Here is a 144,179-nt window from a genome sequence, read left to right as displayed (position 1 = left end):
TCCATGCGTCCATGGGGAGAACATACAAGCTCCAAATATACAGACGGCAGGGTCGGGATTGATCCCACGACCTCTTGTAGACCAGGCGAGGTAGTTAACAGCTCGTGACCGTGGCGCCCGATGTGACTCGGCACAGACGGACTCGTGTTGCGGTAACATAATTAATTTTCAACGATTGCTGGCGACGCTAGGGCGGTAATAATGACGATATCATTATACAGTCCATTTGTCAATTCACTGATTGATGAAGGCCTCCCTGCGCCTTGTCGGCCATGGGGGTTGATTGACCATACTTCGTCACGCTGATCGGTCCGCTGGTGGTTCACGAAGCGAGGGCGACGGGGACCGCCGACTCGGTTGTCACTTTGCCAGCCACGTCAGCCGTGGCCAGGAATCAAACCTGGGTTTTTTTTGTTACCGGGTTCATAGCACAATGGGTTATAACAACAACTCCGCCTCCTCCTCGCCTCGCCGTGCATTAATACGGGAGAAATATTTAAAGCGGAAATGGTTTTTATGACTTTGAAACATGCAGTAAAATGGATACTGTTTTTTTTACGTTTTCTAACCCACGCTCATTGTTTCCAGAAAGCATGAAAGCTTTGCCGAGGGTGTGCACTGCCAATTTTTTTCCAGATGGAAAAAGTTTAGTAGCACGGTGTTATTTAAGTGCAGGGTACATTTAGAGTCATTTAATTGGAAACATCGCCGGTAACAAAAAAAAACTCTAATTGCCACGCCAGTATTTTACGAGAAGTAAATTCAGGCAGCTGGACGAGGCAACGGGGCTCTCCCCCTCCGCAATGTCTCCCGTGTTTTTCTTGGTGTTGTTGCTATTTATTGTTCAATTAAAAAAAAAGCGTTAACATAGCCAGGCAAAGCAAAACAAGAGCGACATCAAATCGGCATTCATGCAAAGTTGTGAGAAAGATCACAGGTCGTCTCTCGCGCGCCTCTGTTTGGGTGTCGGCACAAAACCACCCCCAGTCGGCGCAGTGGAAACGACGGCTGGGATTCAAATCGATGCTTAAGCGTAAGCTCGCTAAGTTTATGCATCGTAAATTCCATGGACAGAACAAAAACATTCACGCGGGGGTTGAAATGGATGTTTGTGTTTAATGGTTAACGGTGTAGGTAAAACAAACATATAAAAAGCGAGGGTTTTGTACATTTACCCAGGTTATTTAACGACTTCTACATTGTCGTCAATGCCGATGTGACAACATCACCCGAAATGCGTCCAATCTCGCCGCATCTCGGAAGCTGTGCCAGCGTTGATTCTGGATAGTGCTCGGATGGATATCTGCCAGTGCATGCCAGGGTGTCATAGATGGCTGCTCAGTGGCTATGCTGTGTAGGTAGGCAGCAGAGGGCAGAGCAGAAAAAATCCACTCTTTTCCTGTGATCCATGCTCACCGCCTTCACCAACCCACCACTGATCAGGCTGCTCGGGTTTGGTAAAAAAATATATACCCACGAGGGGAAGGCCTTCATCCAGCAGTGGATTGACAACCAGCTCTGCGCACCGATGTGCATCACTGCACCTAACACGGTAGCAATAGTCATTGTCTTTGCATGTGTAAAACTACTGATTAACCAAAAAAAAAACACTTACGATTGTGTCCAACGCAGAGTAATCCAGTTGTTCCCAGCATTCGCCGCTGGCAAATTTATGTTAAATTGCCTTTAAAATCAGAACGCAGCAGGTCGTAGTCTTTATTTTAAACAAAAAAAGAGCACAATTAATAAGATTAAATTTTACACGGAGAAATAATAATTCCAATGCCACAAAGGTAAAAAAGAAAAAAATAAAGTGAGCATGACGGATGCACGATTAGTTACATCCATAATACGAAATTAGGCCTGCGCACTAAAGGTGTTTTATATTCATGGGCAGGGGTGAGAATTATTGGAAATTTTTGACAATTTACACCAATTAGAGAGCAGATGAAGGCCTGCAGTAATAGACCGTAAATTTGGAAAGCCACTTAAGGAGATTTAAGGCTGAAATTCAAAACATGCAGGCCATTTGTTAGCGGCCACACTGCCCGGAGAAACTGTGAATTAAAGCAGCTTAGGCAGACCGTGGACTTAAGCACTTCCATTCTTTAATAAGGGCCGCCACTCCTTACAGTTTTTGCTCATAAAGGCAGCTTGGTTTGTTTGTGCGTAATTGCCAATTAAACACTACAAGTTGCGGTTTTCATATGGCCCTCTGATCACTTCTGATGCATTAGGCGTGTTGTGGCCATCTCTGGCGCCCTGCCTGGGGCTCTGGGTAAGGTCTTCCATTTCACTTATAATGTCCACCTAATTCCGGACAGGAGAAAATTATAAGGTAATCCTACCCCCAGTAAAACAGTCATTTCATTTCCACTTTAAGCAGCTTTGTGCAAAGCCACAAAAAGTTTTACGGAGTCAACAAAAGGAGAGTTTCTTTTTTCTCTCCACCGTAATTTTTTTTTCTTAGCGAGTACTCGTATTCATAGGACGCCCATTACACACTTTAACAATGTGTGCGTTCGCAAAAAGAACACAGAGGCACAAATCAAACGCGTGCGATCACCTTCACTACGCGGTTTCAAATCCCTCGATAGTTCGAGTCCGATTCATTAATGCCAACACAGTATCTGCTAATTTTCTTTGCTTAACGATATATGCGGCAGTCCTGTCCCAGCCTATATGGTATAGGGAAAGGTGAGACCCTGCATTGGCGCGCAAAGTATTATGATACACTATCAAATAATTTTAGAATAACGAGAATTTATAGAACATTTAACGCATCTTTAGATGCTGTACAAAAATAAATAAAGAAACAGACAACAGAGCTCAGAAGTCTCGTTCGTTTGCTTTACCACCGTATTTACCTTGTTAAAGATATATAATGAAGCTATGAACACTTTTTTTTGTTATACCAGCAAAGGCCCACTGAGCTATATGGCTTTTTTCAGAAGCGACCTGGCCACAAATGGCAGCACAATGAAGTGACTTGTCACGTGATAATTACATAGCAGTAGCCAAATACTCTAAATGCATGTTGGCTTTAAATGTGGAGGGGAAAAAAACATCCACTCAACCACGGTGAGAACAATACCAACTCCAAATATACAGGCGTCGGGACCGGTATCGAACCCACGACCTCCTTTGCATGTCGGGCAAAAGAGTTAACATCTCGCCACCGCGACACATTTACACTTCACGTTCAACGGCACGCACGCAGATATTTTCATTCCACACCTTCACAGCCTCCTCTGACGGGGGGGGGGGGGGGGAGTGCCCAGCCGTTCGCCGCCGCAGCCGCGGTTTTTCCCGAGTGTCGCACGTAAAATCTGCGACGGGCCGACAAGCCATAATCCACTCCACGCCGCGCGGATTATGTCACGGCCGCCCTAGGTCCTCCCTGCTTCGATCGGCGGACAGCGACGCACGCGGCACAGGGCGCCCCTGCTAGCAGCAGATAAAAAAAAGCCGCAAGCCGCCATGCTAAAGCACCGAGGATGAGCCTCCACTGAAAACCTGTGATCAGTTGATACGCTTTGTCTCAATCCCACAACCGCGACCGCTCCCCCCTCCCCCTCCCCCCTCCCGCAATGCTAACCCCCATCTATATTATTTTGTCTCCGAACAAAAATATTAAGTGTGAGCTTTACCGATATACGTGAGCACACTTTATGGGCACCCCTGTTGTGCTGCACAAGGATAACGTGTGCAGCCGTCTGTTTATTTGCCTTTCGGAATTAACCGTCCGCTAAAACATGTGCTGTTAATTTCTACTTAGCGGGAACAGGAACAATAAAATAAAATAAAAACGCCGCATGGATGACAGTTGCCAGATCTCGGTACACTCACAAGTGCAAAAAGATAAATGTAATGGTGTGGAAAACGACATATATTCATGCGTCTACCTTTATGAGTAAGAACCCAGTCTATAAACTACGTCTGGGGACACGAAGAGCCGTGAGAGGCATTCGTGCACGTTTCCAGTCAGGATACAGGGCAATGATTGGTGAGAGTCCGACCGGTGGTACACCTCGATGTCTAATAATCCTCGTGAACGGATTCATTCGTGTAACGATTTTGTTTGGAGATTAGACAGGGAGAAAAAAAGTTAACTTGGATTTTGTATTCTCTACCGAGTGAAAAGGTTTTTGTTTTTTTTTACAATGAAAAGTTCCTCCTTTAAAATAATTACATAATGTACTTAGTTTTTTTCAAAACAAAAACATTTTTAAAATATGGAGTGTCTTCCCCCCCCTCACTCTCTTTGTGAGGGGCAGAAATAACACATTGCTTTTACAAGGTGGCCTTAAATTGTTTGCTGCCTGAACAAGGCCAGACAGCCGAAACGTTGAATTTATTTTCCACCAAAATGAAAGAGAAAAAAAATCTTCACCTTTTTGCAGTTACTGAAATCGCAACATTTTAGCTTATAATAGAGACAAGGATCCCATGTAGACTTAATAGACTTTTGCTGTAAGCGAATACCTATGAAGCCCGGCACAGCACGCGAGGGGGTGGGTGCAGTGCCAGATTAAGCTATTGCGGGGCCTGTAGCATATGTTATAAGGGGGTCCTAAGTAAAAAAAAAAACACACATATATTAAAACACATATATGTTTTACTTGCATTGTAAAGTAATTGAATTGTTTAATTTGCTATACAGCCAGATAATACGACAAATCGCCAGCCTTAAACACCCAGTCGTTCATAAAAGTTGGAGGCGGTATAGTACTATAGTAATAGAGCAAGTGCAGAATCACTGAACCGGAATTGATAGCTTGAAAGCATTTAGCGCGGGGCCCTTGAAAGTTCAGGGTCCGTAGCATGTGTAGCTACTTTTGCTACTGGGATAATCCGGCACTGGGTGGGTGACCAGCACCACGCCCTGCTGCCTTTGTCTGCCTCGCGGTGATATTTACGCACCTTGCCAGGTACTCATTTGAGACCGAGTTGACCAAGGGGAGACCCAGGACTGGTTCAGATAATCATCACTGGTGTTGGCCACGAGCAGTGTGCTAACCGCTTCACCTACCGCTTACCATATAATAATGCTCTACGTATACGCACGCACGAACACAAACATCTACTTAAAAAGAACTAAATTAATAAACAAAACTTCGTAAGGATGTTGGATCGCTCTTTGTAATACAAGAACGGTTAGTCTGGGTTCATACTTTCATATTCTAGTTTATTTGTCCTGTTCTGAACCTGCGTGGTTGTACCCCATGGTTAGTGTCACCGTGTGATGTAGCACTATGGTACATTCGAAACGCATTACGACCAGGAAGGGAAATGTTTTCCTTAAAGCAGAGAACCATCCGTCTTTTGCTGGCGTTGCACGTGCAGAAAAAACGCCATGGCCCTCATCCTGAGCTGCATTTTATTTTCTCACTGTATTTTAGTTTTAGACGGCAGTTTTGGAGAGACTTCAAAATCAGGCAAGGGCAGAGGGCGACCCCCAATATTGATGGGGAGAGAAGTTCTGCAGGGGCGAAACGTATTACAGACAATCGTAACTGCAAAGCACCAACTCAATAAACAGAACACTTTTCTAAAAAATATATATACAAAAAAATCAAATCGTGAAAACGTTATTTTATTATTTCAAAATGGACCAACACGATGCCCGAGTGTGCCAAAATAAAAACTTAAACCAAATGCTCCCAAAAAGTTCTTGCCAAATGGGCCCAACAATTGGTTGGAAAAAAATATGCCTTTGGCCGAATGAAAAACACCACTGTTTTACTTTAACTTGATCGCCCAGCGGAATGACTAGGCTGTTGTTTAAGAAAAAGAGTTTGCACGCCGAAGCACATTCTGCCTTCTTATAGTAAACACACAGAGAAGTCTACTGGGGCCATACCAAAAAGCCTGGTCACCCAGAGGAGACTGCTTATGGATGAGATGATAAAAAATTTAGCTTAATAGGTGTGCGTAATTTTCATATGCACACTGCATTCTGAAACAATACTCGAGCAGACGTTCTGGAAAGGCCTCGACAGACTGTGGGGATGAGAAGGTGCAATGTTCGGGGACAGGATAGGGGGCACATAGGCACATGAGTTGGGGGAATCGGTAAGAGGGGAATTATTCTGGTACAGAAGCTACATGTTCTGCTATGACAGGCTGCAAAGCAGAGACATTAAAAGTGCATCAACATCCTAAAGTGCAGGTTTTTAGTACCATCATCAGAGGCTCTGGTAGTGCCACCAAAAGATCTGTCACTTACTTTCGGAATAAACATTCCCTTTTGCTCACCCAGGAAAGGCTCACCGAGTCGCAAGACTCTTTCACAGTGGGGTCCTGAATGTAGGGCACCGCGGTGGTGCTAGATGTTAACTCCCTCGCCCGGTGTGCAGGAGGTCGAGGGTTCGATCCCAACCCGGACGCCTGCTGCTGCTGTACATTTGGAGTTTGCGTGTCTCTCCCCGTGGTCGCGTGGATTTTTCTCCAGGCACTCCAGTTTTTCCCTCCACATTTAGAAACACGCGTTTTAGAGCCTTTGGCGCAAATACATTTCCACGTGGTAAGCCACTTCATTGTGCTACAATTTGTGGCCAGGTCGCTTCTAAAAAAGATTGAAATGGCTCAGGGGCCTTTCGTGGTAAAATAAAAAAAAAATCGATGTTTGACAAATAATGTTCGACGAGTGTCTGGTTTAACCGGAGAGCCCAGTGATAACCCACCATACTTAGGAGAGAGGGTGAGATTCAACACTGACATCTCCTCGCCACCTCGCCACCCCATGTCTCCCAACATCCCATGGTAGTCGCCCACGCAAGTACTTCAACCGAGTTCCATCCTGCTCAGCTTTTTGGAGTCCAATGAGATTGGGCACGGTCATGGGGATTTCATTGCGCACAGTTTGTGGCATTTGTAAGGTCGTTAATGGTATCATGAAAAATTAAAAAAATGACCCTCAAAGTGTGTGGCTTTTCATCGGCAGCATCGCTGGCACAGTGAGTGGGTCTCCATAGACTACACTAAACGACGCTCACCCAGACCGTTTGGTGCCATTTGGAATTATCCCTCGCTTTTTTTTTGCCAACGTGATCACGGCGATTCGGTTCAATAAACTGGCATTAAAATTCACCGTGGCGTGTCAATGCATAACAACGAGCAGCTGGTTACATACTTGAATGTCAAGTAGAGAGCCAGTGAGACCTGGGGGAAAGGTAGACGTCCACGGGATCCCGAGGGATGAGTTCTCACAACAAGCTGCCCACTTGCGTGTGAACAACTCTCTGCATGCAGTGTGCCCCACGCGCTCAACACAAATCAAATAAACGAAAGTTGAGAAGCCGGGAGCGATTCAGCCTCCTTAACTCACGACGCCTCGCTTGGTCCACCGGGCGAGTCGTGCGACCGCGTCTGGCGATGAGCAGGTCGACAACAGTGGTGCCGTATCTTAAGGACGTAATCTGCCTCTGAAAATGTGACTAGGAATTAAGTCATTTTATTGATGATGAAAAAAACACCGTAGGTCCTAAGGTGAGAGAAGAAATATTAGGTCCTAACGTGAGAAAGAGGGGTGGTGGAAAAATCATGCATTGAACACGTGGACATATGCACAAAAAAGGCAAAGATCCCCCTATAGCCTTAACAAACTGTTGGGGCAAGTGCTGTTAGCAAGCACCTATGAAGGCCAGAACGGCACACGAGGGGGTGGGTGGCCAGCACCACACTCGGCCGCCTTTGTCTCCCTAGTGGCGATGTTAATACACTGCACCAAGTACTAATATAAGGCTGAGTCGACCTAGGGGAGGCCCAGAACCGGTTCAGATAATCGTCACAGGTGTTCGCGATGAGCGGGAATCAAACTCCGATTGCCGGGTTCGTAGCGCGGCGCGCTAACCGCTACACGATCGCTCCCCACACATATATACACACGCACACACACAACACCCAATAAAAGTCTCTTTTTTAAAGGGGTGAATAAAAAAAAAGAGTGGCTTTAAAAAAGCATGAAGGAGAAATTAGAAATTGTACTTTGTGGGACAAGCATCGCAAAATTCCTGGAGGAGCTTCACTGGCAACACTCTGGTGCTCTCCCAAGAGCGCGCCTGGCGGAGACGCTCCGCCACAGTTTAATGGACTTCCGATGTTCCATCTGCCCCCTTTAAAATTCCCATATAGGCACAAAGGCAAAGGTCCCCCATATAGCACCTGACCAGACTATTTTCGCGCACCTCCTCCGATCGGCTCCGTGCGGCGCGGAAGAACTTCAACACACAACGCACGAATGCAGGTGCCGCTTGGCCAGCACCTATGAAGGCCGGCACGGCACACAAGGCGGTGGTTGGCCAACAGCACGCGCGATTGTTGATGTTTACACACTGCACCAGGTAACCGTTTAAGGCTGAGGCTACCTCGAGAGAGGCCCACCATGACAATATTTGTCTGCATTATGACTGCAGGTATTGTGGTCTATGCAAACATGACACCTTGTAAAAAAAAGGTGTCAGTTTTGATCCCAGATAGAAGGGCAAAAATCCAATTATCATATTTTTTACTGGAAAATGAGGTTCCAATGGAATATCCACCATTGTTATTGATCGTGAGTGGGAGTCGAACTCGGGTCGCTGGGTTTCGTAGGGCAAATAAATATATACGCATGAGTTAATGTCTCTCCCTTCGACTGAAAGCCTCACACGACATTCCAGGCAGGCCAACATTCACGTGCACGGTAGCACCGCAGGGTGGGACAGCGTTCGACGTGTCCCACTGTTTGGCCGCAACGAGAGAAGCGGACGGGGCTTCTGGTGGCCAACACCTCATGTGTTCGCGATAGCCCAGCAACGGTCGACCGAGTACTCTGCACCGGCCTCGCAAGCAATGTTATTTGTTCCACGTGGACACTCGTAAAGACGTCAAGATCATCGACGATTCGAGGCTCTTCGCCGATCCGCAGCTGGGCGAAGGCTTTTCCACGCAGCGGTTGTTTGACCAAACTTCACCGCGTCGTTCACCGTAGGTTGGCGAAGTGGGGGGGGGGAAAGACCCAGGACTGGTTGAGGTATCACTGATGGCTTCTGGCTTCATAGCACAGTACAACAACCACTCCACCTCCAATAAGGACATGCCCACAAATGGAAGAGAGTTGGGAATTCATTTTGTTTGCTGCAGTCCATTTGTTCCCGCTATGCATCGTATCAAAGGTCAATGGGATGCCAAAGGAGGACACATCCCCAAAAGTACGCCGACTGCAGAGCTGCCAGTTGCTGGATGGGATTTTTACATCGTAGGACTGCGAAAGATGACATCAGCCGTGGTAGAGACCTTCATCCGGCGGTGTATTGATCGTGGCTGGCGGCAACGAATATTAGAATAACACATTGGATGGTACTGCCACTCTGAACACGCGGATCTATTTAATCCGTCTATGGGGAATCTTCTGTGCCGATGTTTCCCAGCAGCTTCGGATTAAGCAGAAACCTATCGAATTGGTGTTTAGCTTATTTGGATCTCATCAGCGGATTGTGGCATTTTAATAAAAATATCGCCGATTTATGTTATATGCAACAGATGTCCATGAACACCATGGTGAGGCCCGCTAAGTGGAACAAAAAAGTAAGTTTTTATAGTATTCCCCGTGGCTGTGTAGGTAGAACTATATAGGTTAGATGTTTGGCTGGTTAGAGGGGGAGGGAGTGTAAAGAAGCAAGGCATGGGCTAGAGAGGAGATGAACTGATTTGGTACGGGACAACTTGAACATCATTGGACTTGCCATTGTCAAGATCGGCCTCTGTAGAGGCGATACATGAAGGACATAACTGGGCACATGGAAACAGTAGCCCTCCAGCAACAACGGAGGTCAGAGGAGTGATGCTCACAACAACGAGCAGAGCTCCGGGCGGGCTTAAACACACCGAGGTGGCACCACGGCGCATCCGCCAGTCATCTCGGTCAGTTAAATCGTTGCACTCGTGCCGTAACCTCCTGCCACACTTGTGACGCGTTACACGGCCTCAAGGTGCACCTAGGCTGGCAACGGGCGGTGTGGCGAATATCAGAAGTGGAGAATGGCAGCTGACGTCGTTGGTACGTAGGTCGAAGGAGTGAACGTACATTAACAAGAGAATTCACGCTTTTGTCGGAATGAATAGCGATGATAACCACATTATCACACGCCCCCAGTGCAATGCATGCCTCAAAGTAGCACTTGCACCGCTATCTTGCTGATTAGCATTACTGAATAGCGCTTTCATAATGAAATTTGTCCATTGCAATTACCGCTTTTATCTGAGCAACTAATCAGTGGTAATAACCATGCAACCTGACATCCAACACTCTGCTGTGAAAAAAAAAGACAGAAGGTGCAGCTATTTTAATTAAGCTAAGTGCACAAAATGCGATGCTATCCGCAAATCGCTGGGCTCTCGCCAGGTATTCGACGACTCCGGTCACAACATTTTCACGAATAAAAAAATAACCCGTAAAAACAAAGTTTTTCAATATAAATCCTTTATATGCGTGGCATCGGTTTTATTTTATTATTCATTTCTGTTTTTCTTGAGTAAGAGTTTCATTTTTATCACATTGGTCTTTGAAACGGGCGGCTAGAGTCCTCTCGTCCTCTGGCTTGAGATGGTTGCCACCTATGGGTCAGATGATTGCCTGCCACCATTAAGCAATTGGTAATTAAAAATTTAAAAAAAATTCCTAAAATGTTGAAAATTTTGGAAAAAAAATTTCACGAAAATAAATTGTCACGCACAACGAGTCTGTGTGCAAAATGTCAGCTCGATTGGATCACGGGAAGTGGGTTAAAAAACGACCGAAAGATTTGCACGGTCGTAAGCGCGCAAGCAAGCAAGCGAGTGAACTTAATATAAAGAATTTAAAAACGACCGAAAGATTTGCACGGTCGTAAGCGCGCAAGCAAGCAAGCAAGTGAACTTAATATAAAGGATTTAAAAAAGAGAACTCTCCAGCAATAGCCTTCCCACTATTTAACACCGACCCGCACACGTGCTCCAATAACAGTGGTTAACTTTTATATATATAATGCGCGTGTTAAAAAAGCGTTCTATTAACCTAATACAATGACAACATTTTCGCGAATGGAAATGTGGCTTCCCAAAACACACACAGAGAGGCGCCCAGTTTATGGAAGCCGACGAGGAAACCCGTTCGCAAACAAAACGTAACAGAGGGGGCAGCATTCGATTTAAAGCTTTCGTGACTGCAGGGATTCATCTTCTTGGTTTTTTCGGTAAAGTCAGGTAGAAGGGAAATAATAAAAATTAAACTGAATAAAATAATTCTCACGACGTTTCGGCCACAACGCAAGCAGCCGTCCTCAGGTGAAGAACAGGTCTGTCGGGAAGACAGTGTCGGGAAGACAGCGTCTTTGATTCAGACGCTGTCTTCCCGACAATCCCTGGTCTTCACCTGAGTACGGCTGCTTGCGTTGTGGCCGAGAACGTCGTGAGAATTATTTTATCATGTTTTATTTTTATTATTTTATTATTTCCCTTCTACGTGATGACTTTACCGAAAGAACCAAGAAGAAGAGGGGGCAGCATTCAGGCCTGCACATTCTAACCCTTGACCCCCCACCCACCCACCCTTCCCCACCGTGTGTTCGTGTGTTAAACGTATAATCCCTTTATTACGGCACACGATTGTGTGTGTGACCCTAGCCTCGTCTCATCGCGTGTCCGGTGAAATATCGCTCTTGAGATGGAGAGGAGGGGAAGATGAAGGGGGGATGGGGGGGGGGCAGCCGTAATTGACAGTCTGCAGTACAGGAGTCACACGAGTGCGGTGTGCTGCGTACAGTGTGCTGCGTGTTGTCGCGTTAAGTAAGTCCCCGCTGTAATATACGCCGCGTGATGTGCGGGTTATTAGGAAGGAGGGGAGACTGACGCCATCAAACCGCCAGCTGTGCTTCTCTCCCGCAGACTAAATTAAACTGTCAATCAGCTCTCCGCCATCTCGCCGGTTGCTCCTATCATCCCAGGTATCAGTCGGATTTCACAAGAACACGCGCACCCCACACTACATGCAAGCATCGTGGTGGCAACCCAGCACCGGTGCACAAACGCTCTGGAACAAGGTACGGTACCAAACTTTGCAACGAATTGGTCACGAGATGCGTGAGGAGTAAAGTTCTGGGGGCGGGGGGGGGGGATTGCCCTGAAAAATAAAATCAGGTGCCTTGCATTATTTTGCCACTGCATTGCAAATTAATGGAATTTAACGTTCTACGAAAACACAACATGGAAATAAATGAATCAATTGCGGCGTTAAAAATGTGGGATCGCTTCCGCGGAACTTAACATTGGGCAACAAACCAATATTCGTGGTGGTAATACTATTATTGTACACGGAAACCCAAAGCAATGCCTGCTACTCGCCAACATTTTCCACTGCTCCGAGGTAGAAACACCCCCCAATGCGCTGTGCCAACTCGGGCCCAAATCTCAAACAAGCGACACAGTTTACCGCGGCAAATTCTCGCCGAGTTGCAACCGCAAAAAAAAAAATTATTTTACATTTTTACAGCGGCCACAATTGATACACCTGTGTATTGCACATCCGAGTAGATTTGATAATGCACCCCGTGGCAAATTAAGTATTGCCGTCTGTAACCGTGACCGTTTTTTGTTGTTTATTATCACAGCCGCTGCACGGATCTGTTCTGCGCCACCACCCCTCCCCTTATGGTGACGGAGGACCGTGCCGGGGGGGGGGGATACGGGGGGTGGGTTTGGACCGACGAGCGCCCGGGGCCCCTCTCCGTCAACCCCCCATTACCCACCGACAAACAATGACGACAAACGTGGCTCCACCGTCTTCACCTACGGCGTCACATTCGCGCGCACCGTTCGCTGGACCGCGCGCGAGTCAATAACGCGATCGGCCCCACTCTTTGGCTCTTTTGGTAAAGTCACGTAGGTATAAAATGCAATCAATTACGACGTTTCGGGCGCAACACGGACGCTTGTGTTGCGCCCGAAACGTTGTGATTTCTTTTCTTTTATACCTACGTGACTTTTCCGGAAGAGCCAAAGAGTGTGGATTTCCCGCGGTCACGAAAACTTCAAATTTAAGATTGAACGCGATCGTCGTCATGCGGGAGCAACCGGCCAGGGTTGGGCCGCTTTGCGAGCTGAAGAGCGAGCGAGCGGTGGTGGTTTAAAGTGGGACACCGGCAAACACGGGGGCCCCACTCCGGGCTTGTTTATCCCCAGCACCGTGATAGTGAGTAATCAGCAGAAAAGTAAGACCAAGGCAAACATAATTAGTCAACGGGTGAGCGATCCGTTTCTAGGGATTAGCGGCAGTGCTGCTGCTGCCAGTGCTCGGCACGTCCCCCCCTCTCCACCATCCTCTCCCCCCCCCTTTATTAATTCCCTCTTAGTGTCACCTTTAATTGCTGACATTATTATCCTGGGGTTAGGGCGAGATGAGCACACGGGTAATTATCTGAGCAGGGGACGTGCCCGTTCGCGAACGCGCGCGTACGCACGCACGCTCGCTCGCTCACACGCGAAGCCGTCACGTGCCAAGCGCGGCACGTGCACGCACCCAGACCCGGTCACTCACGTTCGCGTTGAGAGCCACCAGACAGTGTAGGGCTTGGGTCGCCGGTTTTTCCGATCATAGGTTGTGCTCCGTTTAAACATTGAGAAGGACACACATTCAGCGGGTTTTTTTGTTTTGTTTAAATCAAGTATTCAACGGCTAAAATAATGATCTTCAAATTCTCAATAGGAAATGGAGGTCGCGGCTTCGTTGGCAGCAATAAAAAAAAATACAATTATAGTAATTCTTATTATTATACCAACGTGCTCAAAACGCTTGTTTTATGCCAGGATTTCAAGACTTAAAAAAAATGCAATTGTTTGGCAATAACTGCGACCAAAAAATGATAAATCTGGTGTGCCATTGCGACCCAAGACAGGACAGGCAATGGAGCCCCGAGTCTTTTTTCCCGCTCCCCGCGTTCAACAAAAGGAGGTAAGAAGCACTGTCGAAACGTGGCCGAGCTCCCCGCTAAACATCAGCAGCAAGAAATTCGCAGTCTTCGAAGAAACCCCTCGCGCTCTCCGAATAAACCCGACGACGTATTCCCATCGGTCGGAGGAAATGTTCTGTCCCCCGTGCTCTCGTCCACTTTGTCCTCGCCGTTCGGAGCGCCGCGACCGTGATTTTTGTTTTTTCTTGCCGGACATCGGCTTGATTTGTGAGGTGGCTTAACGAGCCAGGAAAGCCACGTTAGACTTTTGGAAATTCCTGCCAGCAACGTTGCCTCCTGCCTCACAAACAAAACCACATCTACATGGAAAATAATACGTAACAAAAAGAAAAAGAGCGTATCGAGTTAAGTTTCCAAAAGTAATTTTACGGCACTGGCCGATTACCAGTAACAGTTCCAATAATTTGCTGCTCACATTTTAACAATCAATGATTTCCAGCCCGGAACAAGCAAACTAATTGCATCCCACCACATGCGGTATGTACTTTGCCGGCTGGTTTTTTTTTTCATCACGCCAAAAAAACCCCTTGACGTTTCTTGGCTCTGGTAGTAGCTGAACAAAAAAATAAAGAATAAATAGAGCACCTGGGAACGGCCAGGCCCCCCGAATTAATGCCGTCGCTATGGTGACCGGGCCAAATTTCCCACAATTCCGTGGGCTCCCTATAGACCAATTTCATCCGCACCACACCTGGCTCTTTGTTTGCGTGTGCCTGTGTACACGCACCGCTTTACACGTACCAGCACACCCCATTGCATGTGCTTACAAATCACAAATAAAACACACTCTGTAATGCGTTCTCATCAATTACTGCCCTTTCTATACGCGCGGCATTCGTGTGGACAATTTCGCCAGTTCATTTCACGTTAAGAAGCGAGGAACGAAGATTTCCTCAAAAGTATTCATCGGTTTCGGTGTTGCGTGCGCTTGTTCGTTTTGTACGCGTACAGACTTAAGATTGAGGAATACGGATAATGAATACAATGCTAAAGGCATCCTTTATACATCGCATGTCACTACACAATGTTAAAATAGAAGTCCCGCATTAACGCTTTAGGCATCGGCGTGTTTCGGAGCACTTAGGCACGTCCATATTTAAAATTATACTACAATGCGTTGCATTTGGAGGCACGATCCCATTCGAAATAAGACTTCCAAAATGAACAAGTTCAAAAGAACACGTGGCCTTTTACACAAACACACTCCAGTGAGTAGGGTTAGTGGCGACGCAAGAAAGAGACGAATGGGACTTTGCGCAATGAAATTAACAATCGGGGAAACATTTCACGTGACCGTGGTTGTGATGACGATTAAAATTGTTTCATCCATTTGTGGACATTCAAAAAATATATATATATTTTTTAAAATATTCCACAGCATGCGTGTGCGAACGTCGTACGTAGCTCGTATTTGTCTTGTCATACCAGGGGGGGGGTGGGAGGTTAGTGGGGGGCGAGGGGGGTGGGTGCGGTGGGGGGGTTCTGCGGGGATGGGAAGGGAAGGAAACAGAAGGGGATTAGAGAGCATCAAAGGGTGCCCTACTTGACACGTGATGAATTAGCCCGTGTGTGCATGCACGTACACGCATGAACTCTGCGTGAGAATGCAATTGTTCGCGGGACCGGCAAATAAAGTGATTGCCGCCACACACACACACAACAAAAAAGAGAGAAATCTACAGACTGCGTGTGCCATCGCAAAAAAAAATAAACCTTAAGCATGTCATACTTCAATGCGTTAATTCAACCAATTTAAGGAAAAACCCAACATTTCACATTTAATTAGACTCCATGAATGCATTTTCAATACTAATACCATAATAATAATGAAAGTTATTTTCAAATGTAATAATCTCATGCATAACAAAATCCAACAGGAAATTGCAATGTACACCGATTACTCATTATGCAAAATGAAATATATGCTTAGCTTCAAAGACATTCTGCTCGGCAATCTGCAAAGACACCTTACCCACGGTTTTGACCATCGCACATCTCGGACAATGGAAATTGCCAAACTGAGTGAGACGCGGTTTAAAACAAGTCCCACAACAACAAAATATCAACGTTTAACAACATATTGGTCCCTCTACTACATATCCTTCCTTTTGCTTGACGCGTATTTGTGTTTGCCACCTAAACCTGTTACCTATCACTTAAGATTGTCGAAGCACCAATTCAATCACCAAACACACACGCGCGCGCACACACTTTCGTTCACGTATTAAACATTTTCTTTCGCTCCAATTTCTTCCCACCGGATCCAGCTGCACGCGAACGACGGCGGAGTAAATAAGTTGGGCGAATTGGCAGACGCTTGCGAGCAAACGGGTCCCTCCTCTCTTGGCCCCTCCCCATGTTGCACGCGCTACCCCCAGACCGCAATGCGGTGAAATCAACAGCCACGTCAAACGCCGGCCACCTCGCGAGAAAAGCCGCCCCCTTTCTCTCCCACCGCTCGCCACCCGCCTCTGGGCGATGTGCTGCCAACGGCGAATTCGCCACCACTGCCACCGCCGCTGCCACCACCGCTGCCACCACCGATTCAACGGGCCGGCGGGCATTGCCGGAAAGCGAATGGAATAAGAGCATTTCTGATCAATTAAATCGCCTATTATTCTTTGCTCGGCGCATTTGGGAAACCCGTTCTCGGCGATGCCGAGGCCACGGTGGATTCGTTTAAAATTTGCTCGGTCTGTTTTCGAGGATGTCGTCGAGCAGTTAAAACAAAAACAAAAAACAAAGTGCCCCTCCGTCGTGGATTTGTGAACGATTGGCGCGATGAACGGATAGGGCCACAGCACGCGGATGCGTGCTGTCGGCATCAGCTGAGCAAATGTGCGTTGGTTTTTTATTTTCTTTCTTCCAATTTGCTCGTCTTAGTTTTAATATTTGACGTCGCTTGTAACGCGGTTCGTGAAAGTTGAGAAATTAAAGGCGGACAAGAAGTAACGATGGCAACGTAGTTTCACCGCATTGCGCGTTACCTTAACTAAAACACAGCAATTGTAAAGTGTTTAACGTGTGCATTCAATGCCATCGCGGTGGCAGATTCCCTTAATGCCTTATGATGTGCACGTTCGAAAGTGTTTACGCGACATTACGTTTAAATGGTCGGATTGTCGACTTCAATAAAAGATCACGCGTAATAATCAAACACAAAACAGAATGATATCGTAGCAGCCATTCTCTCCCCCCCCCTCCCCCCATGGCAAAGCATGATTTTAATTCTCTACAAATAAAATGCGCGCGCGCGTTGTGGAATATTGCACTGCTGGGCAGTTTCGAGTGCTCTCTCGCTCCGTCTCTCTCTGTGTGTGTGTGTTCCTATCGGCCAGGCCAACTCTGCCCCCATCTGTCAGCTGTGGAACATCCCCGCTCCGTGAGTCGCACCCGTCACACAGCTCAATTGGCCCTTCAGGCCAAGTTGGCTTCTTACAGTGGCTCACCCCCCCCCCCCTTCATTTGCAGTGGAGAAAAGTTTATTTATTTATTTGTGTGTGTGTGTGTGTTCTCGGAAAATACTACTCAGTTTTACACTGCCCGCGCAATAGATGTTAAACGAAGGAAATCATGTTGGTGGTATGAGAATATGTTTTATCCATTCTGGCAATAAAGCAAATGTTAAAACACCAAATAGAAACGTTTTGCAAGGAATCCTGTCTGCATTAACCGCACATAATTGTGGTGAACATGCAAACAAAAACACGCTCCGGTAATGTATGTGTTGTCTTTGAAACTGATTGGTCCACACCAGAGACAGCCTTCTTTATGGCCTATTCTCAAACAGTTTTATACCATATTCTTAGGTTTTTTCGGTAAAGTCACGTAGGTAAAAAATTTAAATTAATAAAAGTAAAATAAAACAAAATAAAAAATCACGACGTTTCGGAAGCAAAACAAGCCTCCGTCTTCAGGTGGAACCGTCACAGCCACGACAGCTGTATCAAGTAATAATATACCATATTAATAAAAAGTGTGCCGTTCCTGGCCCTTCCCCCCTCAACCATTATATATACGGGGTGGTATTTCTTGTGATCTCTCATTTACTTGATACAGCTGTCGTGGCTGTGACGGTTCCACCTGAAGACGGAGGCTTGTGTTGCTTCCGAAACGTCGTGATTTTTTTTATTTTACTTTTATTAATTAAAAATTTTTACCTACGTGACTTTACCGAAAAAACCTAAGAATGTGAATCCTTGCAGTCACGAAAGCTTCAAATCTAGTTTTATACCAGAGAATGCCAAAAGGCGAACAGCACAAAGACAATGCACCATCATTTTGGTAGTACATTCAGGGCGACAAGTCTAACATGGGATAGGATTAACGCTTGCAGTGAATGGCTTTTCCCGGAAATATTCTGTTGCACTTTTTGCAAGTGTTGATGCGTTAAGTGGGAACACTTGCATTTCTAAATGTGTCGTTCAACTCGCTACCACCCGACACAGCCAATTGGTAAGGTTTGTCACGTGAACAAAACGTGCCAGTTAGTTACTGGCTCAGTAAACACCACGTCATTTACAATTGGAGTACGACGTTTTGCTGGTAATTACAACCAGCTTCATCAGGCGATGGTTCTGGCTAATTGGCTGGGTCAGGTGGTAGAGGAGTTAATGACACATTTTTATTTATGCGATATAACCCCCCAAAAAAAACTCTATTATAGATAACTGGTCACGAAAGCCTACTTATTAAACTACCTTGGATTTCTGTTATTTAACACAGTGGGATGCGTTATTATTTCCTCAACTACATGGACATGAGTAAATACACAACTGCAACTCAATTTCAAGGAGAGTGATACAGCACAATTGCAAAAAGATACGCAGTAGTAAATTAGTGGTTTGCAATCTTTTGGCAAACCCATTTTGGGTGAAGCCTTCCCCAATCCATTTCAGTCATGCGGGTTATTTGACCATACTTCACCAGGCTGGTCAGTGCGAGTTGAAACACAGTACTAGAAGGAGCCAAGACCAGTTCAGATATCACTTGCCGTCCCTGTTAGCTGTGGCCAGGAATCGAACTAAAGTTGCTGGGTTGGAGCACAGTCCACGAACCACTGTGTCGCAATTACATTGCCACATTCACTTTATGGGGGTTTTGACCTTTTTTAAAAAGGAATGATAGTCATTTGGCATTTACAACTTATAAATGGATCCAACTTTTTAAATTCATGCCAGAAAAAAAATAATGAAAAGATAAAATGACATGAAGCTGTTTTCAATTTTAACTCATTATTTAGAAATTAATTCACTCACATTTGGGCCACTAATTATTCAGTAAACCAGTACACATATATGCATAATCAACCAGTCTCTTTCCCTGCACAATACCTACCAGTTTGTATTACAAAAAATATATTTCCAAAATATAAAAAGTATTGTGCACAGAGACCTCCCATATAGCCTACAGAATAGCAACAGTCTATTTGAGTACATTAATTGCGAACAATCACTTTAAAAGTTAAACCCTTCACAATTATACCCAACATCAGTTAAGAATGTTTTTTTAAAGCGGAATATATTTGTTTATAGAAATTTATTACGTAAACAATATGCACACTTCAAAAGCATTTACATTCTGATGGTTCAAGCAATTAATCCAGTCGATTATAAAATAAGTACCTGGTGCATATTGCAAACATCAGATCTAAGGATATGAAGGCAGTCGGGCGTGGTGCTGTGCTGAGCGTGCCTTCATAGGTGTTCACGAAAAGCACTGGTCCCACAGTGTATCTGCATTATCTTTGGTTCTTTCGGCAAAGTCACGTAGGTAGAAAAATAAAACATTTTTATTTTTTTTATTTTTCTCCCTACGTGACTTTACCGAAAGAACCAAAGAGTATGGATTCCTGCAGTCACGAAAGCTTCAAATCAAGATTATATCTGCATTCACTGTATATATATGTATTTGCAAACTAGGTTTCACTTGAAATGGAGGCTTTGTAGTTTCAGTGGGCTCTCGCCTGCTTGTAAAGAGAGAGACTGAGCTACGGACGAAACAAACATCGTGTTTCGATTTAAAGCTTTCGTGACTGCAGGGATTCATCTTCTTGGTTCTTTCGGTAAAGTCACGTAGAATGGAAATAATAAAATAATAAAAATAAAACATTATAAAATAATTCTCACGACGTTTCGGCCACAACGCAAGCAGCCGTCCTCAGGTGGAGAACAGGTCTGTCGAGGAGACAGAGGCTGCTTGCGTTGTGGCCGAAACGTCGTGAGAATTATTTTTATTATGTTTTAGTTTTATTATTTTATTATTTCCATTCTACGTGACTTTACCGAAAGAACCAAGAAGAAACAAACATCGTGTTCTCTACCTGAACAACAATAGAAATGGGGCCTTTGTTTAGTTGCGACGCATAATCCATCTGTTCTCACGGTAAAGGATACAGGTCACCAATAAGGTCATCTCCACTCCAGTGGTAAATAAGCCGATCGTGGCCACTGCCACCACTGTTCTCGTTGGGCCACGGGGTCTTTGCCCGTCGGACCAAACGGTTCTTGCGCGAGGAAGCTGCCAACGCTTTGCACGCGCAGGGGGTTGCAGCAGGGAGGGAAAGTGGAAAATGTTTACGACAAAGCCACGGACCGCCGTGCAGCATTGCCACGTCTCTCGAGAGGGGGCCCATCATCGTACGTCGATGTACTCGGTCGCGGTGTTTTGCTACTCGTGTGTCAAACCCAGTTGGCAATCAAATCATTATTCTGGCAATTAACATAAAGCATATAACCTCATTTTCAAGATTATCAATCGCTGGGGGATTCATACAATTACTATTATTATGTTTTCTAAATATATATATACCGTACAAGAATTCCTGGAGGTCTACGTTTTTGGCAAAACGATTCGATTGTTTTGACCGTTAAAACAACAGATAGACGTAATATTTCATTGTAAAACAAAAAAAACGCGCTTTGTCCCCACCGGTGCAGCAATTCATAACGCGAAATTGCACATGTGTACAAGCGTATTTGGCAGACGCACACCTTCTGCAGTCGATTCTTAGATTTCAAACCACCGAGCGGGTCTTTGTATTGCAGAAACAACACATCCCTCCAATCAACATTAGTTGTGTGCATGGTAAATACCGAGCTCTGTTACACAGCCTGGCATGGGCCACTTGCAACAGCTGCATATTCTTTATTGCATTAGCCGTGATTTATGTTTTGATTTGTGATGGGTGTCTCTAAGCAAACGCTTAGAGCTATGTTACTAGTTTTACTTGTGCTATTTTACCAGGTAAGGCCCACTGAGCTGCATTGCTCTTTTAAAAACTAAAAGCGACCTGGCCACAAATGACAGCTCAGCCAAGTGGCTTATCGCGTGGAAATGTATAGCAGCTGGATACTCGAAACGCACGTTCATTCTAAATGTGTAGGGAAAAACCGGAGAACCCAGAGAAAATCTACACGACCATGAGTAGAATTTTCAAACTACAAATATACAGCAGGCGTCAGGGTCGTGCTCAAACCCACGACCTCGTGTATACCAGGCGAGGCAGTTAACATCTCACCACCGGGGCACCCTTTCCCGACTAGAACTACAGCAACACAACGATGGGTGCCGTAGGTGGTCTGCACATCAAAAGCCACACACCACGACCATCGTTGCAGGGCATACATTAATTCAACAATTTCTCTATGTTGGAAAAGAGTACAACAAGCAATCGGTGACGGTATCAAAACGAGCGACGAAAGGCACGAATAGAACGGTTACACGATTTAGTAACGATGCCATTTCTGTCACTGCAATACTTACACCCAATGTCGTTTATAAAAGCGATACACGTCCGACTGATGTGCTGTGCAGTGCAGGTATGGTTAACATCGATGTATGTAGAATAGATTGCACAGCATTTTAACACGGAGGGGTGCAGCAGGGTTGCAGCGGTTAGCACACCACTGACGCGCATTCTCGTCTTGGGCTCGCTCCTTAACCAACTCCCATTGACCGGTGTGGTGAAGTATGGTCAAAGTATCCCATGACTGACACGGCATGTGGACCTTAATCTAGCAGTGGATTGACAAGGGGCTGTATATCCATGAAATATATATTTAGAAAAAACATATTTTGTAAATGTTAACATTCAGAAGAATTCAGCCACTGCACATACAATATTTCAATCAACAAATATGTTCGATTAGCACGGTTGGTGCTAATCGAACATACGGTGCGAAATGAGTTCAACATTACATACATACAAAAATCCATTGCGTTCCAAACAAACGATACGGACGCCACATGAACATTTAGAACGGCAATGTCTCGCGCTCTCTCTCTCTCTACAGCGTCGGGAGACGAAGCTGTTCAACAAAACTCACTTTCCAGAAAGGCCACCTCCTCACTTGATGCCCCCCCCCCCTCCCGTTGTCTTGTCCTGCCTGCCCCCCCCCACCGCTCCGTGATTCACCCACGCGCGTCGGCTGATACTGCCAGCTGGGAACCCCGAGGGGCTTGCTCTGTTGCGTTTCCCTGCCAGGCACCGCGATTAGACATTGAAGACAACGTGGGAGGAAAAAATACGAAAAAAACCCCGCACAGAGCACTCAGATACAGAGACGTTTCTTCAAAGGATTTTGTTTGTCTTATACGCTAAATGCACATAAATCATTCAGAGGATGAAACATCTTTGTTAAGGGTGCTTAAGAGATGGGGGGAAATTCGCACGCTGACAAGCGCACGGGCTCGAAAGTGCCAAGCCATTTCTAAAACATTAAGCATCGCCCGGTTCAAAACAATTATCATCGATATCCTCCAGTATCACATTGCAAGTGTATGTTAGAGCCCTGATGATTGTAAGATGAAAAAAGAAAAGCCACACGAAATACTTGCATGTATAAACGCAGGGCTGTTCCGTCAATTGGTTACCAACGTGTAAATGAGCCACCAAAGGTCTTGCTCTTAAGCAGTTTGATGGTGGGGGGGGGGGATTCGGTGTTGTTACAATTCACGCCATCGGGAGCTGCTTTTGCGACGGCTGCTTCCGTTCACGGCTCAATCATGTTTGTTTTGTTTGCCGGTGCTGTCGCCGTGACGTGCTCAGCGCAATGGAACACGGGGCAATTTTTTTGTTGGCACGTCATTAAATCAGCCATAATCAAAGTTTGGCTTCATATGAATACCAGCCAATACCATTTCGGTGAACGTCGGCACGTGTAATGGCGCAACACATCACGCAGCAAGGGTACAGCGTGCCACGCTGAGTGTCTACAAGGCACTCCGTCAGAGGCCTACAGGAGTGCATTATCGTTATAAAACAGCTAAGCCGCTTATAAATAAATAAAAAGTTGACTCATTGTAATTCCGCGCATATAAAGGCAATGGTGGATGCGCGGTGTGCACGTTTTTAAAATGTTAAATTTTAACAAACGTTACACACATTTTTTTTTTTATATAAGGTAAAGATAATTGCTTCCAAGCAGAAAACTATTTAAGGGGTTTGCTTACATTTTATTTAAAAGTGGATGCGTCAGTGACATTGTTGTTTTTATGATAGTTCGTGCAACCGAATAAGGTTTCCACAAGTTTCCATGGGAAAATACAAAACGCTGGTCAGAAAGCGTTGAGAGTGAACGGATGAAAGATCATCTCGTCGACAGCCCTGACGGCTCATATTTGTTTACGTCCACCACTTACATTAGACCTCTCTGCGTGTCTGACACAATATGAATAGTGTAAGATGACCTCACCATACAAGATTACTTAAAACCTACTCGCCGGTAACACGAGCCTAAAGTGTTACAAATACATAATTGTTGTTGACAACAGTATCAATTCTTACCATAACACACATTTTTGTTTTGTTTTTGATAGATGCATCAAGCGCAACTTGAAACATTAGACAAACGTCATTAGAGCCGAGACATCCACACAACATTTGCCAGAACGCAGCCCAACTCTTGCGAGTGCACCACCACATTTTATAATCAAAACCAGATTCTTTATTAAGATTGCAGGAGGAGGAATCCGATGATGTATGAAGCTCTTCCACAGATGTCCAGTATGGGCGGGTCAGCCAAGTTATGGCAGCAAACAATACGACAACAAAAAACGATAAGAGTTCAAAACAGAGAAAATGGTAAGCAAGTCACTAAATATTTCTATTTAAAAAGTCTGATTTATCAAGCTTTGGCAATGCAGCAAAACCAAAACAGCAAAAACAGTCCCAGACCACATCAAGATAGTACAGTTCCCTCAATAAAAGATCACATTAACATTGAACTATCGACACACAGGCAATGCTTAAAATTTACAAATCACATTTTTAAATGTGACTGTATCCAGCAGTTAACTTCCGCTTCAGGGTATACAAAATCACCAGCCCAATTAGAAACACGCTCAAAACACTCACGCATGGCCATCATATCGGTGCCAATAACTACCGCTTTCTATCAATTCACAACAGCCGCAGTTGAATTTTAAGGCCGTCCCGCAGACGGCTTCAGCATCGGCAATTAGTCGATGTCACTGCAGATCGCGAACTTGCTGATCTACACAAGCAGTCTTAGTCGATGTCACTGCAGATAGCGAACTTGCTGATCTACAAGCAGTCTTAGTAGATGTCACTGCAGATCGCGAACTTGTTGATCTACACAAGCAGTCTTAGTCGATGTCACTGCAGATAGCGAACTTGCTGATCTACACAAGCAGTCTTAGTCGATGTCACTGCAGATAGCGAACTTGCTGATCTACACAAGCAGTCTTAGTCGATGTCACTGCAGATAGCGAACTTGCTGATCTACACAAGCAGTCTTAGTCGATGTCACTGCAGATAGCGAACTTGCTGATCTACAAGCAGTCTTAGTCGATGTCACTGCAGATAGCGAACTTGCTGATCTACACAAGCAGTCTTAGTCGATGTCACTGCAGATAGCGAACTTGCTGATCTACACAAGCAGTCTTAGTCGATGTCACTGCAGATAGCGAACTTGCTGATCTACACAAGCAGTCTTAGTCGATGTCACTGCAGATCGCGAACTTGTTGATTTACACAAGCAGTCTTAGTCGATGTCACTGCAGATCGCGAACTTGCTGATCTACACAAGCAGTCTTAGTCGATGTCACTGCAGATAGCGAACTTGCTGATCTACAAGCAGTCTTAGTCGATGTCACTGCAGATAGCGAACTTGCTGATCTACACAAGCAGTCTTAGTCGATGTCACTGCAGATAGCGAACTTGCTGATCTACACAAGCAGTCTTAGTCGATGTCACTGCAGATCGCGAACTTGTTGATCTACACAAGCAGTCTTAGTCGATGTCACTGCAGATAGCGAACTTGCTGATCTACAAGCAGTCTTAGTCGATGTCACTGCAGATAGCGAACTTGCTGATCTACAAGCAGTCTTAGTCGATGTCACTGCAGATAGCGAACTTGCTGATCTACACAAGCAGTCTTAGTCGATGTCACTGCAGATCGCGAACGTGCTGATCTACAAGCAGTCTTAGTCGATGTCACTGCAGATCGCGAACTTGTTGATCTACACAAGCAGTCTTAGTCGATGTCACTGCAGATCGCGAACGTGCTGATCTACACAAGCAGTCTTAGTCGATGTCACTGCAGATCGCGAACGTGCTGATCTACACAAGCAGTCTGTCCGGATGTATCGTCACGAAGAGAGTTACTGTGCAGCAGCTGTCTGACAAGTTGAATTGGTGAAAGATTAGCGTACACGGTCCCTCATTGCATTTTAAGTCGATAACGGCTGATAAGCGTAAATGTTCAATTCAATTATAATAATGAATCGATTGTTGTTCGTGGAGTGGTGGCGCAGTGGCTCGTGCTGTGCACGATGAATCCCGGTTTGTCCGAGTTTGATTCCCACCCAGGATAGCATCACGTGGCGAGCAATATCTGAACTGGTCTTGTTCCCCCTTCCTTTCACAAACTCACCGGTCTGCATTGACCTGCACGGTGAAGTATGGTTGAAAGAAAAACTATGACTCCGAATGTGAAGGCATTCACCCAACAGTGGGTTGACAAGGGACTGTAAATTATAAGCAATCATTATTATTCCCTTCTTTGGTTCTTTCGGTTAAGTCACGTCTAAAGATAAGATAAAATAAAAAATTAAAATAATAGCGACGTTTCGATTGCAACACAAGCAATCATCATCAGGCATAAGAGCAATCATCATCAGGCATAAGAGAAATAGCTATTAGAGAAATAGCTATTTCTCTTATGCCTGATGATGATTGCTTGTGTTGCAATCGAAACGTCACTATTATTTTAATTTATTATTTTATCTTTAGACGTGACTTAACCGAAAGAACCAAAGAATAATTCCTGCAGTCACGAAAGCTCCAAAAAAAAAAATTAAGATTATTATTCCCCATACATACTTGCACACTGCATTACAGGATATTTAATGCAGCGATGTTATACTAAAATGAACATAATTTTTCAATGTACGTCGCCAACTGATTAGCATGGTTGGCTACGTATGTCGTGAAATAAGTTCTAACATACATACAATAGTTTTTGTTACGCAATTAATGATTCCACCTGGAGCAAGATAATACTGCAGTATTAAAATACAGTGACTGAGCTTTCCAGGCCAATGTTACCCAACAGCATTTGGTTCAAAATGCAAGGTTTGGAACCGATTTCGACCTTATGGTTCTCATCAGCATAGGTCATGGTGGTTAAGAAAATACTGTCACATTGCCACATGTTATTAGTAAGAGCATTCCATATGCGAGATGTGGCCCTATTCAGTGCGGAAATAAATGTATCTTTTTTTTAATACTCGATGTGTGTTGTTGTACAGGCTTATGTATAATTGCGATTTTTATGGAACATTGTGGTTACGTGAATGGAGATTAGTGCAATTTTTTTTCTCCAAAACTCTCGGTAGTAACGCATAATGAGGTTTTATTTAATTAAAATATCATATTGTCACCGTTGTTATTATTTGTCTTACAACTAACAAGGAAAGTCTGAATTTCATGGGCATTTGAACTCGAATATAATGATAAAGCAGTGATATAAAATCGCCGCGTTGTATTGGCTTCTTCTCATCCCGGCGTATTATTGTGCTGGCCTTCATGAACGCCGGGTCTCTCTATTACATGCGTGTACTCCACTGGAGCATTTTCATAAGCAAATAATGTAAAATATGAAGACAAAAATGAGCACATACTGTACATTTACAAATAACAGCAACAAAACATGATTAATGGTGTATCATCAAATGATACCATGGGCACACCATTAAATTCTGCAAAAATTTAATGTCTGATGGACCACAGAGTATCTTGAAACCATCACACAATCTCGCTCACGCCTATCCTTTCCCCAGCCTATGCGGCAGTGATGCACACATCATAATCATCCATAACAACGTGGAAAGTAAATGCCCCCGAAATTGCGCTTGCTTATGAAGTGAATAGATATTCCAGAGTGTTTTTTTTTTCGATGACACAGATTTGATTTTCTCTCTACGTTACAATGCACATCTGCCTGGGATGCTTCTCTCTTTCCGTCCAGCCCCTTCACGGATGCCACTGGGTTCACGAACTTCCGGCCTCAGCAACAATCCTCTACCGTTGGCGATCATCACCATCATCATCATCAGATCCCATCTGTTGCTGATGTTTACATGTCATTTCTCCCTGTGTCAGTGCCTCCTCCTCCTCCACTCCATCAATTCATCTTTGTCCTGGTGACCCTCTACCTTTGTTTTCCTTCCACTAACACTGCCATCGCTTTTACTGGATTCTTATTTTGTGCCATTACTCTGACATGACCAGCATGACCAGTCCAAGGCGGTCTTCAAATCCTCCGATTTATACTATTGTCCGTTCCATCTTCAAGTTATCTCCAATGCCTTCATTTCTCATTCGACATAACCTTGTTACTCCGAGTATTTTCTGTAAGCACGTTATCTGAATAACTGGCCTCATACGTTCTTCTTGTGTCCTTGCATTCCAGGTGTGTGATGCATGTAATAGGCAAGGCATGTTAGTACCATGTTCTCTTGAACATGCTATGCGCTCCGCAGAGCGTACAAATACCCTCTCTGACTCGGTTCCCACCCTTCACTCCCCTTCTTTGCCTCCCTATTGGACAAAGCCACGCAACTTCCTTCCACGTGCACCCAACTGGTTTTTTTTTAATCTGGCGTCTCTTTTGTCTCAAGTTATGTTTGCACCGAGCTTATTTCTTTGGGATGTGTACGTATGTCGCCAAAGATCCATTAAATACCTCGTTTAGGAGTTGGTCAATACTCATCAAGTGCCCTGTACTCGTCCTCTGCAATAATTACTTTCAGTGCCGGCCCGAGCCTCTTGGGGGCCCTAAGCAGAATTTGATTTGGGGGCCCCCCTCCCACCACGCAGACTCATCTGTGCTAGAAGATTATTGACACAAATGTCACACTATAATGTTATAGCGAATATTATAAACGAATACAGTGAGGTTATGTATTAATAAAAAATAAAAACAACACTTAAAATACTTCACTCTTTTATTAAAACTTCTGAATACAAACGGTCACAAAAAACATATTAAATAAATTATTTGCAAATGTGCATTAAATGTGCAATCTTTTAAATAAAACCAAAATAGACAAACATTAATCTAATCAAAAATAGAATGTTACAAAAAAAAAGATACTTAAATAATGAAAGCAAACATAAGAACAGCAAGGGTTCAACAATGTCAACTGTACAACAATGACCTCAAAATCGTTCCTTCCTAGCTTTTCTGGAGGCAAAGTCACTAATGACATCATTGTATGGTATTGCTTGGCCAACTTTGTTATTAATACTAATGACTGCAAGTCCACTTAGTCTTTCCTGGGCCATTGATGATCTCAAATATGTTTTTATCAATTTGAGCTTGGAAAAGCTCCTCTCTGCTGAGGCAACTGACACAGGCAGAGTGCAGGCTATCCTGAGAGCTACCCAAAGATTTGGGTAAAGCTCACACATCTCATTTTGTGAGAGGTATGTGAGAAGCTCAAAGGCAGTCATCATAGTTTGGGGAAGTTCAGGAAGACTCTCTATCTATCAACGTGAAATACACACCTACTACCTAGATAAATGTATATTAATAACATTTCACTGCTGTGGCGGGGATTTAGCTCTGGTGCGTTATATTACCACTTTTATGGCTTATAAAAATATCATGAGTCATGACTAGCTAGCTGCTTCCTCAAGTGACGTGAGCACAATTTGTGCTGCTGCTGCACAAAACATACTGTAAATAATAATGCAAACATACCTTTATCTCGCTCTTTTTTCTCCTCCTCGGTCCTTTTCTTTTTTCTTTTTTCGGCACCAGAGGGATACGTCCTTTTTTGTGACATGGCTTAGGCGTATTTATTATCGTGACGTACAATTGCGCGCACCTGCCCGCGCCCGCGCCCGCGCCCACGCGAATTGTCAATGAGCCGTGACATCCGTGAGCCGTGACAAAGCAGCAGTTGTCGACAGAATTTTCTTGTCTTGAATCATTTATTCATTCATTCATTAATTCATTTATATCACTTGTTTAAGTTATTTAATTGTAAAAAAAAAAACGATTCGGGGGCCCCCTGGTGGCCAGGGGGCCCCAAGCAGCCGCTTAGTTCGCTTATGCCTCGGGCCGGCCCTGATTACTTTTGTTGTTGTTGTTGTTGCTGCTGATGTGCTCACACGCCGCAGATCGCCCTCGCGAAAAAATAGCCGGGAAACTGGCTAAATGGGGGACCATCCGTATAGCGGATCAATATAAAACTAAACTAAGCTAAACGAGTGGTGCAACGTTTCGCCGTATCTGTAACCGTGCACGTCTCGCCGTGAACACGGAACCCATCGGAGTGATGTCCTCCTATCCTCGGCTGGGGAAGGGGTCTCGATGCTTCTGGCTCAAAGCAATGTTGTTTTGCATATTTACAGCTACGGGGTTGCAACCCGTTGTGTGTGTGGCCGACGGGGCTGACAGTTCAATTCTCCACGTGCAGCTGGCTTTGCGCACGGCGCAATTTGCTTCGAATAAGATTAAGCGAATCTTGACTTAAGGCTTTCGAGACTGCAGGAATTCATATTCGTTGGGTATTTCGGTGAAAGCCACGTAGATAGGTCATCAGGTGATGACGATCGCTTGTGTTGCGATCGAAACGTCGTAGTTTTTTTTTCAACCTATCCACGTGACTTTACCGACACACCCAAAGAATAAGATGAAGCGAGACCGGTACCCTTTGTTTGACACGACGTGACCTCTGCAAGCGAGCTCCAGTCGACATGGCCACCGTGTGTTGGAGGCGGGCAAGCACTTGGGGGGGGGGGGGGGAGTTTCCAGCGACGAAACAATCAGGGGGGAGTTCACGGCTTGCCACCGACAGAGCAGGAACCTCTCGGCGGCTGCCCGCATTGTTTATTGAACATATTTATCAAGGAGTTGTACTCTTTAGGCGACTCAACATCCAGTTTACACGAGAGGTTCCTAGGGCGGGCAAAAAAAAAACAAATCAGCGAACGCAACAAAAATCCATTACCGCGACGGGACGTAAATGCACGGGACCGCACAACTCGTGCCAACGAGAGGAACACAACAACGAGGGCCGCTTAAATAATTACAGCGCAATAAAGAGTGGCGTACGGTCGCACGGTTTTATTAACACTCGGCGCGCGTGCTGGATGACTCAAGCGACCTCTCCACCACCAACCACCATCCCCTGCGCCATGCGGATTATGGTGGTGGTGGTGACCGTACTTCACCACACTGGCCGGTGCCAGGTCAGTTTATGTCGGGTGATGCCCATTGAGCTCAGAAGCTCGTTTCAAAATAGCAACCTGCGGGCCTGTTTTTTTTTTATAGACGTGGGAGCGTAGTGCAGTACAACAGTGCCATTTGATGCATTGCCTTTTGCTGCTGACGAAGTAGTCCCACAGTAGCCCGCAGCACACGTTTCATGCACGGTGGGTGCCCATCCAAGCACTGTTCTATCTGCACGGCTGGCTAAGTACGGTGCGAAAGAAAACTAAACATACATATTCAGGCTCAAACCTGCTTCCCTTCCGAGATATAATGAGATCGGATGCTTTCTGGATGATTTTGCCAAAGGCAAAAACAGCTCGGTAAACGTATACAAACTTAAAACTACGGGTCTCCATTTATATTTGAATAAATGTTCAACAACGGCCTGAATTGAACGAGTGAGACTAGCTGCCCACCACGCCGTCCCCTGTAAGCCGACTCCTTCCACGTTTAAGACGTCCCCCTTCCCTACACTATCGCTGACCGTTTCCATCTTTCCCCGATTTCTTGTTCGGTTGAACAAACGTCTCCTCCATAACGTGCAGACATGGCCCTTTGTAGTGCACGCAGAAACGCACATCGCATTGAGACGCTTCGTGCATTCATTCTGTACTGGATTGCTACGCGATGTTTAATTGCACGTGGGGCCTGTATGGCAACCAGAGCTCTCTCGTTACGTCAATTAAAAAAAGCTGAAACCTGTGACAACCATCTCACACTTTTCGATTTAAAGCTTTCGTGACTACAGGGATTCATCTTCTTGGTTCTTTCGGTAAAGTCACGTAGAATGGAAATAATAAAATAATAAAAATAAAACATCATTCAGATTCTGTCTTCTCGACAGACCTGTTCTTCACCTGAGGACGGCTGCTTGCGTTGTGGCCGAAACGTCGTGAGAATTATTTTATTATGTTTTATTTGTATTATTTTATTATTTCCATTCTACGTGACTTTACTGAAAGATCTTCTTAGGTTTTTTCGGTAAAGTCACGTAGGTAAAACATCAAAATGAATGAAAATAAAATAAAATAAAATCAAAAATCACGACGTTTCGGATTTGCCGGAAGGGTAAGGCAGAGCACTGGCATATCTGCTACATGTGGAGTGTCTCACGGACCAGTCTCGTTAACAAGAAAAAGCTTGGATTTACAGTGTCCATAAAAAAGGTATCATCCATTATGAAACAAATAATACATTGGCAGCAGTTTCAAGTGCATGACTGATGTGTTTGAAACGTGCTCCTTACGCATTTTTACATTCAGTTCTGTACTCGCGTGTTTTTTTTTTTGTTAAACCAAGAAGTAATGAAAGTTCTGCGGTGGCATGGAACGGAAGCATTTTAAACCATCACACCCAGCAATGCTGATGAACATCTGGGGACTATCAAATGTCAATGCGACGAGTGTCGCCAATGCCATCGGGGACTTGGGAGAGGCTCAGATGGCTGGGATTCATTAAAAGTATAATCTACACACTTGGCTACGTTTTTTCAGAACAATAATTGAACACGTATCAGGTGATATTGCATTAATGTGTTTAGTGCACTTTGAAATAATAGTATTGATAATGCATTTTAAGTTTAACACGGAGGCTTTCGCGACCAACATTATCCATGAAGGGTTTTTGTGTTAGATTGTGTAAATATGCACAACTATGCCTGTCGCCTTATGATGTTAGTTGTAATTATTGGCGATGCGTTATACTCAAATTGTAAATGTTGTGGGTTTACTCTCCAACACACCGGTGTGCTGAACTAGTAACGAATTCGCACGGTTTGATTACGTGACACACCTTACCAATTGGCTGTGTCGGGTGGTGGCGGGTTTAACGACACATTTATACTTACACGATCTAACCCAAAAAACCTCTGCTATGGATAATGCATTTTAACTTGGTGAAGCCTTCATCCAATTGTAATGCGGGCGTAAACGGCTTTGCGGATATGACGTCATGGGGGGGAGGAGTTAGGTCACGTGTGAGAGAGGGGTGAGGTCTTAAGGGAGAGATACCGGAAGAGACGGGAGAGTGTGGGAGATAGAGTTAGAGTGAGGCCACGCAGGGCGGAGGTCGAGGAGTGGCGAGATCGCCACACACACACGGAGAGTAAGACTTGGCACCGTCGGCCAGCGGTGACCAAGCGCGGAGGAACGACGGGCAGCGGTGGAGCTGCAGTGAGGGCAGCGGTGGAGCTGCAGTGAGGGCAGCCGGAGGACTGCACAGGGGATCTGCAGCGGAGCTGCAGAGGTGTGGAGGCTACGGGAGCGAGGGCAGCTATGGAGCTGCCAAGGGGAGAGCTCTGAGCGAGGGCCGTGTGGGACAAGTGTAAGAACCCGAATAAAGGACAACGGAGACAGACCCAGGATCGAGTCCTTTATTACACAATTTTAAAGATTATTTTTTTGCAAGAGGGTCCCACTACATTGGGATTTTTGGCCAAAACTCCCTTCGTGAGCGTTTAGATTCACGTGAAATGAAACCGGCGAACCCAGAAGCAAAAGAAACCTCGCACGTAAAAAAAACCCCATCTCCCTTAACAAGGTCTCAAAACCAATTAGCTGCGGAATGTTCTTGTATCAGAAGCCGATGCACACGATCGTGCTACGGTTCTGAAGATGTGCATTATACTGCCATTGAGCAATGTAGAGCAGTCGATATTTTGGAAAGAAATGCATGCTTTTAATAAGTCGCACTCACGCAATATAGCCTCGTGTTACACGTCATCATTAACCTCGATAATTTCCGTAATGACTTTAAATATTATTAACCGTAATATGTTTCGGTATAATTCACCGGTGCTTTATATGCGCCATCTCATTTCCTATCGTAACAAACTTTTAGTTAAAGAGTATCAACAAATACGCCTCATTCTCTGTTGTGGTTTTGTGTTTGTTAAAGATAAACACGATCCCTCAAAAGGTAATGCAATAAACATCATTTAGAGAGGGAGGCCCAATAAAATAATTTCCATTATTTTCTCGAACGAATGCAGCAAACCGAGATCGGATCAGCGGTGAAATAGCCATGGCGTGAACCGCACAGGGGAAGAGACACACAGATACACACACACACACGAACGCAAACGCCGCCCTTGCGTAATAACACAAACGCGAGCAACTCTCCACAAATGAAATCAGTGTGATTTGTGAGATTCCCTCTCCAACATCAAAACACGTGGCGCGCTCACTCCCGCGTGCCCGTGTTACAAGATTATCGGGAAGGGGAGGTGGTGGTGGTGGGGGCGGGGTGGGGAGTTTTGAGAGAACGAGAAAGGGTAACTTAACAGCGTGGCTGAAAAATTGCATCGTTATTAGCCATCGCCATGCATATTAGTGGACGAACGTGTTGTATGTAGATGGCGTCACTCCGTTTAATACAAAAAAATAGTTGGAGGAATAATGCCTCGGTATAATGGTGAACACACTTGCCTTAACGCTGAATGCAGGAGTTGCAAGTTCAAAAATCGATCTCCGGGCGCGGCAGTTGTTGAAACAACGGGCATGTTTTTGTTATTCCCTGACCTCTGTCAATCCAGCAGTATAAATTGTTACATTTGCTCGATTGGGCAAGGTTAATAGCTTAAATATACGCTGCCAAGCGTGGTGGTGTTCATTCAGACGCTGTCTTTCCGACATCCCTGTTCTTCACCTGAGGACGGCTGCTTGCGTTGTGGCCGAAACGTCGTGAGAATTGTATTTTATTATGTTTTCTTTTTATTATTTTATTATTTCCCTTCTACGTGACTTTACCGAAAGAACCAAGAAGAAGGTTGATAGTCTTATCTCTTCCAAGACGTCCGGCCAGCATGGAAGGGTTGACCAAAAAAAAAAAACCCAGATGGGTTATCCCGAGCTCCCTCTGGTGAAGACATTCCGCCATCAGTGGCACGAGCAAGGAATTGCCGGGCTGCACCTTTAACCTTTCAGTAATGTGCGTGGTCGTTGTCAAGCCAGTCCCACAGCATCGCCATGTGCGAGTTCTCTGTGATATCGCGCTCCCATTTTCGAGTGATCTACACTGTGAGCTTTAGCCACTAAACCAAGGAGTTCTCAAGAGGCTTGGGCTGGCTGATGTACCGCACTATCCATAGCACCAGGTGATATTTACTGCCTTGGGATTGCCTCTCCGGGGGAACCCACGGACGGCAGCTTGGCTATGGACTTCCCCCACCGCTGCTTGAGCCCAAGGCCAGAAAGAGACCCGCGTGAGCTCCTCCGCTCACCAGGGCCCGATTATCCAACAGCCGTAGCAGGTACGCACCTGCAAGTGCTGTCGTGCATGCCAACACTGATTCAAGTGGAATGTGGTCAGGGAGCAGGTGTAATGTGGAATGGGTGAACATTAATAAGATGATGATTAGTTGTGACACTACGGATAATACTGATTGTCTCGTCACACATTAACGAGGGTTGTCCTTGAGACAGACTTGGCACTGCCATGTGAATGTGGAATTTACACCACTGGCTCAGAGCCGTAAACGGGTGACGAGCACCGGCACAATGTTTATTTGAGCAGGAGATCGCCGCGACTATGACATTATGCATTGCTTAATTGTCTGTAAGATGTGACCAAATGCGCATGCAATGCATTACATCTAAAGCATTGTTCGCTGTGTAACAGAAGTGGAAATATTCACTCCCCCCCCCCTTGCCACCCCTGCCCCTCCCCCGTTCCCAGGGATGAAATTCATTGTCGCAATTCAGGGTTGCGATTTGATTCAAGAATCGATATCCTTCTTTCACTGTGGTGAATTTGGTGGCCTCTAGTGGCTGGAGGGCGGTCACACAAACCCATTACATACAACTTGTACGAATAAAAAAAGCCATTGATTCGTACACGGACGATTGGATGAATGCGTCGTGAGGTTAACAATCAATATTAATACATGAATCAATTCATAGTTACGCATCTACAATGAATGTTCATGTCTTCACCGTATAAATAAAATGGAGAGAGACAAATTTTGCCCTGCGTTGTTTCAAACATTTGTACAAAATATAATTCACGTAAAACATAATTTTATGTGCATCCCAAAAATATGCCATAATGTTAGGTACTGTGACAATTTTTTTTCTTTCAATATACAGCAACAAAAGGGTTACAAAAGTATAGCTCTCCTTAATATCCAAGAATTATTAATTCGTTCGTGTATTCATTCATCTAAGTATTCATTATGCCTTAACTGAAATAAATTATTGTTGGTAGATTGGGAATTACAACGTGGTGAATTTCTCTACCACTATGATCTCATTAAATGCATTATTATTGTTCGTCTTCGTATTAGTCTGAAATAAACGCCGCCATTACCTCGCTTTGGGTGAAATTTGTGATTTCTGAGCAAATAAACATTCTATTCATGGCATTCTGAACACTGACGATGTATCATCATCGCCCCGTACTTCTAGCCTTCTTTTCAAAGGAAATAAAATTATTGAATCTTGACACGTATATTGTATTTCTCCCATTTGATAAAAGTTCACTCGTAGCCGTAAAGAAGGAAACTCGCTTCATTACATTTACATAATGAAGTTTGCTTTCTTCTAGCGGTTAATTTAAATGCATTAGCCTGCTGGTATTGACTCTTTGTTCCGAGTGGCGTTTAATTGCTTCGGTGAGGCAGGATGTGAAGAAAGCAGGTTTTAAAAAAAACACACACACACACACACGGGCGCATCAGCAGAAAGCAAACTCCAAACAGGCATCCCACAAGTCCATCCTTCCCCCTCCCTTCCCCACGCAGTAAGCTATTCAAATATTTGGTTAAAATCTGTTAAATAATTCATTTTGCCTAAACCCCCTGTTGCCGTTTTAGCAAAATGCCAAGATTTTCATGACAAGCCGTCAATGGCGTGCTCAAAGTGCGCACTTCATATGCCGATATTCCCCGGACAAATCAGCCCATGAATTTCATTTTTTTTTCTTAAATATGCACGAAATAAAAATCGGCATTAATAGCAACGGGGACCCCTGTGCAATCTCGGCGCCAGTACCCCCCCCCACCCCCCCACCCCCCACCCAATCCCACCTCCTCCCACCTCATCCGCCCCCGCCATTATTGCAGCGCACACGGCGGGTCGGAGTTAATTAATCCGAGGGCCCGCACTAATTACATCGACCCAATATTATCACCGCGTGGCCGCCTTCCAAAAGAGAGGGCACCCCCCCCCCCCCCCCCCCCGTCACAAGCTCGTTTGTTCGGCCACTCGTGGAACGGAGATGAGTTGGAGAAGGAGGGGAGAACAAACGGATGGGCCAGCGAGCGTGCAAAATGAAAGAGGGTGGGTTTGGGTGGGGGGAGATATCTATATGCAATATACTTCATTACCATCAAATCTTCTCAAGTAGAGGGTCATTGTGTTTACAAGAGTACGGAATTTAAAGTTTAATTAGAGAGGACTCCTATTGGGGAGCGGGGGCTCTCCTTGTTTACATTTCCTCTCCTGGCCGATCGCTTTCTAACTGTGGGTGGGGGGTTTTGTTGTTGTTGTTGTTGTGGCGGTGGTGGTGGTGGTGGCGGTGATGCAGGCGGCGTGCACGTATAGTGTTGTCAAGGGTATCGGCGGCGGCGGCGTCGGCTGCGACACGTAATAATTGCATGCACAGCGGTGGGTGTAAGAGATGTTTTCCCTTAAATTAAGAGGCCACCGGTGGCCTTACGTGGTGCGTGCGTTTAAATGCTCCGCCGAGAAGGGTCTCCGTGACCCCGCATGTGCCGCGGCTATTAGCGCGCCCCACCACGCCCAATCGGCCTGGACACGCAGGCGTCACACGCAGAGTATTAACCCGGGGTTAACTGCAGCATCTGTGTGAGGGTGGGAGGAGGAGGGAGGAGGAGGGGGGTGAAGGGCTAGCTGCTCGAAAAGCTACCCTTTTAATTAGACCCAGTTACGGATTGAATATGAAAGATTTCATTAAGTGGGGCCGCCTTCAGCAAGTGGAGTGCCATAAGGTCAATGTGGGATTGTAATAAGCCTCCGTACATTGACTTTAGATAGAGCATTTTAATAGACTTTGTGTGTCTGTGTGGGTTTTTTTCCTTCCACTCTCGCTCAGAGGTAAATATATTTTAACACTGCCGGCCTTGTTATTTTGATCTCACCGCGTGAGTAACGATCGTGACAATGTGAGTAACCGTGCTCCACTGGAATAGGTGATGCCTGGCCCCATTTCATTGTTTTTATGACTTCAGACATAAATAATATTGATTACACGGATTTATTATGCGATACGTACGAAGAGGGTGGATCGGTGGGGCAGTGGTTGTGGCACTTGCGCTATAAACCTCCCGTTATTCGAGTTCGATTCGCAGCCATGGCTAAGATTAGCGGAGGGGGATATTTGAACCAGTATTGGGTTGCTCCTCTTTCTCCACAAACCCCCAATGACCAGCGTGGTGAAGTATGGTCAAACAACCTCGATGACAGACACGGCGTGTGTGAGATTTCATCCAGCATTGTATTGACAAAAGGCTCTGTACAGATACATTAATTCTTATAATTTATTATTAGTTTAGATTGAAATAACTTCATGAAATAACAGACAATAAAATGCATTACAGTACTATGATTTTTAGTCGAAAGGTGTAAATAAAATATAACAAACATCTGTAAAAAGTGCTAAGCATCATGGTCAATATTTAATTGAAAGAAAACGCTGCTACAATTGGTAAAGATAAATATATTGGAGCGTGTGTCCATGGAATAACACTGGCATGTGCTGTTTCAGCAGCATCCAGATTGCTGCTTGTGTATGCACTCCTATGATGCAAAAATAAGAGTTCTTCTGAGAATCAAACCAATATTCACCGTGCAAAAAAAAGAATTCAATAAATAGTAGATTTAGGCTTCTTATTTGCTTTTCTGGGATTGCAGAAGGTGCAGTTAGTGTTCAAGACTAGGTGCTTACCTATTCAGAAAGGTCTTATTACATGTGCCACCTCTCCCAATCAGTACGACTTATAGCAGCTGCCCTAGTGATTTGCACAGATTTGAGTTTGGCAAATAGGTAAATGGAATTTGGCCTGTGGGGACCCGGAAAGAATTTCTCTACTCTCGTTCCTTTTGCGTGGGTAAGAAATGCTCACGCTACATTTTATTACAACGCGGCTCCAACGGTGTCAGTCTCAGCGTGGGCTGCATAATGCACCGAATTAAGTGGCATCAGCGTTTGCGACGTGACTTCATTCCAAGGTGCACCTTACACACGACACACACGCCTTAACTCTTGCTTCTGCGGCGTCGCTTGTGGCGATGGCAACAATAATCTGCATTGTCTTACGAATGAAAATATAAATGCCACGAGAAAATTTTCGAGACCATTCTTTTTTTTTGCGGCAACAAAAAGAAAGATGTGTTTGTGAAGCTCAATATTGTACACAGCGTGGCCCTAAAGTCAGGACGCATCAGGTTATTATTGCCCATTTTAACACTTGCATTAACACTGTGTATTATTTACGTTAATATCTTATCATTAACATCTCATTGTGCTATTCCCTTGGGGTCACCTCAAATCCGTCGTTCACAAAAATCGACCAAGAACCCTGAATGAATTGAGACGAAATATAATTGACAAATGTTCAAAGAATATACACCGGTAACCATTTTCTAAATTCATTCCAAAAGAAAATTCGAGCACGCGTTCATGTTAATGGAAGTCAGTTTGAACATTTGTTAAAATAAATTAAATTACCCGATGTAAATTGTTCGAATAAATGTAACAGCCCTATGTGTCCTGACTTTTGGGGCACCTTGTATATTATACGATGGGTGGTAATGGTACAGCGGTTAATGCACTGCGCCATGAACCCAGCGACTTGAGGTCAATTCCCGACCATGGCTAACATTTGTGGCGAGTAATATCTGAACAGGCCTTGGGTGTCCCTCCCCACCAACCCGAACTCACCAGCCTGGTGAAGTATGGTCAGACAAATCCCATGACTGATGCAGCATGGGGAGGCCTTCATCCAGAAACTTATTGACAAATAGCTGTGAAATACTACGACAGTATTAGGTTCATTTTTTTATATTTTATTATACGGTACGTAGCATGCACACCAATGTCTTTAAATTGAAAGAGTTATGGTTTCAGTCAAATCAGTATAGAGCCACAGATAATGCTTAGCATAAAAACATAACAAATCTGGATAAAATCAGCTCTAGCCATGAACCTGCATGAGTAATGAATACATACCTGGTCTATCAATTCTCCATTAAGTGACACAATTACGGTGGTAACATATGTACTTGAACGGCTGGTTACGCATAGCGTGTCTCAGAAGTCGTTACAGCACCAGGGTGTACATAAAGGCATGGTGTGCACGGTAATCAGTGACATGTTTGTCTTCGCAGGACCTCGAGTGCTGCAGGGCCCACGGCCCTCAGCGCAGTAAGGCAGCCACGGTAACATTTTTGACAAGTCGGTGGTGGTCATTTGGAGGGCATTCTGACACACGCTGGCAGTGAATGAGAGCAGGATCGTTAGGACACGATTTATGTATTAACTGTAAATACGCGGTCAGTCTTAAACACTGCTCCACAGTGCACGTTGAATATCACGTCACGGTCATTGAAAGAGAGTAGGCCTTCGGTGCCAGCGTCATGCTCCAACTGTTCCATATTTTATAATTTACTCGCAAATTACATTCTTGAGAAAGGACACATTGCAACATTGTCCCACTGCTAGCAGACTACAGCGCCCACTTGCAGGCACCTGCTGTGTTCACATTGTGCCGCACAGGGTCAGCTGCCACAAGGGATACCCTTGGCCAAACTACAGCAAGGCATTGGACTGCTTTAGATTAATTAGAATGTCGGACACTTTGATTCGGTGAAATATTTAAGCGCCCTGTAAATGTAAATATTGATGCTTACGAAGTATATGCAGGGATACATATTAGCCGGGTCTGCCTAGGTCAGTGCCGCAGAAAATATATCTGCACCCAGCACACATCAACCAGTTTAGCTGTGGCTATAAGGCACCTACATACTCAGGGTTTACCAAATGGCCCTGAAAATAATCAGAAATAAGTTAAGTCCTTTGTATAGTATACGAATATACAGGCATGTTGTGGTGACAGTGTGTGGAAGTGGAGTGTCTGCAAGTCATCTCAGTCAGTTAACTCATAACCCACGTGACCTGTCTATGACCCTACATCAATACACGTGGTTTCAAAGTGCACCTCTAAGCCTGACACAGGCACCGTGGCAAAGCTAACACCGTTTAATGGAAAATGGTGATGACCATACAGTGTATGTTCAGTCCTGTGTGAATCTACTGCTGGGTTAAGGCATGTCCGTGTCAGTCATGGGGATTATTTGACCCATAACAATATGTTTATGAGGTGAGGTGGGGTTTAAAGATACTATACGCGAAAAAGAAAATACCACATTTGTAAAATTGCTTTACTTTTGACGATCTCACGGGTATAACTGGACATTCTCCAAAGTGCAATTGGAAACAAGCGAACACGTGCGCTAATAAACACACGGCAAAGACCTGGACAGAGGTCACATGCCTCCTGTTGTTGCAAGCCGTACTTTGCTCACGGTAAAGAAAGTTGTGCAATTCTCCCCCTTTTGGAACTCCCCGCACACTTTAAATGCACTTAAAAACCACCTCCTGCCCATTGACTTAACATCATAAAATTTGATTCGGCACTCGTTGTAATATGCCTATGCGCGTATGAACTGGATATAAAACCCGATTGATCACCTTTATGTTCGCCAAACACAACACAATGATCACTGGTGGGACAGCGATAGCTACACATACAACCGTCTCTACACCCAGGACAATTATTACAAGTGGATGAGATGGGAGCAATGAAATAAAGAGGTGATCGAGAACAGAGGATGGAATGCTTTTGCAAAAAAACTAAAAGCGATGACAAAGGGCAACGATCCAAATGCGCCAAAAAAAAGTTTTCAATCAGCGCACACAGCCTGCGATGACGTCCGGATAAAAAAAAACAACACATTTGTATGCTCGCAAGAAAACTAAAACATATATCCAAAAAAGCTTGGAGATATGCATGCTCGAAATTACTGTCCGCTGACATTTGTAGACATCATATTGACTGAAGACAAGTCGGTGGGCTCAAGGGGAAAACATATATGAATAACCCAACCGGTAATGGTCATTCATTGTAATTCATACGCACACATTAACCGCCTGCACCCCCTCTGGCCTTCGCAGCTGATTGGCTCACAAGTGACGACGTCACATTTATCCCCCGTCTATTTAAAACCGAAGCAGGAGGTTTTATGCACAACTCTGGCTGTCCGCCTGATAATGCTAGTTGTAATTACTGGCGAAACGTCGTACTCAGATGATAAATGTTGTGGGTTTACTCTCCAACACACCGGTGTGCTGTACGAGTAACTAATTGGCACGTTTTGTTCACGTGACGAACCTTACTAATTGTCTGTATCGGGTGGCGACAGGTGTAACGTGTAACGACACACTTATATTTATGCGATCTAACCCAAAAAAAACCTCAATTATGAAAAAATGTGGATTTTTTTTTACATTGTACTGAATGGTAGCACCTTTCGTGGCTGCAGGGATGACATACTACTATTCATCTATGCCTCGAGTTCCTGGCTGACTGCTGCCTTGGCTCCTCATCACTCCAACAACAACAACAACAAAACTCTCTCTTGTCAGTGGCTGCAGCCATGGCCACCAAAACTAGCTGGGTAACTGGCTAAATGGGATTTTCCATGGAACAAATAAACATCGAATTGCATCGATAGGGCAGAAGAAGAAGAAGTTTGGAAGCGGTATAATCGATAGCAACACCGTAGAGGTGGGAGTAACGAATACAGAGGACTTACGCAGTTAATTTCACATTGCACAAACTTGTCAATTTATGCTCCAGTTAATGTAATTCTTTCGCCAGAATATTATTTAAATCTTAGAGAGATATATTAACAACAAAAAACCTCACAACATTATCTTGCCATTTTATTACATAAAAACGCAGAGTACTTTTCGTTCTCAGAGTACAGCATTTTGAGAAGAGTGTGGGAATTACAACGTTAGGGTAACGTTTGCTCAATAATCACTATTAATTCATGAATTGATGCATCATTTCACCCTTACTGAATACCGTGATGTTTCCAACGATTGCACCACAGAGAAGGACAATTGAAAGCGAAAATGACGACTTATAAGGTTTGCACATTGCTAAAAAAAGAAAACGCGGCAGTTTCTTGTTGCAAATGAGTCGGATGCGGCTAAATGTATCTTCGTTGTGTTAAACTTTTCAATAAGGGGTAGGCATGAAAAGAAAGTGTTGAACCAATGTCTATCCACCAGAGACTTAAACAAAATTTTGCAATTTTCTTGCAAACAAAGGGCATTTTAAACAATCATTCCCGCACAACCAGCCTTAAACACCAGCTTTGTTGTTTATATTTCAGGTGTTTTTACAGTATGCACGCCATATTCTGCTACACTGAAATCTGAAGAAAATTCTGGCAAAGTTACAATGCTTCGCATGGATTGATTAAGGAATGCCATGCTTACCTATAATTGTTATGAGCTGCTAAACGAAATAATATTTGTAAGCTATGCTTGCATTGTTATGCTTCATTTAATTAGTGTTTTTTGGCGAGTACAACATAACTCATTAGGCGGATTTGCTTTTTTTGAACTTGGATATGTAACCTATAATGTTAATGTATGTAAACAAGATACGCACTTATAAGATTTTCCACTTGCTTCAGATATATAACACGTTTTAAAGCAATACAATCTGGATTTATAAACATCTAAACGTGAACGCATCCCAATATACTATATATTTATGAGGGGCATTCATAATATCGTGTGTAAGAATGGTTAATTAAAAATACACAACGACTCCCACGTATTAATTAATTTTTCTTCTTGCAATCCTTACTAATTTATTTCCTTTATTATTAAATTGGTATACAGGCGCATGTATTTCGCACACAGCCCATGTATACTCGGTGTACCCGTTCGTCTGTCATTACAACCGACGGACGAATTATCATTTTAATGATGCACAAATAACAACAAAAGAAATACGTTTTGGATGGCTGGACTGCAACAAAACCCCATTCGTGTCTGTGGGACACTATGGCCAATATCAAGGTATTAAATGATGAAAGAAAGGCTTTACCCATTATAAACATAAATACAGGCAGTGTTAAGATGTTCACACATCATTCGGCTTAATGACCGGAAAGCGAGCTGTTTAGATATTAACAACCCACATTTTCCGCACCTTATGGGTTAGCGAGAGGGTTGCCGAACGGGGGGGGGGCTTTGGAGGCATCCGTGTGTTTCACGTGTGGGCGCGCGTGCCACGTAAGCTTTTCGGCAGGCAAAGATCCCCAACGGGGCTTCCCAAAGTGAAGTCGAGTCTCTGACAAATTGCTGAACGGCCAGGCATGAAATGGAAACTTATTGAAAAATTCCAACCGAGGGTATATTAATAATGAAATGTAAAAAAGTGGGGGGGGGGGGGAAGTCAAGAAAGGCCCTGCCGTCAGCGAAACATCTGGGATGATGTTTGATTGGCTTGGCTGGGCAGTCGCCCTCTCTTTGGAGATCAAGCTGTGACTTTGTGGCAGAAATGTTACTTTTCTTTTGTCCATTCAGGAGCATTAGACCTTGAACATCGAGGAGTAGAGGGTTTTGTTTATTGTAAGTAAGCATTTCAAAGGTCATAATTCAGCACTGCAGTCCTACTATATTCACATATCACACTTGCCGGAAGTGAAGGGTTTAGGTGGTTTCCACTTAGACAAGTGAAGGGTAGCTCTCATCATCTGTTGCGGAAATTCCACATTCCTATGGCATGTGCAATTCCATTCATAGACCAAACACTGGTGACTCATATTATTGGTTCTTTAGGTAAAGTCACGTAGAAGGGAAACAATAAAATAATAAAAATATAAAACAATAAAATTCTCACGATGTTTCGATTGCAACACAAGCAATCATCATCAGGTGTGAAAACCACAGCAAGAAATTTTGAAAAAAGAAAAAAAATGTCTTGCTGTGCTTTTCACACGTGATGATGATTGCTTGTGTTGCAATCGAAACGTAGTGAGAATTTTATTGTTTTGTATTTTTATTATTTTATTGTTTCCCTTCTACGTGACTTTACCGAAAGAACCAAGAATATGAATCCCTGCAGTCACGAAAGCTTTAAATCAAAATTTTACTGGTGACTTAATTTGTTTCAGCCATGGCGGCATGATGGGCTTCGTCACCACCTGGCTGGAATACTGGAAATTGTGACTTACTTTTTCCATGCTATTATTATGTGTTCCGTCTTTATCAGCCTTACGTAATTTTGGAGATTTATTAAAATGTTGACCCTCTGGAGCGGTTCTCTAGAGCCCTCTCAAGTGGAGGCCTTTCGGCCAGCAGTGGCATGAGCAAGCAATTGTAGGGCTGTACTATCACCTTTAACTTTTCAACGAAACGTTTCCTTGTATCTGCACTGATGCCCATTCAACAAAAAAAGCTCCTCAATCTGGTGTTTGAACTGAGGGTATACCGATTTTTGAGAATTATCCACGATCACGGTAGAGGAAAGGCTTAGATGAAACAGTAAATATATGCAGGCCGTTTTAATAAATCTCCATCAGTTGAAAATGGAGTTCTCACTGTTCAAAGAAATGTATATTGGATTTACGTGCCATCATACATTTCTCAGTCCTTGATCAAATTGCAGTAATAATATTTTGGTAAAGAGAATACAGACGTGCAAGAAAATGTCAAATCTCACCTTTTAAATAATACTAATTTATTAGATGTTTGTCAATGAAATTTGAATTGCACTCTTGGCATCATGTCAAGAGGAACACATATTTCCACAAAGAACTCTCAATACAAGCAGTGCACCACCCTGGGTCAGATAGCAGTCCTGGAGGCTGATGTCACAGAACAACTTCTACGTTTACTTCAACAGGGCCCTTTACGAACATTAGGGGAATATATTTGATACATCACAGGTTGCTACCCAGATTAAAACTCAGGCAGCACAGTACTAAGTCACCCAGCAACTAACACAAACCTCACTTCTTTATTATTATTATTTGAGTCATCCATTTGGCAGAAATTGTGGAGCCAATGTTCGAATATCTTGCCTGTGTACATTCTCCATTGTCATGCACTATACAGGGAGAACAACACAAGTTATAATTCATCGTCATCAGCAGCCATGATCAACTCACTGCTGGATTAAAGTCTGCCCAAGCTACCATCATCTCCCGCGATCCTAGAATATAATAATCCACCTCGTACCAGCACACGAGCTCATTTCGTGGCTCTTTCTGCTTGGTAGACATCCTCTGGGACGCGTTCCATCCCTTTGCTTTCACTCCGTCGTTATTCTTGACCCTTGGCCCATCATCCCTGCACGTGTCACGTGCTGCCAAAGCCCGCTCGCTTTTCTCCACAGTTAGAAACATGTTCTTAAACTTGCATATGTTCTCTAATTCACGTGTTTTTTTTATTTATATGTCTCCCAATGTAGTTTCAAGTTCTAACTATTGATTACACATTGTTTAGTTCGGAAATTGGAGAAAATGATCCACAATGGTGAAATGTCATTTTTTGTACAGTTCCTCAAAACAGCCTCACGGTGCATTTGTAAATGAATTAAAAATGTTTGTAGGTGACTCCACCTTTATGAGAACATCGTAATAGCGAAACGAAGACCTGCACACTTCCGCACGCGTTTAAATAAAGTCATATATAGTAGGCTACATTTAAAATCACGAAAGATACATTTACACAGAGGCGACAAACACGTCCAAATATTCCTCGAATTTGGTTTGTGCGGCGGAACCATAATATCGGTGCAATGCAGCACTAATCATTCTCCGCCAGTGCCACGTTATTCACACTGCCAATGCTCTCCGCGTGTGAGAGATTGCTTTCATTCGCGTGCTTTACTTGGGAGCACTACATGACGGTTCGGGATTGCCTGGGGTTGAATTCAAGCGCTGCGAAAACAGACCGTGCTCATTAATTAGAACCCATGACAATGTATAAATTCTTTAATATGCCTCGTAACGGGAGTTTAAAAGCAGACCATATTCATCAACAGGTGATGCCCCATTATTGACACCTCTGATATTTTTTAATACAGCCGTGAACGGGCCCATCGAGAGAGAGAGAGATAGACATTCATTAAATTATGCTTACATAAAGATCTGCAGATATTTTATGAAGGTCTCTTTCTCTCTCGCTCAAGCTCTCTGGGCCATCCTTCTTGTTTCTCTCTTTTCTCCTCCTCGATTTTGCTGTCAACATTTGGTGTGTCTTACAGATCTCCTTTTTGGAGAAACTGCCCAAACAAACCTTAGCAAGCGGCCTCCATGCAACATCTGCCTCGGTTTTTTTTGCATTCGCCAACAACGGCGAGTTTTAACTGACACTGAACTCGTGGTTGCCCTCGCTTAAATAAAATGTCTTGATAAGGTGATTATGTTTATATTAACACAAGTGACAAAATAAACATTTCCACTGATGTGCACATCCACAAAATAATGCCATTCTTGCAGATAAATACATCTGATTCAATTTGCCCTTCCTTCTTCTGTCGATGCAGGTCTCAATACTCATTCGAGGCTCTAGCATATAAAACATTTGAATAGCGCTAATAGTTATTTATGGTAAATATTTAATATTTCCAGTATAGTATTATTCAAATCAAGTACACCATTTAAGTCAAGGTGCAGCCCTGAAATTTTTTCATTCACACCACTACTGGCGAAGGGGCCGAGAGAACCCCCCTATTGAGTAGTTGGCCTTCTCTTCCACACTGGCAGACCGTGATGGAAGAGGTGGGAATGTCCCCACACTTAACACGACCGGGCGTGGCCTGCCCGTCAACTAAAGGAGGCGTGTCTATGATATCCTGCTGGGTGGAGAGAGTTGGACGGGGGGACATGATATGATACTCGCCTGTCTTGTGACGTAGAATGTCACGAGGGGCCGTCCATAAATGACGTCACGCGATTTTGGATGATTTTTGACCCCCCCCCCCTCTCGTCACACGGTGTCACAAAAAGTCAGACCCCCCCCCCCTCAAATATGACGTTACAAAACTCTGCCCCCCCCCCCCAATTAAACATGCTTCAAATTACTTTAAACTATTGTCATTGTAGTGCGTATTTAATGTGGCGCTGCACTCTGATGTTATAAGAGAAAACATTTATTAAAAAGTCTATTCAATTATTTAGAACGTGTTTTTATATTCATTTAAAGTTGCGCATTTTTATGTGACGTCACATTTCTCAAACACCCCCCCCCCGTCACAAATGTCTGACCCCCCCCCCCCCAGGTGCGTGACGTCATTTATGGACGTCCCCCGAGATGGAATCGAACTGGCGACCTATGAATTGCACGTCCAGTGTGCTCACCAACATTAAAATGCTGTTCAGCATTTTGCGTTTGGCTTCGCATCATTCACGCCTCTCCTTGCTCTGATATTAATGTGTACTCTGTTGCTTTTTTAAAAAAAAATCACCTCGTGCGTTATGCCCACAACAAGTCAACCCTCATTCACCCCACACCTTCGGAAACCCCTTCCCGTCCAGCTCGTGCCCAGAATGTACCCTTCAAAAGTCGGGAGCACAACGAGCACAAACAATTTAAAGTTGAATGCCACTTAAGATTCGTATTCGCACACCTGTGTGCTATGCTCCGGTCCTTGTGTCACTATAATTATATTTTTCTAAATATATGTATAACATCAAATGATGTTATGAATAACATGTGTTATCCCTGCAGTCACGAAAGATTTAAATCGAAAAATCAAATGACCCCAGGATGTGTCCAATCGTTACAGATCACGAAAGCTCGGCAGGCGGCTTGAACCTGGATAGTGCGTGGATGGGTGACCACCAATTGCAAACAGGTTGCCAATACGAATTGCGGGAGCGACGTGGTGGGCAACAGAGAGAAGTGCGGCAAACACACATTGTTGTTCTTCTCCTTGGTTCTTTCGGTAAAGTCAAGTAAAAGGGAAGTAATAAAATAATAAAAATAAAACATAATAAAATAATTATCACGACGTTTCGGCCACAACGCCAGCAGAAACGTCGTGAGAATTATTTTATTATGTTTTATTTTTATTATTTTATTACTTCCCTTCTACGTGACTTTACCAAAAGAACCAAGAAGATGAATCCCTGCAGTCACGAAAGCTTTAAATCGAAATATACATTGTTGTTGTTGTTGTGCTGTACTTCTTGTGCCTGGGCAATCGATGCCCTCCTCCGTTCTCTCGACCGCACCGAACTGCGTGACCTTCTTCTTCTTCCTAGCGTTGTTCCCGCTGTGGCACAGGGTCCGCTTTTCGGCATTGTCTTCTCCATTTGGCTCGGTCCAGGGCATCTTCAGGGGATGCGTTGACCGTCTTTATGTCTTCCTTTATTCGATCCATCCATCGCTTCTTCGGACGTCCGCGTGGACGGCGGCCCTCTGGCTCAATACGCATGGCAGTCTTGGCCACTGATGACTCTTCACTTCGCATCACATGGCCGTACCACCGAAGCCTTGCCTCAAGCATCTTGTCCGCTTCCGAACGCCTTCGTTCATGACACGATCCCATCGAGTCAGTCCGAGGCTCCATCTGAGCATCCTCATCTCCATGGTATGGAGGGCTTGTTCGTGTGCAGTTGTGGCTGGCCAGCCCAACTGCGTGACCAATCTGCGAAAATAAATCCTCCTGATCCGCACGGCTACGGGGGAATCTCTCGTCCCAGCGGTGGGTTGAGAGACAAAGCGGAGCCAGGCGTGTGCACATTGACGCACGTACGCGCTTCTACGGTGGTTGGTTTTCACGTGTGCTCGGGCACACTTAAGAACGTCGAGCCGCGCACGCACACACACACACAAAATGACACCTATCAAACACAAGCCTTCAGGCTGGCTTGGATCCTAAATGACCCAGTTTATTTCGCACACATACTGTGCACGGGCACCGTGCGGAACCGTGATGAATTCACAGCAGTACCGATCCTCTCTCTCTCTCCAACTCTGCGCTTTTACTCCTTCTGTGCTCCTCTTCTGCTCGTCTATTTGGCTGTATCTACCCCCTCCACACACACACACAACACACACTCCTACCCTTCCTCCCCCACGCAACAAGAAGCCCCCCCACCATCAACCCTTGCACCCTCTCCCCCGCTTGCCCCCCCCCTCTCACTCCCTTTCGCTCGAGGGCCTTTCAATTAGTCGGGAGTGTGAGAAAAAAAATATTGCCGGCATCACTCAAGGGGCAGGTCCGTCAAGCCGAGGTTTGATTACGGTGGCTGACAGCGCCTGGGACCCCCGCTGGCGCGCCCGTTGTATGCCCGTCAAAATGCTGCAGCATTCCCAGCCACTCCGCCGGTCCATTTCAGGGCCTCGCAAAAATGTTGTACGTCAGCCACCACCTCCACACCCTCCCCCCACCCCACCTCCCCACACCCTGTGCCATCCCCATCTTCAATACAGCTGAGAAATTTACAATTTATATATTTTTTTTTTCTTCCGCAATCCCATATTCAGCTGCATATTAGTTGAGTATGAGCTGTGGGGAGATGGGAATATGCTCCCTGGAAAGGAACTGCTACTTCCAGTAAGGCCTGCGAAGTGATGAAGTGCCTTGCACGCCATTTTGCCGCTTTAAGGAAGTTAGAGACAGACATCAATTTGTCTTACATGACACCAGTCAGGTCTTTTAAATTTAAACAATTCTTTCTGGCTGCCAAGGTGGGAGTGGGAGGGTTTTTTTTTGTTTGAAAATAACAGGGTTAGTTGTTTTTTTTTCAAAGTCATAATTTAAAAATATTACAAAACTATACGTAGATATACCGCCCCCCCCTCCATCTGTTACACTGGGGGTAATATTTACGCATTTTGTTTCAGATAAATATACCGAACTGCATTACTCATCAGCAACACATTAAAGTGTCACACGTTCATTACCGACATTGTTGTGATCCATTGTACACATCCCAAGATTTATGTTTTATTAACATAACTTATAAACCGCAAAAGACAAAAACGTGTTTTATTGCCACGCTTAAAATACCATCACCTCTCATGGAAAACAATGTGTTCAATGAAGTGCCAAGGTGGTAATTCGATGTCTCCATTACACAATTTCTCAAAAACGCGTACGCGGTCACACTGCGCTTGAAGAAGTGTGGTAATAAATGGATAATTACGTGCGGATGTATCATTGCGGTTGCGTTGTCAGCACTGCTCCTGTCCTCTGGCTCTGTTTATAAAGACATATGTATGCTTTACATCAATCTGCCAGCTCTTTCTCCATGGGAGTGCCCTTTAAACCCCAACAAGAATGACATTAAGTTAACTTACACACCGCGCATCCCATTTATCACGCCAACAAAAGTCATTAGTCATGATTAAATTGAAATATTTGAGCAAAGTGTATCAGGTACGGAACCACATCTGGCTCATCTACATTGCTGAAACGTATGGAACATCTGGAATAAATAAGCATGTTGGTAGTGACTCTGTGAGGCCCTATTTCCTCTTCCCTGAAAGTGGCTTTTTACCAAACGATTACACGGTCTCTGTACAAAAAAAGCCCCCAATGTTCTATTATATTCGTAGGTGGCTGCTAATGACCATCATTGTTACAGTAGCTCAAAAACACTCACCCAAGGTGCATCGTTGGCTTGACAAGAGACTCTGCAATCACATCCAAGTAACATCTTCCTCATCGCATGGTACTCTCCGCACAAGCTTTTCAGCTGCTTGCGAGCGTACAACTGAAAGCTGCAGCATATGTTGTGAATCGAGGAGCGGCTAATAATTGTTCAGTTCCTGATATATGCACGTTCCAAGCAAGGCAGGTGCCGTCACTCCAAGCAATATCATAACCCATGTTGTCGTAACGGTCCTTGCCTGTAACATCGGCAGTTCACTGCCATTGATTCAAGCAAGCCTGACTCTGCTGATGAGACATTGTGTGTCGAAACTGGTCCAGAGCTTGTCTTTATTGAACCAATGCTGCTGAAATGATTCACTCTCAGAAGGCCGTGTGGCCGACGGGTTGTGTAGAAAAAGAAGTGCTTCGTTTGTTTTTATGTGGACAGCTGGATATATGAAGGAGACGTGTTGTTCGCTTATTTATTCAACATATAAAGCATTTTCTTACGTATATTTAGAGAGAGAAAATGTAATTCTCTCTATGTCTGCATCGAATCATTGGTGGTGCCACCGACGCGTAACACACTATCGCGTGCTGTCTATAATCAATGATAATTATTAATCCACACCGCTGGGTTAAATATGTTCTTACTGCGATGCAGCCAAACTCGATAGCATCGCCACTCTTAATCATAATCCACGATTTTGCTCATCCCCCTCCTTTTCCAAACCGACCACCCCCCCCCCCCCAATCTCAGTTCCCCTTACTCACCAGTCACCGGCGAAGCAATCACACAGCCTTGCACCGTGCTATTGCCAGTAAGTAATTGGTGATTGGATGGCTGGCCGCTGGAAGGCAGGGGTGGGGGGATAAGTGGCTAGAATGATGTCAAGTTAGTTTGAAGCAGCGCGCTGGTTTATGCAGCGCGACACCAGCGATCCCCCTGGCGTGCGCATGTAAACTCTGCCGTTATGTATTATTGATGTGCGCATATCACTGCACATTTGTACGGTGGTCACTGCCCTGTCGTGCATAGACGTGTGTTTGTTTGTGTGTGTACGAGTGTGCGAGCCGTACGTGGAGCGGTGGTGTAGAGGTTAGCGCGCTACAATACGATCCCGGCTTTCCGAGTTTCATTCCAGCTCGCGGCCAACACCGGTGACGATTATCTGAACCGGTCCTGGGTCGACCCAGCCTCAAATGAGTACCTTGTTTCAGTGTGTAAACATCATCAATGGGAAGACAAAGACGACCGGGCGTGGCCACTCACCCACCCCCTCGTGTGCCGTAGCCGGTCCATCTTCTTGGTTCTTTCGGTAAACTCACGTCGAAGGGAAATAATAAAATAATAAAACATAATCAAATAATTCTCACGACGTTTCGGCCACAACGCAAGCAGCCGTCCTCAGGTGAAGACCAGGTCTGTCGGGGAGACAGCGTCATTCTACGTGACTTTACCGAAAGAACCAAGAAGATGAATCCCTGCAGTCACGAAAGCTTTAAACCGTAGCCGGTCGTTCATAGGTGCTCGCTAACAGCTCTTGCCACAAACATCTTATTAGGCCTTAAACGGGGGGGGGGGTCTTTGTGCGAGTGGGTGAGAGCGCATGACAGAGCGGGCAGTGAGGGTTTGGAATCTTACGAGAGCATTGCTGTGTGCGCGTCTCCCATAACAAGTTCCCTGCGGCGCAAGTTCGCCCCGCACACCAAACACGTTCACATCTGCCCGAGCGCATCACACACCAGGCGCGCGCGCACGCGTGCTCGTGTGCACGTGTGTGTAAAGTCCGATTATGTTATCAGCTCTCGTCGCCACGTACCCGACTCTGGTACGTTTTGATTGCCACCGTGGATGTGATGCGTGGGAGGGAGAAAAAGGCATCAGACCTATCAATGAATATCATTGAGAAGACAATGCAATAAAAAAAATGGTAGGTTTTTCGACGTATACGTGTTACAGGGAATAATTTTAGCGGGATTTTTTTTTTACTTTAAACGTTTGAATTGTTTTCTCCACTAAGCACTTGTGCACAATTTAAGATAATGCGTATCATGTCATCAGCCATGTTCAATCCACTGCTGGATGAAGACCTCAAGCCGTCACCATTCCGCACGCCGATGCGTTGCTGCAATTCATCTCGCACCTGCACATGAGATGGTTCCATCGCTCCACATCGGCATTGGACCTCCTCGAGAGCGTGTTCCCTCCTTTTGATGCCACTCAATCGTTACTACTATTCCATTTCATTTCACAGAAGGCTTATACTGGTAGGAACCTCCTGGTTACACCAGCCCACAGGGGATTATTGTGTCCGTCCGTCGTGCAGGGAGGGGCTGGGTGGGGGGGAGGGGCTGGGTGGGGAGGGGAGGGTGGGGAGGGGCTGGGTGGGGAGGGAGGGTGGGGCAGGGTGGGTGGTGGGAGGGGTGGGGCTGGGTGGGGAGGGGCTGGTCACCCCGTGGTGCCCTTATAAAACTCAACGTTTAACCTACTCACGCCGGCTTGTGCCCGCCCTCACAGTCGGGCACATTTGCGGAATACACCACGCCGCCATTGACCGAGCAACCCAACGTTCCTACCAGCTCCCTCCGCAGAAATGCATCTGCCAGTCCTCTCAGTCAAGCCATGGCACCTGGAGCTGTTCCGTGACCTCCTGCCAACGGGGCCTTCGATACTTCACGTGGTCAAAGTGCACCTAGCGTGGCACAAGCGCCGTTGTGACGTCCCCACCGCTTAGTGGTGAACAGCGGTTGTTGATATTTTCTTACTGCAATTGCAAGCCTGCACCTCTCCTCCATGCTTCTTTGCACATGCATTTTTGAGCTTTTGTTCCAATTTCTTTGTCAGTGTCCATGTCGGCGATAAATGGCTGGACTAAAACAATACAGGCATTTATTATACAGAGAAAAATATCAGTCAAATATTGAAGCTTAATGAATCCTGAAAAGACCCAATGGCCAATACATTAACCATCTTTATTATTTTTTGTGTGCAGAACGTACGTACATTTGATGAATGTGCTCATATAGTTAGTGGCGTCTTTGCAAGCTTGAAGGAAGTGGTGCCATGCTTCCAGCCTCACTCGAATTCAAATCGTGACGTGCAGCTCACTCATACCCACACAAGTGCGAGGGTAGTGTGTGAAAAATGAATAACTCACATAAAGCAAAAAAATTACTCAATGGAAACTCTTCAATAACCATATGGTGTCTGCCACTCTCCCTAATAGGAATGTCAAGAGCAGTAAGAGGGGTTAAAACTGGCAGACATCAAATAGCTGTTTACAAAAAAAGATAAACAATCCTTCTTAATGCACTGCGTTAATGTGCTCTTTGGACATGCGGAATAAAAAAAAAAGGGGCTCACATTACAGGCTTTCCAAACAAACACTTATGTGTTTGTGAACGTTCAAAGCAACCGAGAGGAAATCTGGCTGTCTTTCTGGAATGAGAAGAGAGACAGGCTACAGACAATCCCTTGCACTTGCACAAGGACACAGTGCCATGAACTCAGCCGGGGGTGGTGTTCTAGTGGGTGGCTCGGAAGGGAACATATCAAAGCGAGGTTGAATTAGGGCAATGTGGCCACCTTGTTATTGAGGTCAGTCTGCTACACACCATGAATAAATCAATTCGGTATTTGGATGAATATTACAAAAGTTATACCAGTGAAATAATGTTCATGTTTTGTAAACAAAAATAAAAATGGTTATGCAAGTAGTGGGCCGCTTCCACAAATGTTAAGAATTAACAAAAACAATACAACTGTGAACACGACAAAATCTATTTAACTAAAACTTGTATTATTATTGGTTACTTTATGAGCAAGAAAATGTATTAATTTGTTGCAGAATCAGATTCAGAGTTTTTCCTTATTTGACACGAATATTTGTTAATTTGCTCAAAGATATTACTTTGCTTTGCTTCACAGTCTATTTGTGCATAATAATAGTCATTTCTAAAATGCATATTATTGTAAGCATCATGACTAATGAGTCCAGAGGTGGGACAAAGTCATTGTTATGCAAGTCCAAGTCGAGTCGCAAGTCATCAAATTCATGACTCGAGTCTGACTCGAGTCCAAGTCACATGACTCGAGTCCACACCTCTGCTAATGACACTTTGACTTTGTGATGCCTATAAACGAATAAAATAGCTGTTGCTAAATTATTATTTGTTTCAATAGTTTTGTAAATTATACACGATTCATTATCAATGACAATTATCATCAATATGATATTTTAATACACAGAAGGGATAGATTGATGCTTATCGGGTTCATAGTGCCGTAGTAAGCACACTGCACTAAAAATCCTAACCTACCTGAGTTTGATTCCTGACCACAGCTAACGCGAGCAGCTCATGATATCTGGACCTGTCCTGGGTCCCCTTTTATCAATCCTCATTGAACAGCATGGTGATGTATGGTCAATCAACCCCCATGACTGGCCCAGAAAATGGTTGACAAATTGCCTGAAAATTATCATATCTAGTGTATATAATACACATATGTAATCACATCAATGACATGTTCATCTATGACCAATTACATAACGTGATGCGTAATGCAGAAAAAGAGTATAAGGTGTACATTGTCAAAAATAAAATACAAGGTCCTATGATGAAACAAATGTCCAATGTTTAGCCAATTGTCCTTCGTGGCGAGGACTCGACACACCACACACAATGCACGTGCATCTGCGACGTTGGGACCAGCATATGACTTGCGATCTGCTCGTTGATGTGAAATCCAGCAGAGTCTCGAGTGCAAAGTAGAAGTGGCATATTCTTGGTTCTTTCGGTAAAGTCACGTAGAAGGGAAACAATAAAATAAAATAATAAAAATATAAAAAAATATTATTATTTTATTTTTATTTTATTTTTTCCCTTCTACGTGACTTTACCGAAAGAACCAAGAATATGAATCCCTGCAGTCACGAAAACTTTAAATCAAAATAGAAGTGGCATGTCACACTTTAAAGCGTCACCATTTGTGACACTTATTTAAGAACGTGTGGAGTTGTATTTGTTGTTGTCCACTAGCTGACAATTTGTTTTAATATTCTTGATGAGACCCAGGGGCTGTGGCTGAAACAAACACACGCATAATGACACGTTACGCTGACAACAATTGAAGATGAAGAGGCCTTCGTTAAAGTGGGTTTCGTGTTTTCGAAGCAAGTGAAGCATGTCTCAACAACAAGGACAGTGTGTTACCAGCACGCACACGACCCAAGTTTCAATGTTCTCATTACAAATCAGCGTTAATAAGTTGACATTTCAGCTCCTGAATGTCATTCTCTCTGTATACACACTCCGCGCTGTTTAAACGTATCTGCAAAAGGTCAGATTAGAACAGCTGCGCTTTAGAAACGCAATCTATGTAAATTCCATTCAATCTCCGCAACCCAGTGTAATGACTTGCCGCCTCTTGATGAAATGCGCTTCATTAAAAACACCGCATTTTAATTAGTCCTCTTTTAATCACGCGCCCGCAATTTCATTCGCTGTATTATAAGTTCGGCAAGTCGCCGAAATATTATTGACAGAAAAACAAATTAGTTATTAAAAAGAGGATTTTGCATATTAACTAGCTCACTTGTGGCTGCGCCCGAGAAGATTACTCTTTATTATGTCGACGCCATCAAAGGCAGTCCATTAAGTGGGGCGCGTGAAAGTTCTCTTATCACTCCGAGCCAGCAATTTAGGAGGGGCGGGGAGGAAATACAAAAAATAATTGGTGACTCTCCTTGAAACAAACACGATGGCCAAAATGTATTCTAAATGCAAAAGAATTCTATCAGCTGCGCACGTTAATGCAAAGCTTCATTAGCGGGCGTGGAGTGCTGTTATCTCGACCCACCCGGCGTGCTCGCCCCACAATGGGCGAGGAAGAGGATGCACGGAGCCGCTGATTGAGAGGCACGCGGTGCACGCGCGGCCCGTGACTCTCGCGGACTGGGATTAATCAGAGCAATTATCGGGCAATTAATGTTGAGTGGGCGCCTTTTTTTGCAAGACGTGTGTCCGTGCGTGTGTCGACGAGCCCCGTTCGCTTGCTCGCTCGCTCGCCAGCCAAAGCCAAGCCAGCTTCAAGGAGGAGCGGCCACACACCATCACACACACACACGCACGTCTTCGTGTGTGTGTGTGTGTGGTGCTGTAAAGCGCAGAGAGGCGTGGACACAAACAAAGAAAAAAAATAATCACGAAAAATATATTCGTGTGAGTTTCGACTTTCTAACCATGGCATGTCACGCACGTATTTCAGGCATGGCGACGATTATCATGCCATCTATGGCAGCGATTAGTTAAACACACAATGAAGGTCAGAACATCGTGAAAAATTTGCTTAGATTACCTTTGCAAAACTAATTTTGTTACGGAGCTTCATAATGTTCCACAAAATACCCATGCGACCTGTTACATACTTGAACGCATGTTAAATTTGCAGTCCACCTCCGATTAATACGGTTGGCTACGTGCGGTGCGAAATAAGTTCAACATACGTATGTACATCGAAAAATACACGTACAGGTGTATAGTGCTATCTAAGGTATCATTTTTATAATGAGTCAAATCAACTATGGACAATGCTTTTTAATTTAAAGCTTTCGTGACTGCATGGATTCATATTCTTGGTTCTTTCGGTAAAGTCACGTAGACGGGAAAAATTTAAATAATATATTTTATTGTTTTATATTTTATTATTTTATTATTTCCCTTCTACGTGACTTTACCGAAAGAACCAAGAATATGGGCAATGCTGTTAAATTTATAAATTGGTTGTAAGAGATGTTTTCATAGCTATAAAGTATTCCGTATATTTTGCCACCAAATTGGCATTATTTCAGTTCATTTGGAATTTTTTTCCACATTTGGTTATAAACACGTTTTTGAACTGAAAACTCACGCGAGAGAGAGGCCTACTATTTCGTGCACTTGGGTAAAAAAAAACTCACGAGCTTTTTTTGGGGGCGCTGTAATTGGAAGTGATGTAGAGTTGTGGAATTTTTTTTCCATTTTTGGAGGGACAAAGAAAAAAAATGAGAATCCCTAAAACTTCCGGGCATTAAGTGGATGGCCATAATGGTAATGGATTATAAGCCGATTCGTCGAGAAAAATGAGCATCCGTTGTTATCTGGGCTAATGGGATTGTCTTTTTTAGAATAATGTATAAGGATGCCTTGATTTAAGAGATGCGCGCTACTAAAATCTTGCAATCTCTTTCTTTCTTTCCTAAGGTATTTTAAATGTGTTGTCTAAATCATGACTTTAAGCTTTTGTGACTGCAGGTATTCATATTCTTTGAGTCTTTCGGTAAAGTCACGTAGATAGGTTGAAAGAAAGTAACAAAAAACTACGACGTTTCGATCGCAACACAAGCGATCGTCATCTCCTCCCGATGACGATTGCTTGTGTTGTGATCGAAACGTCGTATTTTTTTTGTTATTTTCTTTCAACCTATCTACGTGACTTTACCCAAAGACCCAAAAAATATGTGTAGTCTAAGTTATATAAAGCATTCAAAAAGGTAATATATTGGCAATTCGCTTATTCATTAATGAAGTGCAACATGAAAACAAGATAACTGTGAATTGACAGATCACTGAATAAAAAGGCATAATAATGTGCACTGTGCTATGCATCTCGTAGCTTTCATTTGATTCCTGGACAGACCTAGATTCAGAAAGGAACTGGTCCTGGGTTCACCGACCCCTTCATCAACCCGCACTTGACCACCGTGGTGAAGTATGGTCACGCAATCCCATGACCGATGTCGCATGGGGATGCCTTCATCCAGCAGAGAATTGACAAAGGGATTACATTAATAATTATTAATATACTTTATATACATTATTACAAGTGAAATGCTGAACAACCACAACAACAAGCACACACATGCAGTACTGTATCTCATGGAACTTTAATACATGAAAATACGTTTTTTTTAAATATATATACTGTATAGTTAACAAGTGTCGCTGCCGGCAATTATGGTAAAAATGATGGTGATGGTCGTTGCTAGAAGGTTATACTGATTACAGGTGCGAAGCTAAATATAACATTGACTGGTGGTTTGTGGCAGGGCCGCCAATTATGAAAGCAGGAAGCTAATTAGTCAGAGGGTGACCCACCTACTGCTCACAGCATGCTCTTCTGCTTGGAATGAGGGGCTCATCTGCCCGATAGCAACTCCCATCCGGAAATGAGGCCCCAGAGGGCCATGGAAAGGTGCTGGATGGACAAACAACAACGGTGACAATTTACGACCATATCACGCGATTAATTGCACATTAGTTTCCTCTGATCCTGAAAAATTAAAGTATTTCCCAGTCAATGGTTGCACGCTCAAAAAATGATATACTGCAATTTGTCACGCCAATGCTAACATGTGGCATTCTGCCATAGCTAAAGTTTATGTAAATACATTTCTGATTAACTTCCTTTGCTGTATTGTGCTCTACTGACATGCCCTTCCAGTTAAATCAGAATTGCTTCAAGTTCACTCATTTTTTTAAAGTGTGATTGTCCCTTCCCGATTAGGACTTAATATTTAGAAGTTGGTGGTCAAATCCATCAATCTTGTCATCACCATACCCAGCACACAATGAGGAATGAACAGCTGACAAAACCAGCTGCGACTTTGTTTTTGTCAGACGATGTTACATTAATTCTTTGTGGCAGAAGAATCTCATTTCAAATCGACGTGTTATCAGATTTAGTGCTAAAACGTCCATGTGTATATAATTGTGGATTACTTCATTTCTGAGTTTATTTGCATGTATTCTGAAGGGGTTTCAGTCTTTTTTTTGCCAGAGCTGCAGCAGCCTACATCAGCAAAAAAAATACCACTGGGTAAAGACTACAGTTTGAGCATACACCTCATTGACACTGGCGTAAAACCGTGTATGTATGTTGAACTTCTTTCGCACCGTACGAAGCAAACCATGCTAATCAGAGGTGTGTAGCCAACCGTGCGAAAACCTTAAAGATGTAATTGATCCTGAGCTCCCATTCTCTTCCCACTTATCTCAGCTCTGCAATGCCTCATTTGTCCATCTGCCCAACACCTCCCACATCCGCCAGTATTTTAATAATCAATTCTTTCACACACTATTCAATACATGTATCGTGAGTGTACAGAAACATTGCAATCAATGAGTCAATGCCTATTTATTTAAAAAAATGCGTATCATTCGTTTACAACCATGCATGTGTTTTCCAAGACTCACTCATAAAAGAGACATAGTCTCAAACGTTCAAAGGAATTGTTTCGCATAACCCAAATATTACGTATGTACATCTACAGGTTACTGTGAAATTCCACGATCCTGCATGCCATAACGCTGGCAGCAAGAGATTCGTGTTGCAACATGTAGGAGCTGAAAACCTCTTAACAAATGAATAGAGGAGGGTTCTTCAACTTTATCTTTGACGGGCCACGTAATAAAATTGGGACGTGATTGCAGGCAATGTGACTTCAGAACATTACGTCACATGGCACTGTGGAATTATAACTTCTGTACGTGGTTACCGATATTCTGTACTTATTGTCTCCAGATCTCGCTTCCAGATCCCTCACCTTTTGTTTATGTTGCTTTCATATCAATAATCTGTATATGTTGTGAATGTCTCATCTCTATGCCTGGTCTGGCTCTTACCTGACTAATCTCTCTATATCATGTCAGCTCTCTCTGCTCTATAGTGTGTGTTGTCTTTCGTTTATAAAACCTGGGTATCTTTATATCTCGGCAAGTCTTATCTGTTTGGCTGAACATTTTTTTTTACTTTACCAGGTAAAGCTCACTGTGCTATATAGTTATTTTAAAGAGGCGACCTGGCCACAAACGAAGTGGCTTATCAAGTGGAAATGTATAGCAGCCAAATACTCGAAACGCATCATCAACTAAATTATGAGAGTCTTTCAGAAGGTCTGAAACAAAAAGTTATGGAAAGTGGACCTCCCCCCCCACCTCCTAGATGTGGGAGTAAAAAGTTGATCCAACAAGTTTCCAAAAATTGTCGACGCCCCCCGCCCCCAAAATACATTTATTTTGTAGGCATATATCCCTACACACCCTTTACACACAATAGTAGTATCTGCACACATTGGGTAGGGGGGGAGAAGAAGAGGACATCAGTGGGGGCGACGGGAGAGGCGTGAAGGGCTGAGAAGCCCTCTCCTGGAGCTAGGCCGCCGAAATTCTCGTGCTTCTAAGTGTGGACGGTGAAAACCGGAGGACCCAGAGAAAAACATCCACACGACCACGTGGAGAACACGCAAACTCCAAATATACAGCAGGCGTCAGGTTCGGGATAAAACCCACGACTTTCTGCATACCAGGCGAGGTAGTTAACATCCCACCATTCTAGATTTGAAGTTTGAAGAGTATAACATCCCACCACTGTGGTGCTCTCGATGGGCCACCTAAAGCACCTTTGAAGGCCACATCTGACGTGTTAGGACGCCAGTTGAATGAAGTAGTGTCACCAGATTTCACACCAGATGGAAAACGTGTTAAAAATCAAAAAAATAACTTCATGTGAATATGAATTATGATAATACTCACCAATCAATCAGTCTAGTATCCAAGGCATCATTCCATACATTGCTTTCAGCTGGGAAAATCGTATCATACCCCTGTACAGTAAAATGTCCACATATGAAATGGCCGTGTGATTCAAGTGGGAAAATACCAGATTTGCAACAAAACAACCGTATGATTCTGGATCAAGATTCATGGTAGGTAATAATTTGCTTTATTTTCTTAATTTTGCCATCTCGGATGTGCTATTTCCCGCGTATTTTTTCCGTCGCGTTTTCCAAGTTTTGTGAACACCATTATGCTAAATGTAACATTCGCCAACCATTTGCGTATAATTTGCAGTAATGATAATAATCGATTCTTACATCTTTCGATGCATGTGTCGTGAGCATACGTATACTGTACATTAAAAAAAATTTTAATCAATGCAGTACATACCAAATTATGTTTCAGAGTACGGAACCTTGCAGAGCTAAGATTCTTCGTTTTTTTCACTCACCTGTCATTAAATTAGGTCTCGACTGCAGCCAATTGATGGTACCAACAATGACAGCACTAAAATAGAAAAACAGTTCATGTAGCTCTTCACTTTATTTCACATACTGAATCTTTAGCTATGAAACCCTCTATAGAAGAGCCTGTGGGAAGGTGCAATACCTCGTGTGGTGTTGTGAACTCTATCAGAGTGGCATGTGTAGATTCAACAAGAGGCACGTTTGTAATCAATGAGAGGTGGCTGCGTGGCTCAGAAGCCATCATTTGCTGAGCTTGCACCATTCAGTCGGAATCTGCTGCTTGTGCTTAAAGCAGCTTCATAAATGTCGTGTGCTGATGGACCCACCCAGGTCACAAATGACTGAGCAAAAAAAAGAAAACCCATGACATTTAATTGGGTTCTTCAATTAATTTGGATAAATCCTATTTCTGAAAATTAAAAATATCAACTTGAACCCTCCAAGCACTCCACACATGACCTGAATCATCATAAAAGCCCCAGCCTTCGTAACGAGAAACTATTTATTAGGGTTGCCAACTGTCCTGGTATTCACAGGATCATCCGTTTTTTTACAAAGCTATCCTGGGAATTCCGTAATTCTGCACAGGGCATTAGACGTTTCTGTGCTTGTCAGTTTACATGTACGGTAGTTCTCCCCTCTTTGTGGTAGTGAAATATTCCTTTTTTCTAATATTTGTGTACTTCCGAGATGACAGCCCTGCTACTAATCACAATTTACTGCTATATTTACCCAAGAATGTCAGTGTGTAACGCGCGTGACGTCACTCCACGTCGACCAGCCCCCCTAATTAATAATCATGGACAGGTTACGTCCTCCACATGGACCCGCCCCTCATTAATAATAATTAGCGGGTTACGTCACTCCACATGGGGGGGCGAGGCGCCTCCTCCCCCCTCCTCAGCGTCAACTTACAACCCTCAGTACAAAGGCAGAACCCTCACGTCACGCTATCTCCGTAACGCGATTGAGACATAGAAGTTACAACGGATTTTTATTTTATTTCATTTAAAGATCATAACCTTTCAATTAAATAAGTCTGTGTCACCGCGGCCTTACAAATTGCACACGAATGGATGCAATGAATATCACGTCGCGATCTGCTTTTCGCTTGCAAGTTTCTGATTTACTGCAATACACTCGTCCTTGGACGGGCAAAAGGCGAGTTAGGTTTATAATTGGGGAAAAGCACCAAGACAAAATTTAAGAGAAACATTAAAAAAACCCTCTCACCAATCTTACAGGAGTGGATTGACCATGGCTGGCTGATGATTATATGCTTTGTCTGTTTACATATTGGTGCAATAATTACTCGAAATCCATGTTGTGTCTGTAAATTAGTTGACCGAGCCAAACTTCGATAACAGAAAATGCATTTTAACGTTGATATATGTTTGGGAACTGTTTTCAATTTATTATGTAGTGCCAATCTTTTTGCTCTAATTTCAATTTGGTTAATCTGTATTCTCTAACATACGCTGGACAGTATTTGGTTATTTTTGCTCTGATTTCTAATATTTTGCTTAGTTTGTAGTACAGAACTTTTTAAAGTTCACGATTCAATCAAGTTTGGTACAAATGAGTCTATATCCTGGTTTTTTGAGTTCTCATCCGATTAAGCAGAGTAAAACTTGAGCGCTGGATGATTTTGATTATTAAACTATAAATTGCCCTACCCTAGGGGGCAGCAACCAAAATCACAAGTGCCATTTTTTTCGAATTCACAAAAAAAAACCCCTCTATATTTCAAGAGCCGCAAAATGCACGTGAATACGAGACGGTGATCCTTAATAAACGGTGTCACGAAGCAGTCCTTGAAGAGCTGCACGCGGCTCTGGAGCCGGAGGTTGAAAACCACTGCCCATGATAAACTGGACTTCCATGGTAAACTGGATTTTCATGGAAAACTAGACTTCAATGGTGAACTGGCCCGCCCTAGTCAACTGGATTTCCATAGTAAACTGGATTTTCATGGTAAACTAGACTACAATGGTGAACTGGCCCTCCCTAGTCAACTGGACTTTCATGGTGAACTGGACTTCCATGGTAAACTGGATTCCCATGGTAATCCGGACTCCCATGGTGAACTGGACTCCCACGGTCAGTCAGGGGTCGGCAACGGCGTCACGGTTGCCAAGTCCTTTAACAGAGGCGCACCGCTGGCGAGCTCCCCCTATTATTTGCTCGACCACCACCGCAACGTGGAAGGAAGGTAACGAACACACTAAATAAGTAATATAAAAAAATACTTTTTTTAAAGCATGCTTTTATGAAATGTACTAGTAATGGCAGAACTCCACGACTCCAGAAAGTGGCCCCGAGGCTTGCCATAACGTAAGGGACCGTAGTCAATTACAGTCAACGTGAGTTGACCGTGGACAATTAGACCCAAGCCGAAACATAGCATATAAAAATAAATATTAAAAAATCTATTTTTATTTTGTATGATAGAATATAGAATTGTCATCAGTATGACATAAGTATACCAAGTTTGCAGTCGACACCACATTGGGAAGTGGGCTAAATTTGAGTTACAAAATTTGAGGATACGTCAACAACAGAGTGAGTTAATACATTAAATAAAAGCATGTAAAATAAGTAATATTGAAAAATACTTTTTTTAAAACACGCTTCAATGAAATATACCGTACGAGTAATGGCAGAACTCTACAACTGAAGGAAGTGGCCCCGAGGCTTGCCATAACGTAAGGGGCCATGGTGATTTACAGCCAACGTGAGTTGAGCGTGAACAATTAGACCCAAGGCAAAACATAACATGTTAAAAATAATGTTTAAAAATATAAAAAAAAAGTTTTATGATAGAATATAGAATTGTCATCAGTATGACATAAGTATACCAAGTTTGCAGTCAATACGACATTGGGAAGTGGGTTAAAATTCAGTTACAAGATTTGAGGATACGTGAACAACAACAGAGTGAGTTAATACATTAAAATGAAAGCGCATAAAATAAGTAATATTTAAAATACTTTTTTTTTTAAACACGCTTTAATGAAATATAACGTACGAGTAATGGTAGAACTCGACGACTCCAGGAAGTGGCCCCGAGGCTTGCCATAACGCAAGGGGCTATGGTGATTTACAGCCAACGTGAGTTGAGCGTGGACAATTATACCCAAGACGAAACATAACATGTAAAAAATAATGTTTAAAAATATAAAAAAAAAAAGTTTAATGATAGAATATAGAATTGTCATCAGTATGACATAAGTATACCAAGTTTGCAGTCGATACGACGTTGTGAAGTGGGTTAAAATTCAGTTACAAGATTTGAGGATACGACAACAACAACAACGCCAACAACAACAACAACAGTGAGTTAATCAATTAAATAAAATCGTGTAAACCCCTCCCCCCCCCCTCGCATCTGACACGTCGCGATCCCCGCCCACGTGACACGGCTATTAGCGAAGCGCTTCCGGTGCGCGGCCACCTCAACCTCCCGGCTGCGAGAGTGACGCTGTGCCGGCCTCGCGGCTTCCGCATTGGACGCGTTTCTCTTTAATTTTGCTTTGCATTTCTGCGGGGGGGAGGTTTTTTTTCGTCTTCTTCTTCTTCTCCTCCCTTCTCCATTCTCCTCCTTCTAAACAAACAACAAGAAAAAAAGCCTGCCTCGTTTATTTCGTCGCCGCCGTCGTCGTCGTGTGCTACTTCTCCTCCAGACTCTCGGCATCATCATCGTCCCCCCCCCTCACGAATAAAGGCGGCAAGATGATTAGCATGTGGAAAATGCGCGAGTACTTGGACAAAGCGTAAGTGTCGCCGCCGCTGCGCTCCCCTCTCCACCACCTCCACGTATGCAAGAAATGGCTGACCTCCCCGCCGCCAAACGCGTCTCTCTCGTCTCGCTCGCTCTCGCTGTCGTGTTCACCTCTGCCGCCGTATTCTTAGCCGTCGTTCATTAAAAAGAGCGCGGCGGTTCGTGTTTTAATTTTTGCCGTGGTGCCAGACGGGTGGAAATGTGTCTCCCTGGACACTCGACTCTCACACCCCCCACCCCCCCTCACCACCCGGCTCACCGCCGCCATAGACCCTCGTAGTACTTCCCTCGGCCGGGTTTGGTGCCTCGTGGGCGGTAGGTTTTCTAGGAAAGAGGTGGCGACTTAGGCCTTCGCTGGCCCGTTTACGAAGGCAAGGCCCAGATTTAAAAAAACGATGTTGCTGCCTTATAGGCACTGTGTTGTACCACGTTGCGTATCGCAGGCTCGCACACACTACGAGTGTGAAGTTGTGTCACTTGGGAAGAACACTCGCAAATTACGACCAAGGACGCTGTCATGTCGCTGCTTTCTTTTGACGTTCAAATGAATGGGCATGTTTGTAGAATGCCACTGCAGTAGCATAATGGCGCGCCTGATACGTGAAAGTACATTTTCTATTATCAATGGGACATTCAATGTGTGTAGGACGGCATGGGACACAGCACAGGTACACATTGACGGTGATATTATTGGAATTTCTTTGGCAGGGATGTCACTAGCATGAAGTAATGGCGCGCCTTATACACGGTCTCTTTTTAATCGTTAATGGGACATCCAATTCGTGTAGTATACTACGGCCTAGCCTAGGGAAGTAAATACAAGAGAAGACTTAGATCTGAACGCGCATCTTAAGCCTGTATCGTTATTCCTTGTAGAATGCATAAGATATCAAACATGACCGGCTGCCCCCCCCCCCCATCGATCCCATCATATGACAAGCCATCACCACCCAACTTAAGCTATGAAGACTTAAGACTAAACCTCAATATTTCCTGAATAAGGCCAGCCTGTCAAACACGGTTATGTTTCAGTACAGTGATATTAATAACATAATCGTATGAGTTATTGTTATAGCATGTACATGTTCAGTAAAGCAGCAGCTTGGTACTTCATTTTTATTTCCATATTTTAATTAAAAACGACGGTACTGTATGTGGAAACACTTGAGGTGTATTATGCAACTAGCCACGCAAACATCTCGGGTGTTTTCGGGCAGGGTTTGTGCTTTAAGCTCTGGAAAAAAAACCAGGAAGCATAGTTTGACAATATACCTTTTTTTGGAAAAATCTAATTATGGAAACTCCTGTACAGTAATTACAATTTGGGACGATTACTTTTATAATGAACGATTACTCTTTCTTCATGGCCTGACTTACGTGTATTACTTAAATGCCTTGTCATTCTGATTTTTTGTTGTATTTTCCACGAAACGTGCAGTGTTTTCCACGTTGACTAACATGCAAATTCCTCAATGAACCCATGCATATACTTTACCAGTTTTACATGAACGATAAGGTATACACCTCAAATGCTAAAAGCATGTCTGTGATTGGGTGCGTTAACATTGGCCATTTCGACCTCGGTGAAGTCTATAAGACCAGAGGACTTTGAAATAAAACACTGTTACAGCACTTTATGGTACTCGGACAACTGGTAAGTGAACTTTAAGGTTTTGACGTGGAATGTATTGGGTGTGGCAAATTGGGCAACTCGTCTGCAAGTACAATTTGGTGAATTTTAAACATGTTTGCTTTTTCATTACAGGCCTTTTTTGTATTCCTCATCGTTGCATACACGTCTGACCCTATAATCCAAATATTCGTAATGTTTTACCACTCCAAAAATTGCTTCAAGATTGTCGCAACAGGTGTATTTATGGCACTGTTACATGGGATATCAAGACTAATAAAACCAAACAAAGAATAGTGATTATTATATTAATAAAGTAAGTTTTTATTATGGTCATTATTTACACTTCGATGCTCATGGTGTTAGTTTGTGTCTTGGACAACAAGAACAACATGATGTTCTTAACATTACAAAATTAGTGGCATTTAAATTGGTATACATAGACTCATCCTCATTTAAGTATAAGAATGTTTATGTTTAAGTAATGGTTGTGAGCTTCCACGCATGTTTTGGTTGACAACATTGCTGTTGCTAGATTGCACAACTTTAAGAGGAAGTACTGTAACCGTTGATGCCCGATACAATGTGAAGTCACATTATACAACCCACTTTACACATAGAGTATGGTGCTACTTAAAGGTATTCCAAAAAATCTGAACAGTTAAAAAAATTCAGATATGATTTTTACTATAAATAATACTTTAGCTGCGCGTCATATCACCAAGTCTGGCAAAAAATGTACTCGTTTATGCAAAGGTTAAGAGTTCTAGTTTTATTTCCTCACTTATCCATTCATTTGTTGTTTATAATCTGCAGGTTATTTGACCATATCACTTTGCTGGTTAGTGCGGGTTGGTGATGGCAGGCATCAGATGTGGGTGCAGAGATGTAGAATACAGTAATGGGGTTTTCTGCAATTCTACTTTACCACTTAGTCCCTTTATATACATTAAAGGAGTGATATTTTACTTAACAATGTGTGGCAGTTCACTCATCCTTAAAGGCATTTGCTTATGATATTACCTGCAGGATAAAGTAGCTTTGATAGGACCTGATGATGGGCACAGTCATGTGTACTACCACGCCAAGTGAACGGACACAACGCCTAAAGATTCAGTGGTGTTCCCACAATTATTGTTTAGGGCATGTGACAATTTGGGGTTCAACGTCCACTTTGTAAGAAAGGAGTTGATGGCATAATTTGACGTCATGGACATTCATTGATAAATCAGGCAGTGTCTGATAGCCTTCTTCCAAGGTGCTCAATGTTTGAGTGAAAAATGTGTAGTTTCCCCCATCAAAAATGTGTTTTGGTCCAAATAAACCACGTGCCAACATGAGAATGGTTGATTATAGTTTAAATGTTTTAAGCAAGGACAAAAAACACATGACTATATAACGAGCTTTCTAAAAATGCACACATGCACATGTTACTGGCAGCCAGTGTTTATGGAATGTAGTGGTCAATTAAAAGTAATTCATTTTCCTGAACCTAGTCCTTGCCACCTCACCACTGTACAGGTGTCCATGGTGACAACCATCAGGTGCATGCAGTGTGCACTATGAATACAAAAAACATTGGTATTCACAAAAAAGGCGTCGACCAGGGAGAGAGCCTCAGGACTGAAGTTGAGAAACACTGCCCTCGTAATAAGTCCACGTAACATTTTGGTGACGATCTGTAAAGCCGGCACTTTGGAGGCAAGCGTCGGTGTCACACAGACAATTTTGAGAATCCCATACCCATTGAGATACGGGGTGGCCAAAAGATATCATACAAGTGGGTTTAGGAGTCCATCGGTGACCGCTTTTAACACTTTTTAATCCAACATACTACGTAGAATGCACCTGATTTTTTTTATTCGTGATACTGAGTGAGACATAACTGGATAAAAATGTAATATTGTTTTTACTTTAACTATTTGATGGTTTAAACTGTTTTTTTCAACCAGGTGGATTGCCTGGGCTTAAGATCTGCTCTTTACTCTCTCTTTACCCTCAAGTGACCATGCATTCTTTTTTCAGCTGGCACACTTACGCTAAAGAGACAAGTTTTCTAAAGTGCTCCTTTTTACATATGGAAGGCACAATCCTTGAGGAATTCTCTGTAAGCCTCTGCTATGCTTGAGCCTACCCATAGGACTTAGCCTATATTGCTTAATTCCTTTTAATTTTGCACCACTTAAAGCACAGTTGTCACCCTTAACAGCATTTAGTCTCTAATGCAACCTCAGTGTGGATCTGCATTTTGTCAATGCAGAGTTATAAACAAATTTCATATGCAGTAGTTCAGACTGCAGTAAGGGTACGTTCGTAATTAATTGATATACTCAAATAATCCTATAATTTGTTCTCAGTTTTTACTTTAATTTTGTAATATTTTCAAAATAACTTAGAGTGAAATTTGTATTTAAAGCTTTCGTATAATATCTTTTCCCTTCTCCGTGACTTTACCGAAAGAACCAAGAACTTAGAGTGACTTGACTTTTTGTTAGATGTGACCATGGTCAGGAAACAAGTGCATGCTGGCTGTGACCGTTATTTTTCTACCCAATTTTTATTTTACATTATTTATATGATATGTGGTCCGAGACCAAGTGTTGAGGTGGCATGATGTGCTGGAATATGAAGATGAGGATATTAGATGTGACCAGAGAAGAGGCCCCGAATAAAAGTGCATGTACAAACAGTCTTGGCAGTGGGACCCCATGCAATAATGGCTTGGAAGGAGGAGAACACTACGTAATGGCATTAAATGACTGCTTTAATTGCCAATGAAAAAAATCATGATACCTATTTAAGAATTGGCTACAATATGCGGGTATATATCCTATGATTTGTCATATAAATGTGATTAGTTGTACAAAATAGGGGTCGCACTGTTTTGTAAGAATTACGTAAAACACGGTGTCACTTGCTGTTGTGAATTATTCCTTTTAGGTTACCAAGGGGAATTTTTTTTTTAAATCTGGTTTCAGGGAGGGACCATGCTCTGAAACTTGCAAAACCTGTCTCGCGGTATTTAACAGCATGTTTGGTCACACTTAGTATCCTCTGCTCATTTTATGTACAATGCAGTATCATTTCTTTGAAACCTGGAATGGTTTTCTAAGGGAACGTTCCTATTTGTAACCACATAACATGTGTTCCTAACCAATTCAAATTAATAATAATTACATGGGGAGGGGGAGGAGTGGCATAGTGATTAGCGTACTGCGTGGTGACCCCGTGACCTGAGTTTGATTCCCACCCATGGCTAACGTCAGTGTAGAGTGATATCTGAACCAATCCTGCACCTCCTCTCCCCCTACCCTTCAACTTGCTCAGACTACCATGGCGACGTATGGCAAGGCGCACCCTCTGGATGGCCTTCATCTAAGTATATTGACAAAGAGCTGTAAACTATTTGTCATACGCCATCTTGCCATATTCGAAAAATGTTTGCTGGCTGGATTGCTGCCTGGGTTCATGACTGGCTGGTATGCCGCCAAGTGGGCGCGTGTGCTTGGGGAACGTCACCCCAGCACATCTGCGTGATGCCGGCACCCACATTCCACGGTTTGTGACATCACACCTCCACCCACTCGCCGCCGTGGCCGTTTTTATACCGCACAAATGCGTGGGCTCTGCTATCATACTACAGTTTGTTTGAAAAAGATGGACCCAATTTCAAAGCAGTATATATCACGATGGCAACATGTTACAATTCCACAAAAGTTACAAATGGTTTAATGAGTGAAGTTTTTCTTACCATTTTAAAAATGCTCTGTGACCTCCACCTGCTGTACGGACAACATCGAGACGATAGTTGAATTCGTCCTAAACGCCTCTCTTACGTTTTCCTCTGAGGTGCGTGGTAGCCCTGTGCTCTTCCCCTTACATAAACAGCCTGTTTCCTCAAATTGTCGATACCAACGACGAATGCTCTTTGACATTGGCGGATCAATGCCAAAGCGCCGTTGAAACGCACGCTGCACCGCAATTTCGGATTCAGTCTTGCTGAACTGCATAACGCAAAATGCCTTGTGTTGCGGGGTCACCATCTTGCGAATGAATGAGGTTAGGGGCTGTTTGTGCGCTGGGGGAGGCAGCTAGCAGCAATCATTTGAAACTCTATGCCCCGCCCTTTCAAGTGGTAAGAGTTTCATTCATGGGCGGTACATGGTTGTAGAGATATAGCGGTTTCAAATCGAGTCCATCTTTTGAAACACCCTGTATATCATATACTACATTAGGACAAAGCTATGCTTGCTGGCTAGCTGGATGGAGTGAAGGGGGGGAGGCGTGTGCGGAATGCTAGGTATGATAATCATTACATATATGGGGGACTGCAGCCTGCATCACACTTGTTTTATAGCCATTAACATTTAGTATTCTTGCCATCCTGCCATGTTAGTTTGGCTAATCTTATGGCTTTTAACTTACAGCGAAAGCTTTTGTGGAGAATTGTGCTGCATGCTGTTGAAAATAACATTAATTCATGGGATGTGCCAGTGAAGCACTTGTGATGTAATATGTAAGTTCAAAGTCTTTCAGTACCTGAATCAATTTTAGCTGACTACAGGTGGTACAAGGTTCATCAACAATGGCAGGTGTTACTATGATACAGTCCTCAAGGTGACCAGAATATTATTTAAACAAGTGTTCAGGTCTTGAGTTTTAGGAATTTTAACCTTGGTGCACGGTGACTTTCCATGTAATCATTGTACGGCAGAAATATAATAATTATCACGAGCTATAACAGTGGGACAATGCATTTTCTTGTGTCGCTGAAACATGCAACGATTTTAAAATAAGTTTGCATGAAAAATTACTTTGGCTGGATGTGGTCATGTGTGGCCAAAGCAAATAATGTAATTGGTGGGTTTTTTTGACCATTAACCTTTTTAACTTTATTCAAATGTTCTATGCATTTTTTTTACCTTTCTACATTCAACAATTTCCAACCCAGAACATCCTCACCAGAGGACATGGAGTTGATCATGAGGCCTTCTCAGTCTGTATTATATTTGTGATTAGAGACATGGGCCGTGATTAGTTTATTTATGTATCGGTAATATGCATTTATTTATTTTAAAAAAGCTATAGAGTTGCAGTGTTTTACACACGGTTATGTTCAAAGTGGGAAGAATTAAACAGTAATATGCAGTTACACAATTTAACTTAAGCCTAATGTTAGATTCCTGGTGGGTGACGTGTAGAGTGACTAAGATGTTTTACATAACTTGGTTTACATGACACATGATAAAAGATACCATCATCCCACCAATACTAATGGAGGCGGGATTTTTGTATACAACAATCCAGTTTATAATTTTCAGTGAACTTAAAAATAGTTAACACTTTTCACTGTCTCAAATTAGTGTTCATACCATGACTATCATTTTAGTAAATTTAATCCTTCGTTGGAACATAACATTTAATTGTAAAATTATATATTTTTGTATCGTTCGTCTGGAGGATTTATTCTTCAAATGTGGTAATACATTTATTTTTAAATATATTGCCTTAATTTATTTTAATAATTGAGTCTTTCCATGAATTAACATTGTCACTTGATTTACCACTTTTTACTTCCTGCATAATGTGTTCTATTACTTATGCCGCACGACATTTCATTGTTCCTAGGGTTTGTTTAAAAAGAGCTGAGCACTCTGATGTGGAGTTCAAAGGTTGGACAAAAAGCCCTCCTTGAGAGCTCTAGAGTTTCCCCCCCACCCAAAATTAATTAATTCCGAGCATCTAGGCTAATTTTAACCTTTTGCCTGTCATTAATGCATTCTAATCCGCCAAAGGTTTTAAATATTGCAGAATTTAAGTTTTTGGCCTTCCACACAACGCCACAATTCTCCATCCCTCAGGGTCCCTGGCACTGGCTAATGCATTCCCATCTAATTAATACTGCAATTAGGCGTCCTTTAATTAGGGGAGCTCCTGCATATTTTATAATCACGGCAGTGCTGCTAAAATGGAATGTCAGCTTTAATGTACATCTTAGAAAATTATTACTCCCTACCTTTGTGAAAAATGTCATGGAACAGTGACACTCCCTGTTTTTTTTTTTAAACAAGCAGAGGTGACTAGGCCAACTTCAAGCCATGTGAGTGCCTTGCATTTGTGGTCTGAGGGACGAGCAACTGAATGGACAAGCGAGGTGCCATACAGCACATGACATTTATTGCCAAACATTTTAATGTCAGATATCATAATCTATTGGGTGTAAGTGTCACATTCAGTCTTATGTGATGCTAGTGTTTTATGCAGATATTTAGAATGCAGCAATTATATGGATAAATATTCATAACTGCAGTCATAATAAAATGCATTATATTCTATATTAGTTTATTCACTCTTTTACAGTACACCTTTTTTAAAATGTAACTATTCGAAATGTGGTGTTGCTGTTGTTGACTTATAAATACATAGAGTCTAATTTATAGCAACATGATTAATCCACTGCTGGATGTTGGCCCCTCACATCATATTCATTATTGGGGCTGTTTGACCTTATCTGTGCTGGTCTGTGGATTCGTAAGGTGGAGCCCAAAGCCTGGTTCTATCACTCGCCACTGATGTTTGCTTTGGCTGGGATTTTAACCGAGGTCGTCGGGTTCATGGGACGGTGCACTCACCACTACATCATCGTTACACCAAACTTGTTTAATTACCAGTAAATATAGTCCTTTTTTTCGTCGTTGTTACCTTTTTTATTTTACCAGCCAAGGCTCACTTAAGGCTCACTTAGCTACATAGCTATTTTTCATAATCGACCTGGCCGCAAATCATAGCTCAACAAAGTAGCTTATCACGTGGAAATTTATATCAGCCAAATACTGTAAAATGTTTTTTTATAAATCTGGAAGGAAATACCGGAGGACCTGGAGAAAAATTCACACGACCACGAGGAGAACGTGAAAACTCCAAATTTACAGGCATTAGGATTGCAATTGAACCCACGACCTGCATACCAGGCGAGGGAGTTAACATCCCACCACTGTGGTGTTATCGTTGGGCTACCTAAAGCACCTTTGAAGGCCACACCTGGCGTGTTAGAACATCTCGCCACCGTGGCGTCCCCATAAGTTAAGAAAATATCAAACCAACATGGAGAACGTTTGTGTTTGCTTATGTAGTGCAGAGTGTCTTTGTACATAAAGAGATTTGTACCATGACAAAATATATTCAAATATTGGGCATAATTTGATGGACTGTACACATACATGTATGAATTTGTTCATGTATAAATTTGTTAACAGAATGTTTTATTTATCATGGTTGGCTTGTTAGAGTTCATATTAATATATGCAGAGTTACCAAACTGGAAGATTGACACGAAGAATAATGGATGGTTGAAGTCATTTTCCTAATTGCTAAAATATCATGTTGCTTTTTCCAACATTGCTGTACATGTGCATAATATCAACACCATCATATGTAAATGTGTTGAGGTGTGGCATTAACCATTGACGTTTTCCTATGTTTGTCTTTGTTATGTACCTTCAGAGTTTGTTTCTAGTTATATGTTTGCGGCAGTCAGGGTTACTGTTTATAAGGAGGGTGAAAACTTACACTGCTAAATTATTCCTTAGGTCATATTCACTTTAAGATGTTTTTTGTTCATGTTTTTGTTTTTTGTTTGTTGCGGTTGCACCCGATTCAAGAGCTGAATGGCTCACAGGGCTATACCTAATAAATGAACTTGATGTGCATATTCACAAGAGTACGGAGTTAGCAGTGCATTTCAATAAAGTGCTGATGGAATTTTTTTTTAGGTGTTATATTTTTTTGCGTTTATTATGAGGACTACAATAATAACTAGTTTGCTTGGTATATTTAGCATTCATGTTTAAACAAGTGGTACAGACCTTCGATAGGCTCCACTAAAGAACTTCCAATACCACAGAGACAATGTTATAACATTATAAAGGCAGCTAATGATATTATAACCTGTAGTGTCAGTAAGAAGTGACATTGTATAGCAATTATGTGTGTAATATTTTATATACTTATATCGTCATTAAAATTACATTTCTGTTTTCTGCTACATTAAATTATAATGTGTAAACATTACCTCGTATTAATTTAAAAATGCTCTTTATTTTGGTGAGATGAACAAGAAGCTACCTCCATTAGGCGTGTTAAAATTTCACAAGGCGTTAAACAAAAATCGTAATCTTCACGTATGATTGTTTTATGAAAAGCTGAAACGTGAAACTCAAAATGCCCCATTTTCTACACCATTTTTCAAGGAGTACTACAAATGCCCACGGTGTGAAAATACAATCTGGGATTGCGAGTTTTTTTAAACGATGAAATTGTAAAGTCAATACACTTTGGGTCTTTGGTGGAAAATTGAATTGCACCGAGATTATCGGCAAATATTTGTATAATGAAAGCACAAGTTTGATATTGCATCGGGTAAATAATATGTACTTGGATGACGAGACACCAATGTGATCATTTTTATCCTCTTTAAGTCTATCCAGGGCTCCAGTTCAGTGCCCTTCATAGTCCTCAATACCCTCTTCTGTGCGAGGCTGTTTTTTTCTCATTCAAACCACCTATTTTACATGGTATTGCGATATAAATGCGATGGAAAGTATTACGTTGGTTAAAAACATCGCTGTACTTTTGTACTAAAGCGTTACATGAATGTCGAAAGGTAACCCCCCCTTTGCATAGCATTTTAAATGTGTGAAAAACGTAATGCGTTTCCTAAACGTTTAGTATTTTGTGCAAACCTGTACAGTAAAGTGAGCCTTTGGATTAAAATTGTAATGGTTGATTATTATCTGCACATTCCGTTATTTATTAGCAGCTTTAATACGTGAGATTTACAATATACGCTTAAGATTCTTATGTAATCCTGTGAACATTGGAACAACATTTAATCATTACATTACAGTTGAAATATTGTTTGCTAAATTAATATCTTGTTAGTCGGTTTTTAACAAGACATTTTAGTGACAGAATGATATGCTCATTAAATGTGTTGGCTATGCTTTCATTTTATGATCATAGGATTAACGTTTTGGAATGCATTGCTTCTGTATATCATAATGTATAACTACGATACCAATTCTGTTAATCTAACTTTGTAGAAATTTCCCGTATTAATTAGCTTGAATTTAAAATGCTATATATAATCCTGTCTGATTTAGTTCCTTCCACTGAAAGCCATACACTCAAATATATTTGTTTTTTTTATCAAGCATACATTATATTTGCAAATTCAATGCTTGAGAAAAAATACTTTATTCATTATATCCTTAATAAACAGTTCGTGTGACTTTTAGTAAAGAGTATATCAAACTCAGGGTTCAAGTTTCTATGAAACTGGAAGCTTCATTTGGCCCTTGGGTCTGTGATATTGATGAGACATGCAAGGGTCATGATCTCTTCTTGTAACTACGGCTCTATAGCTCTGCCGTTTCTTATTGTACATCAGTGGCCGACCATAAATGTTCTTGGCTCGCTGAAATGTCCGACCCGACCGCTCTCTCGCCTGTGGAATCCCGATATTAAATTGCACCTAATCATTCTTGGTGCACAGGTGTTCGAACGTAGGCGTGCGATTGGCATAGTGTTCTCTCCTTCGTGTGTTGACTTAGATTTGTTTGGACCTACGAAAACTTAGTTGAGGTGCATTGCATCTATAATCAACGGCATGGAATCCCCCATCAAAATCGACTGTCAAAATGGGAAGGACTAACGTGTCTGCATTTTCTTCGCATTCCGTTCTGATGAGTGTTTGGCAGGTTGCATTCAGACGTTTCAACACGATTCTATGCTTGCTGCCTGCACTGTTATTTCCTGTCCTGAATAAAGCCTCAATTGCATATTTCTACAATACTGTCCTGCTTTAATGGTGCAGGTAATGCACGCCGTTTTGCAATATAAAGCGTTGCTAATTAGTTAAATATGTGCATGCCAGAGTGTTCTACTTCTAAGTGTCATATTTACAACAAAAAAGATTCAAGTTGGTGAAAAGCAGCACCATTGTTGGAGACGGGAAATTATTTCATGCTTCATCACTTGCCTGAATCCCAAATCCGTATTGCCTTCATACTCTGCTAGTCTAGAATGTCAGCGCAAGGCCAGAATCAAGCCACATGAGTCAATTTTTAGTAGTATACAGTAGGGCTGTATGTGACACTCTATGCTTCCTGTCTTAAAATTGGTTAACCGAATGCATTATCACAATGTTTTTATTTTTCAAAATTTCAATTGAACGTTGGTCTTGGGTGCAGTAACTCTTTCCGTATTGTTTTTTCACCTCTTGTTTGTCAGTTTTCGTTTTTTTTCATCACATGAGCTTTTATTGAATAATCAGTGCAATAATGAAGATTTGGAGTTTTCTTATAACGCATAGCTGCAGCGTAATGCGATACAGAACCATTAGGTACTAGGCTTAGGGGTATAGGTCAGTGTCATGTTGCCACCTGGTAATATTGGCTGCAATGTGTATTTTAAAGGATGTCTTGCCCCTTGGTCTTAAATAATCCCCAAGTGTGTGTGTGTTTCTTGAACCACACACTAGTTTTCATTTTTGGATATCCCCCAGACAAAAGACAACGAGCAAAACACATACTTGCCACCACACAAGATTATGCGACCTGGCATGTGTATCTCCCTAAGTGCTTCATCCTTCTATCTTATACATATTGGAGCTGACTTGTTATGCTTGTGTATAGTACTGTGATATGCCCCAAACTTCCTTTTTTGTTGTTAATATGCTCTTTCGGAAAGCTGCGGCAATTTATATTAGGCTTTTTTGCTCCAATTATATACAAAATATTTGACACGTGTCCATTGTGCACCTTAAACCTGATATTTATTTAGCGTAACAAATTGGCCGTCATTTGATTGTATAGCCTTTTGGTGTTGAAATGCGACACATTTGCTGATTAAGTTAAGTTGAAGAATAATAATTCCCTTGCTATAATACATTGGTCAAATATTCCTTACATACTTTTAATGCGATTGGGCTGAATTTGACTATGTTAAAATAAGGAAAAAACGAAATTCCTTCTGTTTGCTATACAGCCAGAATGGCAAAAAAAATCGTCAATAGCAAATCAGTGTTTCTGCGGTAACACTTTTTTTTTAATCTCTGCAAAAAATTGCACTGCTAAGGCTTACTAACTAGGCTCATTTCACTGTTAGAAGAGCCAAATTGCCCAGCAGCATGCTTCACTGTAATTTTTTTCTGCAGTAACCCACTGTGAGAACGCGAGCGCACGGAGGCTCGGGAACAATGTGAAGCTGTGTTAAGAGAGGCGTGCGGGTTTACAACTCCGTGCGTGCAGACCTGGGGCACCCAGAGCCTGCTTGTTTCTTGACACCTGCATCCAGAGCCAAAAGAGAGGAGTAATTTTTTTAATTGTGGACCTTGTGGTGGGCAGATGTACGGGAACAGTGGATGCTTTTGTTTGTGTTTTTGTCCGCAGATAATTGTGGATGTTTCAAACCCCAGTGTTTAACTTCGAGATAAATCGCAGCAAACATTGCAGCTGGAAATTATGTAATTGCACACATAATTTAACATTCTTAAATACTTATTTTTATATGTTGCAATACAATTTATATTTTGTTATTGAGCTGTAATTCAATTGACCAACAATATACACAATGCCTCCATAAATATACCTTCATATTACACGGTAAAACATTTGTTCACTTGAAAATAATGAATACATAAGATTTCTGCAGACTTGGAGGCCTTCCATCCGGCAGTTGATTCAACGCGGCCAATGACGTCGTCATAAGAGGTGTGCAGTTATAGAGACTTCTGGTTGAAGGCTCTTGTACATGTAAACAGGAGGGATACATGAGAATAATGATGGCTAACATTGTCGGGTGTGTGTGTGTGCCTCTGCGTGTGTGTGCGCCTCTGCGTGTGTGTGCATTTCATTTGTTTCAGAACGAACATCGTTATGAATTACACGGAGATGGAGGCGAAGGTGCGGGAGGCCACCAATGATGAACCGTGGGGACCTTCTGGGAAGCTCATGGGAGAGATAGCCAAGTGAGTAACACTGGAAGGACTGGTGCAAAAATCCTGTACCCCCAACCATTTTTGAATATTTACTTCTGTCTATATATTCATTTTAGTCGACCAGCTTTGTTTTGTAGCACTCTGTCATCTACGTTGTGTCTTAATCTATTGTACGAAGACTTTCAAGTGCAATAAGCTGTTTGCATTTTATGTTTTCTATGCGTCTTCACAGCAAGTATAGTGGAGAAAAGTCGTAAGCGTTCATATCCGTAGTTGTATATAAATATAATGCATGTATGAAATGTCTTAAGGGCGTATAGGGAATTCATAATTCCAAAACAATTGCCGTGCGTTTTTATAAAAATTTCTTTGGCAATAATAAATAGTGTATGGGTTTTATATGCTTCCTTTTTACGATATATACAGTATATGTTTGAGTTTTTTTACGTGTAAAAATGGAAAAAGGCTTCATTTAACATTGACTGTATGTCGCTGTTTAAGCTCCTGCCACTTGGCTTGGTCCACATCCCTACATCATTGCCCCTCGGGGATTGTGGGTGATTTGACCGTGGTACTCGGACCACTGGGAGACCAGCTGTGCTAACCGCCTCATAATTGTACCAAAAGTTCGTTATAAAAACGCGTCCGCGTGTAATTGTACTGTATCGGTAACTGCTTGCAGATGTCCGGCATGATTTTCCATTATGTGGTGGCGTATAAATTTTTAGGCAGTTTTGACTTGTGTAGTTGGGGAAATTGTTGGAAAATGGGTTGACAAGGGTAGGTTTCGTTTAAATTTTTACAGTGAAATGGTAGGTTAGCAAATGTTTTGTTAATAAACTACAGGAATTGAAACCGGTACATAATAAATGGTAATGACTTAAAAATGGTTGGGGCATATTTTGAGCTTGCAATAATTATACTTTTCTGAAACTTTGTTTTGCATAGTTGTAATTAATTGTACATGCATAAAACCTAAAATAACCGGAAAGGTTTTAAATTGTTGTGCAATTTTAAAAGATTGAATTTTACCTCAAATTACCTCATAATGTGAAAGTTGCTTGACATGGATGTTATAAATTTGTTTAAATACAATGAAAGCTTTTACACACTATGCCGAGGTAAAAGGTGCAACTAAAATACAACTATATTTGACATTGATAAATCATTTAGTTTAGAGATCATAGGATTTGAACTTAATATTTTACAATCAATGACATAAAGTGTTATCTTACCTGAAACAAATTAACAGCTTGAGAAAAATGATCTCTCTTAGAGTTGACAACAATTAATTTTCCAAGCATTTCAAGTAAATTATGTATTGTATTACACTCACAACATCAGTGAAATTTTAGGGGTTGTAGTTTAGAGGGAGGAGGATGGAGAAACTAGAATAAAAACTTCCATCAATCAGGGACCATGACATTGGTGAACATTGATTCGGAGGAAAGCGGTTTTACTTTATTTTGCTATGGAAAGGGTAAGACCTTGTTTATTATTTGTTACAGTTTTCTACATCTGTGTTATGTTTTATACGTTGTTAGGCCACAACCATTTATCTCAGCTGTACGTCATATTGATGTTCGAATCTCGATGCCGTATAAATTACAGTTTGAAATTGCTAATTGCGTAATGGTAGCCTCACTCAAATTGTGATGAAGCTGAATAGATTCATCAGATCCAGTTTGTATCATGTTCACATTTGCTGTCTTGTGCCAAGGTCACATCCAGTCTGAGATATGAAGTGTATATTTCTATACAAATAAATAGGCATTTCCTGTTTTCAGCTATTCATTCATTAAACTGAAGGCCTATCATGGGTAAAGATAGCCCTCGATGAGCATGGTTGGCTACGTTCGGTGCGAAATAAGTTCAACATACATATGTAGTGGATTTTTCTATTGAAACGACCTTGCATTTAACGTGTATCACAATGCCGATGCCATTATTGTTAAGATTCTCAAGCTGTGCTGGCCTTGAGCATTTGCCCGTCTTGGAAGTGTCACTGCAGCACATGTGCTCATTCGCCGTTCTAACAAGTGTATCCTCCAGGGCGTGGCCGGCAGGGTCATCTCACAGTCGGCACTCTCGGTCAAGTCTGAGAGCGTTGCCAGTTAAATGTTGAATGCGTAGTCACGGAGCTGCAGGCATTGCATCAAAACGTACATTGATTTGTGTCTCATGTGATCCGAGATGTAGAGCTGCTCTATGCTTTTTGCAAGACACCACCACCCAGGAATGTGCCTCGAGCTTGTGAATTGATATCATGAGTGTGTATGTTTGTGTGTGTATATTAGGATTCAGGTGAAATATCACAAGTTGTAATAAAGTTAGCAGATTAATCAATTGCAACAAACATCGAACGCGTAAAAGATAGCACTTTAAAATTCCCTGTTGTGAGCGTGCACACGTTCTTGTGACTCAATTGTTGTTTTGACACATTAGCAGATGAATGTGAGTCTGAGCACAACTAGGATAGGTTTAGGGGGATATTGACAGATTTAATTCATGTTTCTGAGAACATTGTGTAGCGTATAACATCCTTTTTTTCGCTCCGCTACCCCCAATGGGATGAAGATGTTTTACTCGGCGCTCTTACTGCTTGAGTTTTTATTTGCCAGTTATGTATGCCAGAAATATTATGTTCTCAGATTTCAGTTATGTAATTCATGCAACCTGAAGGACTACGGATTTGAAATGTTTCCGAACGGTCAGTGACAATAAATAGATGGGGCTTTTCGATTTAAAGCTTTCGTGACTGCAGGGATTCATCTTGTTGGTTCTTTCGGTAAAGTCACGTAGAAGGGAAATAATAAAATAATAAAAACAAAACAATAAAATTCTCACGGACGTTTCGGCCACAACACAAGCAGCCGTCCTCCAACGGCTCTGTTTCTTCACCTGAGGACGGCTGCTTGTGTTGTGGCTGAAACGTCGTGATAATTTTTATTTTATTATGTTTTTATTGTTTTATTATTTCCCTTCTACGTGACTTTACCGAAAGAACCAAGAAGATAGATGGGGCTTAACTTTTGTCCTGCTTTAGTAACCTTTTTTTCGTTTTGCGATTTTAGTGGTTTTTAATATTGTTTATATATTTGCATTGGCATCTGGACATTTGTGAAAACATAATATTACACCATGTATGCCATGCATGGACCTTAAGCATAAAAATTGGTTTCATTGCCATAAGTCCTTACTTTTTAAGCTGGCTTATGGCCAGTCACATAAAAAAAAATGAGGCAGACCATTACCATATGTGCTTAGTTTCCATAAATATATACGCATCGTTCAAAGTCAAGTAAATTGAAAGCGTCGTCAAGCCACCCTTGACATTTTTTTTGCACTTATCTGCCAAATTTATGGTGATACATTTTCCTTCATGACAATCGCATAGGTCTACATTATTACCAGAGCGTTTGATGGCATACGTCCGGCGACTAGCCCTTGAGAATAGTGTCGCCCCATTGTGATTCTGCACCTATCTCAAAGGGTCACAAATAAAGATTTGTAATTGTTGGGCACAGCAGGATGCATTCTTTCTGAGTCGACCATATTCACCCGTGTATTATGTTGCTCGAGTGCCAGAGAGTGAGTCTTAGGGCCTGCTGATCAAATACTTAGTTACAGTGTCGGGAAAATAATCAACAATAAGGGCACCACTTTTTTTGTACAGCGTTTTACTTTCTGCAGTGGTTGTATTACATGTATTGCATATCTTTGTTTTAAATCGGGTATGACAATTACTTTTGCACTGCTGTGCGATTTGCTTATTAAATGCATTTTAAATATTAGTCAACTAAATTGTTGGATTTGTTGAAAAATATCACGTACAAAGAAGTGTGCATTGTCTCTCACTGAAACCTAAATCTTGCACATCTTAAAAAAATTATCACGTGGAAACATCCTTTCCTTCTTAAAATGTAAACATGTTTAAAAAAATATCCTGAACCTGGGTAACAATTGTTGGGAGGAAATATCATCATTGCTATTAATAGAGCATTTACAACTTTTCCTGCTGAATGGCTGCAGTGACGGTGGCTCGCACTAAATGATCTTCTTCAATTCCTAACCGAAATTAAAAAATACACATATATATACTCCCATACATTTTGTCAAGACTGAGCTTCCTTGTGTTATTTAGCGGTATTTTGATAGGTTGTATGTCATGGGGGGGAAGGGGGGGGTAACAAATGACAACTGCGCAACAGAGGAAGCGGCAGGGGCCCATGAGGTCAGTGGTTTGGGCCTTGCGCTGACACGTCTGCAGCTGGATAAACAGATTTTTCGCGCCCTCACAGGCCGTTTCCTGCAATCCATGGTCACGGTTAATGAGTATGGGGTGGTTTGTTGGGGTCTGAGTTTGAAGGGGGCCAGCGAAATGGATTGGTGGTGGTGGGAGGGTGCTGGCTTGGCATTGTAGGGGTGGCATTGTAAATTTAAAGGAGTTGGGGGGTGGTGGGAGTTAGGGTGCGTTCGGTGGTGGTTAGGGTCAGCGGGGTTGGGGGAGATGGGGGTGGCAAAATATAATTTTAAAAAATGTTTAAAATTGCCATTCACTTCCCATGCCGGACGCAAAGCCCTGATCCGTCAAAATCGCACCGGTTTCTGGAAGAAAAGCTGGGGGGAAAAAAAAAAGCAGTGTTAATGAAGTTCATGTCGTTTAATTTGCAAAAGCGCATACCTCGGCCATGTGGAGCCAGTTATTGCGCCTTCAGGGAGATCTGGGATTTTTTGCACAATGTCTCGTGTTCGCTCAAGTAGAACTTGACAAAAAACACAAGCATTTAAGAAAAAAGCTAAGCTGGACTTTACCAAAATTCAATGGTAATGGTCACTGTACCATTCAATAGTTTCTACTAATTAAAACGCTAGTCTCCCAAATTGTCATTTAACAATGCAGGTTATTTTCCGCAAATTATGATACAAACAAAACAAACTTACAAATGTAAGGTTACTGCTCATTAATTGCATTCACACACAGCCAATATGACATTCAATGTAGAAAATACATTGTCCAATTTAGTAATGTTTTTGTTAAAATGCTTGTACGAGTGCCGTGTTACATATATATAATTGTGAGACCAGGCTTCCGGAGTGGACTTGAATGCTCGCGCTTTGAGTTTTACAACAAAATGAATACAATGGTTCAAATTAAGTGCGTGTTACTGATTCATGAATAATTAATTCACTTCACAGCATGTACTGCCTTGTGTAGGCACAAAATGTACTGCACTCAGTACAACTTGAGTTTAACTTTTACTAAAAATGTTGAGACCTACTTAATGAACTGGCTGTTCCAGATTGTTTTGTTTTTAATTCTCACATCATTTTTGAACTGTGATGTTATTGTTTAACAAATCTTGTCAAATGGTATTTAACATGTAATTGCAGTCTTATAATTACTTGACCTCTAAAGCTGCCAATTTGGAAAGGTTCTGTTTAGTGTTTCCTGCAGCAATGTGGAAGGCAGTTTTTGTACGATACAGGCTGTAGCAAGTGCTGTGCAGAAGATTATACCCCAAAGCTTTGCTTTGGGATTATTATAAAAGGTAACAGTGAAGAAAATGCGCATGCTACGCAGAGCTCTGTGCTAACAAAGCACAATTCTTTGTTATGATTGTATTACCTATTTTATTTGACCTTTTACCAATTGTGGAGTTATTTGTTTTTTAATGATGAGAATGATACCATATTTGAGAATAGGTGGTGCAGGTAACAGATGTTGTTATGATGATGATGATGTTATTATATTCGTTGTCAGTTTAACAGCTGATTTGTAACTGCTGGCTATAATTGTAAAAATTATCCTTCACCCTTGTAACTGTTGGTATTGGAACATCATAATCATTATTACCGCTGTTCCTAATTTCACAGGTAATTGATACCCGGGCTCTCTGTTGCCGCTGCCGCTGCTCTACCTCTGTCAATGTTACAATTAAAATTGACAGCTTTAGTGTTTATCATCGAAGTACGTGTTGAACGGTGGAGGCAAGAACTCGAGAGTTGAGGGAGCTATGCCTGGCGGAGCAGTCGCTCCGAGGCTCCAGATTGACTCATCCCCCTGCTGCTTCTTCCACCCCACAGAGCGACGTTTATGTACGAGCTGTTTCCGGAGGTGATGAACATGCTGTGGGCACGGATGCTGCGCGAAAACAAAAACAACTGGCGCAGGGCGTACAAGGTGCCCCCTTGCAATGTTTATTTCACTTAATTATGTACAATTTTATTGCAGTTCAAAATTATGTTTTTGTAGAATTAGAATTGCAACATTTTTGAATTCTGTCATCGTGTTTGTAAATTCTTGAACCATTTTTTATAATAAGGGGGTAAAGCTCGGCACCTAAACTTAATGGTAAGCCTAAATATGATACACCTTAAAGGGTGCCAAATTAAATTAATGGTATTCCTTTATTTAGGTCCTGATAAAGGACCACTGGGAAACCCTTTTGTAAGGAAGGGGGTGGTGAGCATGTTGGTGGTACTAAATGTATCTCATTTGGAGAAGAGTAACCATTTTCCTTTTAAGAGATACCAAATTATATGATTCGAAAAATGTTCACAACATGTGTATCTATCATGGAATATTTTCATTAAACATGTTTAATTGCAAGCATTGATGTGCTCGGGTGTTACGGCAACAAACCAAAGCCCCTAAAATGCAGGCTCCTAAACCTGGTTTTTAGGTTACGAATCATTTTGCCATAGTTCCCAATGAATCGGTGCCCCTTCGTGTGTTCCCCCTACTTGATCACTTCAAAGAACATGCGACGTCTGTCAAATGTATATGTGAAAGAGTATTTTAGTCGTAATTGCAAAAAATACAACTTGTAAGCGGTAACAAAAAATGTCATCACTAAAATCCCAATTAATAATTACATCCCCTATTGTATAAATGAAAAATGCGTCTGTCCTATTATAATGCTAATGTTTCATGCTTGTTAACCACTGTCCCGGTTTCATATAAATTAGTTAATGCGGGAAATAAAGCAGCTGTTTTTCAATATGCAAACTCGTAACAGATGATCTTTGAGGGTGTTAAACTGCCACCAAGTGATGTAAAACCTCCACAAGCTGTGACTTGGGCAACTGCTAAAATGGCCCTCGTCATATTGCGGTACTTAAAATTCAGCAATAAATTAAATTGTCTAGAAACAAACTAAACAAAAGGCAGTAAAATGTAACGGGATGGTGCTTAAACAGATATCTAAAACATTTGCATGGGGCAAAATAAGTAAACCAGATATGAATGTATGAGCGTAAGAGTACTCCCCCCATCTGTCTGAATCCTTAAAACATTTATATCTTCCAGGGTTTGCTGCTGCTGACGTACTTGCTGCGCAATGGCTCTGAGCGCGTGGTCACAAGTGCACGCGAGCACCTGTATGACCTGCGCTCCCTGGAGGACTACCACTTTGTTGGTACGGCTTAAACGGGGGGAGGGGACACGATTCCTCAATGAGATGCACATACTCGCAGGAGTGGTTTTCCCCCTGCCAAACATCGCCATCGTGTGGTCTGGGATTTCAAAGTCTCGTGAAAATGAGGCTGTTGAAATTCAAGGAAAGCAAGCTTTCTTTGTTTAAAGATTTTTCACGTTTTTTTTTCACACAAGCAGGGAATCGATGTAATTGGTAAGCTTGCATTGTGGGTGTAGTTGTTTTTTTGTTTATTATTATTTGACTATATGGCTTGTTCTTTGCTCTCGCATGACAAGGCACGTTTATACCGCGAGCGGTTCACATCTGTGCTCTTCACATTCTCGCCGAGTCTTATGCACATCAGCCGATAGCACTCTTGTCCGTTCCACTTCTACTGTACCAACTTAAAAAATGTCTACGACCAATAACACCGGATCGCATTTTTTCACGGCGACGTGCGAATTCGTTTGTTCACCTCCGCTCATTCACCACCACCACCACAAGGGTGGGGACGTACAAATGTGCAAAGCAAATGGATGCTTGCAAGCGTAAACAGATTCACACATGCACGAACAAATAGCGTGCGTGTGCGCCCAACCACGCCACCCCCCGGAGTATTAATTACTCGATGCGGTCACAGCTCAGCAGGGGGGCCATCGAGGTTTGATAGCGGTGCGCCAACGTCACGTAATTGTTTGCGGATTTTCAAACGGGTGCTAGACTCCCTATGGTCATCGTGTGGGAGATGAGTGTGAGGTGTCTGGGGACCCCGTTAGCCAGGCTTGATGCAATGACAGCAAAAAAAAAATGACCGTGCCTTTAAATCTTGCGCAAACGTGCTTTATTTTACGCATGCAATGTCTAAGGAACTCCAGCGTGGCATACGGCGGGATAATTCCGTGCCTTATTATCTCATTATTGCTCATGTGCAGTTGGGTGTTTTTTAAATATATATATAAATATTTCTTCTCGGAAAAAACCGCGTACTCTTTTTTTCTATGCTCCAGCTTAGCCGCTTGATAATGTAATGGTATAATTACCAATACTGTAAATTGTGATTACAAACCAAAGACTACTATTAAAATAAGATGTAATTTTTTTTAGTTTGTGAATTCACGAGGCAAAATTGTGGATGCAAAATCTTTCCCTCGAGGCTGCCATAAACATATCATGCACGTATAACAAATGTTTATCTACTGGCAATGTGCATTAATTTTATTTTACAAAGTTGGTTCCTCAGTATTATTTTATGCATACCATGTCTTGTTTATCCAGCAGCATATTGATCATGGCTAATTATGATTTAAACAAATATATTTACTTTTCATTATCTTCCCTTCATTTCCTCATGAACCTGCATTTATTTGTAATGTTCTTAATACATTTACATAACACTGGATTCCCACCCCTGGGTACCAATGTCCATAACTCATCTAAAATCTTAACATTTGTTCCTATTAATGTAGGGTATGTATTCCTCATATATATAGGAAATAGACCTGCCTTCATCAACTTTCGTCCTCGTTAAACAGAGAATAATATCAGTCAACTAATGTGACGAGCATGTTTATTTTACTTTGTGGGTTCTTCCCCCCCCCCCCCCCCCCCCCGCAACTGTGTTACAGACGAGAATGGGAAAGATCAGGGCGTCAACGTGAGGCAGAAGGTAAAGGAGATGATCGAATTTGTCCAGGACGACGAGCGGGTACGCGAGGAGCGCAAGAAGGCCAAGAAACATCGAGATAAATACATCGGGGTGTCCTCTGACACGCGCTTTGGCTACAGTGAGTACGGATCAACATCTGGGGGGAGTGGTGAATGACAAAAGTGCATTGGCTGTGATGGTGTCCGTTGCATTTGTTCAATGAAAACTGTGAAAAACGGTAAAATTGTACGACGTCTTGTTTTTCGGTGGGGAAAATTAATACCGAGTGCAGATTATGCACTCGCCTGTAGTTTGCGTTGTTTCAAATGTGTGCTTGCTAATTGATTAAAATTGTGACAATAATTTTCCTAAGCAGTTATTTCTCCATTTAGTTTTTAAGCTATTTATACGAAGTAAAAATATAATTACCAAAATAAAGGCTTTACATTTCATCTGGTGAACTGTATAATACATTTTCATAATTGTAAGTGCACATTCCTGAGTAACATTTCTCACCTTTTTAAAAAGAGCTAGAAGCTCTTGGAGCAAAATTATCATCCGGCTAGTGTGTTTGGCCTTATTGAATCTCCGCGTGCCCTCAAAATTAATTTTAAGCACAACTTAATCAAATATTCAGTATCCCCGCTGTGTATTTAAGGTTCAAAGCAGAATTTTCCCAAGTTAACGCTCCTAAATCCCCTCTTTTAATGTTTAATCTGGGCGTATTAATCTACGGAAAGATGGCTGGCAAGCGGAGTGAATCCCCTGATCCCAGTGCTGCAGCCTAAATTAGTGCCAGTGTTTGGAGAGCAAATCGCAAGTAAAAGTCAGGAGGCAGACCGGGGATTTGCAGCGGGAAAATTGGCCTCCTCACATTTAATTTCAATTCCGCTTGATTCGTGAGGGCCAGAGAAAATTAGTCTCAAGAAAGGATGTTCTGTGCATTTAATGATGGCTATTGCATTTATTTGTATAAACTTATCAGAAAGGATGTTCTTCCGTTTACTGTGCAACAATTTGGCGCAGTCCAATGCAGTTTTTTTGGGAGTGCTTAGTCGAGCAAGTGTTCTATATAATGTGTAAAAATCTGTTTTTTGAGAACTAATAAAACATTTTCATAACCATATATTTATAGAAATGGCATAAATCCCCCTACCCATAATTTTTGTGTGGTTATATCCATCACAATTGTTTAACTTGGCTTTAAAAAGTGAATTCATGAAAATGGAGTAAATGTGACTGGATGATTTTTTTTGTAGATGATCGTTACGATTCGGAACCCAAGATGCGATATGACGATGACTGGGAACGTCCAAAACCTCCGACAAACGATGAGGAGGAATCCTCCGACAAACCTCGGCGAAAACAAAAGGAGTACCGCGATAGGTGTGTGCGCAATTTCCTATAAAAACTCTGATGCCTCTTGAGTGCTCCATATCCCCGTCTCCTCCCTCTCTACCCCTGTTCTACCCGCAATATCCAAAGGTTTCCCCCAGCTTTGCTTAAACAAATCCATATACATCATTATTTTTCCTTTGTTTAATGTTTTTAAGGAAATCCAGCATAACCAAAAGAGATCCAATCTTAAGTTTTCCACTGTCTTGGCCCGGTGTGTTCAGTAAAGCTAATTGAGCATTTATTATAAAAAAAAAATTACTTGGTCGATGAAAAACACTGGCTATGTGTACACAGTTTTAGGAAATCTAAAAAAAAATTGCCTCTAAGGAGTGTCTACATGCTGCCTCCTCTCTCAATCCATTGCAGTATGTTGCATAGTAATTTTATGTAAAACCAATTGTAGAATGGTAATATTACTCGGGGCTTAAGGTGCATTCTATAACCTTACTTCTTACATGGCTCTAGGAAACATTTAACTGCTTGTGGGGGGAAAAAAACCTATGACATGATTACCTGTTAATAATTAAATTTCATACCTGTGCGCATGAGATTGTCGATGAAACAGGTCAAGGACGGTGACACTTTAAACCGAACAGCTGGCTTGATTGTGGCTCCTTTCAGTTATCAGCATTGCTGTATTATGTCAATTAAAAAATCCATGCAGTTACAAATTATGCCTTGATAACGTGGCATTTTATACAAAATACATTCGCGACTCCAACCGACTCTTTCATCATTCTGATCTGTCTGCCTTCAGTAAGTGTCCTAGGCATATACATATTTTGCCGCGTCCTTTACAGCTTAGGGAGGTCCATCATCCAGCAGCGGATTTATCACGGATGATGATGAGGACGACGACGACGTTGGTGACAGTGGCTCATCTCGCCGCCGCACGCGGGGACGATGGGTGTAACGCGTGTTGAAGATGTCTCCCGGCTGCCCCGTGTGCGCTGTGTGCAGCGACAGCGAGGAGGATCACAAGCCGCGACGGAACAGCTCCAGCAGCAAGAACGCCTACGAGGACGACGAAGCCGACTTCGGTGCCTCGAGCTCCGCCGCCGCCGCTAAGGCTGCCGCCGAGAACAGCGCGGCCGGCAAAAAACGCCCCGCCGTACCCTCCAAGATGGTGGACCTGGGAGCAGCGACGCAGTACAAGGGGGCGGATAAGAAGGGGGGCGTCCCCGCTCCGGTCAAAACGCAGGTGCGTGCGTGATGGGGGGTAATTTTGTACGTGGCCCCGACGTGCGCGTATCCTGGTTCTTGACGCAGGAGCTTCTGCGTGGGTAGCTTGACGTTTTGCTCGTGCTGGTTTTTACCGAGTAGTCTGCGTAACCATTTGGTAAGATTTTGTTTCATTATTTTGAGATGATTACAGTATTATAGGAAGTTGACTTTCATGGTTTAATGTCAAGGTCCTTTTACATTCAATGCCATATTTAATTGTGCCTAATCGTTCAGAATTAACCTTGTGTTTAAAAAAAAAACTTTTATTTAAAAAATGTATTTTAACTTAATTTACTAATGGTCCGTTTTATAAAGCATATAAAATAACATTAAGCAACTACATTAAGACAAATTTACGTGGAGAACATGTATATGCGATATTTCCATTGTTGGCTTGGAAATCCAGATTTCATTGCTATGAATTGTTCACAGATAATGAATTGCACGTGTGCCACATGTAACACCATACCACACCACCAAACAAATAACAAATTACAAGCTACATCAAATTTTTGTCACCAATTGTAGCTTTACTCATCAGTTTATGGTTTTTGTCTTTAAATGTTATGCACCACTTACCTGTTCAACCACTGACCTGCCCATCATGTACGACTCTTATTAAGTTTTATTTGGTTCCAGTTTTGCATATTGTCTTACGAACCATTGCATGACGAAGGACTTGTATTCGTAAGCAAGAGTGACCAAATGACTGATATCATATAATGATGCGGAACATAGCCATGCACATGCACACACGACTTTTTAATATCATGTTCACATATCCATCGTATGCACGTATTGTAAATCTGCACGCACAATATGTATTGCTGCATTTATGCATTACGGAAAAATTCCAGTGATTTAGTTTTGTACTTTTTTAAGACATTTAATTGAGGATCCACTTGAAAACATTCTACAACTAAAAAACAAAGCAGTCCTTTTGTCCCTGCCTCATTTAGGCTAGCTGAGGCATCTGATGCGTTAAAGTACGGGGATGAAATGTGCTTGCCTACGAGCAACAGGGGAGACATCCTCCTTCCCCAGTAAACGTTAAACACATTGCAGCACAGCTGTGCGTCAAAGATAAACCCCATTAGAATCCGTTTATTTTCCCGTCATTAGGCTGATAGGCTGAAACAACTGGCATCTGAAAGCTATTTGTTGGCAGCGGCAGTTTTCGGCTTCGAACAGTTGTTGTTTGAAATTGGGTAATGGGCCCGTTCCACCGCTTTGCCCTCGTCTCTCTCCGTCGTCTCCCTCTCGCTCGCCCTGTACCCTATGGCTACGCTCCCTCCATCTGCTGTCAAGCTGAGACCCCAGCTGTTCCCGCCACAGCAGTGCAATGCACTGTACCGTCTCCGATGAGTGCAGCTGGCATGTGCCTTTTTGGGTCCTGTGGATGTCTGTGTTTGCACCCTTCCATCTTTTTGCATTTCCTCCGATTACTTTATTATGTCCGTGTACGAGTTTTGAACTGTGTGCCTCGTGGTTATGTGCGCGTATACTTGCACATGCACGCGTACTTGTATGAATGTTTACTTGCCTAAATGTAAACGCAAATATTATACAATAACACCTCCATTCACTATGTATATAAATATATGCATGGGTAAGGGTACGTTTTAACTTTTTTCCAAATGATTACACAATAGTTTCTTAATTTTGACATGTTTAACTTATTTGAAAGCATGCATTCTTTATTACTTTTGCTACTTTTGAATATATAGCGTATAAAAAAAAATCCCCCAGTTATATTTTACTTGTTTAACCCATCAATGCATCTGGACTGGATGTGATTAGAGGTAGACATGATTTTAAGCACAGCTGGCAAGATCCATTTCTCGAGGTCATCAGATGTTGTGAGCATATGAAACGGATGTGGCACAGCGATGCTCGCTAAAACACAGCTGTGTAGTGCTTACACGTACTGTGAAGCCATTTAACCTTTTCAGACTGGATGCAGTGCCAGGCATCTGCCCGCCTTCCCATCTGTTTATGCGATAAAACTTAAATTAAGTTATGTTTTTTTTGTCGCCCGGTGAATGCTTTGCATTTCTATGCAGATTTTCTTTAAAGTGGGTAACCAATAGCTCTGGAAATAGAATTATTTCTTTTGTGCAATAGTTACTTATGCAGGTGATTAATGAAGATTCGTTTTTTTTCTCCCAATTTTAAATAGAGCTTTTGCGTGCGTTCATCTTTGCGCTGAAACCCAGAGTTAAATAAGCCTTATTTTACACTATTGTTAAATGATACAGCAGCAAAGTCATTGCCTGACCTCTCCGTATAAATAGCTGTACCCAAGGGCAGGATCATACAAATTGATGCTGCTTTGGTTTAATGGGTGACATTAAGACTTGTTTTTCACACCCCTTTTCATTTCATCACTCCCAAATAAACGCCGCCTCTTTGTTTCCGCATTTCTCGTTACCGAGCCTTTGCAACAGAGACCTCTGGGATTGATGGCAGATATGTCTGTTTAGGTCAAAGGATTTATTTACTTAAGTTGTATTTATACAGTCCGTAAAGAAGAAAAAAAAACACAATATAGTTACTCTGCTAGTTTATATTCAGAATTTAATGAAAGCAGATTATCTTTTTGTTACTTTTTAGCCTTCTTATTTATTCATATTTTTATTAATAAGGCCAGCTAGTGCAGTGGTTCTGCAATTCCAAGTGTGGTGAATGGTGCGGAGACGCTCATCCAGCAGTTGACTGACACAGCAGCTGTACAAGTACGAAGCAGTTAGAGCTGCGCTGTGTGCTATTAGAATTCTGCAAGCTCGAATACTAGTTGGGGTTCAATTCAATCCCTAATTTCTCCCAGATCTGATAAGAATGGACTTACCCCCACCTGAAAACTGTGTATATTCCACAACCGGCTTAGCTCGAAGCAGGATGCGCATCAACCCACCACTTCTTGCTTGATTGAGAAATGCCACTTTGACTCTTTTTGACCTTGGCTGAAATTATGAGTGGTGCTCATAATTTTTCTTTTTTGGAATGTTATGTTGGTTGCTGAATAATTGATGATGGTGGTGGTGGTGGATGTTTTGCAGGCTACTCCCACTCCACTGGCAGCCGTGGCTGCTGCGTCTGCTCCCGCCGTCGCCACCACCACCATCGCCACTACCTCCAAGTCCACGGGTGACATTGCCGACCTGCTCTTTGACCCAGGCTTCTCGGGCACCGCTCCGACCCACTCTGCGTCTGGCACAGGTCACTTCGCCAGCCTTGCGCTAAGCCCTGCAGTGTGGGCAGGAATGGGCTGAGTGTTTCTGCCACCTTCCCCCCCCCTCCCCCACTTCCATACTTCATGTGTGGCCAATAAACATGACGTGCGTTGCATGGAAAACTATCCATCAACGCGTTGGACACACCTGACGTGCGCATGCTGCGAAACAGAGCTACTCGTATTTCTCTACTTTTCCAAGTAAAAATGTAACTGTGTTAAATATTAGATAAATCAAGATCATGACAAACAGCCAGCAGTTAAGTCGTAAAGAGGCAATGTGTTTCGATGGTGGGTGCCGTCAGCTATCGTGTGACCCAATTTGAAAGAGCAGTGACATAACAATTTTGGGTGAGCAGAGTCCTCCAAGCCCTGCTAGGCATCTACCCCTTGTTTTTACCATTGAGTGTGTGTGGCCATGAACCCTAAGTGTGTGGCCAACCAATATCTAAATGATTTCGATTTTTGTAGTTGAACATGTTGCACTATTTACTTTGCATTACAATGCTCACATGCTGTTTGTGCCCTTGGCAGACCTCTTTGCAGACTTTACTGCATTCCAAGAAGCTGGACCCCCAACCATGGCTCCCAGCTTCCCCCAATCACAAGGTTTGCCTTACACATTTCACCCTGTTACTGCACATTGGCATCATAAGTGCCTCATTATTCAAGGTTAAGCATCGGAGAGGTTAACATTTGAATATTGAAAGGAAAAAAACAAGAGACACTTGACAATCTTAATTTGCTTGTGTTTTAATCTTTTTCTCACAAATTTTTAAGTAAAATAATTTAAGACCTTCTTTATGCAGTGCTTAAAAGCATTAAACCTGGCTTTAAGAAACCTTAATTTTGGCACGTTTCTCATTTTTGCTCAGGGCTAGTGACAGATTTTTGATGTAACCTTTAGCCTGTGATCCCTGTACACATTGCTTCACACCGTTTCACACCGTTTCACACCATTTCCTGTAGGGGGAGAAGGTTGGGGGGGGGGTTAAAAACCTCTCACATTGTGTCTCTACTCTTGGTGGCAAGGATGGGGGGGGGGCACTGTGGGTCATATGCCCTTAGTGTTGCGTTTGGTTAAGGGCCGAAGTATTTCCGTACACTGTTCTGAAACTGCTGAGCCATTGCTTGAATTGATGGTAGACAAATATTTGCATTTTAAGCCAATGTTATGCTTAAGGGATTTTGCACGCATTGTTGGACAAAGTTGTCCTTATCGTACGGAAGTTGGGATAGGATTAGCTGTTTAGAAAAACTCATGCGATTTACACTCGTGTGCAGATTCTGTGTAACGATGCTTTATCTGTGTGTGTTGTAAATCTCCATAAAAGGGGAGGTGGGCCTTGTGGTTTTGTGTATCGTATTCCCACTCACCATATTGATCAAAGTTTGAGTTAAGCTTCTGTCTGACCAAAACCTCCCTGAGGATGGTCCAGCCTAAAATGAGTGGGTCATTGTTGCAAGTGCTTAAGAAAGAATTATGGGGCAGAATGTAGAGTTAGCTTCTCGCCAGACTTCCCTAACCGATTTATGTCAAGCTAAGAAATGAACTCACCAGCAGTACCTGTCACCACATTTACTTTTAAATGCAGGGTCTATTGTGTTTTCATTTCACTTCACTCTAAATAACCTGTATTTGTTTGAACTGTATGTTTTGAAGCTATTACATTTTGATCTTTTTTTTGTTCCAGCGGCCATTGGCAGTGCCAACAGTGGCTTTGAGGGAGGATGGAATGCATTCGGCCAAGGTCCCAATGCTGCTGCTGCTGCTGCCTTGAGTGGTGGAAGTGATGACCTATTAGGCAACGCCTCCATGCAGCATGTTGCGACGAATCATGGTGGCGCCGGCCTGGACCTTTTTGGAGAAATGCCTGGGCCGAGTATCCCATTGTCCGGCACAAATCCTAACCTTTTTTCTGGGCTCCAGCAGCCACAGCAAAATTTTGCCTTTCCGGGAGCAGTTGGAACTTTTGGCGTAAACCCTCAACAAGGCATGCAGGTGAGAGACAATGACCTGCTGACAGATTTGACAAAATTTTGCACGTCTATTACAGTTCGTCATCCGAATGCTGTGTTTGTAATGCTCACCGTAATTGTCATCAGCTCTGGTCTATCCACTGCTGGATGATAGCCTCCCCAAGCTGCTGCCATCTGTCAAGATCCTGTGAATAATAGACACTTTGTAAAGTCTTTATCCCGTATTCTCACAAAATTACCGTGTACATTTCTGTGTCCGTCCATTTGTTGTGTGTTTTTGTCACAGTTTATGCAGCCCATGTCCGGAATGAAACCGATGGCAAACATGAACGCAGGAGGCCTGGACAACCGTGCCAAGAACTCGACATGGTCCGACAGTGGTGGAGTTAACATTAGCCTGGAGGGACTCAGCCCCTACGCACAGCCATCCAAAGCACCTCAGCTCTCCATCAATGCCCTTATGCAGCAACAAGGTAGGTTCTTCTGCTATGGTTTGAGTTACAAGACCAATTGGATTGCACCACTTAAGCAGCAATGTCGGCTGTAAATAATTCATTCACCGTTTCAGCTGTTACTGCCAAAATGTATCTCCCAAACTCGTTTTTTTGACCTGTCACTGCTGTTATATCCAGCATTAAATAATTTTCCACATGATATGAGTGGTTTAGGGACCCATTGAACGCCTAAGTTTGGGAGTGCATTCACAGGAGAGAGCCCTCTTTGTATGGTTTTAGCTGTAAAAAAAAAAACTTATATTATTTATTATTTAAAATACATTTTTCATGCAACATATTTGAGTTATGAATGATTAACTTTTATAAATTTGATGTATTTAAGCAAATCTGCTAAGGTTGTATCAAGGCCAATCGTGCATGCAATCTTTTTTGTAGTAGAGTTATAAATATTATACAGTTGTACTTTTTGATGTATCCATTTCCCATACGTACGTTGTTAAGTGTCTATATATGTTCACATGTATGTGTTCTCGACTGTAACCAGCTTAACATATCTTGGGATAACGTTCTCATAACGTTTGTGAAAGTCTAAATTGAAACTCGTATTGTAGTGGACGAAGAAGAAAAATCCACCAATTATTTTTATTTTATTTTTATGTTTTATGCATGTACATGTACACAGCCATGCAGCAGCCGCCGATGAATTCACTGAACCAGGGCTTTGGGAACATGTCGCTGGGTGGGACCCCAGCTCCCGCCGCCCCTAAGCCACAGGGCATGCAGTTTCCCGGGGCGCCCGGGCCCTCTCCGTGGATGCAGCCGGCTGCTGGCATGATGTCTCCACCGCACTTGCAGCAACAGCAGCACTTCGGGGTGCCTGCTCCAGTAATGCAGCAGCAGCAGCCTCCACCGCAAGGCATGGTGGGAATGAACATGAGCGCCGCCCCCATGATGCGCGCCGGGATGCCGGGCGGGGCTCCGGGCTCCATGCCAAAGACGGACGCCTTCTCTGGTTTTGCCAATTTCAGCAAATAAAGACTATACAAGATTAGTTGTTGGTGGGATCAGGGGGGTAACAAAAGTTATTTGGGTAAAGAGGTGCAAATATGGTTGTTTTGTGTATAAACTTTTTATTAATAAATGAAATACGTTGGCAGTACATGGGTTTTATGCAATTGTTTCATGCTTCCTCACTAACCATTTAAACCTACGCTCATCAAGTAAAATAATGAATATGAGATGCGCATATACGAAGTGCTTACTCAGGCTACTGCTCTTGGCAAGTCCCACCGCCCACTCGTACGAACACACGTTAAGATTGACATAAAAATTGCATGCATTTCCATATTTAGATAAATTTTAGGGATATTTTGTAAATCACTACCCTTCCAAGTATCATCCATTGTACAGATTTTACATTCAAGTGATCATCATTTGCCGTGGATTTCAATCTTTAGTTTGTTATTTGCAATCTTGCACAACTTATTTTGATGCATAGCATTTTACTTGATTGGTCTATTTGCTTAAAGTGATTTTCTTATTTAAATGTTTGTCATTGGCTGCAGCGTTTGAAGGCTCTTTGCGGTTATAAAAGTGTGTTTTTTTGTGATGGGGGGGAAAAAATATTGATAATGGAAGTCGTCTCAATGGACAACTGAGGAGGAAGGCACTGGCATGCTTTAACATCGGTGTCATTGTACGTTTGCCCTCATATACAGTCGTAGCAAAATATCAGACTGGGTAATACTACAGAGCTTATTTTTCTGCATTTTTAGAATAACAGTATGCTCAAATTTTTTTTTATAAAAAAATCAGTTGCGGCTCCATTAAGTGCTTTTTTCAGATTTTTATCGGCCTTATTCATGGGGTAGAGGTTGCTAAATTTCGTGTGGATAAATGGGAAATAAATAATTTACTCATGTTTTGTTGTTTGTTTAGTGATTTCAATAATATCCAAATCAGTGCTTTGAATGTAGGTCAGACCGTTTTAGTAATGGTTTAGGTACATGTTTGGCTTGGTTGATGGATGCGCTATAAATTATACAGGGTGTTTCAAAACATGGACCCGATTTGAAATCGCTCTATCTCTGAAATTGGGTCCATCTTTTTGAAACACCCTGTATATAAGAAACCTCATAATACTCTAACAAAGTTAAATAACGTGGGATTGGATTACCGATTATAGTTTATTCCCTCCCATTTACTAATACATGTATAGTACATGTCTGCAATGTATTTGCGTGCATATATGTACACAGGCTTGCGTGTGTGTAATTGAAAGTATACACATGTATGCTGACACATACACACAAACGTATATACACACGTGTGCAGTGTACATATAAATACATGCTTTAAATATATTTCATCCGAACTGTGCAGGCAGAGTCAATATTTGACGGGCAGACCTAATGAAATCCTCATCTTCATAAAGGTCTGTCGGCTAAAGTTTTAACATTCTTGCTCGGTTCAGATTTGTTTCCTTCATTCTGAAGAGTCGTCGTTGCTAGAGCTGCAATATTATCTTCAGTACATATATGCGTGTCTCCCAATTGTGTGTATGTACTGCTTAATTTACTTTGAAATTAAATATATCCAAAACCGTTTCCGCAGGGCTATAAATGGACAAGCCAACGTTTCATCCAAGCGGCCAGTGTAACATTTGTGTTCATGTGCAACTGTAATTTTACTCTAGCATTGAATTACTGCGGCGGTATAGAAATGTCAGTTTAAACTTTGCTGGCGTTTGGAGTCAACAGCAGATCATTTTGCAGCATCCTTTCCAAATACAATAATATGACGTTCAAAAGCCTCATGTGCAAAATGTTTTGTTCTTCGTGGCCTCATCTCTATAATCTTAAAGTAGAATTCAAGTCACTAAGTAAAATGTATGGTTATTTAGTTGCAAGTACAGGGGAACACAATGGCCTTTGTTAACACCTACGTAGCATTGCCCAGGGATTTAACTTGAACAATTGCCCACCGGTCAACCGTTACTGTGTGTTTGGTTTTGTCACTCGTCTAATGGCTTGCCGACACAGCCTGTTTTATTTTTCACCCGCATGATTTTACGAATGCATACGATATACATGACGGTTTTGGGCCAAAAGTAATTAATCTTATGAATGTTCATGTGAGTTGCTATCTTTTTTTTCAGAAGTCAGTCACTTTCCAATACAAAGTGAATCATTTAAGGTATAGGTCACCCATACCTAAAACATCCCAAATCATGTAAATTCTTGACGAAAGTTGGATACACCTATTGGCATATAATCCGCGATGTGTACACCGCCAATTGACCTTTATGCTTTGGTAATGGTATCAAACGTCACACGTTGAAATGGTCTATAAACTAGCGAACATTAACAATTACTGTTCTTGGTGCCCTGCTTTAGCATGCAGTCACGGAATAGGGCAAGTGTAATTTGCTGGTGTAGTGTTTGTCAATACAGGAGCGCAGTGTAGTACTATTCGACAATTACAGATGCTGAGCAGCTTCTGTGCAAATGCTTTTCATGAGAAATGTTACGCATAGTACGCCATACACTTGATTTATTTGTTAAGTAATAATTTTGAAGCATTTGATTAACGTACCTGTATACTGTAATCATTTAAGAAAAATGTAAAGTATTTCGTGAACAATCTAACTTTGCCATGTTATGTCCCTTCATCTGTAAAAACAAATTGATACGCTTTAAACATAACATTGGCATTCCTCATCGTAGTTTAATCGCTCAAACTAAAATACACTAAGGGATGCAAAATGGTAACATTGGCTGTAATACATATTTTTTTTTCAATTTAAGCTACTTTACATTCTGATCATGATAGAATATTGAACTCTTCAAAATATTTTCCAATTGAAAATTCATGGATAATGTAACTGACTTATGGAGGAAATCCCTTACGCTTTGACATTCTGAGCTTCGAGGCTTCTAGGCACGATGCTGTCATCCTGGAAGGGAAAGGGAGTGTGCTACCTTTTCCTTGGGAGTGAAAGTCATTCTGTGCCCAGATACCGATCAGGACCTTTTGTCTTCGAGTCTAATGTTCAAATATTGTCCTTTGCATTGACGATGCACTGAAGTAATCATTTCCAGCCTCATTGTGAATGGCAATGTGTTCAATTATTTATTAAGTAGGCAAAAAAACAAGCAGTAGTATCAATTATAGTTAACTACTTAGATATTAATTTTAATAAAAAATGCCAGTGACCTTAAGAGTTGTTGTCATGCATAAGCTGATGTGTATTGCTCCCATGTATGAGGATTAAATGTGTACACAGCTTTCTCTGACATGTGCTGTGTACGCATTGTATATTCGTGATATGCAGTTATGAACAGCTCTTTTAAAGATTTTTGGTCTTTCATTGTCAATTGGTTTTACTGGAGTACTGCAGTTTAGTCTTGTAATTTGCAACATTGTATGGGAAGCTTATTCTGTTCTCTAGACTTATATGTTATTTCAGTTGTAGAGTAACGTTTAATACTTTGAGGCTGGAAATGGCAAATATAATCCATTAACAATTTTGAAATAATGTAACTTTAATCAGAGATTTAAGTTGGTACGTGTATATATTTACAGTCAGGGTTTCAGGGTTCAGCAATGGATACTTCATTCTGTAACTTGATGCCTTAAACTGTTAAAGTGAGGGTGAATATCTCCTGGTATGTGTTTTGTTTGGATTTTCTTGAATTAATCGCTGATTACACATTTTGAGAGTTTTAATAAAAAAGATTTTAATAAAATGTGTGCAAAACATTTCTCATTTTGGTGATAAATCCCTAACTTCATTTAAATACTCTCCTCATGTACAACAATTTCAATAAACGAAATAATGTTTTCCTTGTTTTTAAATTTAATTTTGCCACTTAACATTTGCCTCGAAAAAACATTTTTTGCCTCCTTCAAATTGACACTGATTGACCCAGGAGAAATACTCTACTTTGGTATTCCAAAAAAACCAAATGGGCAACTTCCTGCCATGATGTGGGTCGCTGGCAAGACTTGGCATTATACCACGGCAAGCAAGGGGATAAGGGTTTGACCGCAGTGCTGAACGCGTAGGTTTGACCTCTGCAATTAACGCGATCGGCTAAAGTAAGCAGAGCCCTTCCCCACTGAATTTCCCGCAAGGCTTTGCCAAAAGCCCCAGTAATTTGATAGAACGTAGTGCGGAGTAAGGAGGGTTGGTATTCATTAACATGTGAACGTAAGAATGTTTTACACGGCCTTTTGAGAAGTGTGGTCGCTCTTATTGATTACATGTAAACTAAACTGAATTGGTGTCCTTGGCGTTTTTAGCCAGTGTGGTTGATGCCAATACTCGAGGCTGTGTACATTGCTCATGTTAATACTCGTCGCCTTTTTTGTGGAAATATACGGGAACATTTGCTTGTTCGCAGCGTTTAAAAAAAAAGACGGAAGGAGCAAGAGTATAAAAGATGTATGAAAACTAAAATATCCAAAAGTTAACAAATGGGAGGCGAAAGATAGCTTTTGGGTCAATGAAAGCAACGGCGGGGCATTGACAGGGGAATTGAAATAAATTGGTGAAATGGTTCAAAACAGACGGGACATAAGGCGAACAGGACGCGGAAGAAAGACAAGTGCAATGAAGCAAGTCGACGTCAAATGAAATTTACCATGAAATGTGACGCAGCGAGGATGGAGAGAGCTCGCGTGGCCCTGTCGGCCCACATCCAACGAGCTTAATTATATACAGATGGTCGGACACTTTTTTTTCATCTCCGCTTTTTCCGTAATGGGATGATACTATCACAAGCAAGTTGTTTGTGCCCAGTTATTCATTGCTTGCCTGCCAATGCAATGCTGTTCTGCACATTGTGTGTGTGTGTTAAACACCGAAGCAGAGCGTGTACCTTTCAATTGCTTTCTCGAGTGTTTTTTGTTTTTCATTTCTTGCGACCGTTCGGCAACGCCACGCACAGAGTTGCATGAAAGTGCCATTTCTGGCATGTTCTAGAAACATGCAGATTGAATTATAGCTTTTTTTCCTCCCTTTAAAATGCTTTCATATGCTGGTAATCGTTTGTAATGTGGATTTCAGTGCAGGTGCGTCTCATCAAAGTTCAAGCAAAGAGCCAAGACAATTCTGTGTAACACTTTTGAAATCATATCTCATCACTTTTGCTCAGCTGTTACTGCTTAAAGCTTTTTTGTTAACTTTCAGAGAAAGATAGCTTTGACTTCCTCTTATCCCCCCCCCCACACCTTTTGTCAGTACGGAATGACGGCATTACATACAAGTTTAAAGGTGCAAAGGTATCTCGTTCTATGCCCCTATCGACATCTTTTCCTTTTGGACAACTATCTCGTCCAGTCGCGAACGGGCCAAATTGTCGTTCAGTGATGGGGGGGGGGTCTCAAACCCAGACCCTGTGCCTCCCAGGTTTCCCCACGACTCTGGGATATCATATCTGCTTCCTCCAGCCGCTCAAATGATGCCAAAAAGGCGCACTGATAAACGGCTTTGTCACGAATAACGCGACAGTGATGTACGAGGCTGAGCCACGGCGAGTGAACGGAGGCGGGGGGCCCGGTCCTCTGCTATTTTTTTTCGTGAAGGAGCTTTTGTGGAGAATTCGTGTAACTGTAAAAAAAGCACGTGGCCATCGGCACCTGGGAGCTTGTGAAAACGGAAGTGTTTATTTTCACCCGGTGCTTTATGGGATTTTTTTTAATGTTTGCAAGAAATTCAGATTTTTTTAAGTGGCTCGTGATGCTATTGTGATACAAACAGAAGTGGAAAATGTAGTTGTATTAGCTTGTTTTTTCACATCATAAAATATATATTTATTAAACGTAATCAAATGACTTATTACGTTTTGAAAATCACTGTAATGAGGTCAATTGCCGTGAACATTAAGCTACATTTGGAATAATGTGGATTAATCACAGTGAAGAATGGGGAAAATAAATGTTTTAACTTGTGAGGTTCCTTATTTTCTATTTTTTCAGTCATCTTTCACACATTTCCTGCGAGTTTCTCCCTAGAAAACATGCGTTTTCCTGCATTTGGGCCTTTTTTGTAATATTAGAACCGGCATGCTGTAACTTAATCCACCAATATTTCAGCAGGGCTCTGTATGAAATCATCCCATTGCCTTTGACACGGTGATTTATAATAACCCATTTGTGCGCGCCGCCGATGAGTGACATTTCGTTATTTGATTGGACTCTCTGCAATCACCTTTTTTGTTGCAGCGTTTGAAAATGAAGTGAAGGCCCATTCTTTTTTCCTCCCTTTTTCTGTTCTCCCCCCCCCCACTCTCGTTCTCCCCCACCTCCCTTCCTCTATCCTCTTTCTTTAACAGAGGCACGAACGGGCCCCCACGGAATCCGCTGTACGAGCCATAAATCACCTTCAGCTGCAGCCGGGGAATAAAGGTATGGGGGAAGCGAACTCTAACCCTGCCCCTTGGCTTCCTGTCAGCTGACCTTGCCTGAGTCCAGCCATCAATCACGAACAAGGGGTGGGACCCTGTCACACTACCCCTGCCACCCACCAACCACACCACTACGGCCGCCGCCGCTGTGTGGAAGGGAGGGCTTCACTTCTGATGAAAGCGCCTGCATGGCAATTTACAGTATCCGCATTAAACAGGACCAACAAAAAAAAACTCCGCCCAGCAGCCTGCACCATACACAGCCAAATCGATCCGCTCTCGTGACTGCCAAGACTCTGCCCATTGGCTGCCCATTGTCGGTCTCTCGGTGAGGCTCGGATGAGTTATTGGCAGATGTGACAAAATTAAAACTACCACCCACCCAGCAAAAATTAGCGTCAACCCACTTCTCACCCGCCTCCAACTCGTACATTCGCCCCACAGTCACCGCGCTAGCCACGTTTATGCAATGCACATGTTTGATCTCGAGACATTTTAGTTCGCCTTACTGATGACATGTTTTTTGTCGCACTTTTCATCATAGCTCTCGCCCTTTTTTGAATCCGCTGCCGGATGAGGTCCTTCCCACAACCGCGTGACTCGTGAGGGCTATTTGACCACACGTGACCACAACGGTCAGTGTGGGTTGGTGAAGGCGGGGTACATATAAGTGGGAACACAGAAGTACCGTACAACAGTGGCTTTGGCTGCATTGTCCTTTGCTGCACACCGTATAGAGTAATACATGACCCATGTAGCATAATATAGTTGTTTAAAATGTGTGTTTTTTTATTTAAATTGCGTATGTGTTATTTTTATTATTTCTTTGTGGTGGAGTGACAGTGGTGAAGCCGGCATTTTATTTAAATTGTACATAACAAAATGGGACAAATGCTAATTGTACCTGTGCTGTTCTTCAGTAATACACTCTGCCTAGACCGACGCGTACATGGTCGAGAGGTGGAGCGATTGAAAATGCAACATTTATAATCAAATTCCTGTTAACGAGCCTCGGAATATAAGAACTATGAATTCATGATGTTCATAGCATCCAAAAGTTGTTTACTTTCTATCCGAGACCAAGGCAATAGTAAGGGCTATTGGCATGCCGTGCTATTATGGGGTTGTGCTTTGCAAGTATTTTCTTGAAGCTAGTTTCGTTTAAAAAATATATATTTGGTGTGTCTTGTGATGGTTTGGTGAACATTGCAACACAATGTTCCACAGTTTACTTTGCCAATTGAAATCAACCTGAGAGCATTGTTAATTTTAACAGTAACGGGATCCTCAAGAAACCACAAACTAGTATGGATAATAAAAAAAACATGTTTGTGTGTTAGTTTTGGAATGGGAAAACAACATCCTCTTTTGCTGCCAAGTAATATGCAGGCAATATTATACCATCTTAATAATTGTGGTTATAAATTGTTATTGTTGCATCAGCAAGTTTAGCTGATATAATAAGACAATGCTAAAATAAATATATTAAACAACAGGTTACCGTATGGTCAAGTGACTTTTCTTTGCAAGGCAGGGATTTGAAAAATTCCTTCCAAATGTAACACAAGCAAGTTTTTTCTTTCTTTAACTTGTTTAGTTTGGAGCTAAAATACAAACTGTCGAAGTGAAATCATTGTGTTGTTGACGTGGTGATTACTGTAAAGAATAAAAATTATAAAATGATGAATGTGTTGCAAACATGACTACTTTATGAACATGCAATGCTGGAAGTCTCCGAAAAAGCTTGACATGCTTTTAATTACTTATTGATTTCGCGCAATGAAAAACATCCGATGTATATCGTACAATGGCCATATTTGCCTACCAGCCGACTCCATTAACAATACATGAACAGAGCAGTTTATGTAAAATACTGCTTTCGTGTGCGTGCGTGCGTGTGGCTGGCCCTTCACTTTGCTACAGCCCTGAATTTCCCACCCGGTTACAATTTGCATGATACCTCAAGGTAATGTATAAGGCTCTGCTTAATGGGTTGGTTAGGTCACCTTTTTTTTCTCAGCTTTCAAAGGGTGATGGAATGGTGGCAGCGTGGGTGGGATGAGAGATGTTGGCCGCGGACAGGGGGAGACGCAAAATGAGAACGTCAGAAGCAGGAGTGGTAGCGCAAGTTGCTTGGCATGGATCGCAGTGGCCTTCACACGCAATATTTTCGCTGTGTCTCTTGCCCGCTGCCTGTACCTCGCTGTCCTTGTGCTGATTGCGGCCGCACAGCAGGAGCCAGGACAGCCTTGGGAACAGGAGGCAGAGGAAGCACCTGCAGATAGCCGCAGCCTGCAAAAAGAAACGCACCAACTTTCTTCGGAGAAAGAGAAATAATGTCTCGTTAAAGACTCAACTGGCTTAAAATACACCGCTGCTATTCTTCCTTCATGCTCGGGGCACATGAACGAAGTTACTTTAAAATAAAAACTAGCTGTGTATGGGTGGTTTGCCCTGCTGAAAGCCTCGGAATTGAAACCAGGTAGGGCGTTGAGCCAGCATCACTGAGATCCTGGGTTTGAAACCTGGCAGTGATTAAACCAGACTCTCAGGATAGTGCATCGATGGTGTCAGCCGGGTCGCGATTGACTGCACAAAACACCATGTTAAAAGTGGCTGTACAAATTAAAATAGCAATATGACTGTCATGCGACAAAAAAAAATATCCACAGTGGCAAAGCAGGTGGGAAAGTGCTGCCCTCCGCTGTGTCGAGCAGGGGTCACTGAAAAGAGTGATCTCGGATGCAGCTCTGTGATAACCACTTCCACGGGCCGTTCTCAAACACGAAGGGTTGCACTACTGTGCGAGAGATCCGAATGTATGGTTCGTCTCGTGACATACCACCGAGGGGACGATCGGGATAAAAAATGAGGGGGGGGGTTGGAGGAGGGGGGGGGAATAAAATATATATATATATAAATCATCAGAGAGAACATTCGACTCACTCAGTGGGCGATTGCATTCATGGGGCATACTCTGCCAATGCTGCGCGAGTGTAGGAAGTTGTGCATTTGCATGCGTGACCTTCCACTATAATGGATGATATTGGTCGCGAAATCCTCCGAGTTAAAACGCCTGACCTTGTTGTGATGTTACCCAACGCTCAATTGCTTATCAATTTACTCTGTTTCTGGCGTTGTCTTGTCCTGAAACTCAACCTGAGGTTTGGGTGTTAGGACTGGCTTTTGTTTTATTGTAACTGAGGTCACAAGGCAAAATGCAATTTATCTAAACAACGCTGGAAGGGCCATTGGAAATATGAATTGCGGTTTCAATTTCACTTTTGACACACTTTTTCATTGTTTAAGCGATATTGCGTACATCCGTCTGATACGTGAAAAATACTGAAGCGCTGTTTTGCTGGTGACATAACCGGAAAGGAATGGTTGGAGAAGTTATCGTTATTTTCTTTGCTTTTGTTTTGCAACAGCGAGCTAAGTTATTTCTCTCATTCAATTTCTAAGGAAACGAGCGCAAAAAAAGAAAAAAAGCCCTCTTCCCATGCCCGGAAAGGCTGATGCGTTGAAAGAAAGCCTGCAAGACATCATGCATTTCAGCTTCTTAGCTCAGACTCTTGGGTCAAAACCATTACATGCAGAATAAAATTAATAATCATTGCAACGCACCGCACTCAGGGAAGGATGTGATTAATTACACATAGCACAAAACAAGGAGGCCAGCTTTCTCTGATAATTGAACAGCCAAAAAAGCAGGCCTCGGTGCCAAGTCATTAGTCTTTCCCAAGTTTTCGTGCCTCGCATATGGTGACACGACCCCTTTTCGCTGCAGCAGTGCGTTTGGGCAGGGCCAAACATATGGCGGTAAATGGCGCTAGTAGCTGGCAAATGGAGCGCCCACTAGGCCCCCTTCCGAGACGTGCTCCTCGCCAGCCGCCCCCCTTTTACAAGTCGACCAAATTGCGATTTAATGAGGAAGAGGGCCTCTTGCCGTTCGAGCGCTCCGCGGCCCTGGCACACCCCTGCCCAGAGCACGCCTCCCATGGAGCCTTAACGTGCAGCAACGGCCGGTGCGACCGACCACTTTCACTTCGGTTTGTTTATATTTCCTTTCGTGGGTTATTTAATTGTTTCTTTAGGGGGGTGGTGGTGGGGGGGCATGGAGAGCAGTGGGGGTGGTGGTGGCGGCAGCCAACAGCTCATAACCTCACCCTGGCAAATAGTGGCCTACTGTGTTATGCTAAAAAGTTGGACGAAAGTTCGCCCTTTCGCTATAATCGTGGGTGCTTCTTTAGGCCTCTACATAGCAGCACGTGTTTTTCTTGTGTTCGCTACAAGCCAATGTGGCATCGTTTGTTTGTGCTGTTTTCGTAGAGTCGATATAAACTACGCTGCGTTTATGGGGTTTTCTGTCGTCATTGTAACGTCATTCAGTTATACTTGTAGGAACCTCCTGGTTACTCCAGCCCACATGGGATTATTGTGTCCATCCGTCCGTCTTGCAGGGAGGGGCTGGGTGGGGAGGGGCTGGGTGGGGAGGGTGGGGCTGGGTGGGGAGGGGTGGGTGGGGAGGGGCTGGGTGGGGAGGGGTGGGTGGGGAAGGTTTGGGCTTGGTGGGGGGTGGGAGGCGTGGGGCTGGGTGGGTAGGGGCTGGTCACCCCGTGGTGCCCTTATAAAACTCAACGTTTAACCTATTCACGCCGGCTTGTGCCCGCCCTCACAGTCGGGCATATTTGCGGAATACACCACGCCGCCGTTGACCCTGGCCATTGACCGAGCAACCCAACGTTCTACCAGCTCCCTCCGCAGGAATGTGTTATAATAACGTTCACTGTAAATGTTGTGGATTCACCCTTCAACACACAGGTGGGCTCAAGTAGTGAACTATTTGTCTTTTGTCAACGTGACACTTTTTTGCTGATTGGCCATGTCGGGTGGTGTAGGGTTACGACACGTATATAAATAACGCGATCTAACCCAAAAACGTTTATTATGGACATGTGATGAAGTTTCTGGTGGGGGAACATGTGAAAGCAGACGCAATGTACAGGTTATATGTGGAGTTCGGTGATCTGTGCTTGGCCCAGAAGCGTGCGTTGAGTGGCGCACAAGACTTTTATAATGGACACGAGCCAGTGAAACAAGTCATGAGGACGTTGATGCAGACGTTTGCTTGTCCTAAGTACCATTATATTCCTCCACCGTTAATCAATTACAACAATAATGGGGATAAAGTGTACAGGGCAATGTATTGAAGAATACAGTAAGTTTAATTCACTTTAACAAATAAAAAATCCAGAGCAGTGCAGGTTAACCTTGAAGCCTTTTTTCATATTTGTGTGTATACGTTATCAATGTTGATGGTTTATTTGAACTCAATATAAACATGAGAGCATACATTTACAGTACTCTAACAATGGTATACTACTTTTAATGTACGTGTGTATACTTATTTATTATTACTATTATTATTTACTCAGCATGACAGTGAATTTCCTTCTGGAAGATTATTGATCCATTTATCTTGTTTTTTTATTAAATACTTCATTATTTTATCCATATTACTGTTGTGTCTTGTGTAACATATATATTTTTTTCTTTAGTGCGTTCAAGTTATGCCTTGATGACCACCAGCTTGCTGTCATACTACCCACCACTAATTCCTCTTATAACAGACTCAACTTACCACTGCTGCGGAAAACGTGAGCTTCAGCGTTAAAGACGAAAAAAAAGCTTTCGCTACCAAAAAACATGAAATCAGCTTAAATCAATTCAAACGCACATTCTTTTTTTACATCAGCACTTAGAAAAATCACTAAACCTTGTCAAACAAAACAAATAAATAAATACATTCAGAAACGCTTTTTTAACAAACAAGGTGGGGGGGGGGGAGACGGTGGTGGCGTGGCAGTATGGGGGAGGGGGGCACATTCGCGAGCTCACCCCAGAGGTCGCAACCGGGTACCCGATACCCGTACCCTACCCGATACCCGGCTACCCGTACCCGACCGGGTACGGGTAGCCGTTTGCGCCCCTGGTGCGACCGGGTACGGGTAGACCGTGAGTCACTGGAGAGTAACTGTTTGTCACTCATTTCCCAACGTCTTGTCTCTTCTCACAATTCAAGTTCCTAGAATCAACCCACCCGCGCCTGCAACATGGCTTCATCCCAGAGGTCGCAATCGGGTACCCGATACCTGTACCCTGGTGCGGCCGGGTATGGGTAAGGAATCAAAACCCGTTTGCGACCTCTAGCTTACCCGCATCATCAACACGTCCGCGCAACTCCCCTGCCCATACGCGGTGGACTATGGCGTGATGTGCCGTTTAATTCCGAGCCGTTAAAAGCCCGAGCCTTAATCGCGGAGTCCAGGCTCGTTTCGGTGTCTATTGAGCCGCGTAAGGCGGCGAGTTCAATGCCGCACTTGCCTGCTCCCTTGCTTTCTTATACTAATTTAAACTATTAAACTATATTTTATTTCATTTTACCGGATAAGGCCCACTGAGCTATACAGTTCTTTTTTTTTAATTCAGAAGCGACCGTGGAAATGTTTAGAAGCCAAATACCCCAAACGCTCGTTTGTTTCGAAATGTGGAGGGAAAAGCCGGAGGACCCGGAGAAAAATCCACGCGACCACGGGGAGAGCGTGCAAACTCCAAATATTTCGGTTTCAGGGTCGGGATTTAACCCACGAGCGCCCTCTATCTTCTCATGCGCAAGGTGATAGTTTCTGGAGCTTGCAGGCATTTTGACATGCAGCACGAGACATTGTTTAAACCTCGATTTAAAGCTTTCGTGACTGCAGGGATTCATCTTCTTCTCGTCCTCAGGTGAAGAACAGGTCTGTCAGAAAGACAGCGTCAGACGCAGCGTCAGACGCTGTCTTTCTGACAGACCTGTTCTTCACCTGAGGACGGCTGCTTGCGTTGTGGCCGAAACGTCGTGAGAATAATTTTATTATGTTTTATTTTTATTATTTTATTATTTCCATTCTACGTGACTTTACCGAAAGAACCAAGAAGATTGTTTAAACCTCTTAATACCGAAGCTGCTATTTGTTTTTTTTTATTAAGATAGATTGCCAGTTTAAACTTACACTCTCATACGCAGCCTGTATTTAATCACCGGCAGCAGCCATGGTCTCTTTGCTGCTGATTGAAGGTCACGCAAAACCATAGCCATTTCTCACAGTTTCGTGATGCAACTGCCCTAGTTCCTGCGCACAACTGTAAGGCGCTGTGAGATCTCCGATTCCGCAAAAGTTGAACTTCTTATAAACTATTAATAAAACAACTTTTCAGCAAATGCTCGCAAGATTATTCTGCACCACTTGTTTGATGTCGCTTTTTTTATGTAACACCTGCCAGTTGATGCAATTGTATTTTACATTGTATAAATTATCCGATGATCACAACCACATTGAATGCATTGGTTTGCATCACCAAAAGGTTATTCGTGGGAATGTACAGTACAATATTCAGGTGTATTGTATGAAGTATAAGCACAGTTAGTTGGTTTCACTTAATGGGTCTGTGACCAAATCACCTAGAATACGACCAAACTCGTCAGATCTAAATAACTAAGCAGGGTTTAACCTGAGTCGTGTTCTGATGGGTGACCACCATATATATAGCAGTATTCTAGGGTGCGAGCTACACTGTGCAGCATCGAGCAGTACAGTAAAATCAATTGCTGTATGGTACTTCTAGGCTGTCACATCTATGCTCCCCAACTGAGTATCAACATTGAAACATTGAAAAATGTTGATACTCCGACTGATGCTCCTGCTGTTGTGGAGTGACTCATGCAGCCAGCTCTGGCTGCAGAGTTTGGTAGTACATGTTGTTTACGTCGTTTATTGTGAAAATTCGGTCACAGTTCCTATGATCACTGTTTCATTGCTTTTATTGCTTTATTTTGGTGATTTTCGAAAAAAAATTGGTTTGGCCATGTTTGTTTGTTGTAGTACAGAGTTAGACTGATGGCCTTAATCTAAGTTGCCTTGTGGTTGTTGTTGTTTGACTTGCATCCTACTGGGATTTTTGCACAGCGTTGGTGTACGGTGCTTTTTCTGCAATATTTTGCTGTCTTTTTTTGGATTTTCTGTTTGCACTTAGTGACTTTAAGATGTTTTCTTGTTCATGTTTTTGTTTTCTGTTTGTTGCGGTTGCACCCGATTCAAGAGTCGAATGGCTCACAGGGCTATACCTAATCAATGAACTTGAAACTTGAACTTGAACAACTGCACCAACACAGCACTGACCAGCGTGCTAAAATATGGTTAAAAACCTCAGTGGCCATCATGGGATGAAGATACTTTCAACGGGCAGTGGATTCATGCAAAGACCTGTAAATTATTTTGATTATTATGCAATGAGTCCGCTCTTCACAATAGTTTGTAAATTGCCAAAATGTGTTCTCAAATGAAATAAGAGGATGACGCAGCCATTTCTGTTGACAAACTTAACGTGAGGTCTTGGTGTTGGCAAATGCTTCTGAGATCGCAGTAGAAATATATTAAATAATTTCCAGTGAATTCGCCGTGAGTTTACAACTCCCGATACCATCGGACCTGTCAATCGTGGGCCTCAGTTCCAGAGCGAATATATCCTCCCTAATCTGGGTGGTGGGGGGGGAACTCCTTGGATTGTCTGCAAAGGGATTTGAAATTCTTGCCATGTCAACGTCGGGAATGCACCCGCACATGAGGAATGTGGAGCCTTGGGATGGGTTGATGAAGCATGCTTTGTGTATCCACGAGTCCAACGTCACCACATAACCCAAGCCCTCCCCCCCCGTCCACCACCACCACTCCCCGCCTCCCCCCCCCCACCTCTTCCACCCCCTGGCCCCATCGGGAATTATGAGAGGACATCGCAGAGCAACAATGGAGATTCCAACTGGAATTCCCAGTGCCGGTATTTACGATGCCATTGATCAGCTCCATTCACCCCTGAACATGGAAATTCATGTTCAGGGGTGAATGTTCAACAGCAAGTGCTTACTTCCGTAGTTGTCTGCCAGTAAATTCTATCGCGAGAGAAATTGTTACGTTTTTGCAAGTGAATCCCATGCTGCGTTGAGGCAGAGATCAATGTTGTGACACCAAGCCTAAAAGTTTAACCGTATAATCAACATGGCATATCTGGATTTTTAACGTTATTGCCGCAGTTTCCAATTTTGCGACATTTAAATAGCGATTTAAACTTCTTGACATTGGGGGATAACGTAACAATTGCATATTTATCTAAATAATGTCGTGATTCTACATTTCCAATCGCACTTACCTTGAATGACCCATAACGGACTTTGCTTTTAAACATGGAAACCCTCAAATTATGCTTGTTTGTATTTCGTATTTATTCATGTCATCTTCTGATATTTCTTAAACCAAGAAAAAATATGAAATCCACAACACAAGGCAGTCCCGTAGTAATACGGAAAGGGGAGTGGTGGCATAGTGGTCAATCCACTGTGCTAACCCGAACACCTGAGTTCGATTCCCGGCCACGGCTAACGTCATTGGCGAGTGACGTCTGAATCAGACCTGATGCCCTCTCGTCCTGCAGCCCGCACTGACTAGCGTTGTGAAGAATGGGCAAACGGAAAACGAGGAGTATGGCAAAACCGCGCAGCGTGGGGAGGTACTCATCCAGCAGTGGGTTTACAAAAGTGCTGAGCTTGTCACAGAAGACTGCAGATTTGCTGTCGTCGTCACCCCCCCCCACCTCTACTGGCTCCATAACTCAATGCGTGATAGACACGTGGAAGTTCCGCGGGTCTTCCTGCCCACGCTGTCTTAATCCCCGAAAAAAATCTCTTGGCTTCAATCACACACGTGTTCTGTCGATCCCGTGTTGTCCTGCGGTGACTCTCAATGAGTTAATTTGTTGGTTACCTTCGTTTGACTCAAGAGATTGTAGACGGCACAGTATGACTGTTTTGGCTGTTATCTGTTGCTTTAATATTCTCTGTGAAACTCGGCGTCTTTACGTGAACTATGGGTGTGTTTATTGTGTTTTATCGCCTGTGAATTTTTATATGAAACCTCCAGAGTGCAGCTGTGAAAACTCACTTCGTTTCATACTTTGCCGGCTGCTATATCCACGCAAATTGAGAAATGGTTGTCCCATTGCTTCTTGTACATATTCCACCCTAACCCTTATATTCAGAACTTATCAAAAGTTTTATGTATGTAAAATGCATTGGATACACAAAAAAAACCTTGTTTGCAAATGTTTGTTTGATGCGTATCGCTACAATGATAAAAACAGACGTGCGCTTGGCAAGAACGAAGCTTCAATTGTTTATGAAAGGCAACGTATTATAAATTGAGTGTTTCTCACACCATTCGGGAAGGAGACCAGAGAGCGGTGGAAAGTCTTTGATGCGAGCGAGGCGAGAATAAGTTGCTATCCGGCCTTGAGTTAAGAATGCAGTGTTTTTAGAGGACACACGTGTGCGGGTCGATAAAGTTTAATTGAGATATAAATTTGATTAGAAAAAAAAGTGTACAACGCCACTCTAATTTCTCCGGCGCGGGCTCGCCACCCGAAGAGTGGTGGGGGATTAATGTTCCACTTCAGGCACCGTTCGTCCGTGAGATTAAACCTTCCTATTTGGCGGCCAAAGTCGTGAAGGGCGACGAGTGGCCACTCCGAGGAACGACGGTGTTATTTACAGGGTTTGGGCACAGCAGTGGTCGAACACACCATGGGCGCGGGGTGTGAAAAGTCCATATGGCGCGTTTTCCGACCGGCTCCGCGGTGTCGTGGTCACCCCCTCCCATCCCCCCCCTCCCGACCGCCACCCGCTCCTCCTTGCACTCGCCCGCTCACTCCCACCACCTCCTCCTGCTCTACCCATCCCAGTTCCACTCACCCCTACGTCCCCCGCCGTTGTCTCCCGCCACTGGTGCCCGCCTTCCCCTCCCACTACCAACACCCCCATCGGCAGCCACCCCCGCTCCACTCCCGCCCACCCCCCCCCCTCCTCCTCCTCTTACTACCTCTGTCCCTCCTGCGTACAAAGCTGGCGTGAATTGAGACACTTGATATGACACGACGTGGGATCGATATAAACAGAGTTTGTCCGCCCCGCACAGTCGAAGCGAACCTCCCGTTCTCGGTGGCTTTGTTTGGGATTCGGTTTTGCAGCTTGTGGGCCATTTAATTCGTACTCTTGCGTGCCATCGACTGTCAAACGATGAAGCGCGGTTGCGCCTTTCTGCCATTCGCGTGCATGCATTGTGCGTCTTCGTGCGATGCGACAGTCCAAACTGTTTTAATCTCACAAATGACCGAATGGGAACCAATTACATCTCCCGCAAGAAGAGGTCAGGAAAGGAACGGCGATGCCCCAGCAGCCAAAGGGACCAGGGGACTCTACCAACCGCTTCATCCAGCACTGGATTGACCATGGCTGATGTAATGATAATGGGTGAATAATAATAATTATTATTACGATTCAATTTAATTCCTCCAAGTCATCACAGTATAAATACATCGCGATCGCTTTTGTTCAATCCCCACATTACAGTAAAAACTGTTTTTTTTTACATATATATTTTTTAAACACAACAACTGTTCTGAACTCATTGCAAAAAAAAAACCAGGCGCAGTGCCGTACGCACAGAAAGTAATACATTTTGCGTTGCCGAGCTGGCTGGCTGGCTGGCGGGGCGAACGATCCCAACAGCCCCAGCATTTTCAGCGCCTAATGAACGCTCCGGTAGTTAGAGCTTCCAGCCGGCTCACGTGCAGGGCGGCAGCCAGGCACGGTCGGCGGTCCAGGGCATTACTGGCCATCGGCCCAGCGGCCTCTTAATTCTGTGCGAAATTAAAAATCGGCGGCATATGGCGCAGGGAGGATCGCTTTCCACCGAGCCAATTAATCACGTAATCCGCTTGACGCCAAGCCAACGGCAGGCGACGAGCAGAGTGAAGTTGTGGGGGTTTCGGAATCGGGCAGCAAAGGGTGGGTGGGGGTTTGGTGAGGCAGGTGGGGGGGGGCGTTCATGGGGAGGGATGAGGAGGAGGAGGCATGGATTGGTGGGAGCGTGCCGGGCAGGTTTCACGGAAGGTAGAGGGGGAGGTTGTGGAAGGTGTGGAGGATTGGGTGATTCCTGCAGTAGTGCTTTTCTCACTCGTGTCGACACATTGGTAGCGGAACATAGCGGACTTTTAAAATAGTATGCAACGTCTGAAATCGCGTGGCGATTTTGGTAAAAATATATTTAATAACACGAATTTCTATTTTACTTTTGGTATTCTTTTGCCATCTACCTTTTCGTAAATTACAAGCAAATCTTTGCTACTTCGTTTGATAACTACGTCACATAAATTGCCAACATGCATTTCGAACATTTTGCAAATAGCACACACGCACATTCTTGGGTTTTTCGGTAAAGTCACGTAGATAGGTTCAAATGTAATTGATTTTTATTTTATTTGAACCTTTCTACGTGACTGTACCGAAAGACCCAAGAATCTGAATTCCTGCAGTCACGAAAGCTTTAATTCAGCACGCACGCACACATACAAATATCAACACCTTTGTGCGTGCGTTTTGTTACGTTTGCAAAGTTCATTTGTTATTTAATTGGATATTAACAAGTGGCACAGCAGTGCGCCCCTTTTTTCTCTTCTCTTCTGTAGTGCGTGATCAACGATCGCCTTACCACGACACAAAGACCCCCCTGCCCCCTTTTCCAATTAATGCCATGCCATTTGTAGCCATTAGGGCGATAGCTTTGGCAGGCCAGCAACACACACACACCAACAAGAAAAAAACCCACCAAGCAAAAGTTCACAATCAAGAGGAGTGATCGTGGGGTCCCCCTCCAATAGCCCCCTTCTGTGCGGGGATCTATTTGCGTCATGGCCTATGGAGCATTCATCATACTCATACACGGGCCCACCATCGCTTTTGGCGGGACCGGGCACCACAGCCAGGAAGCCTCGGGTTTGTTGTTTCAGCTTGCGCGCCATGAATGGGACAAGTGGAGGAAGCTTTAAGGAGGAGGAGGAGGTTGGGTTGACGGTGGTTGCTTCGCGGGGTTGTGGCCGTGCAAATTCTCAACAACAACAAAATAATCTGTGGGCGGCGGCCATTTTTAGAAATCGGCAGCCGTTGAGGGCCCCTCCAGAGGCCCCGCCCTTCTCTCTCCTTGCAGCTTTTCCGGCGGGAAGTGCAGCAGGTATCCGTAGGTGCTTCGTGCTCTGCCGCACGAAGGGAGACCGGAGAGGGTTTAAAGGCTTCCTTTGCGAGCGAGGCCATTTCAGCCCTTCCTGCTCACGATTGACACGGGGCCAAGCCACGGAAAACAGGAAGCAATCTAAACCCCGGGGCCTCCGCGCGGCCTTATGCAGTTTATTTGGATAGCAAATACAGATAGCAGGACTCCAGGTTTTCTTTGTCAAGTATGCAGCTGGCCGGACACTTGAAGTAGGTAGCTGGCGAACGAGCTTAACGTCAACATCGACAACAACCCAAAAAAAACGAATTCTAATCTCGCTCTCTAGGCATTCACAGCTGCGTGTGTGTGCGTGTGTGTATGTGTGTGTATGTGCGTGTGTATGTGTGCGTGTGTATGTGCGTGTGTGTGTGTATGTGCGTGCTTGTGTGTGCGTGTGTATGTGCGTGTGTATGTGTGCGTGTGTGTGTGTGTGTATGTGCGTGTGTGTGTGCGTGCGTGTATGTGTGCGTGCTGCATTTTTGCTGCGTCCCAAAAAAAACATGTACACAATGTTAAGAAGGACTACTGAGACTGTGAGGGCAATTTAATGTTTCTTTGATGATTAGATATATATATTTTTTTGTACTTATGTTGCTCACTTCAAAGTCGACCAAATTAATGAGCTGTCATGGGTTTGGAATGAGAACTGTCACAATAAAGGACGGAGCCTTTGCATGCAAATTATGAAAGTAACTGCGCGACATCTCGTAAAAAAAATAAAAAAGCTTAATCTGTTTCCGTACAGTTTAACCTACTTCCGTTAGCAAACACACACGGATGTTGTTGTCTTATTATTTCGTACGTAAGTTATTTTGTTTGTTTATTCCAGAAAGAACACGCCTGGTAATTGGACACACAATCCTCAATTCGGGCTGTTACTCCCTCAGCAGTGAACGCTGTTCAACTTTTTATTTTTTTGCCGGGCATATTGAAAATGTAATGACAGCAGTCGCTATAAGGCTTCATAAAATGGCACAAATCAATGGGAAGGGGGGGGGGATGTGTTTTTATATTGTACTACGCTGTCAGTTCATGTCCGAACACAAGAGCAGTGTGTTTAAACAAGAGCGAGTGGGGCTGGCTGGATGTGGCTTGCCCGTGTTATTAGAGGCAGGCGGGTTAGCGCTGCTATTTACTTAATGTCCCGTGGGCCTGCCGCTTGTCAGCTCGAGCCGGAGCCTGAAAAATTACCATCGCAACGCAACGGCTGACCCGCAAAATTCTACTTCACTGTGTCCTACCTACCTACCGCACCCCCCCCCCTGCCACTACCACACCACCACCACCACCACCCCCCCTACCTTCCATATCCCCAGCTCCCTCCACCCCGCCCGACTACTTCCACCCCATGCCCACCACACTTTCGCTAAGCCCAGCTGCTTTGCTATCAACATCCCCCACACACCTTCAACATGAGGCCCACACACGTGCCCGCACACACACACACACGCATGCACGTGCCCACACACACGCACGCGCGCGCACACACACGCACGCGCGCGCCCACACACACGCACGCGCGCACGCACACACACGCACGCGCGCACGCACAAGGCACGCCACTGATTTTAGCTCACCCAGAGATCACCTTCAAGCCGGTTAAAAACTGCGTCTTTGTTTCAGTTTGTTTAGGGGACATTAATAATGATGACAAAAAAATGCTCTTTCGAGCTCCGGTTTCCTGAGATATTTCTTAATTAGCACAAGTAAAGCCACCGTTTGACCAATTCGGCGATCTTTTTTATAAGTAATTTTCCACATGTGCAACATCTATTCAAGATTGGGCATATTTCACAGTGTTTCTGCACACTTTAAATTGCAGTATAAATGAATGTTATAATATAAGGAAAATGCAGTTTTTGTTTCTTTTCCACATAATAGACAAAAATATTTCTCCATATTTTCCCAATCTAAAAAACGAAACCAACGTAAAAGTGGTGATTTACAAAAAAATATTCCACCACATATTTGTGGTAGCTGCCTCTCCACCAGCCCGCGAATCGCACCTAGAAAATACGAAGCGCAATACGATCATTATTTAATGAACGGTCAAGCAAATTAAAATTGGGTCGGTTAACGAATCACACCAATACGGTAAAAAACACAAATCAATAGGACACAGTAATATAAACATTTCTTAGTTACAGCCCTTTTCCAATCCACTGCTGGATGATGGCCTCCCCGAGTATCTGTTGGCCACTGGGATAATTTGACTCCACTTTACGCCGATCAGTGCGGGCTTGGTGAAGAGTGGTCCCGAGCGCGGTTCAGATGCCACTCAAAAGCAACGTTAGCCACGTGTGGAAATCCAACTCAAGTGTGCCGGATTCATAGGGCAGCACGATAACCACTGCACTGCCGGCTTCCACGAAGTATGTTTGTGCAGCGATCCGCATCTCTTTGAAGGCGTCCTTGTCGGAGGAATCGTCGTTGCTAGCAACTGGGCATGGAGTGCTGCAAGGACATTATCTGCCCCACCATCACAGGCCGGCGAGGGTTGTAAAAAGCGATAATGTCTCCAAGAAACTTGTGGGACTTTGCCGCGTGGGGCGGTGGCAGCTGTTTGCATGGAAATAATGAAATAAAGCTCGAACATTTTTTTTGTTAAACCTCAAAACTTGCAATGGCATGGTGGCATAGCACCCCTTAGTGGCGGTGCACCAGACTAGAATCGTAAGGGCCGGTCTGTGTGTGTGTGGGCATCGCCGTTGAAGTCGTGTTCGTCTGTCAAGGGTGGGTGTGACTCGTGCCACATCGATCTTGACGATTCTTGCCGATTCTTAGGCTCACGTGAATCAAATTTCGAATTATCTTCCAATCATCTTTTTTTTATGAATGTATGTTTTGTGTAGTAATGAGTTTCGGTGTTCTTAGATGCTGCTCCGCTCATCGCAATGTTAACAAAGAATCGATTTGTGACTTGAACCACGGCCCTGGATCCTGACACGGGGTGGTCAACTTGTCACAGCTGTCTATTGCTTGCGGCGGTCAACTTGATTTCTTCCTGTGAACATTTGGTACCTCCCTATAACTCATTCGACGCGATGAGACATATTTCCACTTACACCGGTTTTTTTTAAAAATAGCATATCGAGGGATTTCCGCAATGAGGGGCTACGTAAAATCAAAATGTACTTAAAATGCTGCTATTGTCAATGGCTGTACGGACGGTGTCGTTTGATAATTATTTCAACAGCGCAGCATGTGTGGCTTATTCAGACATTCCTACATCCAATTTTGTTTACAGTCTATTGTTTATACGGTCAATTATATCTTTAAACTCTCGGAGAAAATCTTCATAATTCCTTCGCTGTACACATAAACACGTGGGCAAACGCTTCCAGACTAACGAAGGGCATACAGCCGACAGCCAACAAGCCAGGAATTCGCCCAAGAGGACGACCGCCGCGGAGAATGGAGCAGCGACGCAAGATTACTGCGGCGGCATGGGCTCATGTAGCATGCCAAGAGCAAGGGGAAGGCCTTCATCCAGCAGTGGGTAGAACACGGCCGATGACAATCATCGGCAATGCGATGCATGTACTTATGCTCACGTGACTGCGCTAAACAGTGCGTAGCTTGCGCCGTTAGATTTAAGTAGCGGTAGGTGTCACACGGCTCCTAACTGGGCCAGGAGGGGTAAAAAATGTGCGACATTTGGGCACGACAATCAGAATCCACTTAGACAGTTGCATTGCAACGGTGGAGGTATTATGTGCTTGCAAGCGATTATTTCACGCGCGGTTTGTCAGTCAGCATGAGGTGGTGTGTAATGAACACCACTTTGCAAGAACAATGCAACTTAAATGTGAAGCATAAGTGATGCATTCCTAATCCACTGCATCGTCACGACATGGTGTATCGTTATTGTAACTGATTTCATTTGCAAGTACTTGCGTGTAAAAATTTTTTTTTAGTAATTAACACCTATTTGTCAATAATTCTGGTCAGTGCTGGTTGGCGAATGTGGTCCCACACATTCGCCAACTCACCCCACTTGATGACTTCCACAGACAGTCAGGGCACCGGATCCACAGCACAATGCAGCAACCACTGTGCGACCACTCTACCCTAACCAAGCACATGTTATTAAACCGAAAACATATTTACATGCCGTATGGATCTCACTGTCCCCACGACAAGCAACGTGCAGACAAATGCAGCGTTGTGCGTTGGCATCGTCGCCGCAATTGAAAAATCCACAAATTACCCACCGGCTGCTTGCACTTGGGACGTGCGGGATCGCTTGCTGCCTGCCGACTACTAAAACACAGCCAGCCCCTGTGAGAGGTGGCTGGCTGGCGAGCTCAGGGGCTAATGCTTGTGTCAGTGTACTGAGCGGCCACCTCTGTGATCTCCGGTCCAAGTACCCCCCCCCCCCCTCCCGGGGAGACAAACGAAAAATGAACATTGCTTGCTCGGTGTGTCATAGGTCCTCCTCATGTGTGGCCACTTTGATGACCTTGAAAGCGGTCTCTGAAGACGGTGCTAAAAACAAAAACCCAAAAACAGTCGCCAACAATTTGGTGTTCGTATTCGCTCGCGCGCACCTCCTGAGAGTGAATCGAATGCTAAACGCCGAGAGGTGTGTTGGAGGTGTTTTCTGGTTAAGGACTCAAAGGGGGGGGGGGGGTGGGCAATGGTGCAGGAAGCTGCAAAGCCAACGAGCGTGCGTCGTGAGTTATGTCGGTCTTTCCGGGGGCCTGTGCGCTGGAGTCGTGCTTTGCCGATTTGGGTGGGTGATGATTTGTCCACGTGTGAAAACAGCTCCGGTCTTGCACGTGCTGCTGAGTGATTGAGTCAAACACTGGAAATTTTTGAAGGAAGAAAAAAAATGGAAGAATAACACACGGTGAAAACACATCAGCCTGGAAATTGTGGGTGTAACGATGCGCAGTTTCGTAGATTCTTATTTATCTTTTAAGCTCACGACACGTGTCACACCACCTATGTAAGAATCGATATTTTGGATGCATACAGTACTTTGTATGTTGCATGCAAATTTTTTATGTGACCCCTGCAGCCACTATGGGTACTACCATTTCCCGGCAGGGTGTCGCAGTAGTAACACTTGTACTGGACCGTACCTTATCACAAAAAAAAACCTTCCTGGATTCCATTTGCAACTTGTATGTTTGTACCGTATGTTGAACTTCTTTCGCACCGTATGTAGCCAACCACACTAATCGGAGGTACAAGGAAAGGACAACAAATTAAACACAAAAAAGATGTTTGGCATCTTGCGTAGACGTTTATTCTCACCCTACTTGTGCGTGGTTTCTTCCATTTCCTCCCATAGCTAAAAATAATCCTCGTATACTGTTATTGATATTGGCCAAACATTACAATGCTGAAATTTTTGTACTTGCAAAGTTCCCATTTGCAATTTACCCGTAGCAACATCGGCCCTTTGGTGCGATAATTGTTGTATGCCCGTCCTGAAAGGAAGTCTTGAGACTCAAGTGAGACATTGCTGGGTAAACGAGCACAACAATGAATATAACCGTTCACCGCAGAATAAAAAAAAACAATTCTTGAATCGACTCGCGACCTTCAATCATGACAATGAATGTAATTGCCGGGGGTTGAACCGTTATACCCCTGCTGAAAACTTTTTAAACATAGTTTTTGCTACTGTTTTATGAGTCTGATTTATGTACTGTGAAAACGTACACAGCTCAATAAAGTTAGTGACCTTTCCCAAGTCTGCAAGTGCCAAAAGCCACCTTTCCGGCTCAGTCAAAGTTGTGAAGCCATGTTGTTGTGTAATTAATTGGACATTGATTTGTTCTTTGGCAGTTATTTAAAGGCTGATAGTGCAGGGTGGAAACAACCTTATTAGTGACTCGGGCACGCTTTGAGAGCGAGCCCGGACAGGATGCTCGACTTGGCGATGCTGCGCACAGAAGGGGATGAAGAATAAGACGGGAGGAGGAGGAGGAGGGGAAGATGAGCACGAGGCGGATGGATGCAGTGGCAAAAAGATGGAGAAAAATAAGGATTGAGAGGATTGAGAGTGAACGAAGTAGCGATAGTGGCTAAAATGAAGAGGACCGTGCCGGACATTTGTGAATAAGCTGACGGAAGGTGACAGACGAGGAGGATTATGATGAACGCCATCATGTTACCTATTGGCACAAAACGGGCCGCGTCACTCTGTTTTCACTTACATGTCACGAGCTACTGTCTGCTGTATGTATTTTGAACTTCTTTCGCACTGTACGTAGCCAACCGTGCTGACAACCTTGTCAATCCGAATGCACTCTGCATTGCTTTGAATAATTTCTCAGTTGTATTTTTGTTTCCTTTTTCAACCTACGTCTATTTCTGTCGCATAGTTATTTTCTATACGTATATATTTTTTTTACATTTAATGTTAGTATGCTTTGTAAAACTCTAACAACGGCGCCACAATTCACTCGTTCATATTTTAACGCAATTAAAACGAGAATTACAGTGATTGCATTCCGATGTCGTGACGCGCGAGGCCTTGTTTGGAACAATAAGCAATGGCAATGCCGTGGAGTGCACAAATAACAAGCAGCATCCACTGCACGTCCGAATGTGTTCAATTAAGTGGCAGTTGTGATGACAAAGTATGACTGGCCGTCAAAGATTGGTCATTAGGGTCAGGAGAAACAAAAGCCACAACCGTAAAAAAAAAAATTACGCAAGACACCAGCCTCCACTCTAAACACACACACACACACGCACACACGTGCGCCTTTCACACTTGCTAATAAATTGTCTTATTCATAAAGAAAACACATTTGTTCTTTAGAAAATCTCTTGAATCGCGTGCGACGGCGTCGTCACTATCAGTTTCATAGGCGTCAGCGTGGCGAATAACGCGTGACGACAGAGGCCCCTCCGCAAATTGAGTGCCGTTGTAAAGGAAAAGACTTCCACGGGAGCGGGTTGCGCGCACAGGGAGGAGACAGGCGACATCAAATACGGCCACCTTTTACCCCCCCTCCTCCACCCCTCACCACCCCGAGGAAAATCCATCTGCATTGACCCGGCTGCTGTGGGCCAATTGGAAACTAATTAGAAGTCAGTTTGAAATGTTGAGCTGTGGGCGGGGGTGTGACTGGACTCGAACCCGGGTCACCACAATGATAGCGCCACGCGCTAAGCACCGCGCCATTGCCGAGCGCCGGCTGCCGTGAAGGGGGGTGGGGTGGGGTGGGGGTGACGTGAAATCAATAGTCCGCCACCGCTCCGTCTCGATTCGCCATGCCCCAGTGGCCCTCTGACTTCCTCGAAATGCTCGCCGGACAGCTGCCCAGCGCGCTCGCCGCCGCCGCTGCCGCCGCTGTGGCCGAGATGGCCAAACGCGTCTGCCAAAGCTGGAGTTTGCTCACGGTCACGGCAGTAGATTTTTTTTTATATATTTGTCTTTCGATTTAAAGCTTTCGTGACTGCAGGGATTCATCTTCTCGGTTCTCTCGTTGGTGGGTGAGGCATCTGGAAAGCGAGGAGGACAATCTTCTTCTTGGTTCTTTCGGTAAAGTCATGTAGTAGGGAAGTAATTAAATAATAAAAATAAAACATGATAAAATAATTCTCACGACGTTTCGGCCACAACGCAATCACCTGAGGACGGCTGCTTGCGTTGTGGCCCAAACGTCGTGAGAATTATTTTATTATGTTTTATTTTTTATTATTTTATTACTTCCCTTCTACGTGACTTTACCGAAAGAACCAAGAAGATATATATTTGTCGTTTTAATGATGAATTTGAACTCTTATTTTTTATATATATCGTTGGTTTTGTTTATATACTTTATATAGGTTTGTAAGGATGTTGACTGTAGAGAGGGAGTTATGACATCAGTTCGCTAGTGCGGATTGTTGTATCACGGGAACAACGTGTGATGGTGACGGCTTGGGGAGGCCTTCATCCAGCAGTGAAGAGATCATGGATGATGATGATGACGGTGATGCTTTGCACGATAATATTGATGATTGCGTTGCCCTGCTGAATACATTATTCTTCAAGCCTTGTTTTGCTTGCAACGTAAATTAATTTATCCAGAAATATTAGGGACGAAATATATTAACAGTTTCATTATTTTGAATCTGGACATTAAGATGTCCTAATCGATAATGAACACAATGAATACGCAGACAATGCACCTCCTTCCTACATCTGTACCTCCAGTTTTTTTTTACACTTCCCATTGGCCACGTGGCCTTTTTGCGAGTTAATTTATTTAATAGTATATAATTTACGACAGTAATTTTATTGATTTAAATAGTTACATGGCATTGCACGATGGATATTTACAATATTTATGAGTGGAAAAAATCCGTTTATGTCTATTAATGTAGATTTTTTTTATGTTAAGTAAACATTTGCAGAGTGGCTATGCCAGCAGTCAATGGTATCGTGTGGTTGGCATGGGTCTCGGTGCAAGTAATGGAATGGAGCCCCCTGTACGATTTCCCCTCTCTTTGTAGCCTGGCATCTGGGGCCCTCTGGGCCACGGGAGTGACGGGACTCGTCAAGGTTTCACCACCTGCGCGATCAATACCCCTACGCCACTGCCAGTAGTCGTTTAAAGCCCAAGCTCAGAATCATCTTTTTTTTTCTTACAGTTACAGGACGAGTGCGTGACATAAAGCACACGGCTCGTATTAAACAAAAAAAAAATGCGTCTCGCAATGGAAATTTCCCCATGCCACGGACAATTGTTCCTGGGCTAAGTACCAAAATATTATAACAGTAGGGCGGACAAATAAATCAGAGCCAATGGATTTTATTGGATTATTGAATAATAGATAGAGTTGTACTCCTGCACATGCCGCATACAATTTGTCCAAATCCATATGTATTCAATCATCTTAATGCCGGCTGTTCTGGTTGCCGAGCTGGATTTGTGCAGACGTGATTACCCACTACCCACCCCCCCCCTTTTTGCTCTTAGCTCGAAAGATTTAAAGAAGGCGTGCGTGGTATCAAATGAGCTAAGTAGCCAAACCGCAGGGCTTATCCCTGACAGAGGCTCGAAAATTTCCAACAAGCAGCCGGGGTGCCGTGCGGACAATGAGCACGCCGCGGCGAAAGATCGTTAGCGGAGCCGGTCTTCATTATTACGCCACCCGTGATAATACGTCCCGTGTTGAAACGGCGTATCGCCCTCCCCATTCCTCTGGGGGCCGTCTCAGGCGCGTACGTTTTTTGTGTGCAACTTTGCAAGTAAATTCGATAATTGAAGCCTCTAATAAGAGGGCAGCATCAAGCGTGATGGTTTTTAATGGAGGCGTCACCCTTATTATAAAGAGTTTGTCCGCGAGGCAGCTCTGCTGTCCGTGTGTTGGTGTTGGTAATGGAGCCAAACAAGGAAAATAATCCCCGACTCTCATGCGAAGTTTTCTTTTTCTGTGTGGCCTCCGGCCGCTGAATTTGTCCGCACTTTTTTGCGTGTGTGTGTGTTAAAAATGTCTTATTATCATTTTAAGTTGTGACACTTTTTTGCGTGTGTTAAATGTCTTATTATCATTTTAATTTGTGACACTTTGTTCCGTGTTAAATTTCCTATTTTTACTTTAAGTTGTGACACTTTTCTGTGCGTTAAATGTCTTATTATCATTTTAAGTTGTGACACTTTTTTATACACACATACGCACGCACCCTACACCAGTGCACAAAGACAAAGATCCCCCGTATAGCCTTAAACACTGTTGGGTCAAGTGCTGTTAGCGAGCACCTCTGAAGGCCTGCACGGTAAACAAGGGGGTAAGTGACCAACACCACGCCTGACCGCCTTCATCTCCCCAGTTGCGATGTTTTTTACACACCGCACCAGGTACTCATTTGAGGTTGAGTCACCACCAATGCACACACACACACATACACAGGAAAGCAAGTGCTCATTTTAAAAATTTGGGGGGGGGGGGGTGGGGAATAAAAAAATATAAAAGTGTGTCGACTTGAAAATGCGGTGGCGGCGGAGGCGGATTTCAAGCGCCACGCCGTAATGACGATGCCGAGGGCCTCAATTCATCACGGCGTTTTTATACGTGGCCCGTCTGCCTCTTGCCCGCAGCTACACAGGGGCGCTCTATATTTATGAGGCTCAGGTTAGCGCAATAATGTCGGCGGGCGGATGTAATATACCACCCAATCAGAGGCAGAACGAGTCCATGAATAAAATGACAAGCGCCAGACGAGGCCAATTTATTACAGTCACTTAGTAGAGACGACCACTGGCCGTTATGACATGCCGAGGGGGGTAACGTGGAGACGACAGTGTTGTGGCCACTTTTTGGTTGGGTTGTGGCTAGCGGTGGTGGTGGGGGGAGGGGTGGTGGGAGAGATCCTGTGGGTGGTGCAGGGCTGGTGGGTGGCCACTGTTCGGCCATTCGTGCGTTGACATTTTTGAAATATGGAGTAATAAGGGTCGAGATTTGTTGTCTGTGACCCACGAGTGACCCAGGAAGTAATTGGCTCGACTATTAGGGCATCATTGCATATAAACCCGTGCTGGACAAGGGTCATAGTTGTGATGTGGCTTATTAAGTGGCGCACCGTTACATCCTGCAGTGTGTAGGCGTCACTGATTAGGTGTAGAAAATTGTCGTTGTAAATAATGACATCTCATTAATATTATTTGTCCATCTCAATTCGACGGGGATGTCTTGGAACATTGATTCACTACATCCATCTATAATTATATCTCAATCACTGCTCTTTCCCCACCTCTCTTTTCCCCTGTTCAGTAAGATCATAATTTGAAATATACATATATCGATATACACCGCACACAAGAAGCCTTTGTAGAGTTTTGATTTATCTTGGAATAAGAGTTAAGTGACATTTTTAAAAGACAGTAGAGTACTTGTATCGCTGTGGTGGTATATTTTTTATCGCCCATTTTTATGGAGTCACAAAATCTTAAGTGCAAAGCAATCTTTTTAAAAATGAGATCTTTGTAAAATATTTGCTTAATAAAACATGTATTCTGTCAAGGTGGTTTATATACTGGATATGTCGTGTCTAAGCAATATGTTCAATATTAGTACCACAACTTTTGCACATCCACTTAAAAAAATAACACACAACTGCAGTTTATATCTGATTACTTGTGATATTTATGTTTAAAATAAGCGAACAAATACTGAATAGTACCTTATGGAAGAGACACTTGCTAATTTATGAAAAGGGAAAAAAAAACATAAATGCGATAATTATTTCATTAAGCAGTGCTGAAACACATTTTGCCCATCTGCGCAATTAGCAAGAATGCATTTTCCAATTAATACCTGCTACATAATGAACAAGTGAAATGTACCAGCGATGCTAACACAAACAACACCAATCAGTGATTTTGTAAATTAGTCATCTACGGAAATAAACTCACAATTAACGGACGTGGCATCATTGGCGCTGCTACTGCCACAAACAGGCTTAGGCAAGTGATGTGAGAATTATTTGGTGGCTGCTGCCCATGATTAGACTTGCATCTGCATGTTTAATTACATTGCTTTTTTAAATAAAATAAAAAATAACGAGGAGCAAAAAATTAACCCAACCATCGACGTATTTGTAGCCCTTCCATTTTACAACAGTTCTGAATAGGTGGGGGGGGGGCAGTCACATGAAAGATTTGATTTCACAGATGAAAAAGGCACTTGTGTCAAAAGAGTTGGTAAGCTATTGAAAAGGCGTGCCGTTACCGTTAATGGTCATGAAACCGCATTGGGGCCTTGCCACAACGCGGCTATTTACAAGTCTTCGGTGGGTCAGTGCGCGCGATTGTGCACATGCATGAAGGGTTAATTGACGTGGAAAGATTTTGGCCTTCTGGTGGTCTGTGCTCAAGGGTTTTATTCTATAGCGGAATATTAAGCTTGTGAGTATCTGCATAATAGGCCAATTTTTACCCATTTAAATTTCCTTCCTGTAGACGGCACTTTCAGGATGAAGTGTGTGAATCCTCTGGCAGCCCGGTCTCAGGAAAATAACTATTTGATACTAATGACTTTGTGTACAATATTTATTTTTGTGTTCCAGCCGGGTCCCATCGTTTACATTTAGTGATCTTGCCAATGACATCTGGTTACCCAATAGCATGTATTTAACTAATCTGACCAATCCAGAGTTTGATTCGTTTAACAAACTCTCCTGGATAATATTGATCTCAACAAGCAATAGACTGACGGATCAATTTTTTTTATTTATGAATGTATATATGTGGGAGTCTCTTAATGGTGGTCTGCTTATATATGCTTCCACTCATAGTGCTCCACCGCTATGCATGACACGTTTGTGCACGGCGTTTGAAAGTACACGTCCACGGAAGGCCTTGCGTGCATCCTCTCTGCGGCTGCTGAGATGAGCTTGGCCAGGAAGGAGGCACGGAGGGTAGGGCTGACGACTGTGCACGTGGGCACGCAAAAAATGGGCCCTCGGAACGCTGCAAACATGGCTGTTTGACCCTTTGGACTGAAAATAAATTGGAGCTTAAAGGCCTACGAATGAGGGCAACGCTGGTCAGGGTGGGAACGAGCCACTTTGCGAGGAACTGATGGAGTGGACTGCCTTTGCACGGTTTTATGGCCCAGGGCTATGTGCCCATACAATACCCCCCCCCCCCAGCTTTTACAGTAATGGCATATTTAAATGTCTCTTGTTGGTGTCAGTCTGGCAATGCAATTTTGGTATCCAGTGGAAAGGGGCAATTTTTCACCGCTCTTTCCAGATACATTGCCCATTTTTCTCCATCGCAGATACGAAATCGCCAAGCTGTATTACTCCGGTCTATTTTACGACACTGGAAAAAAATTGTTAAGTTTACGTTCCACTCAACACGAGCTTGTCGCGTAAAACAATGCGCATTCAGGGGGCGAGGGAATTTCACCAACGTGAAAGGAGCGTGACCGGTGGTAGGTAGGAGTAAGCAGCAGCGCTTGAGCGGTCGTTTGCAGTGGCAACGTGACGGCTCTGCTACGATTTTTTTTTTAGCCCCCTTCACTGCTCCAGTTTGGTGGCAGAAATAAAACGCGTTGAGTGATTGGCGGCGCAGAGAGAAACGTGTTGTGAGCAAGAAGTGCTTCGTGTGAAATCGCATCGTTTTGGACTCTCTCGACCCGTGAAATTCCCCGCGATAACATTAACACGCCACGGCGTATTTTCCCCGCATTTTTGCGCGCAGCACGCCAGTAATGTTCCGTGGCCGCCCTAAGTGAAATGCACCGACGCTTGTTTCACGTCGAGTTTCCTGTTCCTTTAGAAGCGTGCGCGGGGGGTGGGTGGGGCAGGGTGGGAGGTTATCGGGTTACCGCGCGCGGCGTCACGCCCCGGATTATCCCAATCGGCGGTGGCGAGCGGCTTGGGCCGTGAGCGCGTGGAAAGTGGCGGTGGCGTTCGTTGTCGTGCCGGAAAAAAAAATATCTCCACAAGCGGACGATGCATTTGAGATCGGGGGCACTGAGCAGCGGTGCAACATCAATTCCAATAACAATGTTCGGATTACCTACAGATTCACCCTGAGCATTTCTGTGAAGTCAGGAGTTAAGTCGGAGCACAATTGCTCGGTGCTTGTGTTTCACTCGCACGACAGATATGTACATCCTGCAGCTTGCACCATAATAGATGTGTTGAGAATACTATTTAGAAAAATCATTTTAGGATAGAGCGGTGGTGCATTGCTTAGCCCACTTGACTATTTACCCATCTACCTAAGTTCGATTCCTGGCCATGGCTACCTTTCAGTGAATAGGGATAGATGTGGTGAACATACGAGGAATGCGCCTTCGGATAATAATGACAACAAACTAAAAAAAATCACAAGAATAATGAAAAAAAGTATCGAATCATGTATACTTCCAGTAAAGGTGAGAGCGTTAATCATCAGCTCGGCTGTGGCTTTGCGTCTGTGCCGCGGGGTCATTAAGGGGCTGCGGTCGTTTTTTGTCGGACCCCCCCCCACCACCCCCACCACCACCCAGAGACTCGCTGCGTAGGGAACGGCCACTCCCGCGTGCTTACAGGAGCCACCCCGGGCCTCACCGGGGCCGCTCTCGTTCAGCGGCTGTGGCACGACGGGGAGCCCCATTTCACCTCTCGTACGCCGTCCCTTGTTAGCACGGTTGGCTACGTACGGTGCGAAAGAAGTTCGGCATTCATCGTCAACTAAGAGCGCCCAGCATCTGCACGCAAATGCCGAAACCTTGTTATGTCGCCTGAATTATCTTGTGCCGCGTGCAAGCTCGCCGATGCGGTTTTCTTTTGTTTGTGCCACGCTGTTGTTCGGCACGACGTCCGACGTTTCGCTCCACGCATCCCGGGAGCTTCTGCAGGGGTTGAATATTAATATGCTGATCAAAGCAACACAGTACGGGATTTAATTTTCAACTGGATAATCAGTTTGCTGAGGGAGCTGCCAGTGCGTGCAGTGAGACGTGGGATGTCGTGCCGATCGGCACGCGGTACAAACCGAAAAACGCTTCGGCGAGCTGTACCGCACGACCGCCAAAACTCTACGCAGTCATTTTGCAATATGAGACCTCCTTTACCAGTGGCAAAATATGGTAGTAGGTTTTTACCCTTTAAACTGGTACCAAAACTGACACCTTTATACAAGGCATCATGTTTGCAATAACCACAACGCAAGCAGTCAAAATGCAAACAAAAAGAAAAAACTCTGATAATGATAATGATATGCACTGTCCTTGAAGTTGATTGGTCCACACCCGAGACAGCTTTGGAGACTAGACTCTAAGAAAGCTGTCTCGGGTGTGGACCAATCAACTTCAAGGACAGTGCATATCATTATCAGAGTTGTTTTCTTTTTGTTTGCATTTTGACTGCTTGTGTTGTGGTTATTGCAAACATGATGCCTTGTATAAAGGTGTCAGTTTTTGTACCAGTTTAAAGGGTAAAAACCTACTACTCTACGCAGTCATTTTGCGCAACGTTTCATCGCATTTCTCATGCGTTCACATTTCGTTTATTTTTGTGGGAATGTTTGTAATATTTTGGTGCAATGAATTTCCACATGATGAGCCACTTTATTGAGCTGGCATTTGTGGCCACGTCGCTTCTGAAAAAGAAGCTCATAGCTCAGTGGGCATTACCTGGTAAAATAAAATACCAAAAATAGGTTAGTTCTATTTGTATATGTTTAATTAATTTGCTTACATGTCCTATACTTTGCAATCCTATCGTGTTTTTTCTATTGTTTGTTCTAACTTTCTGCCCCTACATCTGCATCCGCAAAGAGCTTAATAGCTCATCGGATTCCTCCAGTATAAATACATCTTCTGCTAACCAATTGAATTGTTGGATTGCCACAGCGTCGCCTTCTTGTGTTGTATCCCAGGTCTACCTCGCAAAGGAGAGAGTTGTCTCGCGAGGCTTCCATCTGGTAGCACGTGGCCACTGATCGCATGTCATCAGTTGCGTACTTTGTCAATAACTATAGCTTAATGCACAATCTGCGGTGGCCTGACAGGATGCAATTGACACTGTACGCAGAGATGTTAATGCTAAAGTTGAGTTTTCTATTTTTGTGGGGGATTTTTTTCGTTTCATTGGAGGAGCCAAAGAGATGCACAGCGTGACAGTAAAAAAAGAAACTAATCAACGCAACATGGGAAGGTTTTTCAATTAGTGAAAGGAATTAAATGCTTCAACAGCTGGCATTTTTTAGATGCAGCAGTCTGAGAAGTATTAAGAAATTGATATAATTTTCATTTCTTAAAGTCAAACAAAATCGTCAAAATTTGGCACATCGGGTAAATTGGAGCGATTGGCATTGTTTATATAAAAAAAAATTGGGGGTTCACCAAATGTTATCCTCATTGTGCTCTCAGAATCATGCAATGGGTCAAAGGGATCCACTCGGATCACTGGAAGAGAGGCGCTACCCTTTGTGTTAGATAATGTTCCGTAGAATTGGATATCACAGAGATTCCACTGTCCCTTTCAAGTGACCTCTATTCAACAGAGCAGGGGACAGCTCTTTGCCACAGACACCAATGTCCGTCGTGTGGCAGTCAGCTGGAATTTTTGCCAAATTAACTGAAGAACCAAATTTAACGTGATGGGATTTCATCGTACGCATTGGTGACCGGGCCGAGGCCAATTAATCCGGGGGCAAAAAAATCCACGATTCAATTATCCATATTAGAGGCACTTAATGTGCATGTCCTGGACACCAAGGTCTGACTTTGGACCAGGGATTTTCATCGCCGCGCACACTCTGCTCACGCTGCAAGACGGCCTCGCATGTCGGTGCTCGTGACATTTAAGGGCATCCTTCTTCACCGCAGACAGACCCTTGGAGGTGTTTGCGAATGTAAAACTTGACAAATAATCCCAATTATCCAGCAGTGGAAGCTGGCATGACCTTTTACATATCGCCATGATGTGCAGCCTGGCTTTTTTTAGACTTCATTATTTACCAACAAATTTTCCCTCTCTTGCCTCAACACCCCCCCTGCCCCTCCACAACCAACCCTCCCTTCCCACCCGCCGCCAACCACCCCACACCCGGGCCCCTCCAAAAAGAAAAAAAACCCACTGCCTCTACTCCCTCTCACCGGCAGCTGCCAGCCCCGGCCCAGCGCGGATCACAGGGGTTAAGAGGATTAAGGCAGCTGTCGCCTTATCGTGGCCGGGAGCACACGCAGGGCAGAGCTCAGGTGTGTGCGGTGGACAATTAGTGGCGGCCGCCAGAAAACAAACAGCTCTAGGGGAAGTGCGGAATCGTCCCACGACCGCCGCCGCCGCACGCCGGTCGTGGCCATGCTGTCCACGTTTTGACTGGAGCAGAGGTCGGCGAGCGGCCGGCTAGGGACCGGGGGGGGGGGGATGACGACCGGCGAGTTGTAGGAGCTGGCGGTCTGAATGACGTGTCAGTCCCCCGAAGAAGCTCCCAGCACGCGGAGAGAAGCGTCAGACAATGTGGCGTACAACACGCGGGTGAGAGCCCCGAAAGTGCTGCAGTGTGCCTGAACTGTACAGCACACACACGTGTGTGTGGTGTCTTGCTCTTACCTATGGTTGCCACCTGTTATGGTTCATATTCTTGGGTTTTTTCGGTAAAGTCACGTAGGTAAAAAATAAAAAATAAAATAAATAAAATTAAAATCACGACGTTTCGGAGGCAACACAAGCCTCCGCCTCCAGAACGTGATTTTAATTTTATTTTAATTTTAATTTTTTACCTACGTGACTTTACCGAAAAAACCCAAGAATATGAATCCTTGCAGTCACGAAAGCTTAAAATCTACCTGTTATGGTTTCCCGGGATAGTCCTCTTTATAAGGGAGGTGTCTTGGGAAATCTGTAAGTCTTTACGGGACGTTAAGCGTCCTGCTTTTTTTGTGAAGTCGCGTAACAATAAACTACTGGAGGGAAGTGCAATGACATGTGGGTCTCACCTCTGCACGTGTTGTGAGGTATTCATCTTCTTACCGGGATACGTCCCTGTTTTCATGCAACTCAGAGGTGGCAACGCTAATTTTAGCTGTTAAAAAAAAGATCCCTCACACCGCTGGCATTGTCGGTTATTGTCGTACCCAAGTGGAAAGTGCGTGCCCTATAACATTTTATTTTTTTACTGGCGCCGTTGGCACTTACAAAATGCGGCGTCGTGCAATACTGGCAGCGCCGTCTTCGTGGAAGCAGGTGATGCAGGCTCACATTCGATAACAAAGAAACAAACATAAAAGGGCCTTTTAATAACACTGCTATTCATTTGAGGGATTATGTTTTTCACAGAACGTTCCTTAAACACCCAGGCACTTCACACTGGTGGTGGGTTTTTATTTTGGGTGTGTGGGGGGCGGGGTGCAATATCCACAGAAGACAATGTTACGAGTACGATTACGGAAGTATTCGCTTAAATGAAAAAAAAGGCCACTCTATTGCAGGAGCCAACGAGAAACGGCGTTGCGTTACCGGCATGGACGCCTTACCGGATACGGTCTCTGTGCCCGGCCTGCAATTCCCTCGTAAGATTTAGAGTTGCGGTTCGTTTGAAAAAGCGCAGAGGCGGGCGCTGCGAGGTGCATCACCGGCCAGGCCCCCTTGTTTACCTAAATAGCCGTCCATCTGCTGCCTTATTTAGCGGCTTGGCAGGGCGGCCTACGGGGAGAGGCACTGGCAGTTTAATGAGCGCTCTGTTTTGCCAGTAATGAGTGATAAATCAGCAGGGATTTCGGAGTGACCTCTTCCACGTGACAGTGCTCGCTGTGCGTGCGCGTGTGCATTTCGCTTGTGCGTGCACACCGCGCGCGCGCGCGCGTGCTCGCGCTATTTTGCAATCTTGGGTGTGAGAATGCGCGAAGGTTTTGGCCAGCCAGCAGTGCAGAGGAATATTAATTAAAAAAATAAAGGCGCCAAGCCCTGCGCCGTATTCACGCGACTATGTTTTGCTCACAATTTAACGTGGCATATTCAGACCGTCTCAAATGTTAAAGAAATACTGAAAATAAATTTGGATGACCCCGCGAAATGTGAATGAACGGCAAATGTCATGAACGCTTAATTGTGTGTGTGTATATATACCCCATTTATCAAACCATACTTTCTTCGAATTTCCAATGAGGCACACGTTTACGAATTCCACGAAGTATTCTAAAGTGGCCCCGTGAGCAGTTTCAACAAACTGGCATTGCAGGAGTTAACATAGCAACATTGCACAATTGCTGCACAAACACATTTGCGATAAAGAATATGTATGGTCAGGGATTTTATAAAAACAATATGGTACTTAGCATCTTCTGATTCCTCTTCCCTTTGGTCCACCTGCCTAATTCTCCTCCTGCTGCGTTACCAAAGGAAACATCATTCAGTAATGGGCCACCACGCAGTAAGTGGTCCGCAAACACGGTAAGCTCTGCCGTATAGACCAAGAAACACACACTTTCCACCTATTCCATCCCAGGAATATAAATCCAATTCCTAAAGGGGCTAACACACAACAACAAAAAAGACCACGCTTTCAAATTTTAGACATTTAGTGTAATATTTTTTTTCAATGGCCTGCTGTTTATGAAAGTTGTTTTTTTAATAAAAAAAATGTTTTTTTACCATGTGACGGAATTTCTAATTAAGCTATTAGAAAATAAAAGGAGAGGATAAAAAAGTGGCACCCCTGCAGAGAGAGGCAGCTGTCTGATCACAAGGAAGGGAGTGAGCCTTGTCTTGCCTTTAATCTTTGTAAATTAGCCACCCTGATTAGCCGCCACTTTGATGTGTCTGCAAATGAAAATTAAAGCACTCTGAAAGCACGAGGCTGCTTGGATAAGGGGGAGGAAAAAAAAAGAAACGTGGGGACCCGAAACAATGTTAGTTCTTAAAAAAAAAACAACAGCAGCTCATTGATGATTGGACGTGCATTGGACGTGGCAAATCGATGACACATCCTGACGTGCGTATGCCACCTAAAAATATCCCATGATACCTCCGGCCCTCGCGCCCCTCCCATCGTCCGCCACCGCCGAGCAGAACAAAAAAACGACGGAGAGCGAAGCGGTCGACCGCGAACCGCCCCCACCTCGTCAAGACCATTGGACGGGTGGCATCGAGGCAGATCAATCAGCTCCACGGCCAACGCCCCGTCGAATGGCCAAGCAAAATCGCCTCGATTTTGAGCACTCGTTCCCGGTCGCCCCGGCAAAAACAAAATCGGCCGCGCATCTGTCTGCAAGGCGCCGAACGACGTGAGAAGCAGAATGAGTGGAAGAAGAAGAAGACCCTTGGACGGTGGCACCGAAGAAGGGGAAGAAGAAGATTGCCGAGATGGGCAAACGCGTCTGCCAAAGCTGGAGTTTGCTCACGGTCACGGCAGTAGATTTTTTTTTATATATTTGTCTTTCGATTTAAAGGTTTCGTGACTGCAGGGATTCATCTTCTTGGTTCTTTCGGTAAAGTCACGTAGAAGGGAAGCAATAATGCGTTGTGGCCGAAACGTCGTGAGAATTATTTTATTATGTTTTATTATTATTATTTTAGTACTTCCCCTTCTACGTGACTTTACCGAAAGAACCAAGAAGAAGATTGTCCTCCTCGCTTTACAGATGCCTCCCCCACCATCGAGACGTACACCCGAGCAGTATCGGGGTCATCCCTAACCATGACCCCCCCCCGCCCCCCCAAAGAGAAGGCGAGAGGCGACACCCTCTCTGCTCCATGAATTCCCCCACCCCCACCCCTTATAGTCCCAAGGTGTGCAGGATTTAATTTGGAAATATCACGAGGTGTAGGCTTGCAGAGTCCGTGGAGCAACGACAACAACAACAAAAGATCCCCCTCATTAGGCTGCTTGGGAAAAGTGCTGTAAGCAAGCACCTTTTAAAAGGCCATCACAGCATGGGAAGGAGAGGGGTGGTGAGGGCAACCCCCTCCCCCCCACTGCTTTACCCCCTCCCCCCTTTACTCGACGTTTGCAAACCACAGCAAGCATTATTTTTTGACCAACTCTGTCTTCGTGCGATCGGCCCTAAGGCTTGAGTACACGTACAGCCATTCAGTCAATCCACTGCTGGATGACGGCCTTCCCCCGCGATTGTGCGGGTTGTGTGTGTGTTGTTTGAGCGTACTTCACCGTGCCAATCAGTGCTGGTTTAGCGAAGGTGGGGAGCACAGACTTAGGAGCGCAGAAGTACAGCACAACAATGCTTGTTTGGCCACGCTGCCTCTCTGATGCCAATAACGTAGCCCCGCATTCGCCTATGTCCACCGTTTTTATGACTCTTGATCACCCGTCCAAGCACAACACAAGCTCATCCCTGCTTAGCCTATTAGATGAGCCACTAATTACCACAGATGCACACGTCTTCAAATGATACTGCGGTGTTCTACGGAATCCCAGGGCACGTGGGTTGACATGCAAACAGCAAGTGCACTGCAAACTCCGTGCATTCACTCTCGTACCGTTGCATTTCCCTGTGCTGGCTGCGACACGGCATTGGACACTTGAACAAACAACAACTCGCCTCCAAAGAGGCCACGTTGAATGTATCAAGGTGTCACTATCAATGCCTTTGGTTCTTTCAATTCACAAAGCCAGCAGCGACATCGATGCTATTGTGAAGCGTTACTTTCTCCCTCTCTACACCCTGCAGTAAGTCTCACTCGCTGGTTCATTCTGTCTGTCTGTCTGTCTCTCTCTCTCTCCTGTGGCCACCAAAAACGCACGTGGCTATCGTTATCCCATGGTCTTCGCGTGCAGAACCCCCCCCCCCCCCACGCCTCACATCTGCTCTCAAGCTGAGGCTCCAGCTGCTGCCTGGACGAATGAACGTGCCGGCTTCAAGGAAACTTCACGCGCATTATCACAAGGCTATCGTCTCGGAAGAGTGGCCCATTTTCGGCACACCTGAGCCCCACGCACACATTTGCTCGTCAGCAAATATCCTCTGCCACAAAGTCTGCCGAATGAAAGCACCGTAGGCTCGTGATTTATTTGAGATTTATTTTTTGTACTGCCGTTTGATGTGTTTGCATAAACGCTGCGTACACCGCGCTGCCCTTTGTCAAGCTACTGCTGCATGAAGGCTGTGTCAGTCATTCCGCGGGTTGTTGGAACACACTACGTAGAACTTCTAGATTTGAAGCTTTCGTGACTGCAAGGATTCATATTCTTAGGTTTTTATCGGTAAAGTCACGTAGGTAAAAAATAAAAATTATTTTACTTTTATTAATTTTAATTTTTTACCGACGTGACTTTACCGGAAAAAACCTAAGAATACGTAGAACTTCTTGCTGCCTCAGTACGTTGCCAACCGTGCTAATCGGAGCTGTGGGGGAAGGACAATAAACTAAACAAACAAAAGCAGTTCTAAACAAATGAGTTTAAAATCTGGATGATTTCATTGCGCGTAGCTCCAGTGGCTTTCTAATATCGCGATGCGTTGACCACCGTCTTTGTCCGATGGGCCGCCAAAAGCCGCTGCCGCGAGCATGATCGGAGTTCGCGTGATGGGTTTGGAACAGGCACCCCAGCTCCAGCTTCTCTGGATGGCGGGGGCTGGGGGCCAGGGGGGCGCAAGGGTGGTGGGGGACATGGGAGGGGTTGGGGCCATAGAGATGTTGCTTGGAGGGCCATCACAGCAGTGGTGTTCACCGCTAGGGAGCGTGAACCTGGGTGGGGTGGGGGGTAAGGGAATGTGCAGTGGTGCAGGGCCCACCCCAGCAGAAGCAGAATATAGATTTATACTTGAGGAAAATCTATGAGCTATAAAGCTCTTTTTCACAGATGTCCAGCAAGGTCAGGACCCGTTCAGACTATCGCTTGCAACTGATGTCAGCAGTGGCTGGAAATTGAGAACTGATGTGGCTAAGTTTGGAGCGCAGTGCTCTCATTGCTGCGCCACTGCTTCTGACCATCGTTGTACATTTGAGAAATATTCGAAGCATTTCTCGTGTATCGCGTGCGGTAGTAGTCCCAGAGATACTGCATGTATCAATTCACTGCTAATGAATGCAATTTTTGTTACGCTGGTTATCTATATATATAAAATCGCAAATCTGTCTGTCTGTGTGTGTGTCTGTGTGTCGCCGGACCATACGCAGTTTCATTGGACGGCGGTTGCCCCTGGCAACGGGTAGCGACGCATTCGCTGCCGGGTGGACGCCATTTTTAATTCCCGTTAAAAATATGCGCACGCATTAACACGCGACTCTGAGGTAAATTCATCAAAGTTTCACGTCCTCTTCACTCCCCTCCCACCCCAATGTGTGCAATTACTATTATAGGGTCGGTAGATAATAAAATTATAGCGATTACACACTATATTGTAGCGCGGGGGGGGGGGGAACGGCACCCGTACCCAGCCTCAACCGGGTGGGCAATTTAGGCGAGGCCGGAGGCTCTGCACGGTACTAGGCCTCGACACCCACCACGCGACTCTGAGGTAAATTCATCAAAGTTTCACGTCCTCTTCACTCCCCCCCCCCCCACCACAATGTGTGCAATTACTATTATAGGGTCGGTAGATAATAAAATTATAGCGATTACACAGTATTTTTGTAGCGCGGGGGGGGGGTAACGGCCCCGGTACCCAGCCTCAGCCGAGTGGGCAATCTAGGCGAGGCCGGAGGCTCTGCACGGTACTAGGCCTCGACACCCCACCCGTGTCAAGCGACGACTTTGTGGTATAAACTCTATATACCCAGCGTTGCCCGGGGGGAAAATACATTTAAAATCTTATGAAAGCTTTCAAACATTACATACCAATGAAAAAACAACTGTGTAATTACTTTTAAACCCGACGCGCCAAGAATCGATTCTCTGAATCGCGCAAAGGAATCGAAGGTTGTAGATTCCTTTAGATTCGGACGATTCCCGTTTACTATAAGTTGGTTAAAGTCGATATAAACTGCTACGAACGGGAAATATCCGGCGTTGACCGGGGCAAAAATGTAATTAAAAACTCCTGAAAAAAATACAAAAAAAAGAACAATGAAAATGAAACTCTATCATTCAAAATGTAAACCCCCAACATGCCAGGAATCGATTCTTTGAATCGCACAAAGGACTAATCGAAGGTTGTAAATTACTTTAGGATCGCGCTTCCTGTTTAATATGAGTTGCTTATAGAGTTGATATAAACTGCTACGAATGGGAAATATCCGGCGTTGACTGGGGTAAAAAAAAATATATAATGGTGAGGGCAGTTGTGAGTGGCGATTGTGAGTGGTGATTAGTGAGTGGTGAGGGGAGGTTGAGTGGTGAGGGTGAGTGGTGAGGGTGAGTGGTGAGGGTGAGTGTTGAGGGTGAGTGGTGAGTGGTGATTGGTGAGGGTGTGATTGGTGAGGATGAGTGGTGAGGGAGAGTGGTGAGGGAGAGTGGTGAGGGTGAATGGTGAGGGTGAGTGGTGAGGGTGAGTGTTGAGGGTGAGTGGTGAGTGGTGATTGGTGAGGGTGTGATTGGTGAGGATGAGTGGTGAGAGAGAGTGGTGAGGGAGAGTGGTGAGGGAGAGTGGTGAGGGTGAATGGTGAGGGTGAGTGGTGAGTGGTGAGGGTGTGTATATATGTAAGGTTATTTAGAAATATATTTTTCACCCGGGCAACGCCGGGTACTACTGCTAGTAACTTGATAAAGAAAAGTAGTACGAGGATGGGGGTGATGCACAATGAAGAATATGCAAATACATTTTTTTGTTTCCGAAATGCGACTTCGATTTCTTTTTTAGAGGGCACGACCTTACCCAGAGAGTTGGCACAAAAGTGCACAATAGCGTGCAGTGATGATTGAGATTTGCTCGATGGGGGCCCACCACCACCACCCGTGTAGCGGATTGCTGACTCACACTATAATCATGATCGTGTGGCTTGATTTCATGGCAGGTGTTTGTTGTCATTATCATTATGATCGCACACTTTTTTGTTGCCTTTTTACCTCCAACTATGTATATGATCGTCTTTATTATTGCGCTGAGTTTACCCAGGAAAGCCCGACTGGGACTCATGCCTCTTTGTCGGGAGGGTCCTGCTACGTTTTCGCATTAACAAGGTTGACTACATACGGTGCAAAATAAGTTCAACATGTATGCATGCAAACAAGGATGGCTATGTAGATTTCAATTGAATAATTTGTGGGGAGTTTTTCGCAAATTGGTCAAGATTTACAAACACCGAGGGAGTACTTTGGATTTCTGTAGCATCTAAATAGAACCGCATGGCAGGCAGCACAAGGCTGAGATCACTCCACACTGGGCCACAATGGCAGTGACAATGACCCTGCCTCATCTAACATTTCACGTGGCTTACACAGCATTGCTCGCTTGCGTCGTGGAATAACCTTTGATATCGCCAAGTCCAACCGTGACATTTTAACAGCGTGACCGCTCTTAAAAGTTAATCTATCGTGTCGATGCAAGTCAGGTCCCAGCGACTAATACATCGTCAGCAGCAGCAGCAACGATGAAGATCCAGCAGTGGATTGATGGCGATGACGAATCGCACATCCTTCACACAGAGTCCTCGTTCTGGGGAATACGTGGGGATCCTGAGAAGGAAACATTCAAATTGGGCCAACCTCACGATAAACCACTGCTAGAGGAACGAAGGCCCTCTTAATCTCACCTCTAGCTGTTATACTATACATATATATAAAATATCTGATTTTTTTTCAGATTTTTTTCCACTAAAACAATGTTGATTGAATTGAAGCAAATAGCTAAAGGGCAGGCGGGTTATTACTGCTGTGTAGTGCTTTCATCCGGCAGTAATGGCCCCGTGACAGCCGAGGTAATCCAGTGGTGCTTATTGCTCCTCCCTAGATTTAAGGGAAACCTTTTATCCATGGGAGGAATGGCCGAGGAGAGTGGCTGTGTAATGTTTGACATTTGTGCGCCACGGGGAAATGCGGCTTCCCGGGAGAGGAAAGCCCACCGGGGCGAAGGGGGGTGGGTGGGGGGTGGGGGACCCTGGCTGAGCAGTCATCAGCGAGCGCGTCGCTCGGGCCGGGCGTGCCCAAGTCACCGACGGCGTGGGACTTCATCCCCGTGCCTCGCGCGTGCGGCGGCGATGCCGATAACGGCATTTAAATTCATTTTGTGATCACCCTTGATTTGATTCCAGCCTTTATTACTTATTAAATTTGAAAAAAAAATAGGTGGGGTGTGGTGGGGTGGTGGGGGGAGTTTTAGATTGTAAGCGCGGCTTTTCTGCTCAATGCCCAGTGGGTGTTCCCTAATGCGTTAACTGGCAACCAGAACAGGCAAGCTGTGCTCAATACTCATCGACGGTCTAGCAGGGCAAGCAGCGGCTTGGGAGAACACGGAGCGATGCGGAAACGAACCGCGCGAGTGGCGACTGGCCAAACTGCCTTCCCCCTCCAAGGCAAACAGATTACCTTTAATGCGTACGCCAGTGCCATCGGAGAACGCGGGCGGTTGAATTTTTAACGCGCATCGGCACTCGAAACGAGATTGAGAGACTGACCTCCCTCGATGTCTTATTGACGCGGGCTTGTTCTCACAGCGGCGCCCCGCGCAACGTACCAGAGCCCCCCCCCTCCTCTCTGTCTCTCTGCGTGCACGTCTGAGTGGCGTGTCGCGGAAGTGCCTCCAGCGCCTTCAATTGTGGGTAGGCGACGTTCGCTAGCGGCGACTGGCCAAACGGGTTGGGGGGACGTATGGAGGGACAACCGCAGGGCATCATGGGATGATGATGATGGTGATGGTGACGATAATTATGGTGACAATGATGATGGTGGCGATGATGATGATGACGTTGATGATGGTGACGATGATGATGATGGTGATGATGATGGTAACGATGATGATGGTGATGATGGTGACGATGATGATAATGATGATGGTGACGATGATGATGATGATGGTGACGACGATGATGATGATGGTGACGACGATGATGATGATGATGAT

The 144,179-nt window shown here is 43.6% G+C and overlaps 1 protein-coding gene across 3 annotated transcripts; it reads left to right on the top strand.

Moving 5' to 3' along the window:
• Window positions 1-65,895: 65,895 nt before the first annotated feature.
• Window positions 65,896-106,311, top strand: CLINT1 (clathrin interactor 1). Of its 3 annotated transcripts, none has more exons than XM_078855406.1 (12): window positions 65,896-66,228; window positions 79,790-79,894; window positions 85,952-86,048; window positions 87,177-87,285; window positions 88,911-89,069; window positions 90,190-90,316; window positions 91,289-91,529; window positions 94,612-94,771; window positions 95,319-95,393; window positions 96,479-96,786; window positions 97,051-97,237; window positions 104,557-106,311. In XM_078855406.1, exons 1-12 carry the CDS (start codon window positions 66,188-66,190, stop codon window positions 104,625-104,627), a joined length of 1,680 nt encoding a protein of 559 aa, XP_078711532.1. In that variant the 5' UTR covers window positions 65,896-66,187; the 3' UTR covers window positions 104,628-106,311. The 3 variants fall into 3 exon arrangements, with proteins under 3 accessions (XP_078711532.1, XP_078711531.1, XP_078711530.1); XM_078855405.1 differs by lacking the exon at window positions 104,557-106,311 and adding an exon at window positions 97,902-104,526 and having other exon boundaries at window positions 94,612-94,699; XM_078855404.1 differs by lacking the exon at window positions 104,557-106,311 and adding an exon at window positions 97,902-104,526.
• The last annotated feature ends 37,868 nt before the right edge of the window (window positions 106,312-144,179 follow it).

Source organism: Lampetra fluviatilis, chromosome 4 (assembly GCF_964198595.1).
Source record: "Lampetra fluviatilis chromosome 4, kcLamFluv1.1, whole genome shotgun sequence".
NCBI classification, from domain to species: domain Eukaryota; kingdom Metazoa; phylum Chordata; class Hyperoartia; order Petromyzontiformes; family Petromyzontidae; genus Lampetra; species Lampetra fluviatilis.
The sequence above is the reverse complement of the archived record's forward strand: the minus strand, read 5'-3'. Positions and strand labels throughout refer to the sequence as shown.

What these genes read in the sequence shown, in the direction of transcription:
- CLINT1 (XM_078855404.1), top strand. Translation starts at nt 66,188, where the DNA reads ATGATTAGCATGTGGAAAATGCGCGAGTACTTGGACAAAGC. An exon ending in CGCGAGTACTTGGACAAAGC is followed by an intron (nt 66,229 to 79,789) that starts GTAAGTGTCGCC and finishes CATTTGTTTCAG; the next exon opens with AACGAACATCGTTATGAATT. An exon ending in CTCATGGGAGAGATAGCCAA is followed by an intron (nt 79,895 to 85,951) that starts GTGAGTAACACT and finishes TCCACCCCACAG; the next exon opens with AGCGACGTTTATGTACGAGC.